Source organism: Siphateles boraxobius, unplaced genomic scaffold, assembly GCF_051911475.1.
Source record: "Siphateles boraxobius isolate OS27281-9 unplaced genomic scaffold, OSU_SipBor_1 7, whole genome shotgun sequence".
NCBI lineage: Eukaryota > Metazoa > Chordata > Actinopteri > Cypriniformes > Leuciscidae > Siphateles > Siphateles boraxobius.
The window spans coordinates 10,190,943-10,335,121 of record NW_027509197.1 but is presented as its reverse complement, the minus strand read 5'-3'; the positions used below and the strand labels follow the sequence as shown (position 1 = coordinate 10,335,121).

Sequence of the window (144,179 nt, the reverse complement as noted above, 5' to 3'; positions counted from 1 at the left end):
TATTATTGTGAATCTTAAGAAAAAACAATGACAAACAATATTTTAAGATACATCAGTGCAAGTTACTTTCAGTTAAAACAGCTCAAACATGCATTTCAGTCTGGGAAATGGGGGGATAGTGTCACAAAAGATTTATTTAAAAAAAATTATATTCTTTTGAACTCCATTCATCAAAGAATCATCTTGAAAAGGGTTACACTTTATTTCGGTGGTCCACTTTAGACATTAAACCTACTATGAGTAACTTTGCAACTACATGTCAATTAACTCTCATTAGAGTAGACTGTTAGGTAGGATTAGGGTTTGTATATTAAGTTGTACTTTTTAAATTAATTTTAGTCAGTAGAATGTAGCAAAAAGTGACAGTCTATGTAGGGGCCGTTTACACCACACCGTTTTCAAATAGAAAAGTTTTTATGTGTGTTGGCTTTTCATTTACAACAGCATTTTGGGGGCCGGAAAATGCAAAATTTTGAAAACGGGTTTCAAAGTGCAAGTTTAGAAAATGATTCCGTTAATGTCTCCGTAGAAACAACAAAAATTCGAATTTGTGAAATACGCCCATGCGTATTGCTTGTTCTTGCAACGAAATCTCGTTAAATTGTATATCGTGAATATACTGTTGAATGACAATAAAGTCTGTCTAAGTCTAAGGGCCCTTTCACACCTACCTTGTTTGGTCCGGACTTTCGGACTTTTCAGTTTGGTCCAAATCAAAATTACAGGTGTGAAACCTACCCCGGACCACGGTCCGGACCAAACAGAAAAAAGGTTTGTTTCGTTTCTAGTGTGAAAGCATTTCTGTATGGTTCGGACTTTCAGACCTTTTACAGGAAGTTCCGGTGGTTTCCGTAAAGCCGAGAAAACAGAAGGTGGCAGGAAAAATGAGCCGTGGTAGCACATGGGGAGAGGAGGAGACGAGGTTTTTAATTAAAGTCATGGTCTGATGACATCAAACCATTTCTGCTCCTTTCCTGCCGGCGACGATAAAGTGTTCGCACGACGAGGACGTTCAGTTGGCGAATTTGAGCCTTGTGTATAGTTGGTGCTGCAGGTAATTGTGCCATAAAAATAACAATACAGTTGCAAAGATATTGTCTGTTCATTCATGTTGTCAAAAGGCTTGTTCGACTTGAACCGGCGCTGCACAGACCGATCGGTTGATGACATCAAAGTAACACGAGAGCGATTAGAGAGCAGACGGCTCCTTATGCTTTTGAATCGCTCTCGCGGTACTTTGATGTCATCAACCGATCAGTCTGTGCAGCGCCGGTTCAAGTCGAACAAACCTACCGTTACCTGCCGATTTGAAAACACGCTGACGTCAGACGCACGTCCATTTACAAACCAATCAATGTCAAGATGCAGCCCACATAGATGATGACGACAGGACGCAAGTATGTCACGTAAAGTTCTTTAGTGCGCTCGCATAATTGCAGTGTGAAACCAAACCAAAACTCTCTGAAAGTATAAAATGTATCAAAACGTGAACTTTGGTTCGGAACTGGGTGCGGACTTTCAGGTGTGAAAACGCCCTAAGTCTATTGGTGTGTAGTTTTTCTTTAGTGGCCGCACCAAATACTACTGGGCTGACATCCATAATACAGTATTTTTAATCGTTTCGTGGATCTGTGTGAAGAGGGATTGTTTTGACAATGTTGTCGTCTGTACATAAAAAAATCTAAAGGAACAACTTTTTAGTACAAGGTTGTTATGTAAACTTACCCTAATACTTTAATAACTGGTAGCTGGCTGGTAGTTGCAAAGTTTGTAGAATGTCTAAAGTGGACCATCGAAATAAAGTGTCACCAATGTGGTCTCAGAATATAGACTCTGCTATATGAGCTATCAGCATTATTCCCTAAAGTGAGATTAAATGCCGGTTCATACACTAACTATAATAATATTGATAACGATTACGATATAGTTCTAAAAATCGCTCTAAATATAAAAGAAAAGCAGAGTTCACACCACAACTATAATGATTACGGCAGAGGGAAACAATATGAAATCACTTTCAGAATGATTTTTTTTCCAGCTGATGGGCATGTAGATGATGTGATCGTTGACAAATTGAGTTAGGACCTATCAGCCTGCAGCATCTAGAGTTTCATGACAGAACTTTATCATTCTAGGTGTAAACAGGACTTAACTTGAGGTTCCTCTTATAGGACACACTGCATGAAAAGAGGTGTATACGGACCAGTTTATGTCTTTATACACCACAGATTTTCGGACGAATTCAGGGGTATTACTGACCAGATACCACAGGTCCGTATACTGACGAAAATGTACCAATTCGGATGTGTAACAGCCATTTGTCATAATCTTCTTAAATACATTTGTTTCAGGGGGACATTCACACCTTTGTGCCACTCTGCCATCTGCTTTGATCAGTCATGTTAAACTGGATTGGCTGCTTTGAGGCTAGACCCACCCCCTAACCAGACAGCTTTTGGGGCACTGAGCAAATAGACTTAAATCAAAAGTTATTTCATTGGTAAACTTGAAATTTATCCCACCCAAAACCCTTTCAGCAAAAGTACTTTATTGGTTAGATTTAAAATATATCCCTCCCAAAATCCTTACATGTGAGTGATTAGACTGGTTACAGGCCAGGTGGGCATATAGAAAAAAAAAAAAAAAAAAAAAAAAAAATATATATATATATATATATATATAGTTTAACCAATAATTGATTGTTTGTCTTTAAAAGGGGACATTTTTAAATAATATCTAAAACATACACAGTTGGAAAACAACAATTTCAAAAGAAAACAACATTAAAGAATAATTGTAATTAAAGATTTCATACAAATTAGATGATGTGTTCCAGTCTACTCCAATCCTCACTGTAGCTTCTGTGTGAATCCACATCAACAACATCTTCCTCATCTTCTCACTTAAAAAAGTTGGCTTAAAAACGACCCAACAGCTAACCCAATGGTGGGTTGATATAGCACCGACCTATTGTTGGGTTATTTTAACCCAATAAATTAGGTAACTAGTTTTACCCAATAAATTGGGTTACAAATAACTAATCTGTTGGGTTATTTGGCCAAAATACTTTAATCAACCTATTATTAATATTAATTATAATTACTATTTTTGCCATGTAAACAAATAACTCACAACTTTAGTAAATTAACAATGCTTTATTTACATTCAATTAGACATTGCATTCAAAAGTTATTGTTGCAATTGTTTTGATGTACTTACCTAAAGGTAAGAAATTGTTTCAATAAATAAAATAAAAAAAGTAATGCAATTATAAACTGCCTCATAAGGCGACGTGTTGAGGGAACACCTCCAGACTAAGAATATTAATGTTAAAATTAATTTAGAGTTATGTTTTAAGTTCTAAGAAACATGGAACACAAAAACACAAATAAACAGTTGTAGTCAAGTCAAGTCACCTTTATTTATATAGCGCTTTTTACAATACAAATTGTTTCAAAGCAGTTTACAGAGATAACAGGAAAGTAAAGTTGTAATAGTATTGTTAAATTCAAAATTAAATGTTAAATGTCCGCAACTAAGCAAGCCAAAAGCCAATGGCGAATAAAGGCAAAAAAAGGCGACAGTGGCAAGGAACCAAAACTCCATCAGGTGACCGAGTGGAGAATAAAACCTTAGGAGAACCCAGGCTCAGTCAGGGGGCCAGTCCTCCTTTGGCCAACAAACGAACAGTGTATGATTATGATTTAGGCGGCATAATAGGTCAGAAGTCAGATTGGATCAGAACTTTCACAATATTTATTCAGTTCATCTGATTAGTGGTCGGAGTCATCACGCCGGTATGGAGATGAGTTTGTTGAGGTGTCCATGAGGCCTTCACAGTGTTGATGAGGCTGGCACTTCAGGGATGCGTTGTCATCGTGTCCATGTGATGGTCCTTCCTCAGATCTGGATACGGCCTGGATCTGGCAGTTTGCGGTAAACCTTGGGATAAAAAGAGAGACTAATATTAGCCTAGACGCCATCCTTCTTATGATGTACTAAGTACATCAGGATTTATCGGAAGTGTTCCAGGTTCCAGCTGATCTAAACTATGCAGCCTAACATTGAATTATAGCAATCTATAATGTGTTATGTGAATGCTAAGCCAAAGAGATGTGTTTTTAGTCTAGATTTGAACTGACAGACTGTGTCTACTTCCCGGCACATGTTAGGAAGATTGTTCCAAAGTTTAGGTGCCAAGTAGTAAAAGGATCTACCGCCAGCAGTTGATTTTGATATTCTAGGTATTATCAACTGGCCAGAATTTTGAGATCGCAATAGACGTGAAGGACTATAATGGGTTAAGAGCTCGCTCAAATACAGGGGAGCAAAGTTTACATTTAGTCCTTTGTAAGTAATCAGCAATATTTTAAAATGTATATGATGTTTAATAGGGAGCCAATGCAGTGTTGACAGAACCGGGCTAATATGGTCATGCTTCCTGGTTCTGGTAAGAACTCTAGTGGCTGCGTTTTGGACCAGCTGTAGTTTGTTTATTAAGCGTGCAGGGCAACCACCCAGTAGAGCATTACAATAATCTAGCCTTGATGTCATGAACGCATGAACTAATTGTTACGCATTTGTCAATGAGAGCATATGACGTAATTTAGATTTAGATTCCATTAAGATGGAAAAATGCGCTTTTACAGATACTAGACACGTGACTTTCAAATGAGAGATTGGTATCAAAGAGCACACCCAGGTTCCTAACTGACGACGAAGACTTAACAGAGCAGCCATCAAGTGTTAAACAGTATTATTGGATATTACGTGTGGAAGTTTTTTGTCCAATAATTAGAATCTGTGTTTTTTCAGAATTTAGTAGTAGGAAATTACTAGTCATCCAATTTTTTATATCAGCTATGCATTCGGTTAATTTTGTGAATTGGTAAGTTTCGTTAGGTTTTGAGGAAATATAGAGCTGAGTATCATCAGCATAACAGTGAAAACTAATTCCATGTTTCCTAATGATATCTCCTAATGGTAGCAAGTACAGAGTGAACAGCAGCGGTCCTAGTACTGAGCCTTGTGGTACGACATACTGAACTTTTGACCGATAGAGTGCCGATAGTTATGACGTCAATTTGTAGGACAACTCGGAAGTTAGCGGTGCATGGGTTCCCTCGATCGAAAAGCTAGGCATTTTCCCCATAGACTTTTGGAAAATCGCAAAAAATAAGATCTGTGTTCAACAAAGGGTTGTGACCCTTACACGTTTTGTCTATCAAGATAATCTTTACAAGTTAATCCAAAATTTATACATTCTGAAGCCTATATAAAGTTTTAAAAACCACAAGCAAACACAATAAAGTTTAAAAAACCACAAGCAGGCTATAACTGGGGGGTTTTATGTCATAGATCAAAACGTGAAAATATTTAGAGGCTTTGTTAACCACAGACCTTTAAAAAAAAAAACATTAAAAAAACCCATAGACTTTAGGGCGAGAGAACCGGAAGTGCTAAAATGCTAACTCACTTCCGCGTTTTGGCCTACAAAGTGACGTCATAACTTTGGCACTCTACGGAGGAAAGATAGCTGGCAGGGTTTTTAAAGCAACATCTCCAAGAGTGTCTTTACATAAAACAGAAAGAACAATGGATTAATCTTTAAACAAGTGCATTATATTATAGACAAAATATTATAACTTGACATGAAAGTACAGAGCTGTTGTGCAGGATTTTCTCACCAGAAGAAATGTTAGTCTGAACAGGAAGAAGATCCAAGGCTCTCTTCTCAGTCCTGCAATATGAAAGGATTCGCTGAGATGCATGTCCCCAAATTTCAAAAAGTTTATCTTTGGCATGTGGGTATAAAATACCAAAGTCCTGAGCAATCTAAAAATTAATAAAGAAAAAGAAAAGTTAAAATCACACCAACACCTCATATGTAAGGGATTATGTAGAGATAATGTAATGTTTGTAATGTAATGTAATGTAATGTACATTACATTACATTGTAATGTAATGTTTGTTATAGTGAATACAACCCCGACAGGCTGATTATGACCCCGACGTGAAGCGGAGCTTGAATCAGCCTGAAGGGGTTGTATTCGCTATAACAATCGCCTCGCAATATCCTGCTTATTACATGGCTACCTACCAAATAAATCAATAATTTGACACAAAATATTGATTTAAAAAGGAGTTTATTGATTTAAAAACGATTGTATTGCTTCCGCTAAAGAAAATAGTCTGTTCCGTATCTACGGTAAGAATCCTGCGTCCATGGCAACGCTCTGTTTTTCATGACAACGGTGTGTTATACTTAGCAGCGGTCTGTTATCAAGAAATAACAGACCGCATTCTACATTAGAATTCAACCAAGCCATGTAATAAGGTGCAGTAACAATGAAAGTATGGACATCTGTTTATCAATATAAATATATATTATTATATTTTTTATTATTTATATTATTATTATTATAATATAGAGCTTCTGCAATTGCCATGTATTGTGGTAACTGACCTCCATATAAAATGTCCTTTTACTACTATGTGTCATTTAAAAAGTAATAAGTTAAAGTTTATTATAAAGGAATAAAGTCGCAACCAACCGTCATTTTATTTAATGGGCATGTGGCGATCTGAAAAGTGTTATGTAACTCAACTGACTATTGTAATAACTTACTATCTTATTGAGTAGTTATCTTTTTTAACTTTTAATCTTTATAGAGTTGTCTAGATAAAACGTTTTTTTTTTTTTTTAAGGAGGGTCCGGTCGCATTTTCTTTAGGTCCGAAAAAAAGGACATGTCCGGGAAAAAGAGGACGTATGGTCACCCTAGTTTAACACTGTAGTATTTTAAATTCACACTGAAGTTGGGATAGCCCCATAGTGTTTATATCTATGGGATAGCCCAAGTAAACATTTGTGCTACAATGTAGGCCTTTATATAACACAGCATACCTTCTTCCTGTAAGTGACTGCGATACTGGATGGATGGACCAGGCTTCCGCTGCCTCTTGAAGCCGAGCGCGCCGGTTAATATCTGAAAATATTAATAACTTTCCCAAAAAGTATTGGAAAGAACATAGAAAGTTAGGAAGAGTATCACAACCGAGTAGGCTACTAAGAAATTGGCTGGCTATATGGCCATATTGGTGTCGTTAATCGCAGATAGCGGACAAAAAGCAGTCATACAGGGGAGATATAAACATAAAAATAGTTGGCCGAACATTTAGAACGAAAAACGGCAATAATACTATGAAAGAGCTTAAAGTCATGTTATAACGAAAAAAATAAAATAACATAGGCTACAATATGCATACTGTGTAGTGTAATATTAACTCACCCGTGTAACGTTATCTTCTGTCAGCTGTGGTGGTCAACCGTTGAAATTTGAATTTCAACCTAACGGGCTGCGTTGTTATAGAAACAACCAATGTTTCCGAATAACCCAACAGAACGACCCACTATTTTTAACCCAGCTATTGGGTACACAAAATAACCCAACGTTTTTTAGAGTGTTACATTGAGCTCCATTATTTCTGTCCTTCACAGTGGTCTTTCTGTGTTTGTCTCTGTTGACCTCTGCAAAAACTGCAAAACAACATAATGTAACCACTGAAAATACAACAAAATAATGTCCCATTTAAGAAGACTTACATCATGTCAGTTTCTAAACATACTGTTTGTTGTCTCACTTTGTCTTTTTTGCCACAACCTTGATTGAGAGTTTCAGCTGGGCCTACCTGAGATGAATCTACGAATACTTCTTCATGGCCTCATTATAAATCTTGCAGGATACATAAAAGACATACAATATGTTTAGTAACAGAAAATATTTTTTTGGATAGGTAAAACAATACACAAATGGATATTAAAACAACCTTCTGAACTTCTGTTACTGTTTATTATCTCTGAAGATTAGTTGACCCACTTTTGTGTGTAGGATACTGTGAAAAGTTTACCTGAGAAAAAATACTAAAAAAATCTATACATATAATAGCCTATATTTAATTTTACACATATATTAGTTTTACACAATATAGACAATCAGTCTTACCTGCATTGTGCATTATGTTGAAGTGGATTTTTCTCCGAACTCTGCAGGATTACAGTGTTTCAGTCTGTACCTGTTGGTGAGTTTGAACGACTCCTCGAGAAGTGTGAAATGACCGGAGATCAGTTAAAATACAAAAGTCTTTGCAGCATGGGGGTGGGGTGGGTGTGTGTGTGTGTGTTTGTGTATGTGGGAGGGGGTCATTTATGAAGAGTTAAGATATATGGAAGACCAGCTGTTTGACACACTTTTTACATAAAATATTTCTCAGGGGGGATATATTTTGAAAGTATGATTGTTAGTTTATAATTATTCATATATAAACACTCTTTGCTAGTTTTGACTAACAATAACATCTCGGTTATATATGGTAACCCACCTTCCTTGAAAGAGGGAACGAAGACGTTCGTCGGAGGGATCCGACAGAAATGGGATCTTCGTAGAGATACAAATCTACTTCGAGAGAAACTAAACGAGCCAATGCACATTGGCATGCGATAATTGTGCCAGCTGCTTCTATCACGCAGTGCGGGTATATAATGAGCAGCAGGTGCAATGCATCTTTGGTTTTCGCTGAGGACCCGAGCCAGGGGCCCAGCCGTCTGCAGCGATGGTACGATAACATGGCGATGGGACGAACATCTCCGTTCCCTCTTTCAGGGAACATGGGTTACCATACGTAACCGAGAAGTTCCCAACGTTCGTGGGAGGGATCCGACAGAAATGGGATCCCTACCAACACGCCATGTTGTTGGCCCTTCCAGTGCCCTGCATAAGCTTTACTTCTCTCCCTTTATTAGGGGCAGAAGCTTATGCGGGGAGTCCTGGCCACTGATGTTCTGCAAGACCCACTCAGTGAGAACATTGGATAACACTGCCTTTCCCTTCTGCTGGTCTCCATAACAGACGAAGAGCTGGTCTGAGGTCCTAAAGCTTTGCTTTCTGTCCACGTATAACTGCAAGGAGCGAATGGGACAGAGAAAAGCCAGGGCTGGGTCTGCCTCCTCCCAGGGCAGCACTTGCAGGTTCACTACCTTGTCTCTAAAGGGCGTGGTAGGAACCTTGGGCAGATATCCAGAGTCATCGGGTCCGAATACAAGGCACGATTCGTTGACTGAAAACGCTTGCAGGCCCCCTACCCTCTTGATAGAAGCCAGCGCCGTCAGGAGCACTGTCTTTAGTGACCGGATATTTTGCTCTGATGACTGCAGCGGTTTGAAGGGAGGTCTCTGCAGTGCGCTGAACACCAGAGACAGGTCCCAAGAGGGTATAGAGGGAGGACGAGGCGGATTTAGTCTCCTTGCCCCCCTCAGGAACCTGATGATCAGGTCATGCTTTCCCAATGACTTACCTTCAACTGCATCGTGATGCGAGGCAATAGCGGCGACATACACTCGCATACATTCGCTCCAACCCATGGAGTTTCAAGAGGTCAGGACGCGGGTGCCATAGGGTGTCCCTTCTCTGAGAAAGCAGGTTCTTCCTCAGGGGAATTGGCCGGGGAGGGACTGTCGCGAGTAGTACTTGTTCCGGGAACCAGGTCCGGTTGGGCCAATAGGGGGCCACTAACAGGACCTGCTCCTTATCCTCCCTATCTTTGTACAAGGTCTGTGCTAGATGGCTCACTGGGGGAAACGCATACTTGCGTAGGTCCCAGGGACAGTTGTGTGCCATTGCATCTGTGCTGAGGGTTCTGTTGGTAGGGAGAAGAACAACTGGTAGTGTGACATGTCCAGGGAAGCAAACAGATCTACCTGTGTGGCCCCGAAGCACCTCCAAATCAGCTGGACCACCTGGGGATGGAGTCGACTCTCTCCTGGAAGCGTAAGCTGTCGTGAGAGCTCGTCGGCCGCACGATTGAGCTTGCCAGGGATGTGAATGGCACGAAGTGACCTCAGATGCTTCTGACTCCATTGGAGGAGATGGCGGGCGAGTTGCAACATGCGACGGGAGCACAAACCACCTTGTCGGTTGATGTACACAACGAGGGCAGTGCTGTCCATACGGACCAGTACATGCTTGTCTCGAAGCGGCACCTTGAAGCGGCTGAGCAAGACGTACTGCTAGCAACTCAAGGCAAATAATATGCCAATGCAGCTGAGGCCCCATCCACAGAACCAAAGCTGCATGCCCGTTGTACTTGGCCCCCAGGCCGGTGGCAGAGGCATCCGTGAAGACCACAGCATGCCCTGGACACTCGTTCTGGATCACGGGCTGAAGGTTTGAAGGTTTGTCGGCACGTGCTGCTCTGCCAAACCCATCTAGGAACCCGGCCGTAAAGACCGTGTTGAAGTGGCCTCATATGAAGCAACCCGACCTGCATTACTGTGACTGCGGATGCCATATGTCCTAGGAGCCTCGGCAAAAGTTTCAGTGGGGCTGCTTTCCTGCGTCTGAACGAATTCAAGCAGTCCAACACCGACTGGATGGTTGACCGAGTCCAGCTCCATACCGAAATAAGAGATCCTCTGCGCAGGGGAGAGTTTGCTCTTGTTCCAGTTGACCCGAAGTCCCAACAGGCTGAGTCGCCCGAAGAGAAGGACTTTGGACTGATACGCCCAACCCTCAAAAGCAAAAAGCAGGAAGGGCCTGTGTCGAGGAAGAATCGAGACGTGAATGTACGCGTCCTTCAGGTCGATCGCTGCAACCCAATCTTGGGGACGGATGCGTTCGAAAATGCATTTCTGCGAGAGCATTTTGAATGGGAGCTTGTGCAGGGCCCGATTCAAAACTCCCAGGTCCAAGATTGGCCATAACCCACCGCCTTTCTTGGGTACAATGAAGTAGTGGCTGTAGAAACCTGTCTTCATATCAACTGGAGGGACCGGCTTGATCGCGTCCGTCGGACTTCGATCTCTGCCCTTAAGACAGGAGCACCAGTAGCCATCACTGTGGTAAACCGGATGCCCATGAACTTGGGAGGGCGGCGGGTGAACTGAATCGCATAGCAGAGTCTGATGGTGCAGATGAACCAGTGGGATGGTCTGGGGAGCACTAGCAAGGCTCCAAGAGACTGTACCAACGAGACCAACGGAACCACAGACGTACCACGCAGGGGCAGTGAGGTGGAGGACAGGGACCCGACCCAAGAGGCACTGAGGTGGCTCGGAGTGGGGTCTGGGTGTGCGGTGCAACACTCACCTGGCTCCACGGGCGGACAGAGGATGCGTGGGAAGGCTTGACTGGGCTCTCGAACCGCATGCTGCTGTCCGCCGGTGATTGCAGAAGGGGATCAGAGTGGGTTGGTTTCGTAACGGCGCACACTGTCGACCTCCCCTTCTTGTGAAGAGGGGAACGAGAGTGATGAGGCATAGCGTTGTGCACTGTCTGTCACGTGACAACTAAAAAAAACTAGGTGAGGACTTAATTGCAAAAGAATAGTGATTTATTTAATAAAAGAAACATAAAGTAAAACAAAAACCCACAAGGGGGAAAAACATAATATAAAACAAAACAACAACTTCAAAATCAAACATACCGGAGGTCACGGGAAAACAGGAGACGTATACAAAACATTAGACAACGATCCGACAAAGACTGCAAACAAGAGGAGACTTAAGAAGGGAACAAATCAAGAGGGGACAGGTGGAAGAACTCAAACAATAATCAGGTAACGAGGGGGAGGGATCAGACAAGGACAAGAGCACATGGCCCACAATAACAAAACACCCATGTGCAACACAAGACAGGACAGGCATGTGACATTACCCCCTCCCTACGGAGCGGCTACCAGACGCTCCATAAGACCAGGGCAGGGCGGGACGGGAGGGAAACACCAGGGCGGGACGGGAGGGACAGACCAGGGCGGGACGGGAGGGAAAGACCAGGACGGGAGGGACAGACCAGGGCGGGACGGGAGGGACAGACCTCCAGACCAGGGCGGGATGGGAGGGACAGACCAGGGCGGGACGGCAGGGACAGAACGCTTAGTCCTGGGAGGCCAGGGCGAAGCACACAGTCCATCGGGCGGCCAGGGCGAAGCAGACAGTCCATCGGGCGGCCAGGGCGAAACAGACAGTCCATCGGGCGGCCAGGGCGAAGCAGATAGTCCATCGGGCGGCCAGGGCGAAGCAGATAGTCCATCGGGCGGCCAGGGCGAAGCAGACAGTCCATCGGGCGGCCAGGCCGAAGCAGACGACCCATCGGGCGGCCAGGGCGAAGCAGACGACCCATCGGGCGGCCAGGGCGAAGCAGACGACCCATCGGGCGGCCAGGGCGAAGCAGACGACCCATCGGGCGGCCAGGGCGAAGCAGATGACCCATCGGGCGGCCAGGGCGAAGCAGACGACCCATCGGGCGGCCAGGGCGAAGCAGACGACCCATCGGGCGGCCAGGGCGGTGGAGACCCCCCATCGGCGGCCAGGGCGGTGAAGACCCCCCATTGGGCGGCCAGGGCGGTGAAGACCCCCCATCGGGCGGCCAGGGCGGTGAAGACCCCCCATCGGGTGGCCATGACGGTGGCTCAGGCTCAGGAAAAGCAGACACCGGCTCAGGTACCGCAGACACCGGCTCAGGTACCGCAGACACCGGCTCAGGTACCGCAGACACCGGCTCAGGTACCGCAGACACCGGCTCTGGAACAACAGACACCGGCTCAGGAACAACAGACACCGGCTCAGGAACAACAGACACCGGCTCAGGAACAACAGACACCGGCTCAGGAACAGACACAAGAACTGTAACAGTCACAAGAACAAACACAAACACAGAAACAAACACTGGCTCTGGCGCTGGAACAGGCGCTGGCTCTGGAACAGACATTGGCTCCAGCTCTGGAACAGGCCTTGGCTCTGCCTCCGGCTCAGGAACAACAGACACCGGCTCAGGAACAGACACAAGAACTGTAACAGTCACAAGAACAAACACAAACACAGAAACAAACACTGGCTCTGGCGCTGGAACAGGCGCTGGCTCTGGAACAGACATTGGCTCCAGCTCTGGAACAGGCCTTGGCTCTGCCTCCGGCTCTGGAACAAGCACTGGCTCTGCCTCCGGCTCTGGAACAGCAGACACTGGCTCCGGCTCTGGAACAGACACTGGCTCTGGCTCCGGCTCTGGAACGGGCACTGTCTCTGTCTCCGGCTCCAGAACAGGCATTGGCTCTGTCTCCGGCTCCGGAACGGGCACTGGCTCTGTCTCCGGCTCCGGAACGGGCACTGGCTCTGTCTCCGGCTCCGGAACAGGCATTGGCTCTGCCTCTGGCTCTGGAACAGGCATTGTCTCTGCCTCTGGCTCTGGAACAGGCATTGGCTCTGCCTCCAGCTCTGGAACAGGCACTGTCTCTGCCTCCGGCTCTGGAACAGGAGACACTGGCTCCGGCTCTGGAACAGGAGACACTGGCTCCGGCTCTGGAACAGGAGACACTGGCTCCGGCTCTGGAACAGCAGACACGGGCATGTCCAGGATCCGAGCCAGATAGTCCGTAAGTGCCTTGGCGGCCACACAAATGGGCATTTCCGGATCGGTCTCTGACTGGGCAGACTCGACGTGCTCAGTCTCTGACTGGGCAGACTGGACGTGCTCAGTCTCTGACTGGGCAGACTGGACGTGCTCCGTCTCTGACTGGGCAGACTGGACGTGCTCCGTCTCTGACTGGGCAGACTGGACGTGCTCCGTCTCTGACTGGGCAGACTGGACGTGCTCCGTCTCTGACTGGGCAGACTGGACGTGCTCAGTCTCTGACTGGGCAGACAGAGCGTGCACTGTCTCTCGCTGGGCAGACGTGACGTGAACAGTCTCTCGCTCGGCAGACGTGACGTGAACAGTCTCTCGCTGCGCAGACGTGACGTGAACAGTCTCTCGCTGGGCAGACGTGACGTGAACAGTCTCTCGCTGGGCAGACGTGACGTGAACAGTCTCTCGCTGGGCCGACGTGACTTGAACAGTCTCTCGCTGGGCAGACGTGACGTGAACAGTCTCTCACTAGGCAGACCTGACGTGAACGGTCTCTCGCTGGGCAGACGTGACGTGAACAGTCTCTCGCTGGGCAAACGGAGCGTGAACAGTCCCTGGCATGGCCCCTCTTCTCCGCTGAGTCCTCATTTGGTCGGATCGTTATGTCACGTGACAACTAAAGAAAACTAGGTGAGGACTTAATTGCAAAAGAATAGTGATTTATTTAATAAAAGAAACATAAAGTAAAACAAAAACCCACAAGGGGGAAAAACATAATATAAAACAAAACAACAACTTCAAAATCAAACATACCGGAGGTCACGGGAAAACAGGAGACGTATACAAAACATTAGACAACGATCCGACAAAGACTGCAAACAAGAGGAGACTTAAGAAGGGAACAAATCAAGAGGGGACAGGTGGAAGAACTCAAACAATAATCAGGTAACGAGGGGGAGGGATCAGACAAGGACAAGAGCACATGGCCCACAATAACAAAACACCCATGTGCAACACAAGACAGGACAGGCATGTGACACTGTCATTCTCACCCTGTTGCCAAGAGGGGAACGAGAGATGCAAGGCTTAGCGTCGCAAGCTGCCATTCTGGTCCTCTTGGGGAGAGGGGAACAAGTGTGGCGCACACTGTCTTCCCCACCATCGTGGCATCCAGAGATTTCAGAAAGTGCTCTTTATTGAAGGTGTGGGTACCGCTGGCTGAGCCGCCAGAGGCGGAACAATTTTTTTAAATTCTGCACCCGGCCCTTCTCCGGGCAGATTTAGGCATATTTGGCTTGCCATTTTGGTGCCAATATGCTTCCATACTCCCAAAGTTCTTCTCGCACATCAGGGAAAACAGCACGGAGGCGGGCAAAGTGATTTACGTGTTGCGATGCTCCCCCAGAGCAGCCCAGGAAAACTTGGCCGTAAAGTCTGAATCTGACTCAGCATGAGACACACACCACTCTAATGGGAAGCTCAGCATCATTATTTCCAAAGTATAACAGCCCTCTCTCCGATGCAGCGGTCGACATCTGTCCTCAGCTGGAGTCCCGAATGAAACGCTAGGTTCCCCATGAGAAGGACCGTCAATCCCATCTGTAAGCTGCCAGGCATGCGAGACCGTGAACGTGGCCATCAAACTCGATGGCACACGGTGCGCTGAACGCTCATGCCCTTACGAGAAAGGCAAGATGAACAACACACTGACGTGGCCATGTACTCCTGAGAGAACATGAACCACCCACGAACACAGTCTCAACATGCTTGCGATGCGCTAGAAGAGTGAGGGGACCGAGGAGGTGGTCTCGTCGGGGAACGCTCACTGTAATCCTCAGATCACCAGTGCTATTAGCCAAAGTAGCCCTTTTCTGGGGGCCACCAGAAGATGAACTAGATTGGCGAATAGGCAAAGGAACTACAGGTACTCGACTGTGCATCTAGAGTGTCACACGACGCGCTGGGTTGCTTTGACAACCCGCACACCGGCAGCTCGACGGCACATGCCGCAATGAACGCTCAAGCCCTTGCGAGAATGGGAAGACGAACAATGTGCTGACGTGGTCGTGTTCTCCTGAGACAGCATGAACCACCCACGAACGCAGAATCAGCATGATTAAGCCCAGGCATCAGTGATCATGGCCGTCACAAGAGGACAGGGAACGACCGCATCCAGAAACACACGAGTGGAATGTCGCACTCGTGTAAGCTCCATCAGGACAATTTGCTCTCTCTAGTGCTGAAGCAGCACAGGGGGATGTCCGCAGCCAACAGGGGGAAATAGTGCTATCCGCTGAGGCATTCAACCGAACCGCCACACTCAGAGCTGTGAAAACAGCTGTTTTTTTTCTGAGATGATCCTGCTGTTGCGCTGTGACACGCAACACGAAGGTGAGGGCTTCTTCCAAAAAGAACACTCGAAAAGTTGACTCTTCTTTAGAAGTAAGACTGCTGGAATAGAACACGAATCAGCTCGGCTCTGAAGCGAAATGCAAAGATGCCTTGCACCTGCTGCTCATTATATATCCGCACTGCGTGATAGAAGCAGCTGGCGCAATTATCACATGCCAATGTGCATTGGCTCGTTTAGTTTCTCTCGAAGTAGAATGGTATCTCGACGAAGATCCCATTTCTGTCGGATCCCCCTGACGAATGTTGGAGTGACCAACATGAAAGGGAACTTTTGATCAGTTTCACTGTCATTGCCCATGTCATAACACACAGTGAGTTTTTTGGAGTGTTAATCACTATTTGTAGAGATACTGCTAGAAACCACTTCTCCCCCTACACCAGTATAGTTCCAGGATTTATTTTCTGTGAAATAATATGGAAGGAAGAATGAAGTTGGGGAGAGAGGATGACTTCAAATTATAAAACATACATAGATATGGTCTCTAATGGCTCTGTCAAAATTAATAAAGCCATATATATTAGAGTTCACTAAAGGGGAAATGAAGCAGTCAGTCAAGTTTACATGATTTACAAGATGGATTTCCACTATAATCAAAATTTATATAAGAAACATGACAAATGTTAACATATAAAAGAAACACCGTTATATCTTTCGCGGCAAGGGCACAGCCATTGTGCAGTATTATAACCGGTGACGTCACGGGGTGGGTTTGCTCTGTGCTGAGTTCAGTAAAATACAGTGAAAGATGCATGTAAGCTGGTCGAACTCAGCACAGAGCAAACCCACCCGTGACGTCACCGGTTATAATACTGCACAATGACGGTTCCCTTGCCGCGAGAGATATAACGGTGTTTCTTTTATATGTTAACATTTGTCATGTTTCTTATATAATTTTTGATTATAGTGGAAATGCATCTTGTAAATCATGTAAACTTGACTGACTGCTTCATTTTCACTTTAAGACTGTTGAGGCTGTTTTGTGCCTTCCATGGCTAACCCCCCTCCCTCCATCTGAGAACACAGCAAGCACCTTAACTGCCGGCCATTAACATGAAAGGTCTTCACACCTGACATCCATCAGTGTTTCAGCTGTGTATGTCCATGAAACTTTCAGTTTTATTTTGTCATTCAATTCAGGTGTGTGTCTTTAATTATCATTGTTTGCATGTAGCCCTAAGCTGATAAGCTGTCATCATAACACACAAATATTTTGATTGGCATTTTATTTGCATTTATTGCTGTTTTTCTGCTGTCCACAAAACCAAAACAGACCTGTAAGTTGAGAACCCCTGTGCAAATAAGTATTGTAGTTGTTTCCAAGTGACATCTGAACACAACCACACACACAAACAACCTGGAGGGGCTAGAAACTAGTTTGAAGCACTAACGTTTTTAATGCAGTTTGCATTAGGCCTCAATACTGTCTCCTCAAAACCTGCATGTGCTGCTGTAGAAATCAGCTCAACACTTATTGCTTCAGGGACTGTGAGGTCATTTCTTCAGCCATGTTCAGACTGATACGGTGGCACCTTGCCCTGTCAAGCCTCAGAACTCAACACCAGGCTTTCCAGACCTCTTCTTAAGACTATTGGGTGAGGTTGATGTGGGTGGAGATGGCTGGAACTGAATCTGAGCATGTTATCCATTGTCATATTTACTTTCATGGCTCCTTGACAGATGATATATTATATAAATCGAGATAATATTTGTTTAGTTCATGATAGGAGGATCAAATAAAAGAGAAGACTAGTTTAAGCTTTAGCCAACTTGTTTTAACCCTAGTGATCTACTCTGTTGTTGCAATGTTTTTGTTTGTTTTGTTTTGTTTGTTTTTTTGCAAGAGTTTGCAGTAACACTGTTTAGGGCCCAATTCTCACCATTAACTAGTTGCTTATTAGCATGCATATTACTAGGATATTGTCTGTTTACTAGCAGGGTACAACGGGGATAAAGGCACACCGGGGTAAAAGGTGCATTTGGTTTTACTTTTCTGTATACAACTAGATGGCACAAAAACTTGCCGCAGCACTTTCCAAAACATCCACTTTGCAAGATGCACGTGGAAATTTGGCTGATCCTTGACGTGATCACGGGCAGAAACACAAAGCTGATTATGTACTATTTTCATCAAATATTTTATGTTTTTTAAAATGCTGTGGATTTAAGTAGCAAATGATAATCGCTAAAATGATTGACTATATTTCAAAACCGGTCTAATTAATGATTTTCAGTTTTTTTCAAGGTAATTAAAGCAACAGTTTTTCAATAATGAAAGAATATGTAAAAGTATGGTATTTGGGCTTAAAGACACAATAATTAACATGATAATAAACAGCTGGCTGACTTTTCCATTTGTTGACATGACATGGTTCAGATGGTAAATATAATATATTAAGTTCGGTGTCCACCTCAGAAACAATCACCATGTTTATAATAACCAACTCATACATGGCAGTCAGGCAGCTTGCGCGTTATGGTGAATTATGGTTGTTTAAGAACCCTGATTCCCGGGCGGGCTCAGAACTGGCATCACGAGGGGGTGACAGTGGGAACAATTTCCAGGAGGAAAGTGGTTCTTACAGATGCGTCCAACCTGGGTTGGGGAGCGCTGCATGAGGGCATGCCTGCATCCTGCCTCTGGTCGAGCGCGGAGCAGAGCTTACATATCAACTGTCTGGAGATGAAAGCAGTTGGGTTGGCCCTGAAGGCATTTCTGTCGAACTTCGGAGGTCACCACATCTTAGACCACACTGACAATACGTCAGTGGTGGCCTACATGACTCGCCAGGGGGCCATCAGGTCAGGGAACCTGCATGCGATGGCGAGAGACCTCCTTTATATGGGCACAAACCAACCTGAGCTCTCTGAGAGCACCGATATCCCGGGCGTCCAGAATGTGGGCGCGGATATGCTTCACGGGGCAACACTCCCCTCGGCGAGTGGTCCCTGAACCCACAGACGGTCAGTCTGATATGGGAGGTGTTTGGCGAGGCCGAAATCTACCTTTTTTCGCCTCGAGAATCAACACCCACTACAAATTGTTCTTCTCGAAGAACAGGGGCGCGCTGGCCCATGTCTGGCCCAACCGTCCCCTTTATGCCTTTCTCCCCCGTCTCGATGATTCCACAAGTCATCAAACGGGTCAGAGAGAGCGGGTGCCCAGTCCTTCTGGTGGCCCCTCTCTGGAAAACCAGACTGTGGTTCCCGGAACCGGTTCAGTAATCGGACACAATCCAATGGCCTGTCCCACTGAGGAAAGACCTTCTCACACAGGCGAGCGGGACATTGTGGCATCCGACACCCGATATATGGGCTCTCCATGTTTGGCCCCTCAACGGGTACCCAAGGACCTTCCTGAGAAGTCCAGCTGGTGCTCGAAAAATCAGGCTGACCCAGAGTCATGTGAGATATCCGTGGTTCGCTCATTCTTACAGGAGCTGCTGGACGTGGGTTGCTCCCCGTCCACGTTCAAAGTGTATGTGGCAGCCATAGCAGCACATCATGTTCTGACGGCTGGCCAGTCACTGGGAAGAAACGACCTGGTCGTAAGATTCCTGAAAGGTGCGAGGAGAATGAACCCCTCCAGACCTCCGTCTGTGCCGCCTTGGGACCTCTCCACGGTCCTGGGGGCTCTGAAAGGTCCGCCTTTCGAACCGCTCCAATCGGTTGATCTAAAAACACTCTCGCTGAAGACCGCTCTCCTTATGGTGTTGGCATCTATCAAGCGAGTGGGAGATCTGCAGGCGCTCTCTGTGAGCCCTGCATGTTTGGAGTTGGGTCCAGATGACTCCAGAGTCATCCTCAAGCCCAGACATGGTTACGTTCCTAAAGTGCTCTCAACACTGTTCAGAGCACAGGTGGTGACATTATCAGCCCTCCCTCCTTCTGCAGAGGATGGAGAGGTTAATCTTCTCTGCCCTGTCTGAGCGCTGAGAATCTATTGGGAGCGTTCTGCGTTCTGTTCTGCGTTCTGTCATATATTACTGTGCACAATCACATTCACATATATATATAAAACCCGCTGATGGCCGGTTATATGACATATATAAAACCCGCTTTGCCGGTTATATTCCATAAATATATAAAACCCGCTTTGGCCAGTTATATTCCATAGATATATAAACCTGCTTTGGCCGGTTATAATTTCATATATAAACCCACTGGACTGGTTATATGTTCGTATACTAATAACCCCGACAGTGTCTGGGTTTATTGGTGTAGTATATTGTAGTATATATATATATATTGGGTTATTTCTAACTGATGTATACTATTTTAGACCTGACGGTGTCTGGTCTGTTTATACATAATTATGCGGTTATGGCTTGTTCTGTATGCTCAGGGGTCCTGAGTTGCAGTGGCAGCTAGTTACTCAGTGCGGCGTTTTGCATGGCGTCCCCACTGCGTATAGCTACGCAATACGAAGTGACCGTTCGAAAAGGAACTACTCGGTTACTCACGTAACCTCAGTTCCCTGAGTTAGGGAACGAGTATTGCGTAGCCAACCGCACTATGGTAACATGGCAAGTTGTTGCTTCACTCACATGTGCAGTTGCCGCAGCGCAGCCTATGAGCGAGCCAGATGCTCATGTTCTAGCTGTGCAGCTGCAAATGCGCTTTACATAAAGGCTTCAGTAAATCAAGGAATGGAGTTTCCCCACTGCGTATAGCTACGCAATACTCGCTCCCTAACTCAGGGAACTGAGGTAACGTGAGTAACCGAGTAGTTGGTTTTTACGACAGTGTGTTTGAAAGCATTTACTACCAGACACCAGGGGAAGCTAGGGGGAGCTTCGTAGAGAAAAAACACTCAGGCTTGCCTGGTGTCCCTTCAAACAAATGTATTGCTTAGTCAATAAAAATACAACTGTTTATTGTTAGCTCGGGTTAGCTAAAGTCCATTAAAAATATGATTAGATACAAATGTATTTATTTAATTTAATTTTAATTATACATTAGTAAATATTAAAATAAACTAAGATTAATAAATGCCTTAAAAGCATTTTTTTTATTAGTTCATGTTAACTAATACAGTTAACTACTGTTAAAAATGGAACCTTATTGTAAAGTGTTACCATTCCTTTCTTTCTGTTCCACAGATGAAAGAAAATCATAGTTGTTGGTTTGTAACAACATGAAGGCGAGTAAGTGATGACAGAATTATGAATTATTTTTATGTGGTATCACTCAAATGAAAATGATGATGTTGTAAAGTGTGTGTGTGTGTGTATAGTGGTGTGATTTCTTTGAGAACACAGCAGAAAAAGTGACACAGCAGAAAAAGTGCTGCAGCTGCACTGTCTGTTTTTCTCTTTTTGAGAGCCGGAGACAGTAGGGCATGACACACACTAAACCGGAGAATGTGGGACAGGAAGACAAAGAAATTGAAAGGCAGGCACAACAACTAAAATATCATGAACAGGAAAAAAGTGCTACAACACTTCTAAAAAATCTAATAAAAACAACCAAACTGCAAAAGCAGTTAGGGAGCAGTAAGTGTCAAACCAGTGAGATGCAGAACCCATAACGATTCGTATACAATAACCTGTTGTATGGAGTGCAATAACTGATGCACACTGATTCTGATGGGAGGAAGCTAGAAAATACAATAAAATATACCTAGAGGTTTACTGAAAAGTGAAAGTCTGGCAAGCTTTCGAGCGACATGCCGAAGCGTTGTGCGTATGGATTGTGCAAATCTGATACCCGGTATCCTAAAAGTTTGGACAGGGGAGTGGAATTTTTTTCCTTCCCGAAAATCTAAAAGCCAAGGGGAGAAATGATGTGCGTGGATCAAGCAGTGTGGGAGACCCCATTCACAACTAAATGTCGACAGGATTAACAAAAACACCTATTGCTTTGAAGTTGGAAATAATGACGGTTCTTTGTTCATAATGCATATATTTTCACGTAAAATAAGACGATTAAAGACAAGACGGAGGCTCACTGACATAGGCCTACTTTAAAATATATTTCAGCATTTTGTTAATCGACGGCTTATCGTTACTACCCCTGACTGAGTAACTTTAACCCAATCCGATCGCGGCTCTCCCGGTGTTAGTGTTATTCCACAAGATTTATGGATGAAGTGTTTGATTTATAATTATTAGATTATTATTTCACTTATTATTTGCCCTGCTGTGCAAAACACAGCTGTCCCTCAATTTGTGTGTTTCCCATTTGAATAGTCAGTGTATGAGACGGCTGCTGCTTACGCTGGGACTATAGGCTTTAGGTTAATTTTTTATGAAATTATTCTCTCGGTTGCACATTATGTCGTTGATATAACCCTCAAATGCATACTGCAGTCCCTTTTGTCTTGCTCTCTAAGATATTTCACATGTTCGCCAAAAATTACTAATTATCTCATTGGGAATGTCTGACACTGTAATAGACGTGCCAGGCACGAAAGCTTGACAGGCATAGCAAGAGTAACTAGGGAGGGCGGGGCTTAGCGAAGGGTCAATTGTTCTGAAGTGAAGCAATGGGTTTAGAAAAACCCTACACAGTGGAGTCAGATAGGCATGAGGCCTGGGCTGTGGTTTTGGGTCCTTCGAACACAGTTGGATAGGCTGCCCAGAAGACCCTGGTCATCCAAGGAAAGAGTCATTCTAACATTCGTTCAAATTTTTAATACAACGTGCTATCTAAAAAATGCTGAGACCTGCATTTGAGAGAGACTGAAGAAAATATAGAGGCCTGAGCAGAAAGGATGATGGGAAACAGGGAGGAAGAGAAATATAACCAGCTAAAAATAATGAAAGAAAGACTGATATAGAGTCTGTCCATTCAAAATTAAGTCTGTAAATTGGGCCACCACTAGGGCATTGATTTATAGGTTTTTTTAGTCCTGAATGTAGGAGGATTATTCTTCATTTCCCTCTGTTTCTCCAGGGAGGGTTTATCTGATGCCCTGATTCTGTTGTCTAACAGGATACAGGATATCACTGAACATGCATGTTTATGTGTAGAGGGTTGTATATGGATGAGGGTGGGATCACATGATATTCAGTGCCCACCCTGAGGAGTTTAACAGCCTCTGAAGTATCTGTATCACCACTCTAACATATTCTACTAAACGGCTTAATATGTTGCATACTACACTTCCAGAAAACTCCTGGAATTGATTTCCAGGGCTTTTTTTACTTAAAAACAAAACAATCAAACATTTAAATTAAATCAATGAAATTTGTCAACTGAAATTAATTCTTCATCTGAAAATTTTCAGCGGATATAGTTCGTTTTAATATACATAATAAATACAATTTAAATATCCAAATAATAGATTTTCCAATCATTTTTAAATTTTAGGTATATTTTTTCAGAATTTGTGACCTATGGTGACACAGAATTCATCTGTCACGGTTTGGGTTTTGTTTCTTGTAGCCTACTTGTAATTGTCATGTTTCTGTGTCTTGTCATTAGATTCCCTGATTGTCATGTGATCCTGCCATGTGTCTTGTCATTTGTTAATCGTCTGATCATTGTTCACAGGTGTCCCTTGTCTACTAATTAGTCTGTGTATTTAAGCCCTCATGTTTGCCCTGTGCCTTGGTCTAGTATTGAATGTTTGTCCAGGTTCTTGTTCCGAGTTCCATGCCTTTGTTTTATGTTTGATTATGTTTTTGAATTAAAGTTGCATTTGGTTCTCAACCACCTTGCCTCCAGTGATTTGTTACATCATCAGAGTAAAATCTGTGGCTTTAATCTCTTCTTTCTCCTGCAACTTAAACGGCGGAAGAAATATCAAGATTCAATCTCATATTCACATACGATGTATATTTAAAAATCCAGTCATGGAGGCTGAAAAAAAAGATCAGGATGGAACTGGTGATTTTTCCTATAATTAAGAGATAGATGCCCTCTCATTAGTACCTGAAAGAGCCAAGACCAACTGACTTTGGTTGAAACGAAGAGAGAAACACAAAATGAGAGAGAAAGGAAGAACAGATTAATAGAGAGACTAAGACGAGTGGGCCAAAGATGAACAATTTTAATTATTTTTTTAAAATAACTTTCAAAGGTCAATGCTATTTTAGTGGATGCAATACATCACAATAACATGTTCCACTAACATTTGACAACCATAAAGTGTACAGAAATGTTATTTTTGCATTACAGTAGGCATTTTAATTTGAATTAAAAAACATACAATCTAAAAGTGCTGTGCCAAATTGTAAGTCTTGCTGACATTAGCAAAACAAATCACATGCAGTGTTTATTTAATTTCCATATTTAGATTTGTTTACCTTACTATTATCATTATTATTTAAAGTGATTGTGAGAGAACTTAAATGTCACATCTGCGTCATGTGCGGCAGCTCTTAAAGTGACAGCAGCCTAATAAACCTGCTGATGTCTGTCATTATCAAAAGATAAAATCACTCACTGCTAACTTTTGTAGCTTTTATACGGATTAATCTATATTTCATTTATAATTTGTGCAATGAAGACTGTGAAGTGTTTGATAACTTCAATTAAACTTTTCAATTTCAGTATATTTTTTACAATATAAAATATATTAAAAACATTCATGTTGCGATTAGATTTTTTTCATTGATTGACAGCACTAACATTGTTCCTTATAAACTGATAAGGCTGGCTTATTCGAAGAATCATTTATTAGTTACAGTTTTATCCTTTTATTTAATTCCCTTACTGCTTGTTTGAAGAGCCAACAGTTAGATATATTTGAGTTGTGTACTGATATGAGTCTGGCCCAGAGGGAGTATTAGAGAATCATTCAACATCTGGAGGAGAGCGAGAGAGACCAAGGGATGGACAAAGGTTAAGGCATAAGGCTTAAAGTGAGATGAGTGCTTGACGTAACTCATCACTAAAATATGAACCACTTACAGCAGACAGCTTTTGACCCTGGCCTATAATCTCTCAGATATATGTCAGCAAATCACTTCCTAGCAAATGTCTGCCTGATGTCTAATGCTTCACTTGTAACATATCTACAATTCATTTGAACTGAATGAACTTTGTTTGAACTCAGCTCCCGCATTTCCTCATCACTATTCTTTTCAGTCACTAATAATTTAAACTATGGATGACTCAAGTACTTACAGTTTCTCTATCTCACCATACAGATTTCAAATTGGGTCTGATAACCCCCATGAATTGATTTGCTCTTTCATCTAAATAGATATAGTGATCACTCAATTTCAGTAAACGTTTACTTTACATATTTAGTAGTCACTTATCTGTTTCAATGTTATTTCACATGCCTGTACTTTGTGTACTTTGGTGGATGAAATCAGATTTCTTTAAGTTCACACAGGTGATAAATGTCCAAATACTGTATTGTCACCCCCCTTTTTGAGAACGGACATTAAAATGCTCTATTCAAACTTAAATGGTTGTAATTCAAAAATGCTTTGGAATATAGGCTGCAGTTTGGTCTTGTTTTAGAGAAAACACTCAGCAGATTATTGCCGAAGTAAAATCACTTAAAAAAAATGAAAGTATGAAAAAGTTATGGAAGTTTAAATTTACAGTAAATCAAATATACTGTACTTAATATTTTTTCTTTTATATAAAATGTAAGGAACTCAGCTTTTTGGAAATATTAATAATCAATAATATCTTGTTATTATTAATTATAAATATTTGGGTCAGTTAATTGGATTAACTTGATGTGGCTGAATTAATATTACAATCAATTAATCAGTTCTTCCAACGAACTTTTTTGATTATTAATTTATTCTAAGAAAAGGGTATCTTCCCTGGCCACATAAGAATAATTATTTCTTCGCCTGTACAGTACTTTGAGCCAGTAGCAAAAACCGTGATCGTAAAGTGACTTGTATTGCAGACAAAACAGAACCAAATACATATTATGTACAAGTTTTATTAACTAAATATAGATATTTATATGAATATAAATAAACTAAACAACATACACACATGAATACATAAATAGGTTAGTGATAGGGTAAAATTGGAAACCGGAAGAGGGTCTATGAGAAGAACCATCAGAATTTCATTTTCACATTTCATTGAATTGAATACTTGCATTTGTAATGGGAACAATTCTTGAAATTGTTGAAAATTGAAGTCGTTGATGGTTCCGGCAGTGTCAAGTGGAAGTTGGTTGAGCGTTCTCTTTCTCCAGGAACGCATGGCTGGTTTGGTCAAGGCCTGGGACTCTGTTGAGGCCACGCCGAGCACCCAGGAGAAGTGAGGAAGTCGGAAGGATGGGTGATTGGAGTCGTTGTTGGTTGGAGTCTTTGTTCCAAAACTCTTGAGATTGTCCTTGGTTCTTTGTGAGAGAGTCATCTCTCTCCTGCCTGAGCCCATATCTGGTTGGAATCGAGGCCTGCTGGGCCCTGGGGCCCCCGTGGAGGGGGAGGGGGCTCCCCAGTATCACCAGAACAGTGTTGCGGCTGGATGAAAGAACTAAGAGAGGGAGGTCACATGTGGACTGTCTCTAATAAGGCCTGGAAAAGATCCTCCCCTAAGGGTTGAACTCGACCAATCAGAAAGGTGACATGTCTGAGAGGGAAAGTGGCTCTTAGTTGATTTACGGATCTTTGTCCCTAGCATGATTATACCATCATTAATGCTCAGATAGCTATAACACATCCACACTGCATTCTAGAAGAAGGTGATGTACATCAAAGTGTGAGTCATTAAATGAGGATTAATTAGGTAGGAGGCATGATACAGGTGAGGTTACATTGATCGTTAGTTGGTTGTATACCAGGATACATACCATAATATATACCTAATAGTACACGAGACAGTAAACCATTTACACTGTTTCTTTCACAGTTTTATGCATGTTCATTTATAGATCAGTTAGTCTATGATTAATGCAGCAAAGTCTGTTTTAAAGAGGGTTTCTGTTTCATAGTCTCTCTCTTGAGTATGTGGCCACATTCCTCGGAGGTCGCAAAATCTCCTTATCATGCCCTGTAACATGACACTGTTTCTGCCCTTGTGTTTGTTCATTTGGGCTGTGTGAGGAGTTTCATAAACCTTTGTATATAATGAATAATTAGTATGTGTCTGATTGGTCCATACCCTACAAAAATATATATTTTACAAAATATTTGTTTATGCTAAAATTGCTATAAAATCAAAGACATATATCTAACCAAGTTGTGTTCCAAATTTGAAGATGATATCACAAAAATGGAAGTTCCCATGAGATTTTGTTTAGGCGTAAAAAAACCCAAAAATAGCCACCAGGTGACATACATTACATTGAATTTAACTGTATGCATTCTGCCATAACAAATTAATAAATTTCTGTCCAAATATCACTTCTGTCACAAAATATGGAACCTCGAGACTCAGACCTTTCTGAGAATATGTGTTTTGTCAAGATTAGAAAAGGTTTTGATCATAAATTATGAAACATCACGCCCAAAAGAGGAGGAGCCTGATAAAATAATTTAGAGTACCATTTCTATGGTAACACAACTTCCTAATTTATGATAACTACTAAAATTTGTGATGTGATAAAAAAGATAATGTTATATTTTAGAGGATAATATAAATATTATTCTTTTTAGAGGATAATATTATTTTATAATTTTGTATTGACAAATACTAGATATGTTTTATAATGAACTTTTAGCATGAAAACCAAAGTTTTAAGTATTAAAAGTGTGTGCGTCGACTTTGTGATAAAGGTCAGAACACCTGTTATGATGTAGATTTTTTGAGGTTCACTCTAGTCTTAAATTCCTCTATTACTGTTCCTACATAATTTCTAACAAAAAAACAGTGCTAAAATATCAGTTTAGGAGTATTAGACCTTTCCAACGATATATAGTTTGTCATGATTATATTAGGATTTAATTGTAATGTAGTGAAGTAAACTTAGGCGTCCTGATAGCGGGACGGTGACAGTTATTAAAAAAGCCATCTTTGTAATGTGTTGTTTGAAAAGTGTGATCTATCAGTTCTTTGTCTGAAAGTGTTCCTGTGCACTGAATCTGTTCATTAAAGGTTTAGTGGAGCGATATTGACATGAGAATGACTTGGAACTCTCACCTGTGATGCTGCTCTAACACCCTTTATTCACAAGGTCTTCGTGCAAACACCTGTGCACACGCCCACACCCACACACACCTGAAATAAAAGTGAAACAAGTGACATGTAGCCAAGGATGGTGTTCTCATACTTAAAATTTGTGCTGTGCATTTCAACCATCTAAGGGCACACACACACTGTGGAGCAGTAGGGAGTCATTTTTTTAGCTGTGGCACCCAGGGAGCGATTGTGGGTTAAGTGTCTTGCTCAAGGGCATCTCAGCTGTGGGCAATGAGAGTGGAATAGAGCACTGTTCATTCACTCAATGACCAATAATATAACATTACATATTATATTTGTTATTATTTATCACTTCCCCCACCTACATTTTCTGCCAGTACTAAGACTCGAACCAAGAACCTTCAGGTTACAAATCCGACTCTCTAACCATTAGACCACAACTACCCTAATTCAATCAGCACTTACAGCTAAATCACTTCACAACCTTCGGTAACTCTTTATTTTGATTCTCCCATTTCAACATTCTGTTTACTATAATTAACTTTGCAACTACATGTCAACTAACTCTCATTAGAGTATTAGATGACTGTCTGCTTTATTTCTATAACTCTTAATTGTGATGCTCTCCTGACATTCATTCTACTGACTATAAGTAACTTTGCGATTACATGTCAACTTATTCTAACCCTAACCCTACCAGTCTTCTAATACTATAACACTCTAATGAGAATTAGCAGACATGTAGGTGCAGCGTTACTTAGGGTGTATTCACACCAGGAAAGTTCGATAGTTCAATTGCTTTCCGATAGTCAGTTTGCTTTCACAATGCTCTTTTTGCAAGTGAACCAAAATTTATAAACAAAATCACACGTGTGCTAAGGTCGTCCATTCATTGGACAGGAATTCTCAAGCAGGGAAAAGCGGGAAGTGCAAAAACAGGCTCAGCATGGAGATATTTTGTGGTGCAATATTTCTTCTTTTACTGATTTAGTGTTATTCACTACAAGCGCAATATGAAGAAACTAATGAGCATCATATGATACAATGTCATCTATACGATGTTGTAAGATGTTTTGAGAAGACGACGATGTGCTGGACGGATTAGGTATAAAATGTTTTCATTCATAGAGAGGGGCTATGTTCATACATCCAAATCATGAGATTATTATTTCTGCTAAAAAGTGCTGTCAATGCTAAACGCCTGCGATTAAGTTTGTCCCGTTTTTTCAACCCTATCATCCTCAAACTATCGTTAAATTATATGATCACGCTCCTATTAGTGCAAATGCTTTTAAACCATTTAAGTGCAATTGGGTCGGTTCACACCGTAAACAAACCATACCAGAGTTCATTGGAACCGTACCGAGACCACCTTTTCAGCTGGGTCTCGGTTCGGTTGTTTGGTCCACACCCGAGTGCGATTGCTGTATTCACACCTGCCCAAAAGATCTGCACCAAGGAGGGAAACGAACTTGAGTTCGATTCAATCAAACCAAACAAGGCAGGTGTGAATACACCCTTATAGTCAGAGTTGTAAAGTCCAGGAGCCTCATTTATAAAACTGTGCGTAGGATCCTTACTAAAAGTGTACGTGCGCCAGAAAGCCAGAAATGGTGTACGCAAAACAATATTCAGACTTATAAAACAGTGCGTACGCCAGAACCTTCGCAGAATTCACTTTATAAATCCCAGTTAGCGGAAGATTGTGCGCACATGCGCCTCCTCCCCGAAACAACCATATATGGAGCTTACAACGCTTAGTTGTACTATGCATATCCTCATCTGCATATCATTTGCATATTATTCTTCATCGACGTGATAACATTTTAACGGTACAAAACATTAGGAAAATATGAAATACGGATGTGCCGTCACATTAGTTAAATTGATACAAATAATTAATTAATAATTAATAAAACCTACCATTGCCTTGTTTTTGAATAAATAAACCAAATAGTGTAAAATACATTTCAGAGAAAGTTTTTCTCAATCTTTTCCACTGGCCAAAGAGTATTTGTAATTGATTTATATTTTCAATGGAAACAGATTAACCTTGTTGTCTATTATTTGCACTAAACTTTTTTCTCAGAGATTCTGCTATTATCATGATAAGCAATTATATCTGTAGTTAAAACATTAAAACACAGCATGCCAGAGGAAAAGTGTTCGAAAGCATTGCATCCACAACAAATATTTATATTTATTGAATATAATTTTTTTTGTAACTTCTCAGTAATGATTTCATGTAATTTAAGTGTTTAATTCCATTAATCAGAATGGCATATTTAATCTAAATGTTTATATCAGAAGTAAAACATAGTTTAAATCATTCTTTTATTTATTTAAACTGTTATTGTGAACATGCACTGTATTTATGATTAGGACTTATAATGAAGATTTATGGTTTTAGATATATACGACTATATATGCGTCAGTTTCACTAAACTGCCCAGCGCGCTCGCTGGTGTGGACATTTAAGAAGGGATGGATGTTTGCTTCATGTGATAGGCTTGGTGAGTGAAATTATATTTGTATTATCTTTTTGTATATGTATAATTGTCTTTAGATTTTCTGTCTAAAAGTGACCAAAAAGACATTAAACTCCAGCTCACCATCGGTGTTGCCAAACTGCTCCATCTCCAAAATGTTCGTACGCATGGGTCAGATTTTGCGTGCAGGTGCAAAAATTTTCCCGTCAAGTTTGTTTTTATAAATCACGACTTGTGCGTCGGAAGTGCATGGCCTACGCCTCTTTCAGGGCCTGTTTTGTGCGTATGCAACGGTTATAAATGAGGCCGAATTTCAAAAAGTAGAAGTCCTCCTCAGTATTTTGTTCCAATCACCTAGATTTGCTAATTAGCACAGTTTTTCAGCCAGGAAAACTAATTAGTGAAATCAGTTGGCTGAGTTCATGCGTGGAATAAACATATGGCAGGACTTCTCCATTCTGACCCCAGGACTTTACACCTCTGCTTATAGTCAACAGAATGTGTTAAAGCAGGGCTTCCCAGTCCTGCTCCTGCCGAACGACTATCCTGCACAGTTCATCTCCAACCCTAATCAAACACACCTGAGTATCACTTGAAAATTAAAGGCAGGTGTGTTTGAATATGGTTGGAGATGAACTGTGTAGGACAGTCGATCGCCAGGGGTAGGATTGGGGACCCCTGCGTTAAAAGGACCATCAAAATAAACAAACCCAACCTTCCTCTTTGTCTGGACTCTGCTAGCATTATACTGCGGATCACGACAATAATATATTTTATTCATGAACATCTGGATACGTCCAGTGACTGCAGTGAATAGTACTGCTGGCAACAAGGGAAAGACCTTGTGACAGCCTGGAGAGAAAGCTGACAGGAGGAAAGAGACACCAATGGGGCTGGTAAGGGTTAGTTACCCTTGTCGGCAGTATCCAGCTCTGTGTTTACAGGATGCTGGAGACACCCGCCCAAGGCTTCTGAGAAATTAAAGAGAAAAATACCCCTAGAGTCTGCGAGAGCGGGGGCGGAAGATGACTCAATGTTGGACAACATGGTTAACGACTTTGGAATGGAAACGGATATGAGTATGGAGAGTACTTCACAAAAGACTAGTTTAGGTTCTGCAGTTAGCAAAGTCATTGAACTCCAAGCTTGTGTCTGTGGCTGGAGCAAGGCGACAACGGTCAGGGGTTTGAAGATTCATCAAGGGAAAATGAAATGCTTGAGTGAGAAGGGACAAGGGCCTCGCATTGATCAGTACTACTTACAAAGTCAGTCAGGTCAGTTTCCTCCTATTTCACTATTAAACGTCGAAGGTAAGATTTTCTTCAGCATTATTGCTCAGAGATTGTCAGCCTACCTATTAAAGAATGGCTTCATTGACACTTCAGTTCAATAAGCGGGCATTCCAGGGTTCTCAGGATGTTTAGAACACATCAATGTTATCTGGCAACAAATTCAGTCAGCTAAAAAGGAGAGGAAGGAGCTCCATGTGACATTCCTGGATTTGGCTAATGCATATAGTTCAGTGCAACATGAGCTTCTTGGGGCAGCATTTGATTTCTTCAGGGTACCGATGTCGATAACAAATTTAGTGAAAGCCTATTTTGGAGATTTGCAATTTAGTTTTCTCAACTCCAGAATTCAGCACTACATGGCAATGCTTAGAGGTTGGAATAATGGCAGGATGCACCATTTCTCCACTGGCTTTTACCATGGCAATGGAATTAATCATTAGGGCATCAAAATGGGTAGTAGGAGGAGAGCGCTTGGCTTCTGAGATGCGACTACCAACAATCAGAGCATACATGGATGACATTACAACCATGACTACAACAGTAGCCTGCACTAATCGGTTATTGGGTAAGTTAACCGATAACATTGAATGGGCACGAAATGCATTTAAGCCCTCTAAATCAAGGAGCATCTTGATAATTAAAGGCAAGGTAGTAGAAAAAACATTCTTCATTAATGGTGAGGCAATACCAACAGTTTCTGAGAAGCCAGTGAAGAGTCTTGGGAGATGGTACGATGGGGATTTAAAGGACACAGTTCGAGTGGGAGAAGTTAGACGACAAGCAGTGTAAGGGTTGAAGAGCATAAACAGCTGCGCTCTACCAGGCAAACTAAAGTTTGGTGCTTTCAGTTTGGTCTACTGCCGAGGTTGTTGCGGCCACTGACTGTGTACGAGGTTTCTTTGACAACATTGGATAAGCTGGAAGCGTTAATAAGTTCATATATCAGGAAATGGTTGGGAGTTTGCCTCAGCAGTGTAGGGCTTTATAGTAAAGGAGTATTGCAGCTGCCAGTCTCTGTTTTAACCAGGGAGTTTAAGTGCGCCAAGGTCAGACTGGAAAAGACCTTAGTAGAATCACGCGAAAAATGTGTAAGGGAGGCAGCACCTGTGTTAAAAACTGGTAGAAAGTGGTCAGCAAAGAAATCTGTGGAAGAGGCAAAGGCTGCCCTTCAAATTGGTGATATCGTGGGACAAGTACAGCATGGAAGAGGGGGTTTTGGGCTCAGTTTAGCTCCTCCTAAATGGCACAAGGGACCCCCCGCTCAAAGTAGGAAGCTGGTAGTCAATGAGGTGCGAAAGCAGGAGGAGAGGATGAGGTGTATAAAGGCCATTTTCCAGGCCAAGCAGGGAGAGTGGATGAGATGGGAGAGTGTGGAAAAACGCAAGATGGGCTTGCAAGACCTTTGGTCAATGGAAGAGAGTAGGATCAGTTTCCTTATCAGGTCAACATATGATGTTCTCCAAACCACCGAACCTAAACCTCTGGGTAGGAGAGGATCCCTCTTGTCCTTTGTGTTCATCACCTGCCACATTAAGGCACATTTTGACAGGATGTAAGGTGGCTTTTAGCCAAGGTCGGTTTACTTGGCGCCATGACCAAGTACTGCAATGTTTGGCTTTAGCATTGGAAGACAAGCGTAACATGACCAATAAGTTGCTACCCGTTCTAGCAAAATATTACACATAGAAGGCAATATTCCTCCGCCCAGGTGAGCAACCACCAAGAAAAGGTGTTAAAACCAATTCTCGCCCAGGACAACTGGAAGCTGCTAGGGACTGGAAAATGCTGGCTGATCTTGATCAACGGCTTATTTTTCCACCTGAGATTGCCACCACTAACCTCCGACCAGATATTGTTTTGTGGTCTGGATCAGCACACATTGTTCAACTGATAGAGTTAACAGTGCCATGGGAGGATGCTGTAGATGAGGAATATGAGATTTGTGGATTTGTGGCACACTCCACAACCCGGTTCCTCAGAGACGTGGGATTCAGTGGCCAAGAGTTGCGTCGCACAGTAAAGAACTTATCTGAAGCAGCAGAGAGGAGCAGCAACTGGCTGTGGTTGAAACGGAAAGATTCTGGCTGGCTGTGTACAGGCCGCCACGCTATTGTTTCGAAGAATTCTTGAAAAACTTGAAGAGTCTGTTGGTTTATTTGTATAGTTTGCATAGTTATTACAGTTATTACGTTCCTGTGTATTTTGCGTGAATGAGAATTGGTGTTTGGATAGATATTGCTTTGCAGTAGAATGCCATACGGAGCAGTTGCCACTGACCTGCTTTAACGTCGGCAGTGGGGCTCGACAGCCTTAGTAACGGTTTGGCGCGTATGGTCGGGTTGCGGAGAGATTGAGATTGTGGTTTGGTCGCATGTGAACTTCGAGGAAGGAGCAACCTCAGCAGCAGGAAGGATGTAAAGGTCAGTAAGCTGGGCTTAGTTGAGTGGGGGACGGAGGGGGGTGACTCTGGGACGCCAGAGTCACTGTCCATCCCTCTTGAGGTGTCGTGGGCTAGTCGACGAAACACTGAGGACGGAAGGTGCCCACTTGAAGACCTTAGAGATGTCCCCTACTCAGCTCAATCCAGACGGTTGTCATGGGGGGACCGCACTGTGGTTGCAGCCGTTGTGTGTGCTGACGCGCAAAATACACTGCAGCTATTAACACTAGACAGAAGGAGATTCACATCACCATATGGAAAGAACGTTAATGGATGGAGGAGCAAGGGTTACTGTAAAGCTACGTCTTAGTTGGTGCTTATCTTGGCGAAAGCCGAGTACAAATCAGCATGAAGTTTTAACACCTACTCTCGTGTAATGGAAACCGTTTTATTTATTTATTTTCACATTTACAGTCTCTATTACCCAAAGGTTTGGTGGCATGTCGTTAAAATTGTATTGCTGCCAAATCACAGATTTTTTCCCACATTGTGAATGATAAAGATTTTTATTTCTTTGTTCATTTCAGACTTTCGTTTTGACAGTTCCTTACAGAAAACCATAATTTGGCTTCAGGAGGAAAAGTGAAGCTAAAGTTGTTCAGATCACATTATTGACACTTTATTTCATGAAGCTTGAAAGCCTTGGTCTGCATTAATTGGAATTGCATTGAAAGAGTGACCAGCACAAATAGTCAAACAATACAAAACAAATAAACCCACGATGTATTCCACCGCTGAAAGAAAGTCATACAGGTTCTGAACAACATGAGATGACTATTGACATAATTACATTTTCGGGTGAACTAATCCCTTGAGTAAGATGAGAAATGGTTTTAATCCTAACACAGAGAGGACATTAGACTTGTAAGATTAGTCCCATGCAATGATCCGGTGCAGTGTTCCTGACATTTCCCTTTATAGCAGAAAGGATACATAAAGGAGCACTTATAATAGAGGGACAGCCTAATGATTTCAGGTATTCACTTCATTTAGTGATTGTTTTTGAAGGTAAAACTGTACAACAAGATTTAATTTAATGCATTAGGTATTATGGACTTAATAAACTTTTACAGCATTTATTAATCTAGGTTAATGTTAATTACTATATACTAATAAAGAAATGAGATATAAATGAACATTGGTAAATACTGTAAAAACAAAAAACCATTTAGCCATACCAAATGCAAATACTGTATATCATGTCAAGAATCACAATTGATTGAAATGCAAATCACTTACTTCAGGTGAACAGGCAAACAAGAAAAGGAAAATTAACAATTGTGCAGTTTTGCACCCAGTCTTTACTCTCAATCTATGCAGTCTTCACCTTCACCCAATACCTTGTATAATCCTCTCCTGACCTCTTAAACCCCTTGAAGCATCTTAAAGAATTTACAAGACTCATTTGGCTTCTAATTACCACAAACATGCAGATCGAAATATCTCGTCTTTTCTGTGTGTGGCCTAGGGGAAGAGAGTTCCTCCACAAAGCATTGATGAAGCTCTGAAGTGTCTGCCCTGGGGAATGTTTTATTTTTGTGATGTGTAAAGCAATAGCAGAACCTATCTCTGTCTCTCTCTCTTTTAGATATCTCTCTCTCCTTAACACATCTATCTCTGTTCGGTATCACCATTTGTCTGTGCCGGGGAATTCTCTCTCTGCCACAACATGTCCACTGTCACACTCTGTAGAGGCTGTAAAGCATACAGCTTACCAGCGCTGAAGCCAAAATAAACACACCTCCACGTTTCATATTTCCAGACCTTAAAAGAATCATATCACGATTACATATTTGTGATGCTGTAAGTGCTCTTTTTTCAAATGCTGTGTGATGAAATGTGCAGGCCTACAATACAGTGCTCTGGCCTTACAATTAATGTAAACACAACCTTAAATTGCTTATTGTTTTTATAAAAAAGCAATATGATGAATAAATAGTACAATTTATTTATGATAATAATAATCCGAATAAACAATTCTTTCACCAAATAGTGGCTCAGCAACCGCTTTAAAGTTGTTGACATCAGAGGTGGGCACAAATACATCAAAAACTATTTTGTTACAAAATACAAATACTGGCTCATGAAATGTAACAAAATAAAATACAAAATACTGATGTGAAAAATGTAACAAAATAAAATACAAGTAATTAGTATTTTGAAAATTCAAAAATAATCCCAGAATAGTCTTTTTTTTATTACTGAAAGGTCAATAACACAAATAGTAGCAATAACACAAATATGATAAATGTGTAAATTCAAAATGGTGATAGTAAAATAAAAGAGTATGGGCATTTCACTAAATCTCTACAGGGCCTGAAATAGCTCTCTCTGACGTAAATGGCACGTATAGCTAAGTTCACATCAATGGTGTGATAGTTTTATACAAAATCGATCAATATTTCTCATATGTAATACGTTTATATTGTGAACGATTGCTTAGCATGGAGATTTCAGTGGAGTTACGACAGACGCGCTGTTTCATAATAGGTAGGGCCTATGATGTCCTTTATTGAATGACAACACCCCCGACAGGGTGGGTGTTGTGACGTTTTGCTCCGACTTCGCGTGCAGCCGTGCACGAGCGCAAAACCTCACAACACCCACCCCCTGTCGGAAACCCCATTTTCGTGCATCTAACCTGGACATTGCCATTGCCAACATCAGACCAAACTATGGCAAAATCATTTACTATGGTGATTTTTCTTAATTATTTAAGTATTTGAAATACTCTAAATACACTCCCTCAAAATATTTTGTTACAAACTACATTTTATTTTTTCCACACCAGCAAAATACAAATTACAAAATACACTGAAGTAATTAAATACGTATTTAAAATACATTTAATTGAAATACTGCCCATGTCTGGTTGACATAATGTGACGTGATGGCCACATATTGTAACCCATACTCAGAATTTGTCCACTGCATTTAACCCTTCCAAGTTAGTGCACACACATTAGGAACAGTGAGTAGTGAACACACACACACCTACGCACGTACGCACGCACGCACGCACGCACGCACGCACGCACGCACGCACGCACGCACGCACGCACGCACGCACGCACGCACACACACACACACACACACACACACACACACACACACACACACACAAACACACACACACACACACACACACACACACATACACACTGAAATATGTGTGACCAATATAATAATTTGTAAGGTGTTGTGTGAATAGAATAGAATAGAATAGAAGACCATTCTTGCTTCTTCAGCTGATGTTCTATGAATAGGGTCGAACATAATAGAATGTTTTTTTTCTATGTTTTAAGTATAACATAGAATAGAATACAATACAATACAATGCAATACAATAGAATAGAAAATAATAGAATAGAATAGAATAGAATAAATCCTGCTCACTGGATCCTTCTCATTTCATCAGATAATGGTCAATGAGTAGAGTAGTAGAACTGAATTGATTTTTATGGATGCATTCCATAGAATAGAATAGAATAGAATATAATATGTCTGTTTTTATCAGATGATATTCTATGAATAGAGTACAGCATAATAGAACAGAACAAAACAGAACAGAATAGAATTAATCCTCCTGTTTATCACCAGATACTCAGATACTGTTAATTGAATAGAATAGAACGGATCATTCTGTTCATCATCAGATACTGTTCCTTGAATAGAATTAAATATAATTGAATAGAATAGAAAAGAAAAGAATGGCATGGCACATTTTATGATGTTAAAGTACCTTCTCCAGTCACAGCTTATTTTGCAGAGACATTACATTTGTTTGAACTTTGTTAAGACAGACACAGCAACACTGGCTCAAGCAATGATATTTCATGCATTTATGCACAATTTGTGCAAATGTGTTCTATTTACACAGGTTGAGACTGCAAAATGAGCCGATTTGTGTAGAATTATAACATTAATCACCACAGCTGAAGGTTAAAGCTGACACTGATGCCCTGAACCATGAAATGGACGTTTGAGCTGTGTGTACACTGCTATGGAGGTATCTTTAAGGAGCCTCCATGTGGGACAGGCTTTATTTAGCTCTCACAGAAGAGAATTCTGACACAGATTGTGTGTGACAGCTGTTTCCTCCCACACATACACAAACATGCTTTCAGACTTTCTCTTTTCCTTTCGCTCATATGCACACACAGACACACAACCCTTTTAGAGATAAAACATTACCATAAAAAATCCAGTTGAAAAATAATAATTGAAATAAATAAATAAATATGGAATGTGTGAAATTAGTTAAAGGTCAAAGATGAGCCACTTTTGAGGCAAGGATGAGAAACCCAGATGCTGATATTTATGTGACATTGGAGCCAATTAATCTCATTGACTCCCTATAAATGGATTATGTTAAAACTGTTTGCAGGGTTTAATGCTTTGTTGTGTTCAGTGTTTTCTCAATTAGAATATACAAAGCATATTCAAATAAATGGGAGAAATACCTCCAGACAATCAATGTCTTGCTGTATAAATTTGTAAAAATGAAAATAAAATATGAGATCTGAAAGAGGCTTGAGAGATGTGTTTCTTTAGCTTTCTCACATTCAAAGAATACTGACTTCCCAAGAGTCCCAAAAGCTCATTAGAAACACTGTTTCGCATGCATTGCTTCGTAGTCTCCACGGTGGATGCTTCTCCACACATCAGACATGGACTCCTACAGTATATAAATAAATCAGCCAATGAATTAGAAAACTTTCTGTCACCTCCAATTGGGACACCTGAGCATCTGTTTCAATTCACACCTCAGCACTGTCAAGAAGCACTTCTGGGGTCGTGAAGATGTCAAGCCTTTTGTGGTGTTGTGGGAGGTTTTGACTTGAGGCTTATTTACTTTCAGCAAGTTGTAGCAAAAGAAGAGTGGTGGTTGGCTAAAGCAGCTGTTCTCAACGGGTTTCGCTTCAAGAATCAGATGTTTATTGGTCTTTTGAAGCTCACAGGACATGTTTTAGTCAAGTATTAACTGTTTCTCAGATGTTTCTCCTAAAGTTTTTTTAGACAAATGTTGACACAGTACTAGTAAAGTGCTAAAATATTTATGTGGATAGCATAAACCCTCAAACATAAAGATTCTTTATTGGCATCTACGGCTCCACGATTAACCTTTTACAGTTTTTTACAATCACTTTGTTACTATTTTCAGAACCTTGATGTCATTTTTCACAACTCTAGACACAAAACTCACAACCAATTATCAAAATGCAATTTTTTCAAAACTCTAACCATTTTCTCAATTGTTTGGATACAATACACATAAAACTTAGATCATTTGTTCATTCAACAAAAATCACTTGTTCAATGACACAACTTAACATCAAAGTACTACTATTTCAAAAGGCAATTCACACATTACATTTCAAATGAATGTCTATTCATTTCCTTACACTGATCTAACTATCAATTGATACAACTGCTCAAAATGATCAGTAACTGTTACGTTACTCTTAATGCATAGTTGTATGGAAACAGACAAACAATCTTCCATGTTTACAGTAAATCATGAAAGTTTCAAGATAACGAGATTCATTGTCACCAATTAGCGTGGAGCATGAACCAATTAGACTACAATATCCATGGATGTAGCCTAATATTTTATATCATACTGTAATGCTTCATCAGACACTGTGTCTATGGTCCCAAATACTGTACCACCTTTTCAGACTATTTAAAGTATTGACAGTACTGCACTGTAGAGATGCAGGCCCTTGGAATTGCTTGTCCAATTCTGCCAACTCGTTACTGATGATTGAGGGCACATTGTGGAATGAGTATATAAAGAGTTGATTGGGATCCAATTGCAAGAGCATAGTGATACGTAACATGGAGCCAGCAGGTGATCCAGGTCACAATGGAGGTCAAGCAGTGGTGGGAGGAAGACGAGGAAGACGAGGAAGACGAGGAAGACGAGGAAGACGAGGAAGACGAGGAAGACGAGGAAGACGAGGAAGACGAGGAAGACGTGGAAGACGAGGAAGACGTGGAAGACGTGTTGGTCAAAGGAATGGTAGGGGACAGGCAGCCCTTCTGAGAGGTGGTCGTGGGCCTCGTTTGAGAGGTGTGGGGGAACGTGGTAGAGGACAGGCACCCCTTCTGAGAGGTGGTCGTGGGCCTCGTTTGAGAGGTGTGGGGGAACGTGGTAGAGGACAAGGCCACGGACCAAGACAGCGGCAGCAACAGCATAGAGTGTCCAATGAAATTCGGGCAATAGTTGTAGACCATGTCATAAATCATGGCATGACAATGACTGAGGCGGCTACAATGATACAACCAAACCTGAGAAGGTCAACCGTGGCCTCAATAATCAGAACTTTCCGCAATGAGAACCGGTAAGTTATCAGCATGCACTAAACATTATGCTACTCTCAATTGTCAAATGACTGCATACCAATGTGTATCACAGAATAGGTGATGTGACCAAGTGTCTTCTTACTCTAATGTTCCTTGTAGAATTGTGACTAGGCCAAATAGTGGAGGCAGAGGCAAAATTCTAACTGACCAGCAAGAGCAGGCTGTGGTCGATTTGGTTTGGGCCAGAAATGATATTCGCCTTACAGAAATTCGCCAGCATATCTTGGACAATGAAGACATGTTCTACAATGTGGGATCCATAAGTTTGCCGACTATTGCACGCATACTGAAAAGGCACCAGGTATCTATAAAACAACTATACCATGTGCCTTTCGAAAGAAATGCAGACAGAGTGAAACAAATGAGGACTGAGTATGTTCAGGTAAGTTCAGTTTCAAGACGGCTGTTGTAAAAACATTCCCAAAAATTCTACATTGTACGGTAATCTCTAAATCTCTTTCCAAAATGTATTTTTAGAGGGTGATGGAGCTGGATGCTGATGACGACCATCACAAATTCATATATTTGGATGAGGCAGGTTTTAATCTGGCCAAGACAAGGAGGAGAGGTCGGAATTTCATTGGCCAGCGGGCAACCATCCAAGTACCTGGACAACGTGGGGCCAACATTACCATGTGTGCGGCTATATCAGAAGATGGTGTGGTGGGACGCATACCTCATATTGGACCATATAATGCAGCTCTCCTTGTCACCTTTCTTGATGAGCTCGAACAGGTTTGTAGAGCTGAAGGTGTGACCTATGTCATTGTGTGGGACAATGTCAGGTTCCATCATGCTCATGTGGTGCAAGCATGGTTTCAGGCCCATGCACAATTTACCACCCTGTATTTACCCCCATACTCCCCCTTCCTTAACCCGATTGAGGAATTTTTCTCCGCATGGAGATGGAAGGTTCATGATAGGCACCCTCATGAACAAGTCACTCTTCTCCAGGCCATGGATGACGCCTGCAATGACATCACAGCAGACCAGTGTCAGGCCTGGATTCGCCATGCCCGAAGGTTTTTTCCAAGATGTTTGGCTAATGAAAACATCCATTGTGATGTAGATGAGAACCTGTGGCCAAATCCACAACACAGAGTTGATGACAATGTAGAAGTACAGTAATCACTGCTGTTTTATTTCTTACAGTGCAAGCAAGTTGAGGAACACTGCATTTGATGGTTTACAGTACTGTCTTTTCTTTTCCATTTCATTGCATTTGATGGTTTACAGTACTGTCTTTTCTTTTCTATTTCATAGCTAATCACTGTATTTTTGCTTTGATTAAAATAAACCAATGTTGTGATTGTACTGTAGTGTTTTGCATCAATATATTACAAACTTTGTTCAATGATTCCACTTTGTCTGTATTCTCTCTACTACTGCAGTACTTTACAGTAACAGAGGTATTTACTGTACATGTAGTACCATAATGAAACCTGTATCACCTATTTTGTTCTACAATAGTTAATGATTGTACGAACAATGACAGAGTGAAACTATCGGTTGCTTGTGTGTGGGTGATCTATAGTTGTGTTTCAATGGTATTTCACAGTAAATTTGTTTTTTGAACCAATGATTGTGCAAGTGCAAGATTTCTTTAAAGATGTGAATGCACAATGCAATGTTTTGAACATTAGACAACCTGTGTTACAAGTGATAACCGTTTTGAGTTTTGTGTCTAGAGTTTTGAAAAATGTCATCAAGGTTCTGAAAATAGTAGCAAAGTGATTGTAAAAAACTGTAACATACATGTAAGCTGTCCATTTAACAAAAGGTTCTGTAGAGGAAAAAATCTAAGAAATTAAATGGTTCTTTTAAGAACTGAAAGGTTCTTGTGGAACCCAAAATTATTATTTTATGGCATCGCTGTAAAAAAAAAAAAAAAAAAAACCTTTTTGGAACCATTATATTTAAGTGTCCCAAAAAATTTATACATTTGAGTTAATAATGAAATCTCAGAATTTTCAATGCAGACTTTATGCATATGAGAAACTGTTGTCATGTCTGTTTTTGGGTTTGTTTCATGGTTTGTAAGGGACCAAGCAGTCAAGGAATGAGGGCCATAGGTATATTTCCCAAATTTTTACTAATACTAGATCCAAAAAATCATATACAAAGCATTCAAAAGGAAAACAAAGTCCAAATAATCAAAACAAATGTTTAGGCCTAAAGAGATCAACAGAACAAACTAAACTCAAATAACTGAGTAGGTGTGAGAACAAACTAAACTGATCTACAAGTTAAACATCAGGGACACATTTATACAAACGGTATAAATTTGTATTTTGGCCAGGGCCATGTTCAATAGAGAAGCGCAAGGGCTGCATGGCCAGGTACCAATGGGTTATTCGAATGTTGGTGTCTTTCATTTGTTGAAGCCACTGCAGAGCCTTCTGGTCCGTCTCCAGGTCATATTCCCTTCCCAAAGTGAATATTTCAGGGAGTCCAACGTCCATTTCACAGCCAAACATTCCTTCTCCACGATGGAATAACGGACTTCCCTGGGGAAGAGTTTGCGACTGAGGAACGCAATGGGCCGCCGAGCATCAGGAGCCCCCTGCAATAATACAGCACCCAGGCCTCTATCTGAAGCGTCCGTCTGGAGAATGAAAGGTTGGCTAAAGTCAGGATTTTGCAAGGAATAATTCCTGCTTAAGGCAGTTCGGATGTCCTGAAATGCTGCTTCCGCTTCTTGCGTCCATCTGACCTGATTTGGACATTTTAAACCGACCATATCAGTCAAAGCTGTAGCTCTGCTAGAGAAATTAGTGATACATTTGTTATAGAACCCAGCCATGCCCAGGAATGATCGCAACTCCTTGCGAGTCTGTGGCTGAGGACACATTTCAATGGCCCAGACTTTTTCCACCTGAGGCCTGATCACCCCACCACCAATGACAAATCCCAGGTATTCAGTCTCGGTCTTTGCAACAGCACATTTGTGTGGGTTAAAGGAGAACTCCGGGCAATTTTTAAGTTAATCTTGATCGTTATACCTTTGTGAGTACTGTCTATAGAAAAAAAAACGAACCGGATTGGTGATTGCAACACGGAGCTGTTCCCGCATATGCCCAGAGCTCCCCCTCAGCTAAAACGGCAGTTATGGGGGCATATACTGTACATAAAGAGTGTCTTTGTGCCTCTTAACAGACACAAAATGCAATTGAAATGTCTGTCCAACATGAACAGGGCCCTTTCATGTGAACAAGATGTGTTTAGCAACTTAGCCATTGTTTAAATTCACCTAAATAGTGTTTTAGACAACTAGCTGTAGTCTCGCGCTGAAGTCCCATGGGAACTCAGTTGTAGCCAAAGGTAAATAGCAGTGTGTAGGTGAAGAATAATTGGTTCGCGTTTGTGTCGTACAAGGATGACTACACAGACACAACACACCGCTCAAATGAAAGGATAAATAAAGTTTACATTACCTCCACAGTGGTTGCACACGTCTTTGTCCATGGAATCGCTTTTTTTTTCAACCGGCCCCGCTGTGTTGTGTTTGTGTAGTGATCCTTGTCAAAGTGTTCGCTGCAAATGCAGTAATCTTTAGTGCGTAGTACTTGTATGGGAGTTTGCGCATCAAGTTGAAGTACAACTAGACACAACTGTAGAATCTCGAGGTCATGTAAAGGAAGACGATGAAAATAAGTTCTTTTATTTTCGCATTCTGTTGCCATAATTCGGAACGGCACAAGCGCAAACCATTTCTTGAACCGGTTCATTGAAACGAACTGTCGGAAAGAACCGGTTGGCGGAAAAGAACCGGACTTCCCATCACTACTATTTACCTTTGTCTACAACTGAGTTCCCACAGGACTTCAGCGCGAGACTACAGCTAGCCATCCAAAACATTAATTAGGTGAATTTAAACAATGGTTGTTGCTAAACACATCTTGTTCACATGTAAGGGCCCTGTTCATGTTGGACAGACATTTCAATTGCATTTTGTGTCTGTTAAGAGGCACAAAGACACTCTTTATGTACAGTATATGCCCCCATAACTGCCCAATGGGGATTTGAACGCGGTGAGCTCTTGGGACCGGCAAGTCAATGGAATCTGCTAGTAACCCTTTGAAAGTTCGATGGTCGTCAGAAATGTGGAGTTACCCAGGCGATCTGTAAGGTCATCTATACGTGGAGTGGGGTAGGCATCACATTTTGTCACAGAATTGAGGTTACGGAAGTCTATACCAAATCTTATTGTGCCATCTTTTTTTGGAACAAGGACCACCGGATGGCACCAATCACTATTGGATGGCTCTATGATCCCCAGCCTCAGCATCAAATCCACTTCCTTCTTTAGTGATTCTTAGATGCTCTGGGACCCTATAGCTCATTCTCCTCACAACAGCATCAAGCTTCAACTCAATGTCATGTTCAATTACAGTTGTGAACCCAGGCTATTCTGAGAAAACCTCAGGTAAGCAAAGGGCCCTCACCTCAAGTTGCTGTTGGGGTGACAAGAAATCCAAACTAACATCTCCTAGAACTGGCTGGGGTAAGTATTGGTCATCCAGTTCCTCTTCTTCCTCCACCTGCCTAATCATCAGGCTCTGTGCGGTCTGATCAGGACGAGGAACCCATTGCTTAAGGAGGTTAATGTGCAGAATTCTTGCCGGACCGTCTTGGCCTGACATGGAAATTTCATAGGTGGTTGGCCTAAGTTTCCTTCTGACGTCAAACGGGCCTTGCCATCTCACTAACAGTTTACTTTCAGTACTGGGCAGCATAACCAGTACCTTCTGACCCGGGTCAAAACTTCGCTCACGCCTAGATTTATCATACCAGGCTTTCTGCCGGGTTTGCGCCTCAGCCAGGTGAGATTGGGCCAATTCGGTCATCCTCGCCAAGCGCTCTCACATCTGTACCACATAGGACACAACATTTATCGGCTCATCCCTTCTCTGGTCTCCCTCCCATATTTCTCGAGGCAGAGCAAGAGGACCTCTCATGTCATGCCCATATAGGAGTTCAAATGGGGCAAACCCTGTAGACGATTGTGGTACCTCTCTATAGGCAAACAGAAGGTAGGGGAGCCATTGGTCCCAATCTTTACCTGAATCCGAGACAAACTTGCGAAGCATCTGTTTAAGGGCCTGGTTAAATCTTTCGAGGATGGTAAGGGGTTGTTCTTAGACTCTTGATGCCCAGTAGTTTGTATACCTGTTTCAAGAGGGTAGACATAAAGTTAGTTCCTTGATCAGTCAAGATCTCACAAGGAAACCCAACTCTAGAGAACAATTGCACAAGACAGGTCGCCACATACTTGGCTTTGATGGACCTCAAGGGGAACACTTCTGGATATCGGGTAGCGTAGTCAATTACAATGAGCATAAATCGCTTACCTGAGCGACTTCTTTCAACAGGTCCGACCACATCCATTCCCAGTCTTTCAAATGGAGTGCCTATGATGGGAAGCGGTTGAAGAGGCACCCGACATAGGCCACAGGCAGAGACCTTTTGACATTCGGGACAACTTCTGCAATATTGGGTCACCTCTGTTTTCAGGCCAGGCCAGTAAAAGTGTCTTCTAATCCGATCAAGAGTCTTACCTTTCCCCAGGTGGCCAGCCCAGGGAATTGAATGGCCCAGGATCAGAATAACTTTACGGACACTCTGTGGCACCACCAGCTGTCTCGCCAACCCCAGCCGACGATAGAGTATCCCCTGTTGAAGATAATAGCTTTCCATTGTGAGGTTACCTTCAATATTCTCTACATCCTCTTGCTCTGCCCACTCCAGATAAGGAACAAGACTGGCATCCTCCTGTTGTAACTGAGCAATGTTAGTAGGCAATTTAAAGTCTGGGGAAAAATCAGAGAAAGAGTCAACTGGCATCTTAGAGGCATTATGTTGAATTTTTCCCAAATGTCTCTGTCGACGAGATTTCCTAGGTTTTGCAGAGTCAACAGTGTCTACCGCGTGGTCAAAGAAAGGGAGGGCCCTAAGCAACTGTTCTTCTTCCCCTTTGCTCGCTTTAGCTTGGGTGACAACCATATTACATGAGGGTACCGGCTGCAATAAGTCCCAGAGCACTGGCAGGTCATGGCCCAAAACCACCGGAAACGGTAAGTTTTCCGCTACGCCCACGTCCAGAAGGTAAGTTTGTCCTTTCACCTTCATATATACATTGGAGGTAGGAAACAGTTTTTCATCACCGTGAACACAGCGAATGGATTTCTTTTCACTGAAGTTAAGTAGGGCAGGTGAGACATACTTGTGATGCACTAGAGTCTGATCACTCCCAGCGTCCACCAGGGCCTCCAATTCCCTTCCATTCACCTCCACTGTTACCATCTGTGGTGCCCACTCAGCTTTTACTTTTAAACCTGGACGACCCCTGGGCACATAACATAAGTGAGTAGTCTTAGCTGTGTTTTTGGGGCACATCGGTTTTGTATGGCCCTGCTGACCACACATTACAGATTGGCACTTTCCAAGGACTTTTCAGAGGAGTCACAAAATGCAGGTCCTCCTTCCAAGAGACTGACCGGCACTGGGAAAATTTCTCTGACTTTGCTGGGGAAGGTTTAGTCGGCGATCATCCCTACTGGCTTTCCAGGCCCATGACTGACTCCTCTTCCGTGCAGCCACAAACACATCGGCCAGTGCTGCTGCATGTGCAGCAGTCTTAGGATCATGTTCCCGGATCCAAACCTGGAGCTCAGGAGAAAGCATCCTCAAATATTGTTAAAGAATCAATATTTCACCAACTTCCTCCACTGATCTACCTTTTGGCTGGATCCACTTCCCATAAAGTTCCTTTAACCACACATATAATTCTTTAGGGTTCTCAAGGGGTTCAGCATTCCAAAGAACGAAACTGTTGTCGGTACATTTCTTGGTTGATCATATTTCCTTAAAATGGCTGATTTAACCTCCTCATACTCAAGAGAATCCTCAACATCCATGTGCACATATGCAGCTCTGGCCTTACCCGTCAAAAGAGGAATTAAACGGAATGCCCAATCCTTCTTCGGGCACCGGCAAACAGCTGCGATTCTCTCAAAAGTGATTAGGAAGTGTTCAATCTCATCCGACTCAGATAACTTCTCAAGTCTTGGCTCTTTAAACTTACCTATATCATGGTTTTCTGATAGATCCTTCCGACAGGTAGTGGACTGAGATAATGGACGGCCCGAGACAGCTACCTCGTTATCAGGAACTTCGAAGAGGTCCCCAACAGTCAGCAGAGGATTAGAAGTTGGAGTTGTACGAGTCTGCACCTCCAGCTACAACAGACTAAACTGGTGTGGAAGACCTTTAAAGCGACGCTCCTGCTAGACATACTCTTGATTTCTGTGGCTTTCTTGAGCATCCATCTTTGCCATGTGTGCTCAGAACCGGCTTGTCAAGTCTGCCAGTGTGGGTTCTCTGCTTCCCGGCTCCAGCTCCTCCACTTCTCATACTTCCTGCGTTGCGCCATCCTCCACCAGCTCCTGGAATACCTCCTCACTTTGCTCTGCTAGAGCAGACTTTGAGGTTGTTTTCCTTCAGCCCCGGTTCATGGCATATAGAGTATCTCTATCTCAGGGAAGAGAGGGGAGAAAAAAAAATATATTTTTGGAAACTATGCCCCCTACTGGCTAATCCCACTTGTGAGGGACCAAGCAGCTAAGGAATGAGGGCCATAGGAAGATTTCCCAAAAATATATTTTACTGAATCCAAAAAAATCATATACAAAGCATTCAAAGGGAAAACAAAGTCCAAATAATCAAAACAAATGTTTAGGCCTATAAAAGAGATCAACAGAACAAACTAAACTCAAATAACTGAGTATGTGTGAAAACAAACTAAATCTACAAGTTAAACATCAGGGACACATTTATAATGATGTACTGCAACTCAAATATCTTAATGAGAAATAAACAATGTCTGAATCGTATTGCCAAATAAATATACAAACAGAAACCATTGAGAGAAAGAATGAAACTAAAGAATGTGCAGGATAAATTCCAAGAAAATCTGAGTAATGGGTGTTTTTATGTATGTGCGCGACATCACCGCTCACTGATGTGTGGCTGCATCGGGGCCATCACATGGTTCATGCCTTTTATTTTGTAGTCATGGTTCCAATAGCGGTGGCTGGATGTAACCGATCTGCAAGAGTTGCCGGTTGCAGTCTGGGGGAGCTGAAAATGGAGACGTGAAGGCGGAATCCAGCCAATCATAGATCAGTTGTGTCGTCATCAGAGCTTGGGCAGCCGCTCTTGAAAAGGTACTTTGATGGCATACTTCACACTGAAGTCGAACAAAATTTCTAACCGTCATGCACTGCTTCAAGTCAGCTGCCGATCGGACTAACAAGATTTTTGTTTCTTGGTTTTTCATGTGATTCTCTTTCCCATCATGTGATCTGTCATGTGCTTCCCTAGACTCATGTGTCATAAGGCTTGTTCGACTTCATGCAGCACTGCGCAGACAGATCGGCGGCTGACTCAAATCAGTGCTTGCTGGTGTCCGACTTCAGGTCTCTGACAAGCGACAAGAGTTGCAAGAGGCAACTCTCACCGATCGGTTACATCCAGCCGGTCACCTATGTCCTTCTTCTTGTTTTATGGTGGATCGCAGACATATAAGTGTATTACCGCCACCCAGAGGCGGCCTTTGCAATTGGAGTCTGCTTGGAGACGGAGATGATTTGTTTGGAACTATTTTCATTGGCGAAATATAATAAGATTAAAATGAAAATCACCTAATATTAACTTGTTTATTGAACTGTTGAATGAAATCAATAAGCTGTCACAATTGCAAATGTGCCGATATTTGGGAAAACAGCGTTCTATGGCCTGTTAACTATTAAAAACTAGAGCTTATACAAGGACATTTTTTACCCAAATATCTTGAATTTTAGAGACATTTTTATAAATTTTGGTGTCATTTTTTCCCCTAGCCCCTGTTCATTTCCGTGATGACGGGATGGCAGGGCTCTTTTTCGAGAGCAAGTGGAGGCTGCTTGTGAGGCCCGTTTCAAGTGAAACGAGTGAAACATTGCAAAGGCCACAACCATTGACACTACCTAAGATCTATTATTTACTCCACCAACCTACATATTGTACAATCCCCCTTAATTCTAAGTCTATGTATTGTTGTCGAGTTTTGTTTGTTTGTATTTGTTCAAGTTCTAAAATAAACTCTGTACTTGGGTTCACTTTAACTTACCTTCACTGGAGGTTTGTTACAGAAAGCTATAACACCAACAATGAACCCAGCAGTTCGCCTCCTGCTCCTCCGTCAAGGTGATCGCGTCATTGAGGATTATGGCGGAGGTTTTTGTGAACTATTTTCCCAGGTGAATTTTAATGTTGTCGCACTTAAGGGCATTTTCCGAAATTGATTATCTAATAGTCCTAAGCAACAGACCAAAAACCCTTGAGGAATATATTGACCTAGCTTTATTGCTAAGTGGATCCTCTCTTACTGTAGGAATTGCGGATGAGAATCCCAGCAATGCTTCAGTACTAGCCCGGGCTAGAGCCTCCAGCCATTATGTCAAGTCAAGTCACATTTATTTATATAGCGCTTTTTACAATACAGATTGTTTCAAAGCAGTCTGGGGGAGCTGAAAACGGAGACGTGAAGTCGGACTCCAGCCAATCAGAGAGCAGTTGTGTCGTCAACAGAGCTTGGGCAACCGCTCTTGAAAAGGTACTTTGATGGCATACGTCACACTCAAGTCGAACAAAATTTCTAACCGGCATGCACTGCTTCAAGTCAGCTGCCGATCGGACGAACAAGATTTTTGTTTCTTGGTTTTTCATTTGATTCTCTTTCCCATCATGTGATCTGTCATGTGCTTCCCTAGACTCATGTGTCATGAGGCTTGTTCGACTTCATGCAGCACTGCGCAGACAGATCGGCGGCTGACTTAAATCAGTGCTTGCTGGTGTCCGACTTCACGTCTCTGACAAGCGACAAGAGTTGCAAGAGGCAACTCTCACCGATCGGTTATATCCAGCCGAAGTCACCTATGTCCTTCTTCTTGTTTTATGGTGGATCGCAGACATATAAGTGTATTACCGCCACCCAGAGGCGGCCTTTGCAATTGGAGTCTGCTTGGAGACGCAGATGATTTGTTTGGAACTATTTTCATTGGCGAAATATAATAAGATTAAAATGAAAATCACCTAATATTAACTTGTTTATTGAACTGTTGTATGTAATCAATAAGCTGTCACAATTGCATTCGCTCATTCACTGTTCCCTATGTTAGTCCATACTGTTCACTTGAAAGGGTGAATGAAAAGGAGTGAGCGGATTTGGACAGCCGTTGAGTGTACATCGGTTGTACACTCGTTATTGCAGTGCAATGTGGGATTGAATAAGTGCACTCAATAACGGCCACTATGGTTTCAGACACCACTACAAATGGCTGTCCCCTCAAGTAACGCCCTATTTGAGGGTATAGGGGGGCAATTTCGGATTCAGCGTCTCTTGTCATTTTCTGATCAGTTCCTTTGTTTTACGTGTCATGCTCTCATTGGTTTATTGTTTTCAGGTGTTTCTTGTTAGTCATTAGTCTTTTTTTATAAACAGCCCTCATGTTACCATTATTCCTTATAGCTTTATTTAACTTGCTGTTGATTACTCGTTGTTTAGTTCATGTTTACAGGTCCTTCTCAAAAAAATAGCATATTGTGATAAAGTTCATTATTTTCCATAATGTAATGATAAAAATTAAACTTTCATATATTTTAGATTGATTGCACACCAACTGAAATATTTCAGGTCTTTTATTGTTTTAATACTGATGATTTTGGCATACAGCTCATGAAAACCCAAAATTCCTGTCTCAAAAAATTAGCATATCATGAAAAGGGTCTCTAAACGAGCTATTAACCTAATCATCTGAATCAACTAATTAACTCTAAACACCTGCAAAAGATTCCTGAGACTTTTAAAAACTCTCAGCCTGTGTCATTCCTCAAAACCGCAATCATGGGTAAGACTGCCGACCTGACTGCTGTCCAGAAGGCCATCATTGACACCTTCAAGCAAGAGGGTAAGACACAGAAAGAAATTTCTGCACAAATAGGCTGTTCCCAGAGTGCTGTATCAAGGCACCACAGTGGGAAGTCTGTGGGAAGGAAAAAGTGTGGCAAAAAACGCTGCACAACGAGAAGAGGTGACCGGACCTTGAGGAAGATTGTGGAGAAGGACCGATTCCAGACCTTGGTGGACCTGCGGAAGCAGTGGACTGAGTCTGGAGTAGAAACATCCAGAGCCACCGTGCACAGGCGTGTGCAGGAAATGGGCTTCAGGTGCCGCATTCCCCAGGCCAAGCCACTTTTGAACCAGAAACAGCGGCAGAAACGCCTGACCTGGGCTACAGAGAAGCAGCACTGGACTTCAGGCATTTTGGCATTTCCTTCTCCCCAGTCTTCCTCCAGACTCTGGCACCTTGATTTCCGAATGACATGCAAGATTTGCTTTCATCCGAAAAAAGTACTTTGGACCACTGAGCAACAGTCCAGTGCTGCTTCTCTGTAGCCCAGGTCAGGCGCTTCTGCTTCTGGTTCAAAAGTGGCTTGACCTGGGGAATGCGGCACCTGTAGCCCATTTCCTGCACACGCCTGTGCACGGTGGCTCTGGATGTTTCTACTCCAGACTCAGTCCACTGCTTCCGCAGGTCCCCCAAGGTCTGGAATCGGTCCTTCTCCACAATCTTCCTCAGGGTCCGGTCACCTCTTCTCGTTGTGCAGCGTTTTTTGCCACACTTCCTTCCCACAGACTTCCCACTGAGGTGCCTTGATACAGCACTCTGGGAACAGCCTATTTGTTCAGAAATTTCTTTCTGTGTCTTACCCTCTTGCTTGAGGGTGTCAATGATGGCCTTCTGGACAGCAGTCAGGTCGGCAGTCTTACCCATGATTGCGGTTTTGAGTAATGAAACAGGCTGGGAGTTTTTAAAAGCCTCAGGAATCTTTTGCAGGTGTTTAGAGTTAATTAGTTGATTCAGATGATTAGGTTAATAGCTCGTTTAGAGAACCTTTTCATGATATGCTAATTTTTTGAGATAGGAATTTTGGGTTTTCATGAGCTGTATGCCAAAATCATCAGTATTAAAACAATAAAAGACCTGAAATAATTCAGTTGGTGTGCAATGAATCTAAAATATATGAAAGTTTAATTTTTATCATTACATTATGGAAAATAATTAACTTTATCACAATATGCTAATTTTTTGAGAAGGACCTGTATATTCAGGTTCAGGTTTGGGTCCAAGTTAAGTCATGCCATGCCATGCCACCGTTGTGTTTTTGGATTTGGATTTGTTCAAATTTTGTAAATAAAAGCTGCACTTGGGTTCACTTCAAATTGCCTTCAGTTGACATTTTTGCTACAACTGTATAGATCTCTTCTGAAACTTTTTAAGGAGCCACATGAGAATTCTGCATCCCAAAAATCTAAAGTCCCCATTTGATCATTGTTTAATATTGTTGCTCATTATAACATGATCCTATTTGTAATTGTTATTTTTGTGGGTGCAATTTATAATTATTACCATAAAGATCAGACAATATGCAAAATACAATTTGATTGAATTTTGACATTTAACTAAAATTAATAGATAAAGGGAAAAAGAACGTCAAATGATGTAACTGACGTTTTGATATTATATGTTATGAAAATGACACCACAGACCATTGGGACTGCTGTGTGGTGACAGCTTTTCACAGGATGTGATTTATCCAAGACACCCATGTTTTTCTGTTCCATATGTTGCCTCACTCTGATGAGAATTTCTATCTTAATAATGAAACACCCAGCACTGGCCTAAATCACAAACAAGAGCAGCAAAAAGCAGTTTTACATAACCAAATCATTGTTTAGGCTATAGGCTACTAATGATGTCTACTATCTATCTGTCTGTCTGTCCGTCCGTCCGTCCGTCCATCCATCCATCCATCCATCCATCCATCTATCATTGTAGGCTATACTAATGATGTCTACTATCTATCTGTCTGTCCGGCCGTCCATCCATCCATCCATCTATCTATCATTGTATAGGCTATAGCCTAAGAATGATGTCTATCTATCTATCTATCTATCTATCTATCTATCTATCTATCTATCTATCTATCTATCTATCTATCTATCTATCTATCTATCTATCTATCTATCTATCTATCTATCTATCTACACCGTTTATGATTTAGCAGTGTTACGTTAGTCTGTTTGATCCGGTTTGCGCTTTCTTAATTTTTGAGGTGGTAACGCCCTCTAGTGAACGCATTACGAAACAATCGATGATGCCATTACTGTGCGCCGGAAAACCTGTGTGTCCCATGTTATGACATCAGTAGCTTGACAGCTTGGTCAGACACTTGGTTCTGTTCAATATTTGTTTCTCTGTATTAACCGAGAATTTTAAATGTATGAGCTGAGAGTGCGTTTGCCATTTTCTGTGTATTAACTTGGTACCACATGCTACGCCATGTCTTTCTTTGTAGATTCCGTGATTATGTTCACTTCTCAGGTAAGTCTCTCTGACATTATTAAGTGCATATCAACACGAACAATGCTAACAACATCATGAACATGTCTTTATTTTTTTATACATTGTACAATGTACAATGAACAACACGTTACCAAGTTTAAATGGATTCAATTAAATGTAAATTATGTAACGTTAAACAAATGCTTTAAAAGATGCCTTTCTTACTATATAGTATATTGTCTTTATGCCTAACAATAATAACAATAATAATAATAATATATTAATAACTAAAGGAATGTATTTACTTTTACATTCGAACGAAACACAGCAATATTTAAAATAGCCTAGTTTATAATAATAATCATAATTATTAATATATAATTTTCTCCAATCCTCTTGCCAAATTATCTGCTCATTAAGTTGTTTACGTTAAGTACTTTTGGAGCTGTGTGGGTTTTGGTACTACAATATGCTAATGTTCCACATAGAAAAGCTTGAAGAATGTATTAAATGTTCCAGCTAACATAGTTTTATACACACAGGTACTGTTTTTCGGTTTTGGGTGGCTGTTTTTCATGCGGCAGTTGTTTAAAGATTATGAGGTATTGTGCATAAGAGTGTATATTTAACCCGTTTTTTTGACTGACCTTTCAGGATTTCTCATACACGTGATCTTTGTCAATTCTTCATCAGGTTCGACAGTATGTTGTGCAGGTGGTGTTCTCTGTCACATTTGCCTTTTCTTGCACTATGTTTGAGCTCATTATCTTTGAGATTCTTGGTGCATTAAGCAGCACGTAAGTATTCATGATTTATTTGATGAAATCATCATTGATGAGAACTGTAGATCAGATGATCACATGCTGGCTGTTTCTAAACAGGTCCAGGTATTTCCATTGGAAGCTGAATTTGTATGTAATATTGCTGGTTCTAATATTTGTGGTGCCTTTCTACATTGGCTACTTTGTGGTCAGTAATATACGTTTATGTAAGTAAATTCATTTCTCAATTTATATTCCTTAACTTTTCCATTTGCTCAAAATTTGCTAATGCACATGTTTGCTTTCTTCTCTCTTACAGTGCATAGACAAAGGCTGCTTTTTTCATGCGTGGTCTGGTTCACTTTCATGTATTTCTTCTGGAAACTGGGCGATCCTTTTCCTATTCTTAGTCCAAAACATGGTAGGCACTGTTCTTGTCACTTTAAGACCAAATACATAGATCCAATATACGGTTACACATGCGTTTCTTTCTCAACTGTTCACATTCACTTAATACATAAATTATCGTGTTTACGAGGTTGCTTAAAAAGATGGGCATTTTGATACTTGAGTATGTGTATTTAACGTTTCAAGCGAAATTATGCGTTAGGGATGGGCGATAAGGACTTAAAACTATATCACAATATTTTCTGGTTTATTTATTGCAATAATTAGCCCATATCAATGACGATAGAAATATAGTACCAATCACCACTGTTTTTGGTTACAAGTGCTAACTGCATGCATTCTTAAGAGCCTCAGAAACATCTAAAGTAAAACGTACTCATCATCAAATAGGCTCCTATAATTTACCAATTACATAAAATAATAATACAACCAATTGAATATTAATATAACAGATTGAATATTAATCACGAAAAACAAGAAAATAATAAGAAAAAATTATAAGAAAATGACAATAGAATTGATTGGTATATGAAAAGTTTTTAGTAGATTATGTGAACAACCATTTGTTTAATTTGGAATAATGGAAACCAGTTAATCGTGCACATTAAGTGTGCATTAAGAAAGTAAATATATTAATAATTTAATGATGTTTTCCATCTCAATATGTAGATGTGTATCTCTTTCTTGTGTTCTCAGGCATTCTGTCAATAGAGCAGCTGATCAGTCGTGTGGGGGTCATTGGGGTCACACTGATGGCTCTTCTGTCTGGCTTTGGTGCTGTAAACTGTCCTTATACATACATGTCTTATTTCCTGAGGTAACTTTGCTCTCAGACACATAAAATAACATAGGTGTGTTGTTTTGTGTTTATATTTTTTATAATAGATATAATTTGTTTGGATGTTTGCTCAGAAATGTGACGGACAGTGATATCCTGGCCCTGGAGAGAAGACTGCTCCAGACTATGGACATGATTGTCAGTAAAAAGAAAAGGTAAGCGATATAAAGAGTGATGCAATCAGTTCACCCTAAAAATGAAAATAATCTCATCATTACTCACCCACAACATAGGCTATTGTTCAAAAGTTTGTGGTTGTACAATTTTGTAAAATGTTTTTTTTAAGAAGTCTCTTATGCTCCCCAAAGCTGCATTTATTTAATCAAAATAACTTTTTTTTTTTTTTTTAATTTTAATATATATTTTAAAACTGTAATTTATTCATGTGATGGCAAAATTTAATTTCCAGCATCATTACTCCAGTCTTCAGTGTCATATGATCCTTCAGAAAATCATTATAATATGCTGATTTGCTGCTCAAGAAACATTAAATATTATTATCAATGTTGAAAACAGTTGTGCTGCTTAATATTTTGTGGAACCCGTGATACATTTCAAGATTCTTTGATAAATATAGACATTTCAAAAGAATGGTATTAATTTGAAATATAAATATTTTGTAACTCTATTACTGTCACTTTTAATCACCTGAACCCTGAATAAAAATATGTATTTCTTACAAAAAAAAACTCCTACTGATCCAACACATATGGATGTTATATGAACATAAAAAAGTAAATAATTTAGTTTTGTATTCTAGAGTTTTATCATAACAGAATAAGTTTTTTTTTTTTTTTGAATACTTTTTTAATATCTCTTTGTAGGATTGCCATGGTAAGAAGGCAGATGTACCAGCGTGGAGAGGAGCAGAATAAACAGACAGGATTTTGGGGGATGATAAAGAGTGTGACCTCCTCACCATCAGGCAGTGAGAGTATCCTTAATGACCCGGTTTATTTGAGACAGCAGGCTAATATTAGTGTTCCTAAGTTACAGGCCTTCTTCTGTCTCCCTTAGGAGTGAACCAGCAACTGGAGAGTTACAGAGATCATGTATATTAATCATCATTGTGCTCTAAGTGGGTGGGGTGGTGATGGCGCGATGGATAAGACAAATGCCTCTGGTGTGAGAGACCCGGGTTCGAATCCACTGTGAGACACCAATGTGTCCCTGAGCAAGACACTTAACCCCTAGTTGCTCCAGAGGCGTGCGACCTCTGACATATATAGCAAAGTCGCCTTGGATAAAAGCGTCAGCAAAATTAATAAATGTAAATGTAAGTGTCAGGGCTTAACCCCTGTTCACTCCTAGAGGACTGCCTCAACAATTTACTTTAAAGCATTAGTTGATGGGCAGTAAAATATATTTGTGGGTCTGGTAAACCATTGTGGGGACATTTTGTCCCCATAAAGATGGCAATATCCGAAATCCCTGTCCTTGTGGGGACATTTCTTAGTCCCCATGAGGAAAACAGCTTAAAAATCACACTAAGTGATGTTTTTTGAAAATGTAAAAATTCAGGAGATGTAAGGAGATAGAAGAATATACAGTTTGTACAATATAAAAATCATTATGTCTATGTAAAGTTAAATAAATAGACTGGTCAACCTGCTGGCTAAAAGCCATAGATCTCAATCTCAACTGGTTTTGCAATACATTTTTAGTTATCACAAAAGCAAACAATGATTTTCAAGTCAAACATTGAAATGTATTCATATTTTTAATTCAAATTGGCTATAAACTATTAAAACTTGTTTCCACCATGGAATAAAAAAGGTAATTGCAACTTTTTATTTTACAATTCTGACTTTTTTCTTGCAATTGTGTGTTTACGTCTTGCAATTCTGACTTTTTTTCTCAGAATTGAGAGATATAAACTCCTATTTGTCAGATAAAAATAAAAAATAAAAAATAATAATATATATATATTTATAATTTTATTCCATGTCAGAAACAAGCTTACACAATGAACCTAATTTTAATGTAGTCAGGATTCATATTTTTTTTCACTTCATGTTGTATTACAGTATTTGTTGTTTTCGTCACTGAGAGCACCCCTTTTTTGGAGTTTTGATGGACCGGTTTAGGACCACTGGCTGAAAGTTTGTTTAGTATAAGTTGTGGTTCCTCTGAGGGATTTTTCTTAACTCTGGCTCTGCAGATCTTTCCCTGATCCAGCAGGAAGTGGATGCTCTGGAGGAACTTAGTAGACAGCTTTTTTTGGAGACCGTGGACCTGCAGGCCACCAAGGTATTTATCAAATGAAATACAGTGCCTAAGATTTATTTCTATCCACCTTTTTCCTACGCCACATGAAGCTTTGCTCAAATTATGGGAGCAACTTCCGTTAAACTGTAAACAATCAGCGAAAGACTCACTCTATGAACACAATAAGCATTTTCAAAGACTGGATACAATGAGATGACATTATTCTACTCCACCTACAACTATGGAACAATAAAAGGACAAATGAGAACATGAAGGAAATTTTTCAGCTCATTCAGTCAACCTGATGGATAAGGATTATTTGTAGTGCAACCTTATGATTTGAAATGATTTGTTTTAGTCTTTTAAATGGAAGAGTCATGGAAATGAATAAAACCAAAAATATAAATGCATAAACAACTGAAATAAATTGAATAAAGTATTTTTTAGTCATGATTGGGTTTAAAATATCCAGTAATTAAATTTTTTTTGGGTCGGAATATGTGGGAGCCCTTTATATAAATAAAAATAAATATTAAAAACACTATATGAACAGTCTTATGTCTCTGTATCCCAAGGAACGGATAGAATACTCAAAAACATTTCAAGGGAAATACTTCAACTTCTTGGGGTATTTCTTCTCCATCTACTGTGTGTGGAAAATATTCATGGTAAGAATTGTTTTCTCGTGTTATGTTTGGCATGTACTATAGAGTTTTGTAAGAAATAATCTCAATCAGTGATTGTAATGTGTTCTTCGTAGGCCACTATAAACATAGTGTTTGACCGTGTTGGGAAGACTGACCCGGTGACAAGAGGAATCGAGATCACAGTCAACTACCTCGGAATTCAGTTTGATGTACGTTATTATCACCATTTACTTAAATGCTTTGTATATTTTGTCTAACTAAATCTTCATTAGACTGTGTCTTCATTTTTTCTTTCTCTTTTTTACTCAAATTTTGTTACTCAGCATTGAATTGCGAAGGAGTTGTTTAGATTTTTTTTATGTTTTGAAAGTCTCACAAGCTCACCAAGGCTGCATTTATTTGATAAAAAAATACAGTAAAACAATAATATTGTGTAATATAATTTCAATTTAAAAACAACTGTTTCCTATTCAAATATACAGTGATGTGAATAAGTTAGGACACCCATGCTAAAGTTGCCTAAATCTTTTGGAAATTGATCTTAATGCCTTAATTAAAAAAATGAGGAAAAATCCAACCTTTAAGGATACCAATTTTCTTTGTGAATGAATAATGTATCATAAATAAAAAAATGTTATTCCTTAAAATACAGGTTGCATAAGTCAGGACACCCCTATGTTAAATTCCCATAGAGGAAGGCAGATTTTTATTTTTTAAGGCCAGTTATTTCATGGATCCAGGATACTATGCATCCTGATAAAGTTCCATTGGCCTTTGGAATTAAAAAAGTCCCACATCATCACATTCCCTTCACCATACCTAGAGATTGGCATGGTTTTATTTCAGTTAGGCTAATAGCTGGTATGATTTGCATTGAAAGATGATCTTATGGAAAGTGCCCCATGCCAATCTTTAGATATGGTGAAGAGTATGTGATGATGTGGGGATTTTTTAATTCCATAGGCCAAGGGAACTTTATCAGGATGCATAGTATCCTGGATCCATGAAACAACTGGTCTTTAAAAATAAAAATCTGCCTGCCTCTATGGGAATTTAACATAGGGGTGTCCTGACTTATGCAACCTGTATTTTAAGGAAGAACATTTATTTATTTATGATATTCATTCACAAAGAAAATTGGTGTCCTTAAAGGTTGGATTTTTCCTAATTTTTTTAATTAAGGCATTAAGATCAATTTCCAAAATATGATTTTTTATTCCTCTTTTTAGGCAACTTAAGTATGGGTGTCCTAACTTATTCACATCACTGTAAATTAAAATGTAATGTATCCATGTGATGGCAAAGCTTAATTTCCAGCAGCCATATTTGAAATCATTCTAATATGCTGATTTGCTGCTCAAGAAACATTTCTTAAACGTCTTATTACTATCAATGTTGAACACAGTTGTGCTTAAACTTTTTGTGTAAATTGTGAGGCGTTTATTTAAATTAGAAATCATTTGTTGTAACATTATAAATGTCACTTTTGAACAATTTAATGCATCCTTACAGAATAAAAGTATTTACTTATTTTTTTTAATCTTACTGACAAAACTTTTGAATTAAAATGTATGTTTTTTTTTTTTCAAGGATAACGTTTGGTGATGCTAGAGGTGCATAAATTATCCCTTCACCTTTACATTTTTAATGTCTCTTCTTATTCTTGTTTCTCTGCCTCCTATTGGCCAATATATAAAACTGATCAGACAGATCAGATCACATTGTCAAAGCAGGACAGATTACCACACCAGTTGTTTGTTTACTTTTTTAATGAAAGTAAATGATTACAAATTTGTTATTCCAGTATCCACCCTAATAGACTTTATACTCATGACTGCGGTTGTATATGCAGGCTGTGATTGTGTGTGCTGTGTCAGCTGACATTTACTGCTTTGGTTGGCAGTTAATTGTTCCCCAGCCTGTTAAATGACGTTTAATCTTTCCCCAGGAGAAGGTAATGATTCAGCCTCTTAAACATGTAATCTTGGTCCGGCTTCACTCTCACTCTTCACTGCTAAGCGCAAATGCTGCTTATCCCTTTTCTAATGGATAAAGCCTCTTAATTTATTTGCAGAAGAACTTAAACCTCTGTTTTCCCACAGGTCAAGTTCTGGTCTCAGCACATTTCCTTTATCCTGGTGGGAATCATCATAGTCACGTCCATACGAGGCCTTTTAATCACACTCACCAAGGTAATAAAGGATGAAGATGTTTTTTTTTTTTCTCATTCAGTCTTATCACTTAAGGGAAAACAGTCACTTATTACATGTGCATAGGCGTGTTGGTTCAGTTGATGTAAAGGGAGAAGATTATATCCTTGAGCAACTGCAACATGGTATTGGCTGAATTCAGTTTCTCAGAAGCATTAATGATGTTTAAAGCTCATAAAAAGCAGTTTTGGGTAATCTCTATCTTTTGTTCACAGTTTTTCTATGCCATCTCCAGCAGCAAGTCCTCCAATGTCATTGTGCTCGTCTTGGCTCAGATCATGGTGAGACATAATATAAAATAGACCAGAAATAGTTGCACTATTTTAGAAAGACAACTTTTGTTCATTTAAGACACATTTATACATCAGTGGAAGTTTGGCCAATACTGATAATTATTTATACATTACAGTCATTGAAAATTGTTATATATTTCATATATATATTATATATATATATTTTATATATATATATATATATATATATTTTATATATATATATATATATATATATATATATATATATATACTGTATATATATATATATATTTATATATTTATATACTGTATATATTTCCACAAAATTTATATTAAATTATTAAGAAGTGACAGTGAAGACAATGTTTCACAAGATTTTTCAAATACATTTCAAATAAATGCTCTTCTTTTGAACTTTCTATTTATCAACGAATCTTGAAAAAAAATGTCAGGATGTCCACAAAATATTTGTTTGTATGTTTTCCACAAATAATTTCTTAAGGATCATGTGGATCAACGAAGACTGGAGTAATGATGCTGAAAATTTTGCTTTGCCAACAAAGGAATAATTTTACAATATTGCAGTTTTTCACTGTGTTTGATCAAATAAATGCAGCTTTGGCGAGCACAAGAGATTTCTTTCAAAAACATAACATTTTTACTGACTCTGGAAGAGTAAAAACAGTTCAGTGTGCAGCAGAAATAATAGATAACTGATTCATCATTTTTAAAATAATATATATATATATATATATATACAGTGTATATATATATATATGCAAATTGAAAATAGTCTAATATTATGTAATGTTATAATCCAATATTATCTCATGAAAAAATGTATGACTGATAGAAACTAATATAGTCTCCAATATATTGTGAAAGGAATCATAAAAAAACATTCCTGGTTCCAATTTTAAATTAATATACCATTATATGTTCAAGAACCATTAAAAGAGTCAAAAGTCATAATAACTTTCGGTTCCAGTATTGTTTAAAAAAGTGTAACTGTTTTTGATTCCCAACTGTTAATATTGCAAATCCTCACTATACGCAAAATGGTGTAGCATCTCTCTCTCTCTCTCTCTCTCTCTCTCTCTGCTGTCTGTTTGTAGGGCATGTATTTTGTGTCGTCGGTGCTCCTGATGCGGATGAGCATGCCTTTAGAGTATCGCACTATAGTGACTGAGGTACTGGGAGAACTGCAGTTTAACTTCTACCACCGCTGGTTTGACGTCATCTTCCTGGTCAGCGCTCTCTCCAGCATCCTCTTCCTCTACCTGGCCCATAAACAGGCACCTGAGAAGCACATGAACCTGTGACCTCATAAGTGACCTCATCAGAGAGACAGATGCACAGGATTGAAATGTGCCTTTTTTTCGCCCCTTCTTTTTGAAGGACTTTCATGCCTCTATCCTGTAATGAGCATTATTGGGTCTGTATTTCCTGAATCAGGAGGGGCCCAGAAACAGTGTTTATTTGACTTTGGGTTTAAAGATTGTGATGCTGGTTCTCTGTTTTATTTGAATAGACTGATATTATTGGAGGGAACGAAATTGCATACAATATTGGTGTAATTTTTTATAAAGAGCATAAGAATTCCTATACCAGGTGTTATTATGTTTTCTACGGTAGGCGAACAAAAAAACCCATCTTACTAGTTTGTTTGGCATGAAATCAGCCTTGAAACATCTTTTATCATTAATAGACAACACATACTGTATATATCTCAACAACACCCAGAGATGTTACAGTGGACTGTTGGACTCTTGTTTTTGGACAAGCCTGTTAATCGTTACTATCATTTCATGTCTTGTCCAGGGACATTAAGAATGATGCACATGTTGATAATGTAAAGAGTGTGTGAGAGTCATAATCTGAAATCATACTGGCATATATGTTAGTTTTGGCTATTGTGTTATTCTGTTGTGGTAGATGGATGGGTGCTTTTGATTTACTAAAAAGGCTCTGCCAGAGATGTAACTGTCTGGGGTTTATGCTCAAATTAAGTCAGCGCAGAATTCAATTAAAAGGCTTTTCAAGAATTTCAACTGTTTCTAAAAGGTGCATTTAGTAGTTTGGTGCTGATTTAAAAGGTTTTACACATTAGGAGATAAAGTGTTTTTTTGAAGAACCATCTAAATTGTGTACACTCACATGAGCTGAAGGCTGTACTCATATAATAATAATAATAAAAAGTGGTTTAAATATGCATGTCGCAGTTCTCTCTCCTCAACGTATCTCACCATTTTGAAGTGACGTGACCGGTGATGTTTCTCTAAATGTCTCAGAGATTCCTTGCGTTTATTGTTTGGTGATGTGAAGAGTGAAATAGACAGTTGTTGCATCTGAAAACGCTTATTCAAAATAAGTAACTAAAGAGAGTAAGTACTTATTTTGCAAGCACAAAAAAATGTACGTTCTGTATGAAATATGTGTAGTATGAATGTAATACATTTGCCATGGTGTCATTATCATGTGACCTGTCAGCGTCAACTCCTCTCCCGTGGCCTCATGGGATAGTAGTGTCCATCATATGTGCATTTCAGAAACTCGTCGGAAGTAGGACATCCGGGTACTTTTTGCCAACTATTTTATGAGTACTATGAATTCGGTCATACTTCTTTTGTCACATACTGTTTTTGCCTACTCAGCAATATAGTAGTAGCCTGGTCCCACCAGACTCTCGTACATTTCATTTATACATAGAGTCTGGCACCGCTCCATTGGCAAGCGATAACTTCCTTGTAGGCGGGTACTCTATTGAAGTCTAAAACTATTGGATCTGCCCAGAGTCACTCTGGATCTGCCATAACCAATCGCTAACGTTTGGTCCTGACGTATACCTAGCGTTCGCCTTAGCCAACTCATTCACCGCTAACGGAGCGAGCTGGAAAATCAAACTTTTCCCGAACCCCGTGGGGAGGAGGGCCACAACATCATGGCCACCAACAAAACTAATCAAAGATTGTTCTTGCTCCGGCTTTAAGTTCTTGATATTCGCCAGCGTTGCCACAACGGACCGATTGGCTTCGCTCGCATCTTTCTCCGCTGCCATTACTGAACTACAACTCAAAATAACGCACGACATCAACGTCATCGTTCTCAGCCACTCCCTCTGTTCGCTGATTGGCCCAGTAAAAACTTGATCGGAGAAAACCAAAGACTACAGCACAATCCCAGACTAGTACTGAAGGAAAATGAAAATTGAAAATGAAAATTGAGCGGAAGTACGTAGGAGGGCGGAGCCAGGCTAATATAGTAGTGCAGGTTGCTGTCCAAATCTGTTGCTGGAGGTCTACCTATCTTCAGAGTTTAGTTCCAACACTTCGCCAACACACCTGCAATTATCAAGTGCTTCCGAAGTTCTTAATTAGCGGTTTAAGTTGTGTTTGATCAGGGGTGGAGCTAAACTTTTCAGGAAGTTAGATCTCCAAGAATAGGATTGGGCATTATTGTAGCAAGGAAACATGCTATTTCGAATGCAGCCAACAAAGGCTGCATGTGTGTGCTGCGTTCACACACATGTTGTAATTACTAGATGACAACCACGTGACATTCTACTCGGAGAAGTTCACGTCCTCTAACTCGAAATTATGGGTTTCTATGGCAATATTAATCTGTAGTGGTCATAAGGTACAAGTGAAAAAGTGAATGCTTGAAATCTGGTAACTACGGTAATTCCGACATGGTGTGAACCTATCTAGACTTATTCATGCTTTACCAGTGGAGATGATTGATGAATCAGTACCTATAAAGCCACAGAAGCAGAAAAGATCTGAACACAGGAAGACGGACAAAAGCAAAAACGAGTCTAAACTTCAGTATGGCGGACACAAACTTTTTTTGGGGGGGGACAGGTAAAAATGGAAGTCACTACAAAATGGTCAAATCTTATTTTTTTTTATGGAAAATTGCAGTATTTAATTCTAATGATTTTCTGTTATCTGTTTTAAAATACATGTACCTTTATTCTTGTAAATTGAGGACAACCTGTCACACATGAGATCCACCAATAGCAAAGCCGAAACCATCCAATCAATTCCCAATGGACAAAATCAAGTCCAATGTTTAACTCGAATATCCGTCACAATATGGAATACGAGACTATGCCAATTAGTCCGAGTTTCAGAGAGAAATCTACACAATAAAGTCGGCATGCAACTTCAATTACATGCCGACTTTAATTATTGTGTAGATTGCTCTCTGAAACTCAGTGTAATTTGCATAAAACATTGTCTTACAACACCGTAATTGGTACACAAATGAACAGCGAACACTTGCTAAAGAACTTGCTAAATGCACCTTTAAAATGAAAAGAATGGGTTACCCAGAATTCCATTTGATGTTGCACAAAATAAAGAGCAGATTTTATTCAATAGGCATCCAACAGAAAAAAGAAAGAAAGAAAAAACATCCCGTAGAATAAATTAAATATCAAGTGTGCATTGTCTGAAAGTCTGTAACTGCTTGTAATTTAACATTTCATGCATCAAAAGTGAATAAAGCAAGTTTAAATGGATTGTCATTGTTGTAGATCCCAATGAAAGCAGTACAGAAATAATCTGTTGTATTTGATATCCTTACTAAAGTTCTTTAATCAATGTTCTCACAGTCTCTCGTTCAAATGGGCATTTCCTCTCTTAATAGATTGTGCAGTTTATCAGGTAAGTGCATCGACCTGTCACTAAATCACAGCATTGAAAGGATTGCACTTTATTTTAAGGTGTCCTTGTTACAGTGTAATTATATATTTAAGTAATGAGTTAAATAATAAACACGTACTTACTATAGGGTTTGGTTTAGGGCAGGTTGCATGTAATTATGCATAATTTAGTGTTATGACTGTATAATAAGTACATGTAACATGTCTAACAAGGACACTAACATAAAGTGATATTATTGAAAGTATCTGTTGGTACAGGAAAGTTTGGTGTGCTCAGAGTCTTTCGTCCTCACTCGTATCTGATGCTGAAGATGATGATGAGGATGATGAAGAAGAAGCCTAAGATAAAAAGATAGATGCTGGAGTTAGAATTGGGGGTTTTGGGGGAATTTGGGGTTTAGTCATATAGTTTATAGATACCTCAGGCTCCAAATATGACAAAACAAATACAATAATAATATACTCTATATTGTTCAAATGTTTGTGGGATTTTTTTTATGTCTCATGCTCACCAAGGTGGCATTATCTTTCTTCAAAATATCTTACAATCTCAAATAACTGTTTGAATATATTTTAAAATGTAATTTATTCCTGTGATGATAAAGCTGAATTTTCAGCATCTTCAGTCTTCAGTGTCACATGATCCTTCAAAAATCATTCTAATATGATAATTTGCTGCTCAAGAAACAGATAAAATCTGATGTGCTGCTTAATATGGAAATATTTCAAATTTTCTAACGATAGTATGAAAATCATTGTCTTTTCAGAATTATTTGATGAACAGAAAGACAGAAAAACAGCATTTATTTGAGTAAAATGTAACTGACCCCCAAACCTTTGAATGAATAGTTCACCTCAAAAATTCATTTACTCACATTTAAGCCATTCCAAACACAAAGCATATTCAGATAGAAATACATATTCAGAAGACTTAAAATACAGCACATATTTTGAGTAGACTACTTTTAGAAAACACATTGTTGGGGCTCAATCCTCTTCTCTTTCATTATGGGAAAGAGCAGCCAATATATTCTTATATAAGAAAAGAAAAAAAATCAAACAAGTTTGGAATGACATGAGGGTGAGTAAAAGATGACAGAATGGGGAAAAAAATATTGTGAGGTATATTGTAAATGTTGAAACCCTTTCTTATTGTTTATAGTTCTGTCTGCTGAGAATGGGAAATGTTGAAAAGCAGTACTGACCCTTGAACGGGTTTGAGCTGGTGGAGTGGCTGGTCTTTCACTGTCACTTTCTGTGTCTTTCCTCTTGTCCTCTTGTGTATAAGCTGGTGCTGGGACACCAGCGGAGGGCTCTTCATTCAGAAGTTGAGGGGTGATGGCGATCCCTTGTGCTTTCAGGTGGTCATAGGCTGTCCTCTCAGCCACTAAGAGGACCAGGGTGTCCCCGCTCTTGCGGATGAGGTTAACCACTTCCTCATGTGTGCTCATTTCCACATTCACCCCATTCACTTCCACAACAATGTCTTCATCCTCCAGTCCAGCTCTGTCTGCTGCTCCACCTTTCACCACCTGGCAGAAAAAATTCATTAAAGGAAAAATTCATAATTCATTTTAAATTCATTCAAATTCACATAAATTCATAAAAATAAAAAATAAATTCAAATGAGTTCCAAAACAGTTACTCACCCTTATGTTCTATATCTGAAGGATATTTGTGAAGATTATTTTAAATTTGTTTTTCCTAGCAAGTCTATTAAACTTGACAAAACTATAGACAATAAAAGTATCATACAAGTGATTTAAAGGAACACTCAGACTTTTTTTGGACTTTAGCTTATTCACTGTATCCCCCAGAGTTAGATAAATCCATACATACCTTTTTCATCTCCGTGCGTGCTGTAACTCTATTTGACGCACCCACCGCTAGCCTAGCTTAGCACGAAGACTGGATGTAAATGGCTACAGCTAGCATACTAATCCCAGTAAGTGACAAAATAACACAAACATTTGCCTATTTACATGTTGTGATTTGTATAGTCACAGAGTGTATAAATAACAAAGTCATATGAGACACAGACATGTTTTAACCGTATAAATACTGGGAACTATATTCTCAGAAGGCGAAGCATTGCTACGTGGGCGGAGTGATAACCACAGCACCTGAGACAAGCACAGTTGTTTCTAACGTCAACAAAACCAACGTGACTAAGTTTACTTCTAGCTCCGCTCATTTGCTACTGGGGCGATAGAGCGCGTTCATGACAACACAATACTAACAGGGGATACATGGAGCCCGGGAACAACTGCAATAGTAGTTACCACCCTATTCATATAATAGTGTCACTAACGTTACATTAGATCTAGCTAATAGGACTGTTACAGTAGGCTAGTCATCTAAAAGCATAACGGAACACGTACCACAGCCACAGGATATCCACTTTGTCCCGTCTTTCCTATCGATGGGATGGCCGTATCCTTCAGCACACTTTTCATGATCCATGTGGCACATTCCATTTTCTCAAAATAGTCGTCCTCTGTGAAATGTACTGAGCAAACACGATTGTCCTTGATGATCTCTTCAGGTGTGTTTGGATCGATGTCCAGAGCAAGTAGCCATTGATTCATCAGATCAGCGTTTTTGATAGGAATTCTATCAAACATCATGGTATTAACAGGTCTCTCCTGTTTATTGTCGCAGCTCTTTACAATACAGCGAACATCCATGATTGTAAACTATGCTTTTACTATTTAGTAATTGTTGACTCTATTACTCCAACTATGAGCGAACTCTCTGCTCCTCAGCACGGTGCGTCTCAGGTGCTGCGGTTATCACTCCGCCCAAGTAGCAGTGCTTCGCTTTTGAGAATATAGTTCCCAGTATTTATACGGTAAAAAGATGTCTGTGTCACATGTTATTTGTACATTCTGTGACTATACAAATCACAACATGAAACCTATTTACATGTTGTGTCACAACATGTAAATAGGTTTCATGTTGTGATTTGTATATTGTATATTTGTGATTTGTATATTTACATGTTGTGTCACAACATTTAAATAGGTTTCATGTTGTGATTTGTATAGTCACAGAGCGTACAAATAACAAGGTCATATGAGACACAGACATCTTTTTAGCGTATAAACATTGGGAACTATCTTCTCAGAAAGCGAAGCACTGCTACTTGGGCGGAGTGATAACCGCAGCACCTGAGACGCACCGTGCTGAGGAGCAGAGAGTTTGCTCAGAGTTGGAGTAATAGAGTCAACAATTACTAGATAGTAAAAGCATAGTTTACAATCATGGGTGTTCGCTGTATTGTAAAGAGCCGCGACAATAGGAGAGACCACGTAATACCATGATGTTTCATAGAATTCCAATCAAAAACGCTGATCTGATTAATCAATGGCTACTTGCTCTGGATATCGATCCAAACACACCTGAAGAGATCATCAAGGACCATCGTGTTTGCTCAGTACATTTCACTGAGGACGACTATTTTGAGAAAATGGAATTTGCCACAGAGGTAAACTTAGTCACGTTGGTTTTGTTGACGTTAGAAACAACTGTGCTTGTCTCAGGTGCTGTGGTTATCACTCCGCCCACGTAGCAGTGCTTCGCCTTCTGAGAATATAGTTCCCAGTATTTATACGGTTAAAACATGTCTGTGTCTAATATGACCTTGTTATTTGTACACTCTGTGACTATACAAATCACAACATGTAAATAGGAAAATGTTTGCGTTACTTTGTCACTTACTGAGATTAGTATGCTAGCTGTAGCCATTTACATCCAGTGTTTGTGCTAAGCTAGGCTAGCGGTGGGTGCGTCAAATAGAGTTACAGCACGCACGGAGATGAAAAAGGTATGTATGGACTTATCTAACTCTGGGGGATACAGTGAATAAGCTAAAGTCCAAAAAAGTCGGAGTGTTCCTTTAAGTCTCCATATACTGAAATACTAATAAATGTATCATCGCTTTTAAGTGAATAACAACTTAAATTGAAATGTCAACCAATTCTGTTCGTCATGAAAACAATTACATTTATGATTTATTCTGTTAACAAGTATGAACATGGTTAAAATATGGCTAGCTGTAGAATGTGCAATATTTAATTAGTTAAAATATGTGAGATTGAAATAAACTGGGACTGTTGATGATATATGTATAAACTTGGATATTGATTATTTAAAACATGTTCAGTTTATTAGTACTATATTAGAAATTGTACCTATTTTCGTTTTTTTTTTTACGAATGTATGTATTATGTATTACAGACAAATATGCACCACACTGAGTTTATTATAGTTAATGTCCTATCCAAATGGATGGACATTTTAAATCTTAAATTTATAACAACATTTTGAGTATATGGAACTTTATTATATTATTATATGGTTTGTGGACAACACTTATGATACTTTTAAAATGCTTTTATGGTGCTTTCCTGATATGGGGCTTGACAGACACCACACCCAATTCACTTTCATTAAATGGACAAGAACAGCAGGAATATTCTTAACATATTCTCCTTTTGGGTTGTGCTGAAGAAAGTCAGTCATACAAGTTTGAAAAGTCATGAGTGAACCTATTGAAACACTGAACCTGTAAAAAATAGATCTAGACAAGCTTTCTATAAATGTCAGTGTAGAGCGTTTTTCAGACCTCTTTGATGTACTGTCCATTAACTCCCTGGACGGCATTGAGATGGAAACCAAATCCAGCAGCGGTCTTCTCCAGTCGGCACAATTTGGGTTTGCAGTCCACATCTGCTGGGACAGGTACAGCTGGGACAGGGACAGGTACAGCTGGGACAGGCGCAGGCACTGCTGGAGCAGGTTCATGCTCAGGATAGCCGGGCAGGGATCCTCTCATTTCTTCCCAGTACAGAAGTGGAGAAGCACCACCCTTGACAATACAGTATTATTCAATAATTTAATATAGAATGTAATGTATAATATAAAACAAGTGGGTTTCACTTTATTTTGATGGTCCCTTTAACACATTCTGTTGTCTCTAAGTAACATCGCACCTTCATGTCTACTAACTCTCATTAGAGTATTAGTTGAGTATTAGTAGACTGTGCGTGTTAGGGTTAGAATAAGTTGACATGTAGTTGCAAAGTTGCTTTTAGTCAGTAGAGTGTCTGCTGGAGGCCCATCACAATAAAGAGTTTGCAGATATGAAGCATAATACTATAATGAGAGTTAGTTGACATGTAGTTGCAAAGTTACTTAGAGTTAACAGAATGTTCAAAAGGGACCATCAAAATAAAGTGTTACCAACAAAGACAAGTGGAATATTTAAGACTACAATTTTTGGTTACACTTATTTTGATGGTCCACAACATACTATGAATACAATACTACCTTTGTAACTATGTGTTCTCTCATTAGAGTAGTGGTACTGTTAGTAGACTGTTAGGTTTGGGTTAGGTGTTAAAGTAGGTGTCAGGGTTCGGGTTAGAATAATTTGACATGTTTGCAAAGTTACTTATAGTCAGGAGAATGTCTGTTGGGGAACATCAAAATGAAGTGTTAGCAGATATTAAGCAGACAGTCTACTAATACTCTGATGAGAGTTAGTTGACATGTAGTTGCAAATCACTTATAGTTAGTAAAATGTCTAAAGAGAACCATCGAAATAAAGTGTACCAAATGTTCCATTTTAATTTAAGTATGCAGTCACCAGACATTCTACATTCAAATGAATGTTTACTGCTGTATTGCAGCAATGTCAGTGAATGAAAAGGACTCACCAATTTGTACATTTTCTTGGTTTCAGCATCCATCACCAGGAGGCAGCACTTGTTTCCTTCTTTACTTATTTTGTCCACCACCTGCTCATGTGTGCAGTTATCGATTTCCTCTCCGTTCACAGCCACAAGTTGGTCCATATCCTTTAGTCCTGCTCTCTCCGCAGGGCTTCCTTTGTCTATTTCTCCAATGTAATGACCTGAGACACAGAACAAAATATGACATTAATCAAATATTGAAACATGACACAAACAGTTTTCTACTTCTCACTTTATCTTTTCACAAAGTCTGTTATTAGTATTGGAATGTATTTAAAAAATATATACATATTTAACTAATTTAATTTAGCACTAGTGTTAAAACGGGTGTTGATGGCGCAGTGGATAAGACACATGACTTTGGTGTGAGAGACCCGGGCTCGAATCCACTGTGAGACACCAATGTGTCCCTGAGCAAGACACTTAACCCCTAGCTGCTCCAGAGGCGTGCGACCTCTGACATATATAGCAATTGTAAGTCGCTTTGGATAAAAGCGTCAGATAAATGAATAAATGTAAATGTAAATGTTAATGTAAATGTAAATGCTACATGTTAAGTGCAAATAGTTATTAGATGCTATTTATACTTTGTGGCAGATGTTTGCACTTCAGTGTACAGTATTGAAATACAGTATAAAACATTATGCAATAATAACATATTTAGTATATGATTCTATTTATAAAAATCATAAAAGCCGTATTGGGACATTACTTGTTCCTGTCTCCAAAGCCCTCTCCTACACCATACCCATAACCCTATCTGATAAACACTTTATTCTCACTATTAAATACCCATTAGGCACTATTTTCTCTTTTTAAAATATCATTAAAATAAACAATTCTCCAAACTGATATGTGATGGGAAAAGGGAGAAGAGTGAGTTTGGAAAAGGTGGTGTCGACTTGGGTTGGTCGCATCCAAAGCTAGCACCACGTGCCCTACTCTCCAGGCCACTACTCCTGTTATCACATGGGTTTATTTTGCAATTTTGTCTGGCTCAATCAGACAATGGTGAGTGGAGTTAGTGTAAATAGCCCCTGCCAACAAGGTGGGCTATTTGCACATGGTGTAAATAGTCTCTCAGATTATTTTAGCTGAATTGAACTGGTTTCATAATTTACACAGGCATTGAACCAAAATGAAACAACACTGAACTGATTTCAACTGAATAATGTTTAGTATTGTCTTTTTAGACCTGCTGTACAGCAGAATTGAAAGTAAGTGTTCATGCTGCATTAAAATTGTAAGTTTAGTCAACTCAAATATCCATGTTGTCATGGTATTAAATCACACTGAAATTCTTTTTACAGCATCATAGAGCCATTAGAGTAGATCACCTTTGTAATGTTCAATGTTATCAAAATTCCTCAGTTACGCAATGCTAATTTTACTACATGCAATAAACTTCAGTAAGTTCAGTTGGCACCACCATACTAAACAAAAGTATAGTAATTCAATGGTTAATATAATCTGGACTGCTAAAATCAAATTTCCAGGACCCAGAACATTACAATTCTGCTGTATTTCCCTTGTGAGCAGTGCACTTAATCTTTGGTTGCTCTAGTGAGACGTCCATGCAATTAGTGTACTGTAACTCACAGTATGCATAAGTCAATGAAATGCATCTGCAAAATGACTATCTAAAGGATGAAATTCTTACTACTTACAAAAAGAATAAATAGCTTGTGACATTAAATATTCAAATCTATAACTACTTTTATATGCATTGGCTGGTTGAAAAAAAAAAGTGCACTGCTATAACACATCCCTCAGCAGGAAGCAAAAGATAAGCCAACAAGACACTTGGAAAGGTTTCATTTACCCAACATAAAAGCTCACAACTAGTCTTTTTTGAGTATTTGGACAACTGAAGCAGATTTAATTTAGACTGCATCTAACTTACAAGGCCTAAAAGTCAATATGAGCATGATAACACATTTGACTTAAGTGACATGTAAAAAGGTAAATGCGTATTTCATGTTGATATACTATGGCAGATGGTACACACTCACCTGAACGTTTAGGGTCTTCTTTCAGGATGAAGCCATAACCATCTGCTCTCTTGATCATGTCTGCAATGCGTGGCTTATGTGAGAGGTACCTGACCGTGGCATGAGCCACCCCTGGTCGAAGGCTTTTGCTCTTGAAGTATTTGTCAGCATCCTCCTCCACCAGCAGAAGCATCACTCTGTCACCGGCTGCTTTCACCTACAATAACAAATGGAATACATCATTATAATATTCTCCTCAAAGCACTGATATTTGGGGTAATGCAGAGTAAAACATTAGGGTCAAGGTCTTCAGCAGCATCCATGGCAGCTATTAAGGACCTATTATAACATATTTGTTTTTTACATTTTCAACTTACATATCCATTTGACTACTTTTACATTTACAACTTTAGTGTATAATGTTGCTGTCTGAGCATGAAAAAGGCCTGCAAAGTTACAAAGCACAAAGTCACTTTCCAAAGTCACTGAGTGATACTGAGTGACAAAGTCACTCAAAATGGATTTATTCGCTATATCACTATCACGGTGTGTGTTTTGTGTCGTGTGTCATGTGTCCTTGTTCTTGTCTGTCATGTGATACCCTTTTTGTCATGCGATCCTGCCATGTGTCTTGTCATTTGTTAACTGTCTGATCATTGTTCACAGGTGTTCCTTGTCTTGTAATTAGTCAGTGTATTTAAGCCCTCATGTTTGCCTCATTGTTCTTGTTTTGTTTCAGGCCTTGCCATGCCTTTGTTTTTGTGTTTGATTAGTGTTTATATTAAAGTTTGCGTTTGGGTCCTCACCAGCTTGCCTACAGTGAATTGATTCACAACAGAATCCACGACCAAAATATAGACCCAGCAATCCGTCTCTTTCGCCTCAGCCAAGGTCAGACAGTTCAGGGAGCCAGGGTGGACCTTGAATTTTCGCCTGATTGAGAGTTATGTGGAGGAATTTTGCGAGCTCTTCTATGGGGTGGACGTTGATGATGATGTCTTGAAAGACATGTTCTGCTACGGCCTTACGGACCTCCTGGAATACCGTATGCCTGACAACACCCCGACATGGACGTTAAAACAGTATATTGACATTGCCCTCTGGATAAGAGGCTCACTATTTACTGGGGGCTTTGTGGATGAGGGATGATATTCACGTCAGATCTGCCGAGCCTCTTCACGTCAGTCCTGCCGAGCCTGAGCTGCTTCACGTCAGTCCTGCCGAGCCTGAGCTGCTTCACGTCAGTCCTGCCGAGCCTGAGCTGCTTCACGTCAGTCCTGTCGAGCTTGTGCTTCATGTCAGTCCTGCCGAGCCTGGACTTCACGTCAGTCCTGCCGGGCCTCTGCATCACGTCATGGCCTCCGAGCCAGAGACTATTCATCTTATACCCACCGAGCCTGAGACTGTACACGTCATGCCCACCGCGCCAGAGACCGTTCACATCATGCTTGCCGCACAAGAGACTGTTCACGTCGTGCCTGCCGCACAAGAGACTCTTCACGTCGTGCCTGCTGAACAAGAGACTGTTCACATCGTGCCTGCCGAACAAGAGACAGTTCACGTCATGCCTGCCGAGCCAGAGACTGTTCACGTCATGCCCGACGAGCCAGAGACTGTACACACCAGGTCAGCTGTGCTTATGTCTCTGGACAAGGTTGCCGCGACTCCTGAACCCTCCGTGATTGCAGCATTAGCCATTATGGCTACAACCATGTGGTGTGTGTCTCACATCGGAGCCGGTGACTGTTCCTGAGCCAGTGTCTATTCCAGTTCATAACCCCATAGCTGCCCCCAAGAAAATTCAAGGTCCACCCTGGCTTCCTGAACTGTCTGGGCCACCCTGGTCTCCTGAACTGTCTGGTCCACCCTGGCCACCTGAACTCGCTGATCCACCCTGGCTTCCTGAACTGTCTGGTCCACCTTGGCCACCTGCACAGCCTGCCCCGCCCTGGTCGCCTGCACAGCCTGTTCTCCCCTGGTCACCCACACAGCCTGCTCCACCCTGGTCACCTGCACAGCCTGCTCCACCCTGGCCTCCCGTCCTGCCACAATCTCCAGGCCCTCTTCCGCTTCATTAATATAATTCTTTAATATAATTCCTGCCCAAGGCATATGCAAAAAAAAAGCGAAGCCTGGATGAGTTACATTAATAGTGTGTTGAAACTTGAGGTTGTGGTATGGGACATTACATTTCCAAAACACACTTGAAACGGTTGACCAATCATAACAAGCTGGTCCAGCTGACCAATAAGAGCACATTTCAGAAGGAGGGGCTTCCGAATGAACTAAACAGAGCATTATTGACAGACTGGGAAGAGAGGTGCTGCAACAATGTAAAATATGTGAAAAATAATGTGTTTTTGAAGATGCAAACATTAAAACAGATTCTAGTAAAGTCCAAAAACAAATTCAAGACTTTAAAAAAGGGCATAATATGGCCTCTTTAAAGGGATAGATCACACAAAAAGTAAAATTCTGTAATCTCAGCCTTATGTCGCTCCAAACCTGTATGACTTTCTTTCTTCTGTGGAAGAATGTCGGTAACCAGTTTCACGTCCCAGTGACTTCCATTGTATAGTCAAAAAAATACAATGGAAGTGAATAGGAACCAAAACTGTATGGTTATCAACATTTTTCAAAATATCCTCTTTTGTGTTCTGAGAAGAAATAAAGTCTGCAGGTTTGGAATGACATGAGGGTGAGTAAATGATGACGGAATGATTCCTTTAAAGCTTTTCTGAAACCCTAAAGCAACTGTATTATAAAGTTGTTGACAACGAGCAAATGTTAGACAGGAATTATTGTAGTTAATATGACAATTTAACTTACCTTTTGCACAATCTGATCATGTGTGAGACTCTCAACATTTTCGCTGTTTATCTCCACCAAGCGATCACCTATCTTCACACCCGCCTGATCAGCTACTCCTCTTGACACCACTTCTGTCATGAACATACCTTGAGTACCTGAGAGAAAACAGGGTTAGAACAAATAACTACTGTTTGTACTTCATTTCACAAGCCACTCCAAATATTTCAGACAATTATCAACATATTGGTTGATTTATCCAAGAGAGGCCTGAGAAAATTAGTTAACCTTTAATTTTCTCAGCCTCAGATGACCATTTGCTGACTGTCGACAGCACTGGAAAACACGTGACTTGCTGACCATGGGCATTTCTGAGGATTAACTAATGACTGGATTTACCTGTTTTCGCCAGTTTAGAGGCACATCTTTAAAAGATTCAGACTGAGGGAGAAATTTAACTTGATTTATTGCTTTTGTGTGTGTGTGTGTGTGTGTGTGTGTGTGTGTGTGTGTGTGTGTGTGTGTGTGTGTGTGTGTGTGTGTCTGTGTGTGTGTGTGTGTGTGTGTGTGTGTGTGTGTGTGTGTGTGTGTGTGCGTGCGCAAGTGTGTGTTTGTGTGTGCGCGCGCGCGCGCGTGTGTGTGTGTGCATGCGTGTGTTATACCTGTAGAACAATCTACTCATAAAAATATATTTTTTTACTGGGTGGGGGCACATCGCTGTGAAATCCCTCTTTTGGAACCTTTACTTTGAAGTGTACTTTGGATGGACAAAAATTCAGATCGCAAAGTCATTACAGATTCTTCACACTTTTGATATTTCATTTTCCCATGTTGGTCAGATGGTCTATTTTGTTCAAGTAGTCAATTCTTTGCCCAAATTGTAGACCAGGTGTTATGATGCCAGTCAAAGCTCTGGCTATGGGAGTTTTATAGCTTACCTTTGGTGGACTTTAAGGAGAAACCCAATCCACTGCTGGATTTTTGCAGATAACAAAGTTTGGCTTTAGCGGCTGGTGCAGGCACTCCATTCATGGTAGGTTGGCTCTGACCTGACTGGGACTGAGGGTTGGCAAGATTCACACCGTTGGCTTTGGCCGTCTTATATGGCTCCTCTCCAAGAACGTGCAATGTGACGCTCATCCCACTCTTTCTCACCAAATCTGCAACCTGACCCAAGAAAAAGTCAAGTGCAAGGTAAAACCTTTTCAATAAAACATTGTTTTCCTTTCAGTAGCCACAATCATGAGATTAATTTAACATTTAGAATAGCAATTTCCAAATATGTCAAACCTGACTGTGCTCCAGATTGTCCACAAAAGTTCCATTGACTCTGATAATGCGGTCTCCATCCTTCAGACCAGCCAGCTCAGCCCCGCCGCCCATCTCCAGGGCTCGGATCAGGTGACCCTCCTCACCCTGCTCCACTCGGAGGTAGAAGCCATAGCCCTGTCCCTCTCGCTTGGTCAGAGAAATAATATGTGGTTTTGGCCCAGCCATTTTTCCTGTTTGGATACATTGATCGATCAGTGTTGCCTTCACACCGAGGTCATCTAACATGTGATAATATGCTCTTCTTGGTACATCTTATGTTAGGGATGGGAATCGAAAACCGGTTCTTCTTCAGAACCGGTGCCCAGTGAACCGATTCCTTGGAACCGTTAGCATGCTTGCTTAACGATTCCTCTTATTGGTTCTGCTCGTTGCAAATGTGTCATGACGTCACACACGCGCGACGTTGTTTTGGTTACATTTCACGGGAAAAGACGACAATAGAGGGAATGCATTAACGTCACTTTCCCGCCGGAACACGCCCCCTCAGCCGGACTGAGTGGCAGAAGAGCTGCTGCGTGACTGGATTTAATAGGGGAAACTGCGAAAACGCAAGTAAAAACGATTATCAGTTTAAACTAAAGATTGGACTCAATATAGTGTTCCTTACAACTTACTAAAGATCCAGTGATCCATGGATATTAACATGCAGCCAGGAATCGTGTTTCCTGACATATGTGCCTGATTTCGACGCCAGGGAAATACATACAGCACATTTGCCTGTGAATGCTTTATATAAATACAAAATAGGCAGGTCTAAATCCAGGTGATCACTTATCAATGTTATATCATCATATCGTCTAGAGACTTAAAACTTGTATAGTTTTTTGTCAGTGTTTATTTAAAAATGTCAAATTATACAGAATATACAGTGGTAAATATTTGATTGATGAGTTGTCACTGCAATATATAACAATACAATATATAGAGAATGATTTTACCACTAAATTCATCATATTGACACAAAAATGATAACTGCAAATCCACCTTTCGCTGCCTGGAGTCCAGTTTTTTCTATGAATTGCAGCGATCTATTTGCTTCTCTGTTCTGGAGCTTTAGGTAGTCTGTAAAAATATTCCTCATATTTCTTGTCAAATCTAGTTGTACAGTCAGTCTCAAAGCTCTTTCCCGTTTTAGACGCGTTTTGTGTGTTTTTCCGCAGCATTCACACTGAAAACCAATGCTGCCGCTCAGTCTTTTTGCCACTTGTGGGCGTAACTGCAGTCACTCCGGCCAACGGTGACGTCACGTGCATTCCCTCTATACGGTTACTTGCAGTTGCAACACTTGTAAAATTTTAATTTCGTCAAAGGGAACTACCTCCAATATGCAGAAACATTTGGCCACACAGCATGCAATTCATTTGACGCGAGTTTGAGTAATTAAAAATGTTCCAACTACTTTAAAAGCCTACATCTGGGCACATTTCGGTTTTTATGAACAACCTGGTAAGCACGACCTGGAGAAGAGACAGTGCGTGTGCGCTCATGTCACGCACAAATAGAATATGCAGGAGGTACTACCACTAACTTGAAATACCACGTTAGCCGTGTTCACTCGAGCTGTTATAACGCCTGCAGAGTCTGACTGCTTTAGAGTAAGCATGAGCTCCAATATCACCCGGATCCGCAGCCAAAAACAAATCATCCACCCGCCCTAATGTTATCTGATTTAGGTATCCGCACCCGATGGTCAAATTACAAGTATTCTGTGTTGTTATGCGTTATTATAAATGGATGATCGTCTTCAACAACGGACTCGTTGACGGATGCGCGCGTTTCAGGGTAACATTATACACGGATGAATGAGCGCTGCTTTTAAATGAACATTTCTTTAAATCAAAATTGATTTGACAGAATTTCATTTTCTTAATGGCATAAAAAGACTTTAGTCCCATGAAACTTTAACTGGAATGTCACTGTTTCTGTCACTGCGACTTCCCGAACAGGCGAACACACACACACACACACACACGTGTGCACGCACACATCACTTTTGAAGTAAAATTGAAAATTGGATGCAGTGCATCGTAATGAAGTGAGAGGAGACCGATTTCATTTCTCACTATACAGAGTTATAATGACAAAATGTCGTGAGATAAATCACAGGTGTTAGTAATCAATGGCAGCAGAAAAGTGCAGATTAAACAAAGAGGAACCCTTCCAAGTTGACAAGATTATGTAATATTCTATAATCTTGAAATGGATGTGATAACGGGGATAATATAGAATTGTCAAAGGCCATATAATCATTGACCTGTGTTAGGGTGAATCTGCCAATCTACAGTCAAGTTAAAGTCAACATATTTCACTTATATTTCTGACCAGGTTATTTAGCTAAAAACACATGAAAGGTAAAATCATTTCAGAGGCACAACAGGTATGTTTTCTTAACTAAATATAAATTAAAATTAAATTAGTTACTATTTAATTAGATATCAACTCAAATTAAATGATTACAGCAATAATGAAATGTATTAACATTTAGATTTTTATATAAACCAATTAATCATGCGCAATAATACCAGGAATGTGTAAAATAAAGAAAGAAATAACATATAAATAAATAAATAATAGATTCAGTGCTCTGACCCAACAGTTAATTGTTAACAAAGTGGATAAATGTTTTTTATGTCCAAATACTCTTTGGTCTAAAACGCTTGTACCTTGTCTCTGCAATTACGATTACAGATCATGAAAGAAAGAAAGAAAGAAATAAATTAAGAGAGTTAGGGAGCGCTCTGATTCTGTAATTGTTCATTGTTACCAAAGTGGCTGCATGTGTTTATTTTATGTTTTGGTCTAAAACACTTGTACATTATCTCAGTAATGAATGTCGATATACGAATGTCAATCATAAAATCTTTAGAAAACAGTTGACTCAGATGTGAGGACCCGTCATCAAGGCTTCCGAGGCTTTACCAAGATTGCCTACAGCCTTTGTTCATTTTCATAAATGTTTTACCAGGGAAAACTGCATAAGCTGTAGATTAAAGCACCACAGATGCCATATCAATTACATAATACCTCACACATCAGCTGAGAGCTGAAGTACACTTCTCACACTTGAGCGCTTCATGAACTGCTATATGAGCTGGTAATGCTCTCACACCATCACATTATGCCTACAACTACCTCCTTTCTGCAGTTTAATAATTAATGCTACTTGCTTTAAGTTTCTCATCTGGTACAAATAATTTGAAAACAAGAATTTCACTTAAGCTGTCAAACGGGTCAGGAAGTCGCATGCTGACATTTCTCAACAAGATTCCAAAGGAGAACTTAGGGATTCGAGTACACAATTTCTACTCTATTCTATTCTATTTTATTCTATTCTGATAAAAACTTCTGATAAAACTTCTGTTACAAACTGACTCTATATATTTTCCAAATTGAATGTTACATTTCTACTCCATTCCATTATACTATATCCTTATAAAAACTTTCAAATGACATGACTCTAATCATTCTTTCCAAATTGGAAGTTAAATTTCTATTCTATTCTATTCTGAAAAAAAACTTTTAAATGACATGCCTCTGTATATATTTTCCAAATTATACATTATTATCTATTCTATTCTGATAAAAAAAATTCAAATGACATGACTCTGAATCTATTTTCCAGATTGTAAGTTACACCTCAAAGCAGATAATATTTAAATGTATATGTATCTATGTTCTGAAATGAAGTATATGTCACTCACCAGCTGCAGTCTCCTCAGTGTCCCAGTCTAAAGGAGGTGGCTGCTTGCTTCTGCTCAGGTGTTATCTAGCACTGTGTAAGTGTGTGTGAAGGACTTTGAAAGGCCAAAGGTTGATCTAAAAGGTGAGTTATTTAACCATGTCCCGTGGCTGGAGGATTATTCTCTGTTGCTATGTGACCATACTCTACCTGAAATAAATTAAATAAAAAAAGATTTTGTTTTAACAAGACACGAAACCTTCATTTGTAAATCTATGACGTCTGCAGGGATATCTCTTATCCACTCTATTTACTTGTTTTACATGGCTATTTAATGGCTGTAAAAAGAGTGTGTTCATTTTGGGTACTGTCAAGTCCACAATATCGAAATCCAAGAAACCAGAATGCACTGCATATATTGAAGGAGGCTTCTACAGTTAAAATTACAATGCAATTCTAAATTCTTAGTAATATACAGTAGTGTCCAAAATTAATGCCCAGCCTTGGAAAATCGACGTCTTTCAACCAGTTTTGCTTCCACAAGAGGGAGCTGATGCTCCACTCCACCTGTCTCATCATTCATAACTTTCCCTAAGCCTTTTACTAACGTACTCCACAAACTCCTTTCAATGTCTCCACCTCTCCAGGATGCTCAAATCCCTGAATCCCACTGACACACCCCCAAACTCCCACCCCTGCTGTTTAAGAGCTCATCAATAAACCCTCAGTCCACGCGCGAGTCTCAGTGCCGCTCTGCGCTTCATCACATTCTCATACAGAGCATCTGTGCCTTCACACCGCTGCGCAACAACGGATGACACGTTTTAACCTGTATAAACGAATCATATTTCTCCCTGATTACCTTTATATATATATTGTTTCTTAATATCCTCTTTAGACGTAAAATACTCTCTAAGCCACTTACTATTGCGCTCTCATTAGACACGTATTGTCGACTAATGATTGCGAGGAACTACTAAAATAGTTGTGGTTAGGTCCGAAATGGATTTACAAACGCTAAATGATACGTCTGGGATTTGGGCATGTCTCCAGCTTCAGAACGGGACCTTAAACGGAAGTCTGGAGTTCCCCAACGGCACCTGCGTAGACGCGCTCCTGCTGCCCAAGACGGAACCAGCGCGCGCCAAAGGTGAGGATCTCTCGACACACCAGACAGCCGTTTCAGATCGTTCATTCAAACCCACTCGTTCTCGTTCACTCTAAAAAAGACGTACCAAAGCTAGTCTTGACCATGACATTATGGTGATGTTGGAGAACCCCCCTAAAGCTTAAAGTGATTGGGGCGTTAACTATTATAGCCTATAGCATACACATACAATAATCAAAATAAAATAAAATAAAACATTTCAGTAGCTAACCTCAAAAGTTAGATAGTTAGCTACTAGGCTATGCAAGGAGCCTAACCAGAGACTTGACTAGGCACCCATTTCTTCTATCAGAGGCTGCTGGGATCTCTTTTCTTGTATCAAGAAAAAGCCCCTATCATCAAACACATGTCTGTCATTATTGCCATCATAGTGCTCCAACAACCTCTTCAAATACCGATTTTGGACTTTTAACATACACTGCACATTCATTCTTCTTCATGATGACTCCAAGATGTTTTTGTCCTGTATCATGGTATAGAATATGGCATTGATATGGTAATCATTCAGCACTGGTGTATATCAAATTGGTGTACTATATCAAATGGTGTATATCAAATTACTAAAGGATTGTTACTGTAGGGTGTAGGGGGAAGGACAATGCTTGGAAAACTGTAAACTGTTTCTGGCAGCATCGCTACAGCTTGATTTGTCACTGCAATTCAGATGTCGGTGCAATTATAATCCTATGGTTTATTGGTTCTGATGCCTTTGCAGTAAGTCAACGGGAGATAATACAACAAAAGGGTAATGAAGTATGTGGAAACCTGATTTAGTTTAACTATTTAATTAAACCCGTTAAATCCCACCTGTGACCAACATTTACATACGAGTGAAGAATCTTGTTAGTGACCTGTAATCAGAGCATTCATTTTCATGTGAAAATTTGTACATGGCTGTTGTAAATAGTCGTGTGAGGTTTTTTCTTTTACTTACAATCTTGGTTGTGCTACATGTGTCCTAGTGCCATATTTGGGATACATATTCTTTATAATTTCTGAATATGCCCTATTTCATATACAGTAAATCATGATTACACATGTAAATACATCAGTGGCCACACAGTGGTGACCAGTTGAGAAACACAGAGCAACATTTTGAAACAGAAAAAAAAAAAAAAAATTAAGTTGATTAATTTAGATTTCAAACTGCATTAAATAAAACAAAGTTAAAGTAAAACTAAGCATGCATTTTTTTATCATCAAATAAAGAAAGACAGGAAGAAAGTTAGTTTATTTGCAACATTCTGTTGGGTATTTTTAAACAAACAAGCAATTTTTTGTACTAGTTTTTCACTTGTAAAATTCAGCATAAAATACCCCTTTACCAGCACTTGGTAAAGGCATGCTGGTGTTTCATTAAGCTATCCAAGAAGTATAACACATGTGCTCACATCAATGGGAAAAATTAGGATTGAACAAGTTAAACATTAAATTTCAAAGATGTAAATGACGCTGCAGTGTCTATTCAGGAAATAGAGTTTGCAGCATTTCCACTGCTATTAGAATCACAGTCAAAGCATGTAAATAATTCAGAAGACTTCACTGCGTACATTGCATGTTCATCCTCTGGGCATTATGACGTGAGAGACGTTTTATGACGTGAAGAAGCAAACTGTACAGTAGTAGTAATTCTACAGACTTATATAAAAACATCACCTTAAATGTTAACGGTAAAACATAAAACAGTAAACTACCAAGGTATACAATATATATACCAAAGCATTAAAATAGTTTTTAAAGCATTAAATGGTTCTTTATTGGAAGAAAGCAGAAGTTATATTTTCCTTATATTAGATTAGTGATGGGCATTACATGACAGGCTTTAAAGCACACAACAGCCTGAAGCCTTGGGGACACAGTTTTTATGGCTACATATGTTGCAAATGACAGTTAACAGGATTGTAAACTCCATGGTTGTGACTGGATTTCTAAAATTTGAAAACTGAATATTAAATTAGATCACTTTTAGAGCCTTTCTAGACAAATAGCACTAATCATAATGAAATTAAAATAACATATAAGCAGAAGAAAACAAAACAATAGTAATTACAGTAGATGTGTAATTAACTTGATGAACCTGCTATTAAGTTAAACCAATGAATGTCATTTTAAAGAGTCAGCTAATGTCGAAGCAGCTTTTGAAGGCACACGCTACATATTTTCACATTTTACAGCGAAAACAAGCAATGTCTCTTTCTCTGTGTGTGGTTTGGAGTAAGCGTTCAGCATACCTCCGGGGTCCAGGCTAAATTTAGTGCATTGCCACTGAGGAGCCTAATCAGAGACTTCTCGACAATTCACATATTTGGTGTCCATTTCCTCCATCAGCAGTGGCTGCTGGGCTCTCTGTTGTTGGGTCCATAATAAACCCTGATCATCAAACAGACGTCTGTCATTATCTCCATCACATAGTGCTCCAACAGCCTCTTCAAATCCACTGATTTTTGTCTGTTAGCATATACTCCACATCCATTCTTCTTCATGATGTGTCTATATGGCGTGCACATGCTTACTTTGGTATCATCTCAGTGATTTAAAAAAAAAAATCTTACACTTATTGGCAATGCATATTGTCAACTTCCATCTAAATGGAGCATTTTCTCCTTTAGCATATTTTCTCTTCTGACCCCCATCAGAACAAACCTGCGACTGGTGTCAGATTTTGATCTTTATTTTTTATTATTATTTAAATTGTTTTAGTCTTAGTCCTGTGTCAAATGCCCTTTTTTTTTTTTTTTGATGTTGTAATTTTTTAGTCAACCAGTGGTGGTTATTTGTTTTATTTTTTGTTTTTGTTTTATTTGACTAAATCCTGGTTTCACAGACAGGGCTTAGACTAAACAAAGATTAGGCATTAGTTTAATTAGGACATATAAGTATTTTTTTATAAAAATATATATTTTTTATAATGTTTTCAAAATAATTTTAATAAGTGCAAGTTTCTTTCAGTTAAAACAGCTCATACGTGCATTTTAGTCTGAGACTAGGCTTAAGCCTTGTCTGTGAAACCAGGGGTAAAAGTGTGGGAATTTAAGTCTATTTTTAGTCAGTGAAAACTTAGCCATGGTGTATAATGGTTAAACTGATTATCTCAATTATTTTGCTCAAAATTGTATTCTTGATTACTGAGCATGATTTTTGTCATTGGAGAATTATTATTTTTTTACAATTCATCTATTGCGCTTTCTCTTTGTAGATCACAGTATTCTTTTATCTCAGCTGGAACGTTCTATTGATATTAAAGGTGTGGTACTCATATGGTCCCAGTCTTTCCTGTCTAATAGATGTTTCTCTGTTAGTTTAGGTGTTCATTCATCCTCTGTGGCTTACCTCATCTGTGGTGTACCCCAGGGATCGAATCTGGCACCCCTACTATTTTCATTATCCATGCTTCTTTTGGGATCAATTATAATTAGATTTGATGTGTCGTACCATTGCTATGCAGAACAACCCAGCCGGTTGTTATCTCAGAATAAACACAGATAGGGTGATGAGGGTCTTGAATTTACACTGCATTTCGCCATATAAATACACTGAACAAAATTATAAACGCAACACTTGTGTTTTTGCCCCCATTTTTCATGAGCTGAACTCAAAGATCTAAGACTTTTTCTATGTACACAAAAGGCCTATTTCTCTCAAATATTGTTCACAAATCTGTCTAAATCTGTGTTAGTGACCACTTCTCCTTTGCCGAGATAATCCATCCACCTCACAGGTGTGGCATATCAAGATGCTGATTAGACAGCATGATTATTGCACAGGTGTGCTTTAGGCTGGCCACAATAAAAGGCCAGTCTAAAATGTGCAGTTTTATCACACAGCATAATGCCACAAATGTCGCAAGTTTTGAGGGAGCGTGCAATTGGCATGCTGACTGCAGGAATGTCCACCAGAGCTGTTGCCCGTGAATTGAATGTTCATTTCTCTACCATAAGCCGTCTCCAAAGGCAGATAATTTGTCAGTACATCGAACCGGCCTCACAACTGCAGACTACGTGTAACCACACCAACCCAGGACCTCCACATCCAGCATCTTCTCCTCCAAGATCGTCTGAGACCAGCCACCCAGACAGCTGCTGCAACAATCGGTTTGCATAACCAAAGAATTTTTCTGTCAGAAACCGTCTCAGGGAAGCTCATCTGCATGCTCATCGGGGTCTCGACCTAACTGCAGTTCGTCATTGTAACCGACTTGAGTAGGCAAATGCTCACATTCTATGGCGTCTGGCACTTTGGAGAGGTTCATCCTCACGGATGAATCCCGGTTTTCATTGTACAGGGCAGATGGCAGACAGTGTGTATGGCATCGTGTGGGTGAGCAGTTTGCTGATGTCAACGTTGTGCATCGAGTGGCCCATGGTGGCGGTGGGGTTATGGTATGTGCAGGCGTATGTTATAAACACCGAACACAGATGCATTTTATTGATGGCATTTTGAATGTACAGAGATACCGTGACGAGATCCTGAGGCCCATTGTTGTGCCATTCATCCACGACCATCACCTCACGTTGCAGCATGATAATGTACGGCCTCATGTTGCAAGGACCTGTACACAATTCCTGGAAGCTGAAAACATCTTGCATGGCCAGCATACTCACCGGACATGTCACCCATTGAGCATTTTTGGGATGCTCTGGATCGGCGTATACGACAGCGTGTTCCAGGTCCTGACAATATCCATCAACTTCGCCCAGCCATTGAAGAGGAGGGGACCAACATTCCACAGGCCACAATCAACAACTTTATGCGAAGGAGATGTGGTACACACCCGATACTGACTGGTTTTCGGACCCCCCTCTGACCCTCCCAATACAGTAAAATGATACTCGGTTACTAACGTAACCTCGGTTCTCTCTAGAAGAGGGAACGAGTATTGCGTAAGCTAGCTTACGCTACGGGTAAAGTCATCTTTGCTCGAGATATTGAAGCCAAAAATTATCCTTAATTTTGTATTTATTGTCAATGCAGTGCAGCAGCCAGCAGACCTAGAGCAGGCCATCTTACGTGTTCATTGGCTCCCCTGCGGCAACTGCTGCAGCCTACCACTGAGCCTCGTGAGTGACGTCACGTACAATGAGCCAACCTTACGCGTCATAGCCCGCCAAAATGGGGGTGGCTTAGCGTATAAAAGCCAGGCACGTAGGCTGCGTCACTGGTTTCATCAGCTGAAGCGAAAAACGCTTGTGACGCCTGCACGGTCAGGTTACGCAATACTCGTTCCCTCTTCTAGAGAGAACCGAGGTTACGTTAGTAACCAAGTATCGTTCTCTTAAGAGATGTTCTCTCGTATTGCTTAAGCTAGCGTACGCTACAGGAAGCCATTGTCAACGCAGTGCGCTCCAAGCCTCCACTTCATGAGTCCCAGAGATTCCCGGGGAACATAGATAAGTGGGAACAGGTGGCCAGCAAAGTGGGCCAGCACATGTTATAAGCACATAAAGGGTATACAGAGCGGTGTCGCCGGTCCATATAACTATTCACCATATAATGCAGCTCAACCAGGAGAGCTAACGTTTTTTAACGGCATTTGGTTTTGTTTTCCTGGGACTAGGAGGCCCGGAGACCTGTAATGATCCTTCCACAGGTTCACCTATGCAAACCTTGTTACGACTTTTACTCTCTCTAGATGGTCAAGTTTGATTGTCTTCTCGACGCTCCGCCAAAACCCAGCGAGGAGCTCCGGCGGGGCCGATCCAAGGACCTCACTAAACCACCCAATCGGTAGAAGTGACGGGCGGTGTGTACAAAGGGACTTAATTAACGTGAGCTTATGACCCGCGCTTACTGGGAATTCCTCGTTGATGGGAAACAGTTTCAATCCCCAGTCCCGATCACGAGCGGGGTTCAGCGGGTTAACAGTTAGCAGTTAGGGTCCGAGGGGGGTCCGAAAACCAGTCAGTATCGGGTGTGTACCACATCTCCTTCGCATAAAGTTGTTGATTGTGGTTGACCCGCTGACCTTTAGACTTATAAGCAGATGTGATAGCTTCCACTATCCATCTGGACAGGCTCTGTTTCGTGGCGGCGAGACCCCTGGTGTGCCCACCGAACGAGACAAAGAGCTGTTCCGAACGCCTGAAAGAGGCGGAGCGCGTAATGGAAACCCTCAGCGCCCTGACGGGGTAGAGGAGATTCACATCACCCTCACTATCGGATGCTGGCAGAGCCGAAAGAGAAATGACCTGCGCTCTGAAGTGGGTGCCCAACACTTTAGGGACATAACCATGTCTTGGCTTGAGGATGACTTTAGAGTCATTTGGCCCGAACTCAAGACACGCTGGGCTAACCGATAGCGCGTGTAAATCACCCACACGTTCAACTGATGACAGAGCTGTCAGAAAAAATGTTTTGAGCGAGAGGTACTTTAGGTCCACGGAGTCTAATGGTTGAAAGGGGAAAGCTTTCAGGGCCTCTAGGACCAGTGAAAGATCCCACATGGGAACCGACGGGGGTCGCGGGGATTCATCTGTCTAGCTCCTCAAAGGAAGTGAATGACGAGCTCGTTCCTTCCTATTGACTGGCCGCACGTCGACTCAGCGAGCGCTGCGATGGCCGCCAAATAGACTTTAGGCGTGGATGGGGACCTGCCCTTATCCAACAGCTCTTGAAGGAAGCTAAGCGACCCCGGGACCCCACACATTCGTGGGTCTAGATCTCTATCAGCACACCATTTGGAGAACACCGACCATTTAGACGCGTAAAGCAGCCTCGTAGAGGGAGGTCTGGCTTGCGTAATCGTGTTCATCACTCCTTCTGGCAGTACAACGGGTATCCGTTGATTAACCATACATGCAGAGACCAGCGTTCTGGATGGGGATGCCAGATTGAGCCGGGGGCTTGAGAGAGGAGATCTCTCCTCACCGGAATCGGCCAAGGGGCTGTGTGGGACAGCCGCATCAGCTCCTGGAAACCAGGTTTGATTCTCCCAGCGCGGGGCTATGAGGAGCACTGTGATGGCCAGTATTTAAGCCACACAAGTTTATCTATTCATATTTGCATTTGATCTATAAATAAAAGGACATTACTATGGTTTGGTTTAAGATCTTTATTTGTCATTGTACTGAGTCAGTGCACAGGCTTAGTTATTCGGTTTAAGGTTAAAACATTAAAATCAGCTAAAATTCCTCTTTGGCTAAACTGTGATTTATAAAAACATGGTTCAAATTGTTAGTTCATTTTGTAATTAAGATGACTTGAAATGTTTAGTACCTGATGTGTTGTGGTATGGACCAGCCGAGTGACAAAGAGATTCAAACAGGAAGTTGATCTGTTTTATGGGAATTCTAAAGGAAATGAAACCGTACCAACTTTGATGTATTAGGGGGGACATAGGAAAATGTGATGTTTTGATCAATGTGATGTTTGTTTAATATGATTCTTTTGCATTAACTAAAATGTATCCATGGCTTTAAATTTAGTTAAATGTATGGTCTTCATTCCAGGGTTTGGGTTGTTGATGTTGTGAAAATGTGTATGGTTATGTTTCCTCTTCTTTGTTTTCATGGTGTGGGCCATCTCTTAAAAATTCAGTGTATGTTTTGTGTAGAGGTTTTTTTTTTCCTATTGTACCCTGGGAAAGGTGGTGTTGAAATTTGTCCTCTGTCAGTTTGAGAGGTTCAAGCCCGATTATGTCCTTTTTGACTACTGGATGTTTCCTGTGATGTAATCTGAATGGAGTACAATTTTTGGACCTTCTTGTTTTTAACTGTTACAATGGTTTCCACCTTTTTCCTCTCTACTGAGGCTTGATCACCTTTTTTTCTTGTGTAAGCAAGATTTAATAAACCATCACAATTGAAGGCTACTTGCTCCCTGTTTTGTGGCGATGGACTAATTTTTGTTGTGATTTGCTAAGGCACATGGCAGATTCTTCACAAGCACCGAGTGGCGCGTTTCCCTGATTCTCTTGATTACCTGTGGTAACAGAGAGACCGGAGGGAAAGCATAAAGTGGGAGGCTGGGCCAGATTTGGGCCAGCGCATCCTCGTTCTTTGAAAAGAACAGCGGGCAATGAGCCAAAACGCAGCTCTGAGTCACTCTGATTCGTCTGTGGCCTGAAACCCAAGCCCGGTGAGGTACTTGGGTGTTAAGCCAGCGTTGTAGCTGGTGCATGCACAGCAGGCCCAGCTGAAGCACAGCCGCAGCTGATGCCATACAGCCTAGCATCCTCTGGAATGTCTTCAGAGGTGTAATGCTGCCCTCCTGGAAAGACGCGGCTAGCTATCAAACACGGCGCGCGCGCTGTGTCGATAAGCGGGCCGTCATAGCCACAGAGTTCAGGTCTATTCCTAGGAAGGAAACTGACTGACTGGGCAGTAATGAGCTCTTGGTCCAGTTTACCGTGAGCCCACTCCAGTTGACCGTTTTCTCGGCCCACTCACAGAGGAGATCAGCCTGAAGGACCTGCAGCATGGCCATTGAGTGCAGGGTGGAAGCAACTTGTCCAGCGGTGGCGAAATCGCGGCCTACAAGGGCTGAGGTGGTCCTGCAGGGTGTAGGGTCTGGACCAATCAGACACACACTAATTATTCATATTCACTATATTTAATGAATATAAAGGTCTATGAAACTCTCCCCCAAAACTAACCTCACAAATGAAGTTACTTTGTCAGCCGGGTGTCCGGTTACAGAACACTTTAAGACTGATAACAGACTTTACGACCTCAAAGGAATGTGGCCACATGCGCCACATGCTTAAGAGAGAGAGACCATCTTTAATTAAATAAACTTTGCGGTGTTACTCTGATCTATGAAGGAACATGCCTCACAGAAACTGTGATGATTTACTGTCTCGTGTACTATTAGGTATAACAACATGGTATGTTTGATTGGGGTGTATGTGGTTGAACAACCACCCAACGGTCAATATAACCTCACCTGTATCATGCTTCCTAGCAAATTAATCCTCATTTAATGACACACACTTTGATGTACATCACCTTCTCTTAGAATGCAATGTGAATTTGTTATGTCTATTTGAGATTGAATGAACAGTCTAAGCATGCTGGGGACAAAGACCATAAATCAACTAAGAGCCGCTTCCCCTCTCGGACATGTCACCTTACCCATAGGTCCATTCAAACCTTAGGGGTTGGTTCTTTTCTCAGGGTATATCAGAGGCAGGCAACAGTGACCGCCCTCTCTTAGTTTTTTCATCCAGCCGCAACACTGTTCTGGTGAGACTGGGGAGCCCCCTCCCCCTCCACGGGGGCCCCAAGGGCCCAGCAGGCCTCGATTCCAACCAGAGGTGGGCTCAGGCAGGAGAGAGAAGACTCTCTCACAAAGAACCAAGGACAATCTCAGGAGTTTTGGAACAAAGACTCCAACCAACAACGACTCCAATCACCCATCCTTTTGACTTCCTCACTTCCAATCATGCGTTCCTGGAGAAAGAGAACGCTCAACCAACTTCCACTTGACGCTGCCGGAACCATCAACGACTTCAATTTTCAACAACTTCAAGAATTGTTCCCATTACAAATGCAAGTATTCAATTCAATGAAATGTGAAAATGAAATTCTGATGGTTCTTCTCATAGACCCTCTTCTGGTTTCCAATTTCATCCTATCACTAACCTATTTTTGTATTCATGTGTGTATGTTGTTTAGTTTATTTATATTCATATAAATATCTATATTTACTTAATAAAACTTGTACATAATATGTATTTGGTTCTGTTTTGTTTGCAATACAAGTCACTTTACGATCACGGTTTTTGCTACTGGCTCAAAGTACTGTACAGGCGAAGAAATAATTATTCTTCGGTGGCCATGGAAGATACCCTTTATTAGAATCAATTAATAATCAAAATAGTTCGTTGGAAGAACTGATTAATTGATTGTAATATTAATTCAGCCACATCAAGTTAATCCAATTAACTGACCCAAATATTTATAATTAATAATAACAAGATATTATTGATTATTAATATTTCCAAAAAGCTGAGTTCCTTACAAGGGTTTAGACAGGAAGGCAGACTTTGAGCGCCATCTTGCAGAGGGCGGGCAAAGGTGCGCTGTGACCGCCTCCTCCACTGCGGGGATAGAGGTGTACCCGTTCTCGGCGGCGCCGTGCACTCGGGAGAGCACCGAGGAGACATTTGAGTGGAGCCTCGCGGAGAATGGAGCGCTCCACGATTTAGACAGCTCAGCATGCAGCTCCGGCAGAAAAGGTGCAGATCTGGAAACGGGTGAGGGGTGGCGGCTGTCCAGAAAACAGCCGTCGAGCCTGTTGGGTGCGGGCTCATAAGGCGGTGACCAATCGAGGCCGAGTTGGTCGACGGCCTTGGAAAGGAGGCGCATGAGTTCGGCGTCCACACCGGCCCGAGTCCTGCTGGATTCCTGGACGGAGGAGGAGGCGGAGTGATGTGAACTCGACCACTCCTCGCTGTCCGATGCCATGATGGAACAGCTGTCCACTGTGTGGTCTCCTTCAGCTTCGTCCCCTGAGGCCGCAGCAGCGCGGGCCAAAGCCGACAGCTGCACGTCCGGGAGGGGCGGAGAAGGACAGGTCAGCGGGAAACGTTCCGGCGAGCACTTCACTGTGGCCACAGGCTCCGGCACCCTCTGAGCACGGCGTTTCTTCCTGCGCGGTCCAGAGGGTGGAGTGACAGCGTTCGGTGTGAAGGCCGAGGCAGAGCGACGACGCATATCGTGGGGATCGCAGATGGATCTCTCAGCGCGGTTAGAGACGGGCTCTGCCTTATCTCTCCCTTCACCTGTGAGATCCAGTGCCAGTGCCCTTCACCTGTGAGATCCAGCGCGGGGAGCGCGCACCGAACCGCTCTCCTCGAAGAGTGCCCGGCGGGAGCGGAGCGTCCTTAATGGCAGACACCCGCAATGCTCACAATCAGCTCCCTCGAGAGCTGACTGGGCATGCTGCACACCCAAACAAACAACACAAAGAAAAACTGTTCCTAGCAAGCGTATAGCGTTGCTGACTTGGAAATCTGTCTTCACAAACTCAAATCGTGGCTCACTGACACTTTTATGTTACTTAACGATGATAAAATCCCAAATATCCAATGTGGACCAAAAGAGCACTCTGATGAAAACTCTATCGATATAGGCACCCTCACGGCGTACCTTACATCTGACATTAAAGATATAGGATTTTACAGAGATAGTATTCTTAAATTAGACAAACAAATTAGTGCCGTAGTTCGTTCCAGTTTTTTCCATTTTCGACTGTTAGTCAAAGTCAAACCTTTTTCAAGCAGGGATAGCTTTGAAACTGTTATTCACAATTTTATTTCAACATTACTCGATTACTGTAATGCATTGTATGTCGGGTTACTTCTCTCATCCATCTCTCGTTTCCAAATGGTTCAAAATTAAGCTGCCAGTCTGCTCATGGGGAGCCACAAATGACATCATATAACACAAATTTTAAGCTCTCTGTACTGGCTGCCAGTCCGATACGAAATTGATTTTAAAATTCTATAATTTGTTTAAATTCCTAATAGCAATTCCAATAATGGGGGGGGATTGATCCTTGACTGGCAACCCCAAGCACGAAAGCTCATAGAGGCTTTTTAAAACAGTATATGTTTTTTTTCTGCTTAATATAGACAGATTTCGGTAATGTTTTTTATTTATTTTAAACTACATTTTGGTTTGGTCTTTTCCCGTCAACAATATTGCATGTTGATATAGTCACAGTTAGTGCTTAATGAAGTCAGCGTCGTTTGATGTCGAACTGAACACCTGTGACCCACCAGTTGGGAAGCACTATAGTATATGTTTAAACACGTCTTGTGTTAACTTGACAAGGCAGGTAGTATAAGTCATTTGGCTTGAAGCAATACAACCTCTGATCTCAGTTACGACCCCCATTGAGTATTCTCAGGATGAGGTCTTCAGTCATGAGCCCTTAACATTTAGATTCCAGAGATGAAGCTCCGTCAGGGTAATTTAAAAGGACACAAAGGTTAGCAGAGCGTCATGCTTTTGGTTAATATAGAAACGTTTTATGTGATTAATAACCTTCCTTGACAGTTCTTGACGTGATGTTGATTGACACATATTTATAAATTTAGGATTCAATCATAAGATAATTTACTGCCTGTCTGTTACACTTCTCTTCATAGTGGGTTAGCCTATACATCTATGGATATATCTTGGTTACATCTTGAATGCTATATGGCTTCATACAGCTACAGTGATTCAGCAGGCAGCAAATGTTTTGAATTGTTCACTGAAAAAAAAAAGAAAGAAATTGTGATTGTATTATTGCAGTGTACGATGTGCCTAAACGGGTATAATGGTCTTAATTGACAAATGTTCTGCTTGGTTGTCTTCAGCGCATCAGACAGTGATCCGAATCAAAATGATGGCATTACCTATGTTTCTGGCTTTCATGTAAAAGCAAATAACTCTTGCTACCCATTTAAGAGCCAATTTATTATAATTATAATACATATTTGTGTTTGGAAAGAGTCTGTGGCTACATCCAAAAGCTGAAAAATGCTGCCTTCAGAGAATGTCCAAATCCAATGTTAGCTTCACATCCCGTCTCCTGAGATATCTTCATCTGATCGAACTTTGAATTCCTTCGCCACCTATGATATCTCACAATCCTGTGCTTTCCATTGTGTGACAGTTAAGCTAAAAATAGATGCCGTCTACAAGTTGCGTTTCATAGTCACTGTGTGTAAATGTAATTATGTTTGACTAACGTTCTCTACTTTTGATGTAATTTAGTGAGAAATTACTGATTTAGAAATTATTAATTGTTTTTAAAGGCATGATTTCCATATTCCTGAAATTGACTGACATGAGCTTTTTTACCTTTATTATGGGATTTTTCTTACCAAATAATAACATACAGCATGCGATTGGTTTTTTAACCCTTAAATGCATAAATGTTTTGCCAATCATTATTACTATTTGGATCTTTAGCGACCCGGGTCTATATCTAACACGGATTAATATACACCTGTCGCGATAATATACAACTCTCCTATAATAACAATTACAGAAGAATAAAATAAAGCATATTTTGTTACCTTTTGGAGTTTGGAAGGGTTCAGCTTGAGCAGAAGTTTTATATCATCATCACTGTCCTCATCAGAGCTCATTTCCCAGTACATTCAGCATCTGGCTTATATTCATGATCTCAAACAGATTCTCAAAACTATCACTTTCAACTTCTTCAAAATCAATATTTTGATCGCTGACAGCTTTTTCACCAGATCCACCATCAAGTGACAGTGACCGTAATATTTGATTGCGTTCAGTACTTGCTCTGCAGTAAATCAGAGCCATTTCAAGTTTTGCTGATAATACTTCCTATTCTTTTGTTTTCTGTCTGTGGTAACTATGAGTGAAACGTCATTTCATTATTGTGTATCAGACAATGTCACCTTGTGGAATAAAGGTGAATTGCACTTATTCAGTCATCAAAGATTAAATTACTGTTGTGCAGTAAAAAATGCACTGTTACATATTCGGGTCGTTAGCGGCCCAATACAATTTGTAAAAAATAAATAAAAATAAATAAATACGGGAATCCTTGCTATATTGTTTATAAGTTATTGATTGAGGAATACTAAGAAAGTTGATGTCTAACTTCTAAAAAAAAAAAAAATGAATGAGGAGGAGTGTAATGAATGACTTCCCGGGTCACTAAAGACCTGAGTTGTGCTTTTACGGGTTAAACAGATTAATTGAATCAATTAATAAAACTAAAAAGTAACTAAAAAAACACTTATTCCATAACTAGACAGGCCTAAAATAGAACAGGATTAAAACTAAAACTATTAAAAATTATTTACGTTAATTTAAACAAATTAATAAAATAAAATAAAATTGGAATAAAATAAAATAGAATGTAAAATAGAATCACAAAAATGTGAACTAACAAAAAGTAAACTTTTAAAATTACTTAAACTGAAATACAATAAGTTAAAGCAAAAATAATTTAAGTATGTAATTTAAATTAAAACTGAAACAAAAGCTAATTCAAACTATTAATAAAAATAATAACATTAAAATAATACTGAAATAACACTCCAATTATTTATTTGAAGTGCATAATAGTTTTTGTTATATAGTTTTACAGTTTTGTTTATTTTTTGCTGGAATTTTGTCAGTTTCAGTGGTATTTCCCCCAAATCCCAGCTAAATTCTTACACTGCACTGATTTCACTTGCCCAAAGGTTTAAAGTTAATTGAATAAACAAATTTACTTGTTTTCTGAATGTTCCAAATAACCTTTCTGAATGTAAATACAATTGTTGCCATCTATAACGACTTCACCTGACACTTCAGACTGTTGAGACTATTGAGTTGTAAACTTGTGTGTGGGCTCTTCTACTCAGCAACGTGCAATATCATCCTTTGACACTTTTAGTTAACACCTGGGAGGCTCCCTGATTCTCCACAGACTAGCAGCTGATGTCATGATGTGGGGGTGAATACTATTAGTTTCTGTTGTGTTTTGCTCACAGAATGTCTCTCAGGTCCTTGAATGGCCTATACTGGTAAATACAGAAGTATTCAGTACTATACAACTATACAAGTAAAGCAACAGTTTCACAGAATTATCCAGGTGGAGATGAGCAAACTGAGGGATCACTGAAGGCCATCGGCTTGCAGAAATGAGCCACATCCATTAATTTCTCCAAGGACACAGCTCAAGGACTCTGTACACCACAGCAACACTTAAACGGGATCTTTAAATATAGCAAGTGAACAATAGTCTTTTTTTCTTGTTTTTCTTTTGACAGTATGATCAAGAAATGAATCAAAATAAATGGGTAAATAAAAGAAACGGTTCACTTGAAAAAGAAGGCCAAGCCATGCACACTGCATTATGGGATGGAGTATGCAGTGTAGTGTTCTTTGATGCATACTTTTGGCAAATGCAGTAGGTCATCTGTGAAACTCTAATCTAGTATAGCTATTGGAGTATCATATTTGTTTAATCACAAAACACACATAGCCAAAAGTGGATCTCTAAAAAATCTACCACAGTAGGCCTACATGGTTAATAAAAAACAATCTATTGCCGAATGTTTATCCTGTGTTTTGTCCTGCATTTTAATTAGCAGACAGATGATTATTTCAATTACGGACAGGCACTTGGCCTCTCTGTGGACACCAATTACAAACAGGAAATAGCATGGATTGCTTCTCTGCTTTGGGAAATGTTGACTGCAGCCTAAAAGGACTGATAACCACTTGACTTTCTCTGACCGTCGTGCTTTCTACCAAAATCCATGATTAGACATACATCTAATTATAGTGCCCTATAATGGTTTTTCTAATATTGTAATTCATGTAGTGTGTAATATAGCTGTTTATGAATGTAAAAGGTCTGCAAAGTTTCAAAGATCAAACCACTCAATAACTGGAGTTATTATTTCCCAAAAGTCTTCATTGTGGTCTTCGTTGGGTAATCACAAACAACACCTACTTTGACTACTCAAACACTGGAGTTGTAGCTGAGGCATAAATGAGATCAGAGTAGGCTTTTGGAAAGGAGAGGTTTAGAGAGACTGAGGGTACGTTTACATAACAACAATGTACTAAAAATTGAAAATTGTCATTGTCAAAATGATCCCCAGTCACACGGATGCGCGAAAACGACTAAAAACGCTGAGTTATTCATACCAGGCCAGTAGTTGGCGATGTCACTTTGTAAAGAAATACTACGCATCTATATATTGAGCACATAACACATGCGCATGACTTCACCGTTTTCACAAATTCAAATTGTTACACGGAGATGATAACGGTATCGTTTTCACAAACTTGGACTTTAAAAAAGTTCGCATATTCAGGCCCCTAAAACGCTCTGTTTTTAGTTGAAAAAGAGCGTCGTGTAAACGGCCCCTGAATCTTAGAATGAGTGGTTTTAGACTCTTTGAGAAATGAGGGGATGTGCAATCTACTGTATATTATGCGAAAATTAAAGTGTTTTTTGACCTTTGATGTACGTAAACATGTTGTAGGAGACCTCCAAAACAAAATTAAAAACATTTAAAATAACATAATTGGGGCACTTTAACAAAAATAAGACACTATTTAAAGGGTTAATATATTATTCTTGGATTATTCTTGGATATTGCTGTGGCTCAAAAAAAGGTTGACCAGTTAGGGGGAGAGCATTAAACGTAATGATAAATAAATTAAAAAAATAAACTAAATAAATCACACTGAATACAACTGAAAATCTAGAATATAAACACATATATATCAGAAAGCATAGAGACATGCCACTTTTTTCAGCTGATCTATACTGTGACTGTCAACCGAAAAATGTAAAATTAATTGATTTTATTCAAGACAAAAAATAGAAATAGTTCATGACAACAATTACACTTTAAGAAAAATACCAGGTTAGTTATTCCCCTCAAGTTAGTCATAGCACTGGTCCTATATAACAATGACTTGGAGCATGTATAATGCAGCTGACGTGTGAGGAAACAAATTTATGCAAGTGTAAAATATTTATGCACTCACATTTGGCCTCAGATTCATAATTCATGCAACCAACTTCCATGATATCTTGATTCCTCTTGATTGTATTTTATTCATTATTCATCTTTCTCTGGTTTGAGACCTGTATTCATAACCCAGTACAATCTCCCCATGAATTGATTATGAGGTTAAAAGCATTGATGAAATAGCAGGGTTTTGGAAAAGGGAAGATCAACAGCTGAAACGGTAGCTCTGCGGCTCTAGAGGCGCTGTGTTTAAAGATGAAATTGGATGAGGGATGATGAGAAATCATAGTAATGTTTTGTTTACAGGACATAGAGCCAAGGGATTTAATGACATGAGCTGCAGTTTATCCCATCTTAGAACAAATATTCAGTTCACTTTTAAACAATATCCATCTGATTTAACGATTTGTATATCTTCCATACACATTTTAGATCATTTTAAGTGTGGTATACATCACGCTATGTGTTTTATATTTATGGGTTCACAGTGTAAACACCCCAAAGGCATACAACAGCATAGTACAGATGAGAATAAATCATTAACCCTCTGATGCATGAATGATCGCATCACAAAAATATCTACTTTCAACCTTTATTATAAGTATTACAATTATTATTAAATTATTTATTTTGAGAGAGTCTGTCTACTGTAGAGGACACTATGCATTTAGGGTTTTAAATTGCAGTCTAAAATGATGATTTTTGATGTGCTAAAAACGGCCATCGTTACTGTTCATGTACTATTTCGCTTCCGACACACACAGTAACCGGTAGACCAATCACAAGAGACTGGGCCATCTGACCAATCAGAGCAGAGTAGGCTCTCTAACAGGAGGGGTTTAGAGAGGGTGAATCCTTTATCCAACTGTCAGAAAATGTGAGGAAAAGAGGTGATTCTGCAAGGCATATTATGAGAAAAATAAAACGTTTTTGATCCTGGATGCACGTAAATCTATTGTAGGAGACCTCAAAAACTAAATTAGGAACCTTTAAAATAGCGTAATTGGGGCACTTCAAGCAATAATATGCCCTTTTAACCCATTAACCTACATAAATTGTGGTTTAAAATAGCATAATAAATTACGATCTCTTTTTAAATGGAAAATACTCAAGATGTCCATATTGTGTTTATTTTATATCCCCATTTGTCCCTATTTCTACAAATATAAGCTTTGAAGTCAACAAAAAGCCTTAAACATTATTTCACTAAAATATCCATGTTGCATGGTTTTTATTTATTAATAGAGGTGAATGAAAATACACATTGAAATGCCCAATAAATAAAAGGCCCTCACATATGGTGGTTTGAAAGTAATATCACTCCCTGAATGCTTAGACGTGTTTTTAAAGATGTACAAGTTTACTAGCCTCAGAGGGTTAAATAAATGATCTATGACCAACAGTATTTGGTTTTTATAATGATCTCATTCTGAATGGTCAGTTCCTTGTGTGACGCGAATAATTGGCAGTTTACACATCATACTGTCATGGAGGGTTTGAATAGCGATGTGACTTGCGAATGTTGACAGTGCAGGTTTGTGCGTGAAAGGACGGGTTGAGATATCATCCTAAAGCAAACATCTATCACAAACTCCAAGATTGTGACAGAGGTTTGTTTTTGCGCACAAAAAGTATTCTTGTCGTTTGATAAACTTAAGATTGAGCCACTGTAGTCACTTGGACTATTTTAACAATGTCTTAATGACTTTTCGCGGCTGGCAAGTTTCAATCCCTGAAGAAGCCTATGGACTAGTATGGGGGAGTGATCCAGCTCTCAGATTTCATTAAAAATATCTTAATTCGTGTTCCGAAGATGAACGAAGGTCTTACGGGGTTGGAACAACATGAGGGTGAGTAAATACTGACAGAATTTTCATTTTTGGGTGAACTAACCCTTTAACCCACTTAATTACCTTATATTTCTCAGTACTTTTAAAGTTCAACTAACTGAATTTAATATATAATATAAACTATAACTTTTCATTTTATTGCAGTCGACATGTTGTTAAAGGATTAGTTCACCTCAAAATTAAAATTTCCTAATAATTTACTCACCCCAATGCCACCCAAGATATCCATGTCTTTCTTTCTGCAGTGGAAAAGAAATTAAGTTTTTTGAGGAAAACATTTCTAGATTTTTCTTCGAATAATGGACCTCAATGGCAACCAACGTTTTGAAGTCCAAATCAATGCAGTTTCAAAGGTCTTTGAAGTTCTTCAACGGTCTGTGCACGATTGCAGCTGAGGAAGAGGGTCTTATCTAGCGAAACGATAGGTCATTTTCAAAAAAAAAATATATATATATATACTTTTTAACTACAATTGTTCGGATTGAGTTGATCTGCGAGTGAGTGAGTGACCTTTCAACTTGATGACGTAGTTCCCGGCGCGTTGCAGATCAGCTCAATCCGAACAATTGTAGTTAAAAAGTATATATATATATATATATATATATATATATATACAGGTCCTTCTCAAAAAATTTGCATATTGTGATAAAGTTCATTATTTTCCATATTGTAATGATAAAAATTTAACTTTCATATATTTTAGATTCATTGCACACCAACTAAAATATTTCAGGTCTTTTATTGTTTTAATACTGATGATTTTGGCATACAGCTCATGAAAACCCAAAATTCCTATCTCAAAAAATTAGCTTATCATGAAAAGGTTCTCTAAACGAGCTAATAACCTAATCATCTGAATCAACTAATTAACTCTAAACACCTGCAAAAGATTCCTGAGGCTTTTAAAAACTCCCAGCCTGTTTCATTACTCAAAACCGCAATCATGGGTACGACTGCCGACCTGACTGCTGTCCAGAAGGCCATCATTGACAGCCTCAAGCAAGAGGGTAAGACACAGAAAGAAATTGCGGCGTGGCATGGAGGCAATCAGCCTGTGGCACTGCTGAGGTGTTATGGAGGCCCAGGATGCTTCGATAGCGGCCTCAAGCTCATCCAGAGTGTTGGGTCTTGCGTCTCTCAACTTACTCTTCACAATATCCCACAGATTCTCTATGGGGTTCAGGTCAGGAGAGTTGGCAGGCCAATTGAGCACAGTAATACCATGGTCAGTAAACCATTTACCAGGGGTTTTGGCACTGTGAGCAGGTGCCAGGTCGTGCTGAAAAATGAAATCATCTCCATAAAGCTTTTCAGCAGATGGAAGCATGAAGTGCTCTAAAATCTCCTGATAGCTAGCTGCACCTGGGGTGCAATGTCAGCTGCTGGTGTTGGTCCACTGTGTTTTATCAAGGGCAGGGTAACCATCACTGACTGTGGGTACTCCAGTGCTGCTTCTCTGTAGCCTAGGTCAGGCACTTCTGCCGCTGTTTCTGGTTCAAAAGTGGCTTGACCTGGGGAATGCGGCACCTGTAGCCCATTTCCTGCACACGCCTGTGCACGGTGGCTCTGGATGTTTCTACTCCAGACTCAGTCCACTGCTTCCGCTGGTCCCCCAAGGTCTGGAATCGGTCCTTCTCCACAATCTTCCTCAGGGTCCGGTCACCTCTTCTCGTTGTGCAGCGTTTTTTTCTACACTTTTTCCTTCCCACAGACTTCCCACTGAGGTGCCTTGATACAGCACTCTGGGAACAGCCTATTTGTTCAGAAATTTCTTTCTGTGTCTTACCCTCTTGCTTGAGGGTGTCAATGATGGCCTTCTGGTCGGCAGTCTTACCCATGATTGCGGTTTTGAGTAATGAAACAGGCTGGGAGTTTTTAAAAGCCTCAGGAATCTTTTGTAGGTGTTTAGAGTTAATTAGTTGATTCAGATGATTAGGTTAATAGCTCGTTTAGAGAACCTTTTCATGATATGCTAATTTTTTGAGATAGGAATTTTGGGTTTTCATGAGCTGTATGCCAAAATCATCAGTATTCAAACAATAAAAGACCTGAAATATTTCAGTTGGTGTGCAATGAATCTAAAATATATGAAAGTTAAAATTGTATCATTACATTATGGAAAATAATTAACTTTATCACAATATGCTAATTTTTTGAGAAGGACCTGTATATATATATTTTTTTTATGACCTATCGTTTCGCTAGATACGAGGCAACATCATGCCACATCACAAACATATTCGATTGGAACTCCTGACGATAATGTTTTAGAAGCAGCCACACTCCTAGACTCTTGGTCACAGTGCAACAGTGTCCACTTAAAGGGACATGGTAAGCAGCTTAGGGCGCCATGTACACCATTAGTGTGGAGGGGGATAGACCTGCGGAGAAACACTCCAGCAGGAACTCCAGCACTGCGAACACTGGGCAGACAACTGGGTCCAGCTAGTGCTCTCCGCACCAGGAAGTGAAAACCATCCATTTTCAAGGTGTAGAGTTTCCTCGTGGAGGGAGCTCTGGAGTGGAGGATGGTCTCAACAACCTCAGTTGAGAGACCTGAACTTATGAGCTGGGCCCCCTCAGAGGCCAAGCCCAAAGTTTCCACAATTCTGGGCGGGGGTGGAGGATTAATCCGTTCGCCTGAGAGAAAAGTCTCCCCTGAGCGGAGAGCAGTCGAGGAGAGACTCTGGAGGGGACTGGCCTCAGAAGTCTGACGGCCTCAGCGTCAGGACTTCTTCTTAGTCGAAGCCTACTTCAAGATAATGACTGTCCTCAGATCTGTCTTATCCGAAGACAACTACGGCTGAGACTACTAAAGATAGCAGCCTCTCGAGACTAGTCTCTGTTATTGGTCAAAAATCAAATACAGCCAAATATCAACCAGACAAGTAAACATGGTCTGGGTGAAAAAGCTGAATAGTATATTAATACAGACATCTAATTCCTCAAAGATAAGATGAGTACATATTTAATTTTCTCAAAAATTAAATGCAGCCAAATTTCAACCAGACAAGTCAAGTCAAGTCATCCTCATTTATATAGCGCTTTTAACAATGTAGATTGTTTCAAAGCAGCTTTACAGAGATAAACATATAATTTAAGGTAACAGAGATTGGTTTAGTTTTATAGTGGTTCTTGAGAAATGTTTTTTCCAGCTAAAGTAAGTTTTGATTGATTCACTTCCGTCTAAATGATAGTTTGTTATTAAATTAGGGGCCGCTAAGACGACACCGTTCTCTCTAAACAGACTTTAAACGCAAACCTGTGATAGACGCTGATTGCGTTCACATGCGCATTAAGAATTGATTAGTTATGTGCGTTTGAATATATGTGCCCAGGTTTGTAATTTCTTACAAACCATGCCTAAAGAAACTACTTGTCTTGTCTATAAATTTTGATGCAGAATTTTATTTTATCTTATCACTTCGGGTAGGTACGCAAACCAAAAAAATCCACAACGCTTTATCTGTAGAGTGGTATAGGTATCCTCCATAGGGAGAGGCTAGTTGGCACTTCAGCACTGCATTGTCATCGGGTCCAGGCGAAAGTCCTTCGTCAGATCTGGAAACGGCCTGGATCCGGCAGGCTGCGGGAAAACCTCGGGATAAACAAAGACACTAAAATTAGCGTAGATGCCATTCTTCTTATGATGTAACGAGTACATCTGGATTTAAGGGAAGTGTTCCCAGTTCCGGCTGACCTAATCTAAGCAGCCTAATATTGAATTATAGAAGTCTATAGAGTGTTATGTGAATGCTAGGTCACAGAGATGAGTTTTTAGTCTAGCTTTGAACTGACAGACTGTGTCTGCTTCCCGGACAATGTTAGGAAGATTGTTCCAAAGTTTTGGTGCTAAATAGGAAAAGGATCTACCGCCAGCAGTCGATTTAGATATTTTAGGTATTATCAACTGGCCAGAACTTTGAGATCACAATAGACGTGAAGGACTATAATGCGTTAAGAGCTCGCTCAAGTACTGGGGAGCTAAACCATTTAGTGCTTTGTAAGTAATCAGCAATATTTTAAAATTTATACAATGTTTAATAGGGAGCCAATGCAGTGTTGACAGAACCGGGCTAATATGGTCGTACTTCCTGGTTCTGGTAATAACTCTAGCGGCTGCGTTTTGAACTAGCTGTAGTTTGTAGGTAACCTCCCAGTAAAGCATTACAATAATCTAGCCTTGATGTCATGAACGCATGAACTAGTTGTTCCGCATTTGTCAATGAGAGAATATGACGTAATTTAGATATATTTTTAAGATGGAAAGGTGCGGTTTACAGACACTAGACACGTGACTTTCAAATGAAAGATTGGTATCAAAGAGCACACCCAGGTTCCTAACTGACGACGAAGACTTAACAGAGCAGCCATCAAGTGTTAAACAGTATTCTAGGTTATTACGTGTGGAACTTTTTTGTCCAATTATTAGAATCTCTGTTTTTTCAGAATTTAGTAGTAGGAAATTACTAGTCATCCAATTTTTTATATCAACTATGCATTCCGATAATTTTGTGAATTGGTGAGTTTCATTAGGTTTGGAAGAAATATAGAGCTCAGTATCATCATTCCATGTTTCCTAATGATATCTCCTAAAGATAGCATGTACAGAGTGAAAAGCAGCGGCCCGAGAACTGAGCCTTGTGGTACGTCATACTGAACTGTGTGTCGATAAGACATCTCTTCATTTACTGCTACAAACTGATAGCGGTCAGATAAATATGATTTAAACCATGCTACTGCAATTCCACTAATGCCAACATAGTTTTTTAGTCTATTTAAGAGAATGTTGTGGTCAATGGTGTCAAATGCAGCACTAAGATCAAGTAACACTAATAGAGAGATACAACCACGATCGGATGATAAGAGCAAATCATTTGTGACTCTAATGAGAGCTGTCTCAGTGCTATGGTGCGGTCTAAATCCTGACTGGAAATCCTCGCAGATATCATTTCCTTCAAGAAAGGATCAAAGTTGTGAGGATACTGCTTTTTATAATATCTTTGATAGAAAAGTTAGATTTGAGATCGGCATGTAATTGACTAATTCTGTAGGATCAAGTTGCGTTTTTTTAACAAGTGGTTTAATCATAGTCAGCTTAAAGGTTTTTGGTACGTATCCTAGAGACAAAGACAAATAAATGATGTTAAGAAGCGGAGATATGACTTCTGGAAGCATCTCTTTCAATAGTTTAGTCGGTATAGGGTCTAACATACATGTTGTCGATTTAGATGCATTACCGAGTTTGCAAAATTCTTCCTCTCCTATGACAATGAATGAATCAAATTTTACCTCAGGAGGACTATAATGCACTCCCTGATGCGATGCTGTAGTAGACGGTTGCATAGTTATAATTTTGTCCCTAATATTATCAATCTTATAAGTGAAGAAGTTCATAAAGTCATTACGGCTGTGTTTCTTGGAAACTTCTGGGCTTGAAGCTTTCTTTTTCGTTAGTGTAGCCACTTTTTCAAATAAATACCTAGGATTATGTTTATTTTTTTCTAATAGGGTTGAAAAATAAGCAGATCTAGCAGCTTTTAAAGCCTCTCTGTAAGCAAACGAGCTCTGCTTCCATGAAATCCGAAATACCTCTAGTTTTGTTTTCTTCCAGTTGCACTCCATTTTTCTGGCTGCTCTCTTAAGGGCCCAGGTGTGCTCGTTGTACCACGGCGTTGGACTATTTTCTTTAATCTTCTTTAAGTGCAACGGAGCAACTGTGTCTATAGTGCTGGAAAGGAGAGAGTTAAAAGTTTCTGTTGCAATATCAAGTTCTTCTAAGCTATCTGGGATGCTGAGATGATGAAACTGATTAGGAAGATTATTGATATAGCAATCTTTAGTGACAGAAGTAATAGGTCTAACATACTTGTAACACGGAGTTGGCTTTGCAAATTGTAATTTACATGAGACTAGATAATGATCTGAGATGTCGCTCTGCGGCAGAATTTCAACAGCATCAACATTGATTCCATGTGATAATATTAGATCTAGAGTATGATTACGACAATGAGTAGGTCCTGACACGTGTTGTCTAACTCCAATAGAGTTAAGAATGTCTTTAAATGCCAATCCCAATCCCCTTTTTCATTATCTACATGTATATTTAAATCACCAACAATTAGGACTTTATCTGCAGTCAATACTAATTCTGATAGAAAGTCAGCAAATTCTTTGATACAATCTTTATGGTGCCCTGGTTGCCTGTATACAGTTGCTAGCAGAATTCTCAAACTTGATTAATCGTTTACATTATATATTTTTACATTAAGCACCAACACTTCAAAATAAGTTTATTTAAAACTAGATTTTTTTTAGTGGTTTTGAAAATATTACTATAAATTACAGCAACACCTCCCCCTTTGCCTTTCAGGCGAGGTTCATGTTTATAACAGTAATCATGGGGGGTGGACTCATTTAAAGTAATGTAATCGTTTGGTTTTAGCCAGGTTTCTGTCATACACAGCACATCTAGGTTATAATCTGAAATCATATCATTAACTATGAGTAGGGTGACCTGATTTCTCGGAGTGGAATACGGGACAGATACAGAACGCATGCGTATAGAGGGAATGCACGTGACGTCACCGTTGGCCGGAGTGACTGCAGTTACGCCCACAAGTGGCAAAAAGACTGAGCGGCAGCATTGGTTTTCAGTGTGAATGCTGCGGAAAAACACACAAAACGCGTCTAAAACGGGAAAGAGCTTTGAGACTGACTGTAAAACTAGATTTGACAAGAAATATGAGGAATATTTTTACAGACTACCTAAAGCTACGGAACAGAGAAGCAAATAGATCGCTACAATTCATAGAAACAACTGGACTCCAGGCAGCGAAAGGTGGATTTGCAGTTATCCTTTTTGTGTCAATATGCTGAATTTAGTGGTAAAATCATTCTCTATATATTGTATTGTTATATATTGCAGTGACAACTCATCAATCAAATATTTACCACTGTATTTTCTGTATAATTTGACATTTTTAAATAAACACTGACAAAAAACTATACAAGTTTTAAGTCTCTAGACGATATGATGATATATATAACATTGATAAGTGATCACCTGGATTTAGACCTGCCTATTTTGTATTTATATAAAGCATTCACAGGCAAATTTTCTGTACGTATTTCCCTGGTGTCGAAATCAGGCACATATAAATGTCAGGAAACACGATTCCTGGCTGCATGTTAATATCCATGGATCACTGGATCTTTAGTAAGTTGTAAGGAACACTATATTGAGTCCAATCTTTAGTTTAAACTGATAATCGTTTGTTTTACTTGCGTTTTCGCAGTTTCCCCTATTAAATCCAGTCACGCAGTAGCTCTTCTGGCACTCAGTCCGGCTGAGGGGGCGTGTTCCGGCGGGAAAGTGACGTTAATGCATTCCCAATACGTCTTACATGCGCTTCATTAGGCACACTAGCACACAAGGTCTCTCCCTCTCTGTCATGCGCGCGCTACATGGTTTGAACGTAACATATATATTCACTTAGCCTTTCGGAAACGAAACCTATTATATATAAAAAAATATATATATATTAACGCTGAAATAAGGGACAAAACATGTTTTTTTCAGAATAAGTCGGGACACTAAAATTAGAGTGGAAATACGGGGCTGTCCCGGGAAAAACGGGACGTCTGGTCACCCTAACTATGAGCGCTTTTGAAGTAAGGGATCGGATATTCAGCAACCCAAGCTTTATCGTTTTTTCATCTTTATTATATCTATTTTTTATTTGTTGAATATCAATTACATTTTTAACCTTAGATCGGTTTGGAAGTTTTTTGGATTTCCAAATTAGGGGAACAGACACAGTCCTTATTTGATGATATCTAGGTGAAAGAGGCTCTATGTGATGGGATTTATCTGACCTTGGTGACGTGAGGCCGCTAGCAGACGGTCGGTTTAGCCAGTCTGTCTGCTTCCTGACCTGAGCCCCAGATTGTCATGTTTTGTCTCTAAGACTATGAGCCAAATTATTAGAGAGAAGAGCAGCACCATCCCAGGAGGGATGAATACCATCTCTTTTCAACAGGTCAGGTTTGCCCCAAAAACTTTTCCAATTGTCTATGAATTCTATATTATTTTGCGGACACCACTTAGACAGCCAGCCATTGAGTGATGACAATCTGCTAACTATCTCATCACTCCTTCGAACAGGAAGGGGGCCAGAGCAAATTACAGTGCCTGACATCGTACTTGAGAGTTCAAACACCTCTTTAATATTAATTTTGGTGATCTCCGGCTGGCGGAGTCAAACATCATTAGTGCCGACGTGAATAACAATCTTAGAGAGTTTACGATTAGCATTAGCCAGCACTTTTAAATTTGCTTTGATGTCAGGCGCTCTGGCACCGGGCAAACATGTGACTATGTTGGCTGGTGTCCCTATTTTCACGTTCCGTGTGTTCGAATCACCAATTACCAGGGCACAATCAACAGAATTCTCAGTGGGTGTTTCACTGAGCGGGGCAAATCGATTTGTTATGGTAATCGGAACGGAAGAGTGTTTTTTTGATCCGCGACTAGAGCGATCCCTCACCGTCACCCATTTGCCTTGCTGCACAGGCAATAATTCAGCCGGAACCGAATCATGTAAAGAGTTCACTATGCTAGGCGCATCCAAAATAGTATCTAAAGCTCTAGCACACTTACTATCCTCAATTAAAGTTTGGATGCGTGTTTCTAATTCTGAAATCTTCTCCATCAGCCTGACTGTCTCCTTGCATTTATCACATATTAACCCTATATTGCCAACGGAGAAGGCTATGCTAAACATGTAACATGAAGTGCAGGTGACAATAACAGGACAAGACATTACTCACCCTGTTTGTTGACTGATTCTTACTCACCTGGGCTTTTTAGGAACTCAGAGGCGCGGGCGCGCGAGAGAAAAATAAATAAGGCTAGCGAGTTACTAGCGTGTTGTGCTAACAATAACGGAAGCTAGCGATGTCAGGTTAATCTGAGATGTTGTCTAAGCTGTATTTAGTAGTATAAACAACTAGAAATGGTAGTAAATGATGGTTCAAAACAGAAAGAAATACAAAGCTAATACGAGGCTTAGACGGAGCTTACAGCCTCGAAGCAAACAAAACACAGCAGGCAGCTAGGCAGACAGGAGCAATCGATCAGGATCAGCAATCGATCAGAAGTCAAGTGAACCAGACCAAGACCAAGGTTTCATCCAGACCAAGTAAGCAAGGTCTGGATGAAAAAGCTGAAGAGTATATTAATACAGACATCTAACTCTGTCACAGTCTTCGTCTGCACCTGTCTGTCTTAGTCATCTTCACTACACTTCCCAGAATCCTTCTTGTCTCCACACCTGAACTCACTCCCTCACTTACCAGCCTGTCCCTCGTTATCATCATCAGTGTCACCTGTTTTCACCTTGTTATGTTTGATTCATGCTTGTATTTAGTTTGCTTCTGTTCAGTGTGTCCTGGTCGGTTGTTAAAGTTATATTGATGTGTTTAGTGTGTGTTTCTGCCCGTCATTCTGCCTGCCTGTCTGTACCTGTGAGTTTGATCAGTAAAACTGTTTGATTTGGAGCTTTTGACTCAGCCATCTTCTTCTACCCGCACAACACCGTGACAGAATAACCGACCAAGAAAATAACAGAACAACCGACCATGAGGAAAAGGAGGGTTGGCAAGAAGGCAGATCACTGGATTTCCCAGGATGGGCGATCACTGGAGGAGTATGTGGAGGTCTATATCAACCTGTATCAGGACGTGAGTAGAGATGAGGAATCTCTCAAGCAGCAATTCTGGAGTGGGATAGACGATCTACTCGCCCAGATGCTGCTGTTGGGAGATCTTCATCTCCCTTTTGTCGAGTTCATCGACCACACCTTGTGGGTTTGTGGATCCTCCCTCACTGTGGGCCCTGAGTCATGTTCTGCCGAGCCTGAGTCTGAGCTTTTTGACGACCTTCCTGAGCTTCTTCCGCCAGAGACCGTCCAGCCAGAGACCGTCCAGCCAGAGACCGTCCAGCCAGAGACCGTCCAGCCAGAGACCGTCCAGCCAGCTCTGGAGGAGGCAGTGCTCCTCGTGAGATCCATGGCTGTTTTGTGTGTGTGGGCAGCACACACATTCGTCACAGCCCATGAACCTAGCTCGAAGCCCTCTTCACCGCTGGTCCCGTCCAGCACAGAGCCTTCACCGCTGGTCCCGTCCAGCACAGAGCCTTCACCGCTGGTCCCGTCCAGCACAGAGCCTTCACCGCTGGTCCCGTCCAGCACAGAGCCTTCACCGCTGGTCCCGTCCAGCACAGAGCCTTCACCGCTGGTCCCGTCCAGCACAGAGCCTTCACCGCTGGTCCCGTCCAGCACAGAGCCTTCACCGCTGGTCCCGTCCAGCACAGAGCCTTCACCGCTGGTCCCGTCCAGCACAGAGCCTTCACCGCTGGTCCCGTCCAGCACAGAGCCTTCACCGCTGGTCCCGTCCAGCCCTTCTGAGCCTTCACCACTGGTTCCGTCCAGCATAGCCGGGCCTTCACCGCTGGTTCCGTCCAGCCCAGAGACTTGTAATGACTCTGTCACTCTCCCCATTAATTTTTTTGGGGGGGGCCATAGGCCCTCGCCGTGGGCGCCCAAGGACCCACGGCCACCCGAAGGGGCTTCTCCGCCATGGCCGCCCGAAGGGTCCTCACCGCCATGGCCGCCCGAAGGGTCCTCACCGCCATGGCCGCCCGAAGGGTCCGCACCGCCATGGCCGCCCGAAGGGTCCGCACCGCCATGGCCGTCCGAAGGGTCCGCACCGCCATGGCCGCCCGAAGGGTCTTCACCGCCCGGGATGCCCGAGGGTCCGACCGTTCCACCCTGGACGCCCGAGGGTTCGTCTGCTCAGCCCTGGCCACGTCCTGCTCCGCCCTGGCCACGCCCACGTCCTGCTCCGCCATGGCCACGCCCACATCCTGCTCCGCCATGGCCGCCTGCACTTCCTGATCCGCCCTGGAGGCTTCCCGTCCCAGTTTGGCCACGCCCTGGCCAGCCTTCAGGGCGCCCGCCCCCCCACCCCATTGATGTTCTACGGCACGAGGTCGTGCCTTGTTGAAGGGGGGCATTCTGTCACAGTCTTCGTCTGCACCTGTCTGTCTTAGTCATCTTCACTACACTTCCCAGAATCCTTCTTGTCTCCAACCTGAACTCACTCCCTCACTTACCAGCCTGTCCCTCGTTATCATCATCAGTGTCACCTGTTTTCACCTTGTTATGTTTGATTCATGCTTGTATTTAGTTTGCTTCTGTTCAGTGTGTCCTGGTCGGTTGTTAAAGTTATATTGATGTGTTTAGTGTGTGTTTCTGCCCGTCATTCTGCCTGCCTGTCTGTACCTGTGAGTTTGATCAGTAAAACTGTTTGATTTGGAGCTTTTGACTCAGCCATCTTCTTCTACCCGCACAACACCGTGACAAACTCCTCAAAGATAAGATGAGTACATATTTAATTTTCTCAAAAATTAAATGCAGCCAAATATCAACCAGACAAGTAGAAACGGTCTAGGTGAAAGGTTGAATATAGTGTATAAATATAGACTTCAAATCAGAAGAGAATTTAACATTTAATTTCGATAAAATTAAATGCAGTCAGAAACAAGCAGACAATTGAATACATGGTCTGAATATCAGGCTGAATATTCATATTACAATCTCAAACAAAAAGAACCATAGCCTAAATAATAGTATGCAAAACACTAGTTTGCACACAATCATAAGAGAAAGAGAGAAAGGGAATTCCCATCTGCTCAGTTCCCTGCATATATATACACATTGCGGGCCCATTATCTACATGTTGCCTTTGCAAACACGAGATGAGCCACTAAGATTCTTATTGCAGAGATGCAGACCTATTAGATTCTTATTGCAAACCCGTAATCTATGCGCTGCCTCGGCAAACGTAAGATCCAAGCCTCTTATGCATCCCCGTGATCCATGTGAGATCCGAGCCAAATAATCTTTATTGACTACTTCCCTCGAGAAGAAAGCCAACAGGAGCAGAGCTAAAACTCTCAAAAGTGCATATGTTCCATGTTGGGAAATTTATGAATGAACACTGTCAGCCCCCTTTTACTAGAGCTGACCGTGCATGCTCTACTCCCAAACAAACAACACATAAATCACGTGTGTTCTCACTCCTAATGAAGCGAGGGCAGGGAGGAACACACAATCCAAAAATCTGTTTGCTCGCCATTATACTCCTGTCTAGATATATATTCCCAGCAAACAAATTTAGGTTCTGGGAACGTTCTGGGAACGTTAGTTTTTGGTTCCCAGAACGTTCCTAGAACTTTCCCTTAACGTTAGGGGAACGTTCCCGGAACGTTTTCCTTACGTTATAAAAATGGAACCTAAAAATAACCTACATGGAACGTTCCTATAACGTTCTTGTTTGGTTCCCAAAAAAATAACCTCATGGGACCATTCGGGAACGTTAGGGGAACGTTCTGTGTTTGCTGGGTTTATGCTTGTGGACAAACAAAATAGACAGAGACAATTTCACACAGAGCGCTTGCTGAAAACACAGAAGCTTGTGTCTGTTTGTTCCAGGTATGCTTTATAGTTTCCTGGTCGATGACATCACATGATGTTCCGTCACGCCATTGGACTGTACAAAGGAATATGAAGCACCATATAATAGATCATATCATAGAGATCAAAATAGTAAATTAATCCAACCTGCAATGATTACACATGCTGTTTAAAGCCAGGGAAACAACAAGCTGACGATTGTCCAAAGCAAGCTGAACAAGCTGAACAAGCTGGCAGTGTCGGACCGGTTTTGAGTGTGTTTCGCACTGTTGACTCTAGTTGAACGGCTTCTATTTTTTTGGGGGCAGATTCAACATGTACTGCAGAATTGCCGTCAGTGAGAGAGTGAACTCTAATTGGCTGTTCAGTTTACCGAACGAGTCAATGCACGAAAATAATAGCAAAACAGTGTGCAAGGAAGTCAAGACAAGGCTGTTCTTATTTTATGTCATCTTACCTGAGTGTTCCTGGACAAATATTTTCATAGTAACATGAGCCGAGTGGAATAAAGAAAGTGATCAGCATGATTGATATTCAAAATGGTAAGCACGCGCAGCTTTGTTATGGTTTGTGTATCTGCAGCCTATAGTGTTGGTTTCCCTTTTTGAATGACAAATATAGATGAATGTATCTGCAGAAATATACAGATATCTCCTTACACACAGGCGCATAATGCGCGTGCTAGTTGACAGTCGCCTGTAGTCCTTTCAGTGTGTTCAAGCACAGCTTATTTTCCCCAACGCAGGTAACACGAGGCGACAACACAGTCGGCTTTCATCAGAGCTAGTTCTTTAGCGTTGGTTTGGTATGTCCCTGCCTTTAACCCTAAATCAAGTCAATCCCACCCCAAGGAAACACACATCTAATCCCAAGGCCTGTGAAGCCCACGACTATGACAGAATTCACAGCAAACTGTTTAGTTCACGCTTCTCCCACATAGTGAGGCTAATGCTTAGACAGAAAGTAGTGCCATGCAGAGAGTACATGATGAACGCGGAAGCATTCTTTGCAACAACGGGAAAGTGAGAGATTATATCGATTTTAGTCGAGCCAGTCATATGAGATCAAAGTCCTGAGGATGTCAGCAGCATTTTGGCGGATCTAATCCTTTAAGACTAGAGGCTACAGGCTATCAGTAATGGAGCACACGCAGAACCCTGCACTGTAGTCAAAGGTGGCCTCGATTGATTGATTTAGCCTGACTAAGCCACAACAGGATATGACTGTTCACATGCCATAAGCCTCCCTGCTCATGCTGGCTCACATTGACTGCTCATTGCAGATGCAGTAATGGAAAACAGCTGGAATACCTAGAACTTTGAAAAAAAAAAAAGGTTTCTTGTCAATGTCTGATAGTTAGGCCCAAAAATTAAGGCTTAGAATACAATTGTTTTTGTAAGGTTTGTGGAGCTTTTCTTTATCAAATATCACTACAGCAAAAGCAAATTAAGTCTTAAATGGCTTGTGACATGTATTTTTGCGTGCACACACACACACACACACACACACACACACACACACACACACACACACACACACACACACGCACAAACGAATGCACGCACGCACACACAGACACACAGACACACACAGACACACACACACACACACACACACACACATAAAAATGTTTCATAAATGTGGAAAAAATATCATTTTCAACCCTCATTTGTTGTCATGTCAGTAAACGTCTACTGTTAAGATTGGCTAATGTCATTACACAGGGAAAAGTATATATGCCCTCTCGCTATTGCACATGTGTAAGTGTTTTAAAAAAAAAAAAAAAAAAACATCTATAAAAATCTTTAATTTACAGATGAAGCATCATCAGACTGTTTGCTGCTGTCAGCTGCTGTCAGATCCAATACAGTTGTCAGCTTCAACTCTTAACAAAAGTTTCTTTGTGAACTCTCCATTACAATGTGCATTTTTTAACAAAACAAATTGCAGACAAAAGCTCAGAACAAACATATAATCCTACTCAATCCGGGATGCCATTCGAGCTTGTTGTCACACTTTAGATTCGGATCCAATTCTCACTGTTAAAGATGGTTTTTCTTATGGCTATTACTTCTCTAAAAAGAATCGGGGATATGCAGGCTCTGTCAATATCGCCATCCTGCTTAGACTTTGCCCCAGGAATGGTGAAAGTGATTTTGCATCCTCATCCTGATTACCTGCCAAAGGTACCATTCTCGGCTGTACATCCGGTCACTCTAGAGGCCTTCTGTCCTCCCCCGTTCACAACAGCGGAGCTGGAAAGATGTCACAAATTTTGTGTCCAGTCCGTGCTCTTCAGGCTTACATCCACCGCACTAGCCAGTGGCGTAAGTCAGAGCAACTATTTGTTTGTTATGGGGGCAGCAACGGGGTGCTGCCGCAAATAAACAGACCATGTCACATTGGGTCAGGGATGCGATTGCTTTTGCCTATGAGGCGCGCGGCCAGGTTTCGCCAACGGGTCTAAGGGCTCACTCCACCAGAGGGGTCGCCTCCTCTACTGCTTTGGCAAGAGGTGCCCCCTTACAACATGTTTGTGATGCGGCAGGCTGGTTTTATCCGCACACATTCATAAGATTTTATAGTTAGAATGTTCATGCCACTCCAGGCTCTCATGTCCTTGAGTCGACTTCACAAGCTAATGTCTAGGGCCTCCTTGCGTTCTGGTGAGCACACCTGCACAACCGTAGGGGTCCAGACACCTTCAAGCACGGCGGCGTGGGTATTTTCGTTCCCAATGTGCTAAGCAGTGCAGCATCGATTGTAGCTTTTGAAAGGGAACGATTCGAGGTTACTTGACTGTAACCCTGTTTCCTGAAAAAGCGGAATGAGATGCTGCGCTACCTTGCCGTGCTGATGATGTCACATGACTGATCTTCAGAAAAAAAGAATCTTGATTATGCACCTATTATGCACCTATCTATTTATAGCCTCGCGCCGCGGGTGCGTGCTGATGACGTCACCGACCGAGGCTATATTACCTCCAGGTCGATTCTATCGACGTGTTTACACACTATATTCACAGCTGGTCACGATTAAAGACGTTCCCAATGCGCTAAGCAGCGCAGCATCTCGTTCCGCTTTTTCAGGGAACAGGGTTACAGTCAAGTAACCCGAAATGTTCCCCTGGTCAGATTTACCATAATGTGCACTATCAGAGGAAGTTTAATAAAGAATTCACATGTCAGGCCATAACCACTTTAGACTTTAAGGGGTATGTGTTCATATTCAGAATAATGGTGTAAATATGGTTTTCAATGACTGATTCGTACAATTCTACATTTGGTACCCTGAACCATTGGTTGCATAACTGAACTTTCCTTTTTTCCTGTCCAACTAAACAAATAATTATATTTGTTTAATTATTTATTATATGAAATGTCATATAAAATACAATAACATATCTACTTCTTTGATCATTAATATGTGTTGCTGTTTCTTTTTATTTATTCTGTGGCATTACAATGATTTTATCTTGTCTAGCATGAAGTGGCATGTCTTTATTAAACTTACCGGAAATTAATTGAATCCACGTCAGCTCTGTAGGAACTGCACAAACTCTGATAAGATGCATACAGTCTAGTATTAGCATAATATTTCTTGAAGTCATGAAACATTTAGGCATACTTTATCTGATGCTGACTTAAAATGTATTAGATTGTTGTTGTTGTTGTTGTTGTTGTTTTGTAGCCACACAGTCTGTTTATGTATTATAATGATACCCAAATGGATAGATTACTATCGTTTAGGGGTTGAATAACTTTCAGTTCAAACATATAAATATGAAGTGGCAAATTAAGGGATTCATGTTTATGATTCCATTAAATGAATACATTGAAAGTTTATGACGTTCATGCAGAATTACGATTCATAGTCTAATATGGTTTTGCTGTAATTCTGCAATTTTTCTCCATTAATTACTGCAGTTCCTTCCGATTGAGCAATCTTCCAATTACACATCAGCATTTCTGTTACAGATATCAAGTTTCCAACTCATTGCTTAAATGAAATGAAAGGCTGTAGCAGAAAGAATGATTCTCTGTGTCAAAATTGAGATTTATGGCCACAGAGATGAGCTAAAAAAACATAATCCATCAGCCATGTCTGAAAAACACACAGCAAGTGTTTGAGTGAACTGTTTTACTTACTGGAGATGTTATTTTTATGATGGCTGGAATTTTTCCATTACCATTACACGGTTGCATTGAGGACCATCAGAGGCATTCAGTTTGTTAATCTAATATGAATCCCAGTCCCATTGCTTGCAAATTTAAAAAAAAAAAATACCCAACATGTCACAATGAGGTTCAAATTGTTAAAATGTTTTTCTTAGTTCATGCCTTACTTTCCTCTGCACAATTTAGAAATAACTACATTTATCTGTGATTCATATATAAATATATAATTTACATCAGGACATTGCTGACAGTGAAAATAAACTCAAAAAGTAATCAAAGGAGAGTATGACTTTGATTAAATAAGACCTTTTAAACAATTTCAGTAATTAAAAATATGTGCAAAGTTCATATATATGTACAGTAGTCAAAATTTGAAGTGGTCAAAAAAGTTCATCAAAGTTGTCCTTAGACGAGAACGGGTATTGTTCAAAATCATGTATAACTTTGATGAAAGGTTTTCATCCACTTCAAATGTTGAATATTGTATATATGTATTAAATAGAAAAGTTTAGTGAACAAAACCCCCTAAAAAACAATTTGTATGTGTATTTTGCTTGAGAATCATTACTTGATCCATTATATAGCTTTTATGGCTCGTATAGTATGAAATATAAGAATATGGATCTCATATTTGAGGGGGGAAAAACAATTTTATTTAATCAATTTTACTGGACCCAAACAAGCAAAAATATGCAATTTAGTGTCGTTGCTGATATTTATATCTCCAGATTTTTGTAACAGAATTACAGTACTTACATAAAATGCAATGTAAGTTTCAGTTGTCACTCTATGTCTCCTAATAATGTCTTAGAAAGATGATATTTAAATGCATAGTTTTGTGATCAAAGCTCTGTAGTTTTTTATTTTATTTTGGGGAACAAAACATATAATACAGAGCAGTACAATGATAATTGAGAGGAACAAATAAACATTCCTTAAAAGCCTAATCTATCATATTTGATTTATTTTACAATAATAATAATAATTAAAAAAAAAAATATGGATAATCAGGTTGCTTCAGTCCAGTAAATGTTCATGTTAAAACATTACTAAAAAAGACACATAGCCTATACCACAACCTGAAAGCGGACATTTGTAGAAATATACTAAAATTACTTTTATTTGCTAAAAAAGCATAAACTATCAATCAGACTTCATAGAAATTTGCGTATCAAACATGATAGAGAAGGTTTAGGTTTAATTGTTGATATTTTGTCATTTCAAAAGCAGGGATCTGTCTTTTAATATGCTGATCTGTTATTTGATCTTTGTCTTTCAGACATGGATTCGCTGCGCATACTGCTATACTCCCTCATATTCCTACTGAGCGTGTTTGGTAATCTGCTCATCATTGTGGTATTGGTGGCGAATAAGCGAATGCGTACGGTGACCAACTCATTCCTGCTCTCCCTGGCCATTAGTGATCTTATGATGGCTGTTTTCTGCATGCCATTCACTCTTATTCCCAACCTGCTGGAGGATTTCATCTTTGGAGCTGCTATGTGCAAGATTGTGGCCTATCTCATGGGTAAGATGTACTGTCATTTCTTCGAATGCACTGGCTTCAAGCACTATTCCCTAAATCTGCCGATATGTATGTGCCTTCAAAATGTTGAAAGATACTCATTTTTTTTTACTTTTCAATTTAGTCTATCCAGGTGCAATCGGTATTGAAATGCTTGCTTGGCATGGATATTCAAATTAAGTCATTTTTTTACGTGCAAACAAGCCTTCCTTGATTTTTTAAAAAAAGACGTGTTTGAATACATTTTCTCTCAATCGTGGCAGCAGTAATTCCTCAAGATCAATTGTGTAAGAAAGCATTATACCTGAATTGATGCACTGTGTGGTAAAGTGGCCGATGCTCGCTACACCTAAGGATTAAGAATTATTGCTTGTATTATTATTTTGGACATTTATGTTTTTCACTCAAAAACTCAAATAACTCTAGCTGAAAATAATTAAATTGCTTCCACATATGGGGAACCTAGCTGAACTGAAGTAAAGCCCAATAAAAAAAGTAAATCCTAAGAAAAAGTTCCCTCTCTTAAAAATATTCTGACCATGTTCAGTTAACGCCAATGATTCATGTAGTGCCAACAAAATTGGATTAAGTAACTTTTATTTTACCAATTTAAACCCTGGTTGCTAAAACAAGGCTTAAACCTAGTCTCAGACTAAAGTGCATGTTTAAGCTGTTTAAACTGAAAGCAACTTGCACTGACATATCTTAAAATAATTTTGTCATTGCCATTGTTTTGTCTTAAGATGCATATCAGTATTTTTTTTTTTATCTTCTAAGGCCCCTTTATAAAAGCTACTTAAATATCCTAATTGAACTAATGCCTAAACCTGGCTCAATCTAACCTCTGATTATGAAACCAGGCCTTAGTGTGCACAATGAAATTAATCTTTGACAAGATGTTGAAGTAGGCTTGTGTTGCATTATTTCATTTTTAAAAAGTAAACTGAGCAAATAATTTTTAGCTGTATGTGAACAATACTCTGTTATAGACCTGTCAAACAACAGTTAATGACAACTATATATCAAAACAATCAAAAGTATTTTTAAAAGAATTTGTGTGCATATTTAACATCAATGATATAAATAATATTCATGAGCCAATCATCCACATAACAGTTACTTTTTATAACATAGTGTGGTTACACTTTATTTTACAGTGTCCTTGTTACATTGTAACTACACATTTATATACATTTAGAAATATTTTTAGAGTTTGGATTAGGGATTTGGGGTCGCACTTTATTTTACAGTACGTGCTCTTACGTGTAATCACAGTTTTCATTCCATTCAAAAACGTATTGGGTAATATAAGGTAACTACATGTGTTAAGATTAGGTTTAAAGGTAGGTTCAGGGTTAGTATCTAGTTATTATACAGTTATTGTAATCACTATAATAAGTACATAGTATGTTTATGTGGGACAGAACTGTAAAATAAAGTGCTGCTACCGGGTTTGATTCAGAGTTAGTTGCATGAAATTAGCATAATTTATTATTACTACTGTATGTACATGTAACGTGTAACAAAGACACTGTGAAATAAAGTTTCCCAAAGTGTCGTCTATAGTTTACACATACATTTCCAATCATATTTTTGGTATTTCCTGTACATCTCTTTGCAGAAACTGTTTCACTGTATCATGTATTTCAGTTTATGGCTCCTAAACAGCACATACTGTAAAAATAAACCAGTGAACCAGACTATATGATTCAAGTCAAATTTGCTACGTGAGACTACTGTTTAATTGTAATACAATTACCTGGATGTCAGATATTGGCAATAACTCTCGCTTTGAGAACTTAGCCACTGATGTAGGCATATGTATGAATGCACCCTGCTGATCTGCACTTTTTCATGGATCACTACCTCCCTAATTGAAAGTCAATGCCCATCCAGTACCAACCGATACAATGCCAAGGTCAGATTTGACACACAAGGGCTTCTGGCAAATGGATTGAAAAAAAAACAACAAAAAAAACAAAAAACCTTAAGACAGTTCTGTTCTGGACAGCAGCGGACAACTGTATATTGTAGCACATTTGAAAAAAGTTATGGGCACAAAGTCAAAAGAAACTAATCAGCTATGGTCACTTGAAAACTATTACACTGTCATGATTATAGGGGTGATTATAGGGGTGATTATAGGGAATTATAGGGGTGGTGATGGCGCAGTGGATAAGACACATGCCTTTGGTGTGAGAGACCCGGGTTCGAATCCACTGTGAGACACCAATGTGTCCCTGAGCAAGACACTTTAACCCCTAGTTGCTCCAGAGGCGTGCGACCTCTGACATATATAGCAATTGTAAGTCGCTTTGGATAAAAGTGTCAGCTAAATGAATAAATGTAAATGATTTGTACGGCGATAAGATAGAGTTTCTAAAGGATGTTTTTTCCAGCATTATGGTCACTGTCTGATGGAGGCCCTGGAGACGACATAGTTCAGAAGAGAGCAGATCTTATTTGCTTGAGTGTGTGCGAGCGGCCTGCGGCCCATACAGTGTAGGAGTGCAACAGGGCAGCACATCCAACACGCAGTGCCAAACACAACCTCTCTCCCACTGTTTGTTTTTTGATGAGGCAGAGAAGGAAGGGGATTTGTAAAGCAAAGAACAGTTTACCTGGTATAAGCTCTGGTGCGGAGGGCGAGATCAGATCAAAGCTCTTGGGGCATCAGGGCAGTAATTTCTCAAACATGAGGGGTTGTCGGAAATCTCGCTTAACAACGTTCACCAACAAGAATGCCATTTCATAATGTTTTTCAAAGCTTTGTTCTTTTAGGAGAACGTATTAAGGATTTGTCGCTTTCAATTTTGCAAGGCATCAAGCTATCGGAAAAAATAACAGATGTGCAGTGAATACATGTAGCTATAAGAGCATCTGAATCATAAAACCTGGTGGATAAACTATTTAGATAAGATCTTAAAGCTTTTGACTGTTTGCACATTGTAAATGTACCGATTTTGATCAAAAATGTCATTCTGCTTTACCACAGGAATTTCCGTCTGCATATCTACCTTCAGTCTGGTGGCTATAGCCATTGAGAGGTACAGTGCCATTTGCAACCCGCTGAAGTCACGTGCATGGCAGACCCGATCCCACGCCTACAAAGTCATCGCTTCCACTTGGGTTCTGTCCTTCCTTATTATGATACCCTATCCCATTTTCAGCACCCTGATTAAGTTGACCAAACCCAACAACATCACGGCTCACATGTGCCGCCATGACTGGCCGAAGATCGAGGTGGAGCAAGCGTGGTAAGTGCTCATGTGTGGAGTAACACACGTATCAGGGCTCCAGACTGCGACCATTTTTTGAGAATGAGCGGGTCAAAATTTGACGTGGTCACATTTGTGTGAGTGCATGGTCACGCACATAAACGGTGTCTGCCTACCAGCACTTGCGTTAGGGATTTATCTAATCTGTCACAGATTATCAACTATGGCAAATCAGCTATTCTCCCGTAGTAGATGGTTACAGTAGAACGTCAAAAAGTAGTTGTTAAATTTGTGCATGTGCAAAAGAACACCAAAACGCTGTTGCCGTTGTGTCAGCAGCTGCTGCTTAAAGTCCCTATTATCAGTCATGTACATGCGCACAAATGATAAAATGCGCAAATTAGGAATTCAGGAAATTTAGGAATGTTTAGGAAATGTACTTTAAAAGACAAAGTGTGGAGTGTGAGGATGCTGGTGAAAATGACGAGCCAACGAGCCAGCATACAGGCTTAGACACAACTGATGACTAGAGCACAGGTGTGGAAAGGGAGGAACCGAGTGAGCAAAGGAATATAATAAATACATATGTTTATGTTTAATTTTATAAAAATTAGGTCTGTCAAAATTAGCACATTAACGCATGCGACACTTGAGTGGGATCAGGACAAGACCAGAGTCAGACTCAAATCTGGTTTCTCCTGAGCCAACACTGTCCAGAACATGTGCACAGACCAATACACCACAGCTCTGACAGTTTCAGGCTTATATGCAAACAATATTTTGAAGCACTATTTCGATAGGGCCATAAAGGTTACAAAAGTATGTGTAAGATTAGTATGCACATTAGTATGATTTTTATTAGTATGATATTAGTATGATTTTTTTAATACTTTAATTAAATATTTAATACTTTAATTATTAAATAAAATTATTTTAATTTGTGAGGACACATTCAATTGCTAAAAAGTGACAATAAAAAATTTCTATTTCAAATTAATGGTGTTCTTTTGAACTTTTTTATTCATTAAAGAATGACTAAGAGACTAAGAAAGACTAAGAAGCTCCGTGGACATAAGTATCCAGCGCTTTTACTGGACACACAAGGTTCAGCTTTTCCTGGTCCTGATCTCCGAAATGAGGAGGGCAGAAGGTTTGCAGAACATAAGCCAGAGGTACATTGGTCGGCAACTTGGCGACATAGCTCGGCTTTCGGTATAGGAATGGCTTGACCTTGAACTCAAGGCACCTGGGGGATACCGACAGGGCCTGAATATCTACTATTCTCTTTAGAGAAGATATAGCTAGAAGGAACACAGTCACCGTTTTAAGGTCAGAAACATTTCTGAAACTGTCTCAAAAGGGCTCAAAGGGAGCCACAGATAGACCTTCTAGCACAAAATATATTCCACAGATCCCAAGCTGGAACTCTGGTACGAATTGCAGGCCTAAGCCTCAAACTGCCACGAAGGAAAAGTGTTATTAATGGGTTCCTTCCCACAGATACACCACCCAAAGGGATGCGGTAAGCAGCTATGGCTGCCACATACAGCTTTAGTATGGAAGGGGATGGCCCAGTAGTCTAGTACTGGACAAACCGGGCAGTTAACTGGATCCCACTGTCGCATACTGCACCAAGAAGTGAAAACTCTCCACTTCAAGGCATAAAACTTCCTTGTGGAGTGAGCTCTGGAGTGAAGTATGGTCTCAACAGTTGAGAGAACTGAGTCTATGAGTTGGGCCCCCTCAGAGGCCAAAACTACAGGTTCCATATCATAGGGCAGGGGTGAGCAATCAGTTGGGCTGGGTGTGTTAGGGAGAACCTAGCTGAACTGTGGACAGTGCGTCGTATCCTGGACAGTGGACAGTGCGTCGTATCCTGAGACGCAAACAGATCCACTTCAGCTTAGCCGCAAACCTCCCATATACCTTACACCACCTCAGGGTGAAGTTTCCATTCCCCGGGCCTAAGCCCCTGCCTCGACAAGATGTCTGCTCCTACATTCTGGTAACCCGGGATGTATACCACTCTCAGAGAGAGCATCTTCCCTAGGGACCACAGTATGATCTGGTGCGCCAGTTTGCATAGTGGACGCGAACGCAGACCCCCTGTTGATTTATGTAAGTGTCCACCAATGTGTTGTCTGTGGGGACAAGTACATGATGGCCTCTCAGGTCTGGGAGGAAGTGCTTTAATGCCATGAAGACAGCCATCATCTCCAGGCATTGTATGTGCCAAGAGACACGATGACTCCTCCAAAGACCCTGAGCTGAGCAGCCTTCCATTACCACTCTCCAGCCCATGAGAGAAGCAACTGTCATGAGTGTGACGCGATGACAATGAGATTCTAAAACAGGACCTTGGGACAAGAACCAATGTTTCATTCATATTACCAATCAAGTTGGATGTAGCTGGCATTAGAACCAACAGTCTCTGAAACTGTTTCACAGTGAGTGACTGGCCTAGCTTTATCTCCTTTACGACTGTGAGGATCGCAACAATAGTTTATAATAGCAATAATTTGAATGGTAGTGTGCATTAGAGAATTGCCTAGTTTACACCTTATAGTTGTCTCCACATACTAAGGGCCAGATTTACTAACAGCTTGCGCCATCGTAAACCCTCGTTTGGTATTAAAAAACAAATACAGACACGAAGTGAAAAATTAGCGCTGAAACGGCACCTTAAATGCATTTATAGAAGTTTCCCTTTCAGACTCAACATTTATGGGAGGAAAGTATTTAAATAAATAATGCAAGGTGATTTACTAAGGTTTGCGCTCGTCAATTTGCGCAATGTTTTTAACCAGACGTCTATTCTCGCCGCTCTTGGTAGATTACGCTAGTCATTATGGAAATGATCCGGCTGTGCCTGTGTTCTTTTCATTTGCATCATCAGTAGATCACGCTCAAAACTTTCCACTCCCATCTGCATTTTTTTGGAAATGCACTCTCATGCTAATTAGCCCTTTTTACTAAATCTGGCCCTATATTGGGTAAGAAAAAAATTATTTTATATTCTAAAAAAAAGAAACTTCTGCTTTAACCATTAAACATGTCACACTGACAGTAACAAAATAAAATCGCTTACTAACCTTTTCTATGCAAAGTTAAATCCAGCTCCAGTCATGACGTATTTGCTAAACCCTTTTACTTTCACCTGATAAAGTACAAGAACATAAGATGTTAACATCTTCAAAATAAAGTGCTTTATTAAAAAACATGAGTTGCACATTTCTGTTTTTATAGCCTCCAGAACGCATTGCCCGCATAGACTTATCTTATACTGTAACTGCATACCTGTAAATGCAATGTTTTGCATATTGACATACAGATTCGAATTATTGTCTGTGGTAATTGATAGTGTGCTGATGCTGTCCATAGAGCTTAAGTTGTCTCTTTAATGGGAAAAGCTTCCCGTTATTACTTATAATGTAACATCATTGGTTGTCTGTGTCCGTCTCTATACAAGACAAAGACAGAGAAGCATATAAAGGAGCCAGAGTCTTAAACATCAGCTGAGTGCCTCTTGCGACACATTCTTGTTTTATGAAAGCTACTGCTACGTACGTAGACAGCAAGGGATGACAACAGTATTCTCCCTCTCACTCTCTCTTCCTTTGAGTTTGCTTGTATACTTTCCTTATTCTTTCTGAATATTTCTTAATATAGGCTAGACATGGGATTTTATCAAATGTAATAGGCATTGTTAGGTACCAATGGTTCCTTTATGATGTGTGGATGGATGGCTACGCAGTTCTGGTGTTAATTACTTCAAATAATTCATAATTATAAACAGAATAAATCTGTATATTATTAACAATGTTTTCAATTATCCGGGTGAAACATTTTTCAAGTCTAATAGAGAATGTTGTTTGAAGAGCAAGCTTGTGTGATGATTGGGAGTTTCAAAAGGTTTAACTTTGTTTCAGGTGCATCCTGTTGCTATTTGTTCTGTTCTTCATTCCTGGAGTGGTGATGATCATCTCTTATGGGCTCATATCTCGTGAGCTCTACCGTGGAATACAGTTTGAATTGGAACAGAAGAAGGGACAGTGCGGTGAGACCTATGAAGGCGATAACACACTACAATCTGATTTAGTGTCATTTTTTTAGTAAGCCCCAGACCATCCTAAAGGGTATTAACGGTGCTAGTTGCTGTGAACATATTGGATGACCTACCCTGAGGATTTCATTATCTATGTGTACAGTCGTGGCCATCTGTTTGTGATTGACTCAATTTCCTAAGTAATGAAATGTGACCTAGGACTTTCAAAAAGATAATTGCAGCTGTGCAAAATTTCCGTAACTGCCCCTAAAATAGTAAGGGAAAAAGAGGCAATATAGACAGAATATTTCCTTGAAATTGCTCATTAATGGAGCCTTTAGAAGTTAATATCTGCTGGATTGCTTTGATTATGTCCCATCCTGAATTCCGCTGTTCTGACTAAATCACATTCTATTAATGTTATAAATATGCCCCATTTCCCCTGGGCAGCAGTAATCTGGCATTCAAACTCTCCAGTGCTGAGTCACCACTCTACCCATTAAGATGTTTTCAGTTGAATTAGCAAAATACAATTTAATTTCTCATTTTTATTGGTAATAATTTGTGTTGTGAATCATAAGACATGTAACAATTATGATTGCATTTAAAGATTCCTTAAGGTAGGGGTTCTCAACTCTGGCCCTTGAGGTCCACTTTCCTGAGTCTTGCTCGAGTAAGGAATAATTGACTTCAGGCCGTTGAATTATTAGAAAAATAATGCACACCCGAGGTGGTAATGCGGTCACAATGCGAAGCGGAGGGAGACAGAAAAGCATGTGCGTCAATATTATTATTTATTTATTAATTCAATTTGTTTTAATTAATTCGGTCATTCTTTTTTTCTATTATTGACAGTAGATAACCTAATAAATGAAACACACAAAACCCTTTTAACAAGTACCTAGGCCTATCAATAATTATTTTTTTGTATTATCTGGAATAATTATGTAAACCAGTGCAGCAGGACTATCAACTAATTTATATATTCAGTTTAATTTTCTATTTATTATAGATAGGCCTATATACTTTATTTATTAAAATTAAACTGTATGTGTCCATTGATTGTGAAGTTAGACATCGAAAATTGCAGATCAAGCGCATGGGGCTGTATGTTTTTTCTTGTTATGAATTCTATCCTATTTCCCGTCATTACAGTTAACTAAGTGCAGTGATATGGAACTGTAATGTGGTCAAACCTGACTGAAACTACTTTAGCCGTGCGTTTCCCTGAAAATAATTGCACACCTTAGAACGTTCTCAACCAATCAGAATCAAGCATTCAACAGCCCTGTAGTATAAGCCCTAATAAAACACCTCAACAAGCTTATCAAGGTCTTCAGGATTATAAAAAGTTACAGGCAGGTGAGTTTGATCAATGGTGGAGCAAAACTCTGCAGGAAAGTGAACCTCTATAGAGCAATTTAGATTTTGAGACTGATTTGTGAGTCATTTTGTCTAAAATAACAGTTCATAAGAGTAATTTGATCATGAGTAAATCATTATTACAGGTTTTGAAAGTGTATTTGTATTCATTTTTTCTCCAAAAAAATTATCCAATTAATTCACTCACACTGCTTACCATATTGACTAAATTGAAATGACATATCAATAATGGCAGACTTAATAAATGCTATATTTTATGATTTATTCAAATAGAAGTCTCAGATTGATCTAAATTGATATATGCATTCATTTAAAAAGTGAAACCAACAATGACCTCATGATATTCATCTTTTTTTTAAAATATATATATACTGAATTGGGATTTTATTCCTCCTTGGATCTATTTAATATATATATGTGTGTGTGTGTGTGTGTGTGTGTGTGTATGGCCACATTTATACTGTAAAGATTGGCATTTTTTCGTACACAACCAATAGAAAACAAGACGTGTGCTGCATGTCATGACAACAACAAAGCAATTTTGATGCAGCATTTCATTTACAAAAAAAAAAAGCCAAATCCTGAGCTTACCTAAAACTTTAACTTTTTCTTTTTTTTTTTGCTGCCACCTTAGAATTACAGTACATTCAAGAAATGCAAATCTGCTTCAAAATGTAATCGTCCTCTTGTTGTGTGTTTATCTGAGTACTCAGAGCTTCTTTTTAAGGAAAATGCAATGTTTCCTCAACAGGAATGAAAAATAGTATCAGTGCCACTGTCTTATGTACCAGCGATGACGGAGACGGCTGCTACATCCAGGTGTCCAAGAGGCCCAACTCCATGGAGATGTCAGCCCTCACCCCCACGGGCTCCGCAAAGGTGGACCGACCCCGCAGCAATACCTCTGAGGCTAAACTGATGGCAAAGAAGCGAGTGATCCGTATGCTCATCGTCATCGTGGCCATGTTCTTCATCTGCTGGATGCCCCTGTACTCCGTTAACACCTGGAAAGCGTTCGACCTTCCCTCCGCCCACAGGGCTCTCTCTGGAGCTCCCATCTCATTCATCCACCTCCTGTCCTACACATCTGCCTGCGTCAACCCCATCATCTATTGCTTTATGAACAAGCGTTTTAGAAAGGCGCTTCTCACCACTTTCTCTTGCTGCTGCTGGCCCTGCCGTAGAAGAGGGTTTAGGGAAGGTGACGATGAGGTCACTGCCACCGGAGCGTCCATGTCTAAGTTCAACTACACCACTGTCAGCACAATGGGACCATGCTAATTCTCAGAAGACCAAGGATGTTAAAGATGGAGGAGAACTTGGGTTGATGTTGACATATTGTCAGGGTTTACACTTTGGTAGAAGGGAGTAGCTGTATTCAAATGGACAGACTTAGATTGTTTATCACCTACTTGCAACCAAGCAAACCACATGCTACGTCATCATCGGTCATTGTTTTATGATCCATTACATACTCACTAGAGACTTGTATAAATGTATATACTTAACGTGGCGTCCCACAGGCCGACCTAAAACAACTCGGTAGGAGCGGTTACACCATCTTCATCCTCTTCTGTTGAAGGTCTGTTACTTGTTACTCTCACTCATTAAGAATGCAAAAGAAAGACTAAATGACTAAACATTTATTTCTGACTGAATTAGGAAGTAATTGTGGTGTAGCAGAACCCCAGAAAACACTAATTTATGCAACCACAATGAATAACAATCAGTGTTTGATGTATGTGGCTTAGAGTTTGCTGAGAGGAAGTTTGGATCAGATTCAAACCTGACAACGATTTTTCAGGATGAGAAGAAGCTCATTGGTCGGCCTTATCGTGATAATGATAATGTCAAAAATGCTATTGTCAGAATCAGCTAGACCATCAACTCAGCAGGAAGCAGAGTTTCTGGAGCTGTTAGCACTCTCCGAGGGATGGCTACATGCACTGATCTCCTATGATTCTCATACAACTATGTAAATGACTGACAATAGCTAGTGGAATGTAAGCCTTAGACATTTTATGTGAAGTTATCCTTTTGTTGTAGATTTAAGTGCCTGCATAATTCTTTAAAATATGTTCTGAGGTCAAGGTTTTCTTCAGAGTAGTAGTCGCATTATGTAAAAGCTATGTGAAATGGTCAGAACTCTTGAACACAGACATATAACAGCTCTCCAAAGTCTGAGGTAGCATGCTTGTAGTCACAATATTCTACAGTATTACAAAAACATAATGTGGTGGTTAATGTTGATAGTCTGTTGCTAGACAAGACAATGATTTTGGCAATTGGTTTCATGCCATATTTTGAAGCCAAAGAGGTTTTGTTTTTAAAGATGTCCTTCATGGCCTTCATAATCTGTGACTCATCGTCTTGAGTGGCAGTAAATGCAGGTCACCTCAGCTGAACGAGAACCTAAGACACCTGATTAGGACAAACTCATGCCAATCTGTCATAGTCTCACAGACTGATTTATGACTGCTTTTACATGCTCTTATAAATTGTATAGATATAATATTATTAAGGTCCTCTGTCATATATGGTCCTCAAATAAGATCATTCAAACCTGATTTGTGATTGTTTAATTTCTTCTTCTTTTAGAAGAGAAAAAAATAAAACAATTTTGAGGCATGTTAGAGAAAGAGAGATGGGCTTGAATTAATGTCCTATATTTTTGATGCCCATGGGAGGTGAGACTTGAGTCAGTAAAAATGGTCAAGCCACTAAAATTGAAAACATCAAATGTATTGCTGCCTTTAAGTAAAATTAAACTGCTGCCAAAGTGAGAACCTGCAGTGATAAGTATGTTGCACTTTCTCAGCCACTTTGATTTGAATTACTGATGAAGAAAATTTAGCTGAAATTGAGTAGGAAGTTGTGACATACTTGTTATGGTATCTTGTTTATATATATATATATATATATATATATATATATATATATATATACATACATACATATATATATATATATATATATATATATATATATATATATATATATATATATATATATATATATATATAATGATTCATTAATTTGCATGTATACCATTTATTTTGAAAAAAATATTCTTCTGCAATTTGCATCCAAACATAATTACTAACATTATTACTAAATTATTAGTAAGTGGTCACATTCACTGTAAGTCAATCCCAGAGGTATTTTTGATTTTTTTTACATACATAAAACAGTTAGTTAGAACAACTAATTATGATTCATGTCATGATGTTTTTCAGTTTCTTTATAATGAAAGAAAATGAAATAATAGGCACCATTAATGAAACAATTTAGGTAAATTGGTCATAAAACAATTCTCACATGACTGATTTGAACTGCATATATTTCAGCAATAATACTTGTTTTACAACTTTGATGACTATGGATGTTTTCATAGACTTGTTTTCACCAAAATTCACATGTCTGATTTGGTGTTGATGGGACTCTACTTATAGGGCTTTTGAGATACATACAACACCAATGCTTAGGAAACACTGGTTTTAAAAGATGGCATTGAGTCACTTCTGTCTGTGTACTTTACATTGCTCATGCTCACTCAAAACATCATTATGTGCAAAAGGTTTCTTTACATCGTAGGTACAGTTGAACATAATCACAACTGAGCAGGAACCAGCATACATGCTCCCTGGAATATTCCTATTACTCTCCCTTCTGTTTATTTTTATTTTTTTCTAATCAATGTGCATCTGCTCCCTGAACCTACTTTGCAGTGAACAATGTCAACAATGATATCTTGTTATCCACACTCCTCCCCAACCCTGATGGCCGCCCATCACACAGCAGCCCTTTTAAACCTGCCAATTCCCCCATTATGTATGCCGCTTGGCTATCCAAACTTTCCCTAATGCACCAGCCAGGGTTTTAATAGCATCCCTCCCCTGCGTTGCTCATGCCTTGGATAATGGGTCGGTATTCAGGATCACACACAAAGATTAGTTTTATTAGATCCCCCAGACAATGTTGTCAGATTCGCTTGTTTCTGACATTTTAAAACAGCATCCCATTAGTACTTTGAGATCGGAAAAGGTGATGGCATTTGTGGTGGAAACTGACCATTTGAACTCTTCCTGATTGCAAGCTTTGAAAAAGGATCGAAATGCTTTTATATGACCCAATCTTTAAATTGCATTGCATCACTCAGTCTTCAAAAGGGGTTTGGATGGATGTCTGTTCGGCAGATGTTTCAGTTTTATTCTAATTAGAAGAGAAATGAGGTCAGCAGATGCATTTAGTTCTGACCTTTCCAAGCCCATTATGACTCCTTTTTTATGAGACCAATGAAACCAATGTATAGCCAGTGTTACAGATCCTCCTGTGAATGATGTTTTGAAGCAAACATCAGGTTTGGATCCAGACTAAAACCATGTGTTCCCTCTGAAAAACAACTGGAATGCTACAACTTGTTTTCCTATAAATAGTATAAAGAAGTCCCCAAAGCAAGAGAAAAACCCATTACTTGGTAAGTTTGAATACTTTTTGAACTGTAAAAGCAATAGTAAAATGTAGCATAGACTGCTGTAGGTCGTACAAATGTCGTTTGTGAAAGATAATATGGATACGACCCTATTGTGTATTCAATGTTTCTTAGCCCAGAATTGTTTTGCACAAAACAGGCTAGTTTCATTCAGGAAATGCTCTCATGAAGGAAACATTTGACATAATGTTTTTGGATTTGCGGAACGTGGAATTAATTAAACTCTAAACACTTAAATGAATACGTCCGAACAGACAGCAACAACATCATCTGCCATGGTAATCCAATAAAACAATAAGCATTTAGAGATTGGAAACAACTGTAGAAAAATCATTTCATAAATGAGCTGTGGGGCACTATAATTAGTCGGACAACATAACCCCTGCCTCGGCCTGGAGGCATCTCACTGTTGGTAATACTCTCAGACTTAGGTGCTAGGGCTGAAAATGGAAAGGCTGTAAAACATTGATTTCCCTGAGGTGTGTTTGAGAAGTCTATAGAGAGCTCCGAACACATTGTGCTATTGTGGCCCACAGCTCTCTTCTGATTAATAGGATATAATCTGAAGTCTAAACTAACCACATTCTTCATGGTGTTAAACCAACAGACAACTCAAGGGTTCTCATTAGATTACATACACAACCTCTCAGCTCTTCTCGGCTCTGCTGCATAGTCTTTCCTCAAAATGCTTCACCTTGCCACTTCTGTACAGACAAAGTTACCATGATGAAAATAAAAGTTTAACAGCATCATCAGAAGATGACAAGACACACTGAGGCAGCCAACTTCACAAAGACAGAATACAGATTTTTGACATATTTGCCTAAAATGTATTTAGTCAGAAGAGCATTTGAAGTCTTTTATATGACATTTTTATAATTGTCTTTTATAATTGTCTTTTATATGACAATTATATGACATTCACTATTTTGATCAAGTCAATGGTTTTGGACATATGTCTATGCATGAATGTATAAAAAAGTCACTCAAAATGTTGCTCTCATGTGCCTCGGGAGTTCAGAATAACAGCAAGATGTCATGGTGGACATGAGTGGATGGGCATTTTAGGTTTTCTTGCCATTTACTGCAACTGATGATTTAGATAGACCGAATATGAACTAAACTGTGTGCACAAACAAATCAAATTACATCACCTACACAATGATGGTCAGTCTGAAAGATTGGATTTGATTTATGTGCAGTGTGCACAGGTCAAGCCAAAATGTCATTTTAAACCTTTTCTTTTTAGATGATGCATTAAAACATTAATCTATTTTGCAGGCAGCTTAGCCTTGTAACCAGGATTAAGCAGCATCTGTTACTAAGGCAGTGGACATATTTCACTCAGAAAGCATCATGATCTATTATTGGCTCATTCAAACTGATGACAGATTGTGCTTTCTAAAACAAATAGCAAACTCGTCATGTCAACATTTTATAGATTTAATCAAAGTGACGTTGTCCAAAATTCGCCCCAGTCACCAGAAAGTTTAAAATAAAAACAAATGAAGAGCATATGTTAATTTAATCTTTCATAATCTTAGTTTCTTAGTTTCTATATTTAGTGGAGTTGTATTTTCCTTGTGAATGATTGTTTATTAATTTGTACAGAGCAAAGCAACTTGTGGAGAGATCCATCATAAAAAAAATCTAATGTACAGGTGCATTACTATTATATCACAAGGCCATTTTAATAACTTGGAAAATTCATATTTAAACTACTATAAATTATTATATAAATTCAAAATCTCAACAGAACATAAATGTTAGTCATGCATAAATAAACATGCTAAATACTTGTTCTAAATAGAATAACTGACAATGAAGTAGTAGTAAAGTAGTAAAAGAAATGTGTTCCCAATTTTATATTGTTTTTACTATATACTAACATTTAAATTATTTGATACAATGCATGATTTTGTACATTGCACACTGTACTTGTATGTAAAAACTACCTGCATGTAATTACAGCTGTTATTAATTTCTGTATCATTATACAGTTGACTCTTCCCTTAATCCTTAAAACTACCCATACCACCAAACCCGTCCCTAAACTTACGCATATCCCACCTCAATAGCAGCAAAAGTGTTTTGCAACACAATACGTGTGTTGTAGCCTACTTAACATGTTTATATATAAGTACATAGTTAAAGATGCCTAATATAAAGTGACTCTAATCCAGAAATGTTATATACTCTTGAGGTAAATTTGTGGTAACACTTTATTTTGATGGTCCCTTTTGAACAGTCTGTTGACTATAAGTAACTTTGCAACTACATGTCCACAAACTCTCATTAGAGTATTAGTAGACTGTCTGCTTAATATCTTCAAACTCTTTATTGCGATATTCTCCTAACAGACTTTGTACTGACTATAAGTATTTTTGCGACTACATGTCAACTTATTCTAACCCTACCAGTCTACTAATACTCTACTAAAACTCTAATGAGAGTTAGTAGACATGTAGGTGCAAAGTTACTTATAGTCAACAGAATGTGTTAAAAGGACCATCAAAATAAAGTGAAACCAAATAAGTGTTATAAAAGTGTAACCAACTCCAGAGGATTCAAGCTGAAGCGAGACATCTAAAATAAGTTATTACATCTACTGACATCCATGCACTGATATCTCCACCCCAGCAACTGACTGTGGTCACATGTTCCATATCAAATCCTGAATTAAAAGATGGATGCTGCCACCAAAGCATAGGAAAGCCTGTATGCCCTACGGACGTGGGTCTCTGTGTAGGTTATGTATAGAGTCCTAGGAGAAAACCCACTACCTCCACTGGTGTTGGAGTGTGTACTGTATATCATATAACTTTTATTTCATTACTCTGTCACAGACTTAGATTTTTCTACCTACAAGTCGCTGAAATACAAAGGCTTAGTGTTTCTGTTTAAGAGAAGAAAAAAAAAGCAACCAAGCAAAAGGAAAAATGTGTCCTCCCTCCGGCTAGCAGTGATTTATGATGGTCTGCATGCCTGACATGTATTTCAGGTTGTATAACACAAAGAAGATTAACATTTATTTTATTTTTATTTTTTGAATGAATGAATGTTGGGGTTATGCTATCTACTCTATGGTTACATTTCATTAATTTTGTCTAATACTATAATAGGATTTAATGATACTACTAAAGGATTTCAAATTTAATCTGTGTATTGTGTAAACAAGACTAGAAAAAAAAATAAAATAAAACAAGACTACATGAAAAACTGAAACATTATAGACTTTAGGCCACCAATGCCTTAAAACGTATATTATATTTTTTGTGCGTTTTTTGTGAGCTTGTGATCTCTTTTTATTTTCTTTGAAGATTGAACATTATAATCTGTTTACCACGGTTGTGAATTTGCTTTGTTGGTTTTTAAAGGATGTCATATCCAGGCTTGTGTTCATTGTATTGATATTACTTATAATCTATAATAATCTGTACTATGATTGTTGTGATAGCGATTTGTGTTATTGCCTTGGTTGTTGAAAGATGGTTTATCTCAATGCTCCTTCAACACAGTGAAAAAAAAAACTAATTCAGAAGTAATGAATTAAATCTATACTGTGCTGGTGAATAGTCTACAGAATTGTATAACAGTCTGTTTGAGAGAGTACTGTATATACAAGGAATATGGCTATATATAATTATGTATATATATATATGATATATTTGACACATTCTATATATCTGACACCATATGAAAGAGTATAAACAGTAAGTAATGACACGAGCATATGAGGACTCAATTTAATAATACTGCAGTAAATGGCATATTTTGCTCAGTCTCAATTTTCTTCAGCTGCAGAATCATGCCCTTTCTGTATTTTCACTGCGAGTATAAACTGTGGTTGCAAACCCAAGAGACCGACGCTTGTTGCTTTCACAGCGTGTAAATGTATATGTGAACCAGTATGTGAGTCCATCTGGGGCCACTGATGCTGTGTAATTTGTAGTTGTAATCAAATAATAAAGCTCATCATCTCTGTAGTTTCTGCTGTGAAGATTACCATAATCAAAAACGTTCTAAACACAATAAATAACTTCAAGATGCATACCACAGACCTTGGTTATTTTGGAGTTGTTGGCTCTGTTCAAAACAGGTTCTAAGTTCAAGGTTGCGAAACATTTTTTGGAGCTTATCAGAAATGTACCTTTGCCAAAATCAAAGATATGAATTAGAGATAAATTCCATAGCGGTATATGTTTACAACCTTTAATGGACAGAGGCAAGGGCATGTGATATTAAAGAGTAATTTCCATTGTGTCATATCGGGAAGTTGTTTATTATGTTCTTCGCTTTGAGCATCAAAACCTTTCAGAGAGGAGGAGATGCAGAAGGATATTGATTAATATTTCAAACTAACAGCATTGCTGTACATCTATAGCTGATTACTTCACTCCCTCTCACAGAAAGTATGACCCTAAAGTACTTGAAGGTTTTGATCTCATGCCCCAAAGGATTATAGAGGAAAATGCACATACAAAACAATTTTATGCCATCTAAGCAGTTTTACCTCACTAAATGTTCCGGATCAAACTTTTGATTGATGCCACTAAAGAACAAGTGGACAGTGTAATGCACCCATTTGAGCACAAAGAAGAAAAAATATTTTAAGGTTACACTTTATTTTGACGGTCCACTTTAGACATTCTACTAACTATTGAGAATATCACCCCCACATCTCAAAAAATAATTTCAAGGTTGGCAGCTCTGTAAGTAGATGCTTCTATTCAGTAGAAAATATTTGTCATACTTGAAAAATGATATTTATTGCTAACAAAATATCAAAAATATATAAAATTGAATTAAATAGTCTTAGGCCTGGCCTGTCTTTCATGTAAAATTAGATCAGGGTCACAATGTTCAAGGCCATAAAAATGAAATATTTGTAAGTGTAAATGAAATAACTTGTAACTGTTTATACTGTTGGAAGTTATTTTGTACTTCAAGCACTGTAAAAACACGCACACACGCACACACGCAAACTCCTCAAGGGAGCTTCGAGATTAATGATTCTGAAGGAGATCAGATATCGTGAGTTCAAGAAAAGAAAACACATCAAACACTTGTCTTTATCAAGCTTTTTGGAGATCAGACACAGTGACGAAAAAATCTCCAAAAGTAAAAATAAGAATGTGTCCTTTCCCTTTATCTCTGAACTTTCCTGGCTTAGAAGACTTGCACATCAAATGAGCAGTATTGAGCCAAAACATCACAAACATCAAAGTTTTGGAGGATGTCATCAAACCACCTTGTTAGTGACCTGAAAAGACGAAGACTGAGAGAATATGTGAAACACTGGATGATAGTGCACTGCGGCCTGACATTTACGCTCCTACTCCCAAAGCATCTGGACACCAGAAGATAAAAGACAGCGGTAGAGGAAATTGTAAGTCGGATTAGCACTCTCCAGATCTAACCGGAGGCCATACATTTTAAAGAGGCCATCTGCATTCACATAGGCTGTCTCTAAGTCATATAGTACAAAATGGTAGGCTGAAGGAAAAGGAGCCAGTCATCTGAGAGATTTTACCCTGCCATCCATTGTTATGAGACATGGTCAATAACCAGAATGAAGATGTGACCTAATTTTAACTAATGGACTGCCTGTAACAACCATGACTCAAACATAAAGTGCAGCAGTTTAGAATTAAAACACAAGGATGATCATGATAACAGGGACTTAAATCAAGATACCTTAGAGATTCAAGCTCAGATTCACTAGGAACATTCATATGATACATTCAAGATCAGTTAAATAATACATAAAACAGGTTTTACACTATAAAGAAGAGGTCTATAATACCTGGAGAAAGCATTCCCATCTCATTGGTAGTTGCTCGAAAGGATTCCAAACTGCCATCTATGCCTGTGTGTGCTCAGTTTTTCAGCTAAGTTGTTTTGAGCCAATCACCGAAGCTGTTAGCTGTATGCAGTAAGCCTTATAAAAAAGAAGTGTGATGTCATATATTTCAAAGAGATTTTCAGAAGTCCACTTGAGTGGACAGTATTTGTTCCTTTTCAGTCGGTCAGTCGACGGCATGTCGAGACCGATTAATAGGAATCTTGCTTGAGAGGCCAATCTACTAGTGAAACTAAACAAGCCAATGCACATTGGCTTGCAATCATTTGCATCAGCTGTTCAGCCTCACAGCGCGGGTATATAATGAGCAGCAGATGCGATTGCACTTCAGTTTTTTGCTTCGGAGCCAAGCACTTTGATGCTCTCTACAAACTCCCAGGAGATTGTGAATCTTCAAACCAGCCTTTTTCTCGTTCGTCTCCACCCTGGTGGGGGCACAGCACCGCGAGTGGTCTACTCTTCTCTTTCTTCTCTCTTTTTTTTGTTTTTTACTGAGCAAAACAAAAAAGCTGTTGTCACAGCTGGTAAGGTGCCCTGTGAGAGCACTCTACAGCTGTTTTCACGGCTGGTAAGACCAACGAGAGAGAAACAGCGCACAGACAGGTGCACATTCCTGTCTGTGTTCGCGGTGACTGTTCCCCTGCGTGCTTCAGCACCAGTGAGAGGAGTCCCTAAAAGAGCTTACACAGATAGATCGCGGAAAGATGACTTTCTATCTGTGTGTTTCTGGATGTGGTCGTCACCTGGGGTCACCGGATGGTCACAATCACTGCCTCGTGTGTCTGGGCCTCGAACACGCTGAGGGAGTGTTTGTGGATGAGTCATGTACCTATTGTGGGAAGATGACCATTTCGGAGCTGTGGTCGAGACTCTCGTTTCCTGCAAAGGGGCGGAGTCCCCGTGCCTCGGCCTCGATCCAACCCTTCCCAGAGGGTTGCTTCGGGCAGTGACACGGGAGACCTGAGGATTACGGTGAGCACACTTCCTTCGGGGAACCAACCCTCTAGGAACCCTCATCTATCTCATGCTCCGCAGCCAGTTGAGCCACCAACGGAACGTGCTGGACCATCCTCGAGGTGTGTACCAGTCATTTCCTTTGGTGCTCCCCACGACAATCAGATGTCGATAGCTACATCGGAGGGTGGGTCAGACCTCTCCAACGGTACCCGAGTCGGACCCGGAGATGATGGCCATGCTTTCCTAAGCCGCCAACAGGATCGGGCTCGAGTGGTACCCTCCACCGTGTCCCGAGGCCTCGAGGCTGGATGATTGGTATCTCGGGGTGGCGCGCGCTGGTTCTCAGCAACCCACCCCAGTGCCTTTCTTCCTAGAAGTGCACAAGGAGCTCACAGGGACGTGGACGGCACCTTTTACTGCATTATACCATCTCGGTGGCTCCTGCTCCCTCACCACCCTAGATGGCGGGGGGACAGCTAAGGTGTACACGCGTATCCCACCAGTGGAGGGATCCCACCATTGCTATGCAGCTGTGCCCTAACTCCACTTGGCGCGGAGAACTGTGTATTCCTTCCCGGGCCTGTAGGTACTCGTCGGACCTATCTGGCAAGGCTTACAAGGCCTGTGGGGAAGCTACCTCTACCTTGCATGCCATGGTGTTGCTGCAGGTTCATCAGGCAAAGGACCTGCACGAGGGGGGTCACGATCCACAAGTTCTCCAAGAACTTCGTACCGCAACGGACCTTGCGCTTCGTGCGACGAAGGTCACTGCACGGTCAGTGGGTCGTGCAATGTCCATCTTGGTGGTCCAGGACCGCCATCTCTGGCTGTGTCTGGCTGACATGAGGGAGACCGACAAGCTCCGGTTCCTTAACTCCCCCGTTTCCCAGACCGGACGAGAACTTCGCCCAGCAGTTCTTGGCTGTACAAAAGCAGACAGAGGCCATCAAGGATATCCTGCCACAGCGGTCAGCTGCTGCCTCCACCCCACCACCCCCGGGGGTGTCCTCATGCATCTGCCCCTGCTCCCGCGCCGCAGCAGCAGCCTCCACCTAAACAGTGCCATGGAGCCAGTTGCAGGCAGACCGCCCCGCCCATCCAGGCCCCCACCAAGAAGGGTGGCAAAGCCAGGGGTAAGCGGCCCTAGGATGGGCGCCCCAGAGATGGATGGGACTGCTCTCCAGGAGACGTTGACCGCACCGCTCCCTCCCCCGGGTGGAAAATCTTCAGTTTCCTTTTGTTTTTGTTTCCACCGCTGGCCTCAAAACCAGTAGTAACCAATTTTTTTATTAATAATAAGAGCAGTTTCTTTTATCTATGGATCCAAAGAGGGCCCGGAGAGCTATCGTCGGGTAGCTATCGTCTTGCACATAGAATCTCTATGTGCAAGAATGTGAACAAGGCGGAAGTCAACAGCACATAAATGCCAGAATGTAAAATTAGTTATTTTATGGATTTAAAAATGATAATTTTTTGTTTTTCTTTTACAAATTACGCAAAATTACCACCTATCTTCTAGTACAAATGCATAGTGCTCACATTTATTTGAACATTAAAAAAATCACATAGCCTATCAGTTTGTGCCTTAAATTGTGATTTCACATGGCAGAATATTTTAGTCGAGACATATGTGACGGATATATAGCAAATACATGCATGCATGCAGTTTTGACACAGATTTTATTGCCTTTTTAATTATTTCATGAGTTAGCTAATGACGACAGAACTACGGCTACAGCACGCCACATTGCGCGTGATGTGCAAGTACAGTACAACGGCTGTCAGGACAGGAAAGTTAGTTTTACTGACATTTGTTGACCTTACAACATCTCATCTTACTGCATATAGCCTACTGATTCAGGACAACGCGCTTTTCTCCGCATCTGACAGAAGTATCACAAGCTTTCACACAGATCTTTCAAAATAAAAGTAGAATCAGAAAAAAAAGATAATTACGTTGTTGTTTCATTGACTGGACATATGCGACTCACTTAAAACGCTCTTGTAACCCACCAGTTGAGGAACATCAAATCATCTCGGTTACATATGGTAACCCTCGTTCCCTGAAGGACCAATAGGAATCTCATTAGAGAGGCAATCTACTTCGAGTGAAACTAAAACAAGGCAATACACATTTTCGCTGAGGAGCCAACCTGATAAGCTGGCCGTCCCGGCTGGAGACAGCAGATGTGGCTACGGTACCTACATCTCCGTTCCCTCCTTCAGGGAACGAGGGTTACCATATGTAACCGAGACGTTCCCTATCAGTCGGTCACTACAACGTAGTTCGTGACCGACCAATAGGAATCCCTACCAAAAGCGCCACAGCTGCCGAAACCCATCCAGCGCCTTGAGCAAGCCTTCTACCCCTTCTTGCCTGGAAGGACGATAGGAGGAGGCTTACAAAGAGTGTACCCGACACTGTTGTTCCGTGAAAACCCACAAAGTGAGACACTGGATAACACTGGGAAAGCGAGCCCTCTCTGTTTAGGAAGGAGAACGCTGCGGAAGCCACTTCTTCAAAGAGTTATGTGGAAAATACGTATGGACTATCCCGAAGGTTGTACTGCATACAACATAATGGGTGACTTAGCCCAAGGGAAAGACATGGGCTTCCGATAGGAGCATCCATGGAGAATATACACGTATAGGATCCCCGCAGGGTCACACATATGGAACCCAGCCCAGATCCGGCTCTCAAGGATTCAGCGGATAAAGGCCTGGCACTGGACGCTCCGCCATGTCCGGGACGAGGGGTTTTGGAGGACTCAACAGGAGGACTCAACAGGACAGAGCAAAGTCAGTGCTGGGTCTGCCTCCTCCAAAGACAGCGCTTGCAGGCTCACTACCTGGCCCCTGAAGGGAGTGGAAGGAACCTTGGGCACATAGCCAGACCGGGGTCTTAATACCACATGGCTGTCACCCAGCCCAAACTCTAGGCACGATTCGTCGACCGAAAATGCGTGCAGGTCTCCTACCCTCTTGATAGAGGTCAGTGCAACCAGTAGCAAAGTCTTCATGGAGAGAAGCTTTAAGTCTACTGATTGCAGAGACTCAAAGGGAGCATCCTGAAATGCTCGAAGCACCAGGGAAAGGTCACAAGAGGGCATGGCGGGGGGTCGAGGAGGATTTAATCGTCTCGCCCCCTAAGAAACCTGACGACCAGGTCGTGCTTTCCAACTGTTTTGCCATCTACGTGGTCGTGAAAAGCTGAAATAGCTGCAGCATGACCTTTGAGGGTGGAGGGAGACAGCCTTCGCTCCAGTCCATGCTGCAAGAAGGAAAGCACGGATCCTATCGAACATCTTCGGGGGTCTTCTCGGCGAGAAAAACACCATTTGACGAATAAGTTCCACTTCAGGGCGTAAGCACGTCTCGTGGATGGCGCCCATGCTGAACTGATGGTGTTAAGTACCTCTGAGGGTAAGTCACCTAGAACCTCTAGAGGTCTGGGCGCGGGTGCCAAGGGTGCCCCGTCTCTGAGTCAGAAGATCCTTCTTCAGAGGAACGGGCCAGGGAGGGACTGTCAGAAGGAGCACGAGTTCTGGGAACCAAGTCCGGGTGGGCCAGTAGGGCGCCTGCAGAAGGACCTGCTCCTCGACCTCCCTGACTTTGCACAGTGTGTGCGCAAGTAGGCTCACTGGGGGAAACCCATATTTGCAGAGGCCCCGGGGCCAGCTGTGTGCCAGTGCATCCGTGCTGAGTGTTCCCTCGGTCAGGGAGTAAAACAGCTGAACCGCCTAGGGGTGGAGTTGCCATTCTCCCAGAAGCACATCTCGTGATAGCTCGTCGGCCACACTGTTGAGCACGCCGGGGACATACATGGCTCGAAGCGACCTCAGATGCTTCTGATTCCAGAGGAGGAGATGGCGGGCAAGTTGTGACATGCGACGGGAGCGTAGACCACCTTGTCGGTCGATGTACGCAACGGTCACAGTGTTGTCCATACGGACCAGCACGTCCCTGCCCTGTAGACGTCTTTGCAAGCAGGTCAGGGCGAGATGAATGCTACCAACTCGAGGCAGTTGATGTGCCAATGCAGTTGAGGGTCCCTCCACATCCCTTGTACGTGGCACCCCAGCCGGTGGCAGAGGCGTCTGTGAATACCACAGCACGCCTGGACACCTGTTCCAAGGGGACTCCTGCCCACAGGAACGAGGGGTCTGACCACGGGCTGAAGGTCTGGTGGCACACCGGTGTGATTGAATGCATATTTGCATTCATATTTGCATATTTGCAAATATGTATATTTGTAAATATGAAATGCATATTTGCGGAGGCCCAAGGGCCAGCTGTGTGCCGGTGACGCCGTGCAGAGTGTACCCTCGGTCAGGGAGTAAACAGCTGGCTGTAGTGGAGTGGATGGCCCGAAACTTGGGGGGACACCGGCGAACTACTGAACTACTGTATCGCATAGCCGAGCCTGATGGTCCGAATGAGCCTGCAAGACAGTCTGGGGAGCGCTAACCAGGCTCTCAGGGACCGTACAAGCAGGACCAAAGGGACCGTAGGCGTACCCGGAGTGGGGCAGCGAGGTGGAACACAGGGACACGGCTCGGGCGGCTCTCTCTGGGAGGCGGCCCGTGGTGTCGTCTGAATGTGCTGAGCAGCACTTACCTGGTTCCACGGGGCAGGAGGTGGCTTGGTGGCGTTCTCTGACCGCACTCTGCTGCCCGCTGGCGACAGAAGAGGCGGATGAGAGTGGTGATGATTCTCTCCTCCCACTGCTCTCCGGGCACTCTTCAGACCCAGAGATGAAGGAAGCTGCTCTATTATTGAGAATTTGGGTACCACTGGTTCTGATGCTAGCGGCGGAACAGAAAATGTTTCCTCCCGGCCCTCTTCTGGGGAATGGAATGGTGAGGCCACCGTCTCCTATAGAGCAGTTTCATCTCCGGGTTGCCCGTCCTGGGGCCACTTACCTGTACTGGTTTTGCCGTCCTTCTTGGCGGGAGCCTGGACAGGCGGCGCGGCCTGCCTGCGACTGGCTCCATGTCGCCATTTAGGTGGAGGCTGCTGCTGCGGCGTGGGAGGACGCCCCCCGCGACGAGCAGACTGAGGAGCCGCAGGCGGTGGGGTAGGGGCAGCAACTGA

The 144,179-nt window shown here is 40.5% G+C and overlaps 3 protein-coding genes and 1 long non-coding RNA gene across 5 annotated transcripts; 2 read left to right on the top strand and 2 right to left on the bottom strand.

The window, feature by feature from the left end:
- Positions 1-7,484: 7,484 nt before the first annotated feature.
- Positions 7,485-7,888, bottom strand: LOC143723646 (uncharacterized). Its single transcript, XR_013197157.1, has 3 exons — positions 7,830-7,888; positions 7,629-7,735; positions 7,485-7,539 (listed from the first exon to the last, which is right to left on the bottom strand). It is a non-coding gene; the product is annotated as an uncharacterized LOC143723646 (long non-coding RNA).
- Positions 7,889-53,686: 45,798 nt separating this feature from the next.
- Positions 53,687-63,394, top strand: LOC143723846 (Golgi pH regulator). Of its 2 annotated transcripts, XM_077216661.1 has the most exons (14): positions 53,687-53,895; positions 54,399-54,458; positions 54,550-54,653; positions 54,738-54,844; positions 54,937-55,038; positions 55,722-55,842; positions 55,938-56,018; positions 56,688-56,797; positions 58,025-58,113; positions 58,647-58,739; positions 58,832-58,927; positions 60,821-60,910; positions 61,144-61,209; positions 62,298-63,394. In XM_077216661.1, exons 1-14 carry the CDS (start codon positions 53,854-53,856, stop codon positions 62,502-62,504), a joined length of 1,368 nt encoding a protein of 455 aa, XP_077072776.1. In that variant the 5' UTR covers positions 53,687-53,853; the 3' UTR covers positions 62,505-63,394. The 2 variants fall into 2 exon arrangements, with proteins under 2 accessions (XP_077072776.1, XP_077072777.1); XM_077216662.1 differs by lacking the exons at positions 61,144-61,209; positions 62,298-63,394 and adding an exon at positions 60,995-61,117 and having other exon boundaries at positions 53,698-53,895.
- Positions 63,395-65,523: 2,129 nt separating this feature from the next.
- On the bottom strand, positions 65,524-81,556 carry pdzk1 (PDZ domain containing 1). Its single transcript, XM_077216660.1, has 9 exons — positions 81,437-81,556; positions 77,694-77,905; positions 77,342-77,570; positions 76,425-76,561; positions 73,617-73,812; positions 71,569-71,765; positions 70,476-70,718; positions 67,054-67,380; positions 65,524-66,187 (listed from the first exon to the last, which is right to left on the bottom strand). Exons 2-9 carry the CDS (start codon positions 77,898-77,900, stop codon positions 66,122-66,124), a joined length of 1,602 nt encoding a protein of 533 aa, XP_077072775.1. The 5' UTR covers positions 77,901-77,905; positions 81,437-81,556; the 3' UTR covers positions 65,524-66,121.
- A 584-nt stretch (positions 81,557-82,140) lies between these two features.
- Positions 82,141-130,554, top strand: cckbrb (cholecystokinin B receptor b). The gene is made up of 5 exons (XM_077215284.1): positions 82,141-82,564; positions 118,882-119,130; positions 122,123-122,384; positions 126,275-126,402; positions 128,525-130,554. Exons 1-5 carry the CDS (start codon positions 82,417-82,419, stop codon positions 129,052-129,054), a joined length of 1,317 nt encoding a protein of 438 aa, XP_077071399.1. The 5' UTR covers positions 82,141-82,416; the 3' UTR covers positions 129,055-130,554.
- The last annotated feature ends 13,625 nt before the right edge of the window (positions 130,555-144,179 follow it).

Excerpts from the sequence above, each read along its gene's own strand:
- LOC143723846 (XM_077216661.1), top strand. The coding sequence starts at position 53,854 with ATGTCTTTCTTTGTAGATTCCGTGATTATGTTCACTTCTCAG. Across the intron at positions 53,896-54,398 it reads TGATTATGTTCACTTCTCAG|GTACTGTTTTTCGGTTTTGG; the intron begins GTAAGTCTCTCT and ends TTATACACACAG. Across the intron at positions 56,798-58,024 it reads CTCACCATCAGGCAGTGAGA|ATCTTTCCCTGATCCAGCAG; the intron begins GTATCCTTAATG and ends CTGGCTCTGCAG.
- pdzk1 (XM_077216660.1), bottom strand. The coding sequence starts at position 77,900 with ATGGCTGGGCCAAAACCACATATTATTTCTCTGACCAAGCGAGAGGGA. Across the intron at positions 77,571-77,693 it reads ACAATCTGGAGCACAGTCAG|GTTGCAGATTTGGTGAGAAA; the intron begins GTTTGACATATT and ends TTCTTGGGTCAG. Across the intron at positions 70,719-71,568 it reads CCAAGAAAATGTACAAATTG|GGTGGTGCTTCTCCACTTCT; the intron begins GTGAGTCCTTTT and ends TGTATTGTCAAG.
- cckbrb (XM_077215284.1), top strand. The coding sequence starts at position 82,417 with ATGGATTTACAAACGCTAAATGATACGTCTGGGATTTGGGCATGTCTC. Across the intron at positions 82,565-118,881 it reads GGAACCAGCGCGCGCCAAAG|ACATGGATTCGCTGCGCATA; the intron begins GTGAGGATCTCT and ends TTTGTCTTTCAG. Across the intron at positions 122,385-126,274 it reads ATCGAGGTGGAGCAAGCGTG|GTGCATCCTGTTGCTATTTG; the intron begins GTAAGTGCTCAT and ends ACTTTGTTTCAG.